The sequence below is a fragment of the Poecile atricapillus genome, chromosome Z, assembly GCF_030490865.1.
Source record: "Poecile atricapillus isolate bPoeAtr1 chromosome Z, bPoeAtr1.hap1, whole genome shotgun sequence".
Lineage (NCBI taxonomy): Eukaryota > Metazoa > Chordata > Aves > Passeriformes > Paridae > Poecile > Poecile atricapillus.
Window position 1 is genome coordinate 70,021,757 of NC_081289.1, and position 130,285 is coordinate 70,152,041.

The 130,285-nt window shown below is 43.2% G+C and overlaps 1 protein-coding gene across 5 annotated transcripts; it reads right to left on the reverse strand.

The window, feature by feature from the left end:
- Window positions 1–19,120: 19,120 nt before the first annotated feature.
- On the reverse strand, window positions 19,121–107,203 carry ZNF462 (zinc finger protein 462). 5 transcript variants are annotated; one of them, XM_058825775.1, is made up of 13 exons: window positions 107,150–107,203; window positions 67,918–68,168; window positions 61,762–67,295; window positions 60,714–60,878; window positions 58,841–59,115; window positions 55,498–55,616; window positions 51,198–51,389; window positions 35,895–36,159; window positions 33,247–33,383; window positions 27,795–28,018; window positions 25,290–25,422; window positions 20,730–20,844; window positions 19,121–19,808 (listed from the first exon to the last, which is right to left on the reverse strand). In XM_058825775.1, the coding sequence occupies exons 2-13, from the start codon at window positions 68,135–68,137 to the stop codon at window positions 19,607–19,609; spliced, it is 7,581 nt and encodes a 2,526-aa protein (XP_058681758.1). In that variant the 5' UTR covers window positions 68,138–68,168; window positions 107,150–107,203; the 3' UTR covers window positions 19,121–19,606. The 5 variants fall into 5 exon arrangements, with proteins under 5 accessions (XP_058681758.1, XP_058681759.1, XP_058681757.1 ...); XM_058825776.1 differs by having other exon boundaries at window positions 106,853–107,197; XM_058825774.1 differs by lacking the exon at window positions 107,150–107,203 and adding an exon at window positions 106,590–106,742.
- Window positions 107,204–130,285: the final 23,082 nt, after the last annotated feature.

The following is a 130,285-nucleotide window of genomic DNA, read 5'->3' on the forward strand; positions in this document are numbered from 1 at the left end:
GATGTCCAAGCACAAACATTGGGCTGAGATTCAGCTCCTCGTGCAGGGTGGGTAAAGAAAGATGCACACAATCCTTGGGTCTTAAATTCAGACAAATGGATGCTTTTCCTCAGCATTTTCCTCACCAACACGATCATTAGAAGCTTTCATTTCCCTCCTGAGTTTTTCTCTTGTATTGTAAGTAACTATCTGCCCCAAGTTTAACTCCTTCACAATGGACATTTCTCCATTCCTTCAGTCAGTTCTCAGGTAAGAAATATTTTCTGACCTCTGCCACTTCCTTCCAAATTCTGAGGACGTTTTTCCAAGGCCATTGGCTTCACCATTGTCCTTACTTTTGATGCTCTCCTGCCTGCTCAGTTTTAAAATCAAATCCTGGCCAAGCATTGCATTCCTCCAGAACAGGCAGCTCTTTCTTTGTAATGTAACCATCAATATCAGCAAACATGAAGAAAAAATAAATTATCTAGGCCTCAAGGAGCAGCTACTCCTGCCTTTCAGAGGCAGAGCAGAGCAGACATTTGGGTTTTGGAAACAAGGCTGTTCAGGGTGGCAATGTAAAGCTGCAGACCCCTTTGGAACCTGTGGTTTAACACCACTCATGAAAAAGAGTGGGAAGTATTTCTGATCTTAAAAATAAGAGTGGGAAAAAACCCCTAACCTCAGCTGTGTCATAACGAGCTGAAACAATCAAGGGAGCTGAAAGCTTCATAAATAAAGGACTTGACTGACAGCATCTCAGGAGTCCCCACGTCGTGTTCAAATCCATCAGGCTTTGTGAGACTTGGAGCCAAATTCTCACATTGCTTACCTACCAGTGCAGGTAAAATCACTTCTAATGCCAGAGAAATATCTCTGGAACCACACACACTGGCAGCTTCTAGGAGATGAACTTGGTGTTTTTTCTCCCATCCAGTTGTAGGGTTATGAAAGCACTGCAGAACTTTCCATGGGGGGCCTTTGTGTGCTTACCAAACTATGCAGTAAAAAGTGCTGCAACCTGCAAGTTAACAAGGTGGCAAGGTGCTCAGGGTCATAAGGTCTACACAGAAATCAATTTTGGGAAGGAAGTTTTCTTTTTCCATGGGAGAAAAAAAAAGAAATTAAAAAAAAAAATAATTTTTTTAAAAAAAAAGTAATCTAGTTCACAGAAACTCCAGGTTGACCTCATTTTTTTTTTTTTTTCTCAAAAAGCATACTATTCCAAAAAATCAAAAGCACCCACAATCATTCAGCATCTCTGCGAAATCAGGGCAAATCTTAGGCTTTTCTTATTTTCCAGAGTAATATAATACAGCAAGTTCAAACCAAAAGACCCTTCCCAGCCTGCCTAGTAATTTCCTGAGAGCCATCCCATACATCCTAACACAATGCTGTCAGTTGGATGATGGGATTAAATAGCATCCAGGTTAAAGCCAGTGCAATCCAGAGAACAATGATTTCAAACTCAGCAGTTTGTGGAAGTGGAATGGATGGCGTTCCTCCTTTTTTTCTGCGCCTTCAGGAATATTCTTCCATGCTGAGAAAATGAGAGTGAAACTCTCAAGGTGAAAAGTCACCTTGCCTGCCCACCAGCAGGAAGATCTGGGTGGGATGTAACAGCAATGGTGTCAGGAGCCATTCAAGACCATATTCAAAGCAGGGATCACAGGATTTTAATTAGAGGAAATGCAAAAATATCTATATAAATTTATTTTTTAATAAATCTGCCCGACCCCACCCCCGTTTCTTGGCAGGTTATAATGATAAAAGCTTGAGACTGCAGAAACCAAAATATTCAGGCACAAAAGACTGGCTTTGGAGTTTTCATTCCTTTGGTCTGTAACACAGCTTTCATTTCCAGAAGGCTGAGTCAATGATCCTGAAAATTTTGGCAAAATCCTTAAACTCTGGAAGCTGTACTGTGTTCTACAGTTGGGTACCTGGTTTGGGGTCCAGGATCCAGGCAGGATCCTGTGGCAGTGTTACAGGTGGCCTGTCCTGCAGCAAGGATCAATATCAGTGCAACAGAGCAGAGGCACTTATAGATGGGGAGAGTGTGCAGAAACAAGAGACATTGGTCAGCCAGTGATCTTGGGGCAGCAGCAGCAACCTGCAAGGGTTTTATGTGCATGGATAGGTGGAAAAAGCTGAGTTTCCAGGTCTTATGCACACACTGAACTGGCAAAGCTGGATCGTGGCCTAAACAGACAAACCTGGTGAGAAACCCAAATCAGAAATTCCTATGAACAGCTTCCCCCCACCTCCACACCCCCATTATTACGGTTGTTATTGTAATTATTGTGGTTGTTGTTATTATTTCACCAGTTCTGATGTTTACATTTAATCTCCATCTGCCAGACAGCTGCTGCAGAGCAGGGATCCTCTGCGTAGGCACGACTACGTTGGTGACCCGAGTAATTACAGAAGCACTTCATAGCTTTTCCCTTCCCTAGACGCCTTGGAGATGACATCCCTGAGACAGCAGGATACAGGTTTGGTCTGTGACTGTGGATCATCACTAAATTGTTTCCTGAGCTCCTGTCACCACCCTGCAAAGATTAATGTGAGCGGAATGAAAAGCAGAGCTCTCCTCTCAGACCTTTCCACTCCTGCTGCTCACAAAGGAGGATGAGCACACCCCACGTGTTCTCAGCACTTGAGGCAGAGCACAGGAGCCTGGCAGGTGAGGAGGAAGGGGCAGGTCGTGGCACACTGAGGCACGGAGGTTGGGGAGGTCACGGGCAAACTGAGCCTGCTCTTCTCCAGGCGCTTCTGAGAGCGCAGCTGAGCCTTGGTCAGGGACAGCTCTTTGTCAAGAAACACACATTTTTGTCCCTGCCACACTGCCTAGAAGGACACCTTGCATTGTCCTGGCATGTGCTGAATCCCTTGGGCCAAGCAGCACTCAACCCCAGGAGGCAGAGCTGGGGCGCAGGTGAAGCCACGCTGCTCGTCCTGCTCCAGACACAGACTCGCAGCCCTGCCACGTGAGGCCCAGCAGCAGCAGCTCCAGCAGTAAGCCACTCTTTTGAAATTATGTATGCACTCAGCTCCTGGAGGTTCCTCAGGCTTTTTTGCTCTCCAGGCAGTAGCAGCAATAACTCCCTGAGCTTCACAAATTTATGAGGCGCAGCTCATGTCACTGCAACCACGGTTAGAAACATTAGGGAGCTGGATATTTATAGAGGGGCATAAGAGCATCTTCCAAAGGACTGAAAATGCTCCAGGCTGACTTGTTTTGTCACAGGAACCAAAGGATGGGGTTTCAAAGAACCTGTTGGTGTAAATCTGCACCTCTGAAAACCCGGCTGGGCAGCAAAGAGCAGTGACCAGAGCCTCGGGTCAGATTTTTGGGGGGCACAAAGGGAGGTAAATCCATCAGCCAGTGGAGGGGTGGTGATCTGTGCCAGGGGAAGAGCTGCTGCCTTGGGGAAAACTTCACAAGTGTTTTATCACACATTCCAGTTCATCAGGAAATTTCTCTTGCAGAGACACTGCAAGATGCATGTGCGTGCGTGTGTGAAGCCAGCAAGGTTTCCTTTTTACTCCCCCTCTGCAGCTGGGTGGGAGCAGCTCCATCCAAGCTCCTTTTGGACTGTGTGACAGCCACCCAAACAACCAGGTCTTCACCCTCCTTCTAGTTCCACACTTTGGTGTTCACATCTTTCCATGTTCATGGTCCCCACTAAGCCTGTCCTTCCCTCTTCTCCACGCCCAGTGAACCCAAATAATTCTGCGTCCTGCACCATCTACCTGCCACAGCTCTGCCAGGCAGCACCTGTCCTGGCAATGGAACCAAAATCTGGGGCTACAGCTGCCCCCAAAAGGGATCAGCATCTTTGCTGTCACTGTCATAGGCTGGGGAATACTCAGGAGCTGGCCTTCCACGGTGTTGCTTTTTTGTCATGGAGAAAAATATTTTTAATAGTACTCAGGGTCTTATTGTATTTATTCAATCTTTCTGGAGGTAATTTGACAACGTTCATAATCTTGTTTTTCTGCAGCAGCATGAAGTGCTAGAGGAAACAAGGGCTGACCAGGGTGGGTGAGGAAGGAGAGGCTGACAAAACTTCTGGGTTTTTTTTTTGCAGTCCTCTTGATGGAGAGGAACAAGCCACAGATGTGAAGCTGAGCAAAATAGGTGTTTTTGTAAGAACACAAAACAGCTTTGGGCATCATGTGAGCCTCAACCTTTTCTAAACTAAGGTTTAGGAAAACCTGTAACAAGACTCTGTGTAACAAGAAAGAATATTGAACCAGTGCAAGTCCACTGACAGCTGAAAACTCTTTTTTCTGCTGTGGTTATGTCTCTGGAAAAGCACAGAGAGGGGAAAATACTCCAGTTTTCAGGCAGCAGCTGGTGGTAGGTTACAACAGGGAAACAAGACAGCTACTCTGGGATGCTTGCAAGTGTAAAGGCATGATCCCATTTCCTGGCACAGGGGTATTTTTCATGAGGATAGTGCAAAGTGCATGCCCTTCTTTAGGATCCACAGTTAGTGAGGCTCCCTGGTATTCCTCCTGGGCTTCAGAAGGTGAGAAACCGAGCCTGGTGAGGTCATGGAAAAACACCAGGGAAACATTGCCTGACAAACTCTGCCTTTCCTCAGCCTGTGCTGTTTCTGTAATCCTGACCTCATCCTTTTCTCCGGTGTCCAGCCTGGATCCAGGGACGGTAACTGAAGCTTCTCATCTCAGTTGCCTGCCTCTTTACCAAGCTTCAGAGAGGCTGCCACTAAAGGCATGGACTCCCTGACACTTCTGCTGCTTGGCTGAGATGCTACCCATCTTTAAAGCCCCCTTCCCTCTGCATCTCTGCTCCAGGTCCACAGGGATGAGATAACCCAACTTTAATCCCACTGTGCCCCCATTTGACACCCCAGCCTTCAGCACTAGGCTTAAGAGAAATTGGAGAGAGAGGATTCCTGCTGCAGAGTGTCTGATTTAGTGCCCAGATGCTGAAGTTCCAGGTGTCCTCTGGGCTGGTAGGGCTGGGTTTGTGGGGCTTGGTGGAGCAGGAGTGCTCAGTTCCAGTCAACACTAAAACCTTCCCTCACCGGTCGAGCTCTTAGCAGCACATTGTCCCTAAACAAAGGCCCCCAGCACTTAGGGAGAGTGGCACCCACTGTTTCGATTTCCCAGGGGATTCTAGCCCCGGTGATGCTCCTGCACCGCAGGTTCTGCATCCATGGAATCAGCAGAAAACCTCACCCCTGCGAAGCTTCCAGCCATCATTGCTTTGGAAACAGCCCCTCGGGAAAATCACACTGCCACATCAACACTGAATCATACCTCAGATGCAGATAGAAGCCTACAGGCTTTCCAGAACAAGCTCTTTTTTGGTCACCACACCCTTAGTTCAAAATCTCCTTCTTCCACTCACAGCTCTTCCCAGGGCAATGAGCATTGTTGGAAGTGTTTACGTTGCTGCTCTCTGCCAAATTAACATTATCACTCTCACCACCACCACAGGAGCTTCTAGGTGATGCTGGCTACTCATGGGCAGCAATTTCAGAAGCACTAAATGCAAACAGAATATATATATATAATATATACATGACCATATTTAACTATCTCTCTGCTTCAACAAGCAAGAATCCTAAATTCTAAGCTTTGTGAAAAACCCAGAACATCAGATGCCCCCAAGTTTCACGACACATGTTGCTTTGAACACACATTTTGTTGCTCTTTGCTCTTCCAGGTACCTTCCCACAGCCACCCTTGTGCCAGAAGGTCAGCAGTGAGAACTAAAAATCACCCAAAATCTCGGTCCACGTTGTGAACCAGGTTCCCACAGAACATTTCACATCCCCTTTGCCCACCCTGAAGCTCCTGTGGGATTCACTTCCCCCACATTCCTGCTCCAGGTAGGAGTAGGACAGCAATGTCACAGCTGACTGAAACAGGAGTCATTCCGTGGCGCAGAAAACTGAGGACGATTCCTCCCAACCTTACCCCCGAGCCTGACCTTTAAGACTGTTTTCCCTCTCCCAGCTGTGTGTGCCAAGTCTCGATATATCATCATCAGTGGGAAATATGTAACTGCACTGGAGGAGGAGAATAACTGGGAGACATGTGAGTAACTGAGACAATGCAGAGCTGCCAGATCCGTGACAGCTGCTGGGGGCAGCGCTGCGGTCTGACATTATGCACATCCAGGTAAATTACCATTTTGGTGTGTGTTTTCCTGTGGGCACGGGAGCTAGCACAGGCATACAAGGGATTTTTCATTGTTACCACGTTGTGAAGGACGTATTGAAAACTCCATTTCACCGGTGGCTGTTTTCTGGAAGGGGGGGGAAGACTGGTGGTGGCCCTCCCAAACATCCTGGGGTGGTTTTGAAGGCATTCCTTCAAAAATGCTAAATCCACAACTCTTTAACCCACCATAACATGTTTCATATTAGCTTTTCCAAACTTTTCCAAAAGCTCTCAACAACAGTAACAGCAACGTAAACACTGTAAACAAAGTGTCTTTTCCATGCTGAACAGCTTAATAAAGAAGAAAAGTGAGAAATGAGGAGACAGAATCAGAAAAGAAGTGGAGAATCAAGGCTGCCCCTGTCCCTGTGGAGACAGCTCCTCACCCCTGGTCTGAGTAGCTTTGGCAAAACCTCTGTCTCAAGCCTTGAGCTTTGTCAGATCCTGGCTGATCTCAGCCAGGCTTTACCCTGTAGGATAAAGCACTTTTCCTGCTTTTTGTGCTGGGTGCCTGCAGCTCCCTGTAGCCTCTGGTGGAATGTGCAGTGCTGCCCGAGGCCCTGAGCTTCCCCAGGCTTGGAAAAACAGCCTCGCAACACCCCACAGCCTGCAAGGCTTTGGTCAGGCTTCACCAGTGAGGATAGGATGAAATATACCATCTTGTGGTGGAAATATTAATTAGTTACTGTTTCTGAAGTTTATTAGATGTTATGGTGTCTCTGTCTCTTCTTATCTGCAATATGGGCTTTCTGGCCCTTCTCTCTACCCCAACCAATATTTTATATAAACCTGGAGTGCAAAGTCTACACTGACACATTACAGGATGAGCCAAGTGACTATCATTCAAATATTTATTTCATGAGAAGTAAGAACATTTTGCACTTTTCTCCAGAACTCTTTCAAAATCAGCTCATTTCTTCTTGTTGGAAGAGAGCCCATTGTTCATTTGACACTAAAGATAGAGCTTTGCTGTTTTCTTTTAAGTCAGCATTTGGAGGGTGGACAGCAGAGAGGGAGTTAAGCTTTATTATGCTGCCTTGTCAAAAGGATACAACATTATGCAAAAGGAATGAAGTGGAACAAAAAAAAATTTACTTTCTTTTCCACATGGTCTCTCTTTCTCTGGCATCCAGTTTTCAAATAATATTCTGCCTTTGCTTTGTCTGATAGATTGGATTTCAGATGACTGTGTCAATTAAATGGCAGGAGCACCTTGCTGCCTCCAGGAAGCAGCTTCCTCCTGCCCACAGAATTTCTAAATTAATGGGGCAGAAGGGTGGTGCTGTTTGTCTGGTTTTAAATCTCCCTTAAATAAGCATTTGGACAGCTTAGTGCAGGAGCCTGCAACCTGGAATGAAGAATATCCCCCAGAGTGAAGGCAGGCAGAGTGTCACACCCACAGAGGGGCAGGGGGGCACAGAGTGACCTGCCTGAGGTGGCACGGAGTGTAGGAGCAGGGACCAGGGCTCACAGCTTCCCTGCCTTCAGACTGGAGGCAAACAGAGAGGGACTGCCTGATCCACCCAGGGAAAAGAGGACAGATGGTTGTTTTCCTCTGTGGCTTTGCAGGATAAACCAGGAAACACTGAGTGATGCCCCTCCTGATTTGTTTTTCTAACAACGTGTCCCTACATCCCAGCTGCTCACAGAATGCTGTGCAGTGAAGTGCTGGAGCACAAATCTCATCAGGAGGGGCTGAGGGAGCTGGGAAAGGAGAAAAGGAGGCTCAGGGGGCCCTTGTGGCTCTGCACAAGTCCCTGCCAGGAGGGGACAACCGGGGGGGGGTCGGGCTCTGCTCCCAGGAACAGGGACAGGAGGAGAGGGAATGGCCTCAGGCTGGGCCAGGGGAGATTTAATTGGATATTAGAAATAATTTCTTCATTGAAAGAGCTATTAAGCATTGGAACAAGCTGTCCAGGGAGTTGATGGAGTCATCATTCTTGGAGGGATTTAAAGGACATGTAGATGTGGCACCCTGGGACATGGCTTGGCAGTGCTGGGTTAATGGCTGGACTTGATGATATTAAAGGGTTTTTTCAGCCTAAAGAGTTGTGCAAAAGCCAATAAAGCATTTCTCAGTGTGTTTATCACCCTTGCAAGTGGGATCCCTGATGTCTGGATGCAGCTTTTGTGGTGCGCAGCGAGGGACTCCAGGAACTCTCAGTGAAATCCAGAGCTGGGTGTGATTAACTCCCCTGCACCTCTGAGGAACAGTACCAGGAAATTGCTAACATTGTAAATTGTCTCAAACATGCACTTACTGAAGCCCTTAAAGAGCAATTACTACATGTTAACTGAACACCCATCAACTGTAAAACCAGCAGTTATGTGGGTTTAATAGGTATATAAAGGAGAAAATCTCACCACCCTGCAATTAGCTCTAAATCACATAAAAAGTGTAACTTGTACACTTGTTGCTTATTAATACATAAAAGATGTACAGCATGTTAAAACATTTAATTAGCACGTACATAACAGGCTAAAAGTTAAGTACAAAATTATCACTAAAACACCGTTGAGCTCTTCATTAGCCATGTGAAACCACCCCTCAGCACGCAGGGCTCCCATTGTCCTGGGAATTAGGGTGATTTCAGCTGCTGCTCAATGATTTTAGATTGGGGACAATGATACACTGCCCATTTCCCCTCACAATTACCTCACAACATATTCCTGAGGAAGCCAGAAGGCAGGGGAGGGGAAGAGATGTTCCTGAGCAAGGCCTACAGCCCTCACCTCTGTGAGGATGTGTTTAAAAATCTGGCCAGGAAATGAGCAACTCACACTGTGCTATCAGCACATCAGGACAGAGAAAAGGGTCCTGCATGAAGGTCCTCCTGATGGAAGAGGAGGTCAGGGTGGGTGACATCTGCAGGAGGGTTTGTGGCAGAGGCCAGGGAAGAGGGGAGCCGAAACTGGAGGGCTGGAGGCCCCCACCATCACCAGGAGGGAAGTGAGGGACTGGATATTACCACGAGAGTCTGGAAAAGTAGGAAAAAAAGGGGTGAGGGCTGCAATTTGGACCTGCAGTCAGGATGGAGTTTCACGAGGGATCCCAGGGGGAGGAAAATAATATCTGATATGTGCCAGTGGGAATGCCACCCAATCACACAGTCTGCTGACAGAAGGAAACCACAATGCAGAATTACCCCTTGTTTAGTCTAAGTCAGCTGCCAGCATGCACACACACCACATGAAAGGAAAAACCTGAACATGTTCCCAGAACATCCTCCTGAAAAAGCCATCTGCTGCTGCCCAAGTTGTTTCCTCGCCATCACAATGAGCTTTGGGAGCATAAGCTCCATTTTCCAAGCGAGATAACATCCTCACCTCATCTCCAAGCCTGCCAAGGGCACAGCAGAGACTTGTAGGGTTTCTCTGTTTGCACAAGGAGGTGGTGAGCGTGGGACACCCAAACAGCCCCCTGATTCCATGGGGAAGGTCTGGAAGTGGTTGGTCAGACTCAAAGTCCAACAAGAGAGGGTCTTCTCCTGGCCCCAGACACAGAGATGATGGTTGCTTCTCCCCAGAGTGGGCAGAAAATCCTCCCTTTCCTCTGAAGTGTTTTTTAACAGGCCCCAAGGAGGTGTGGAAATTTGTTCTCCCTCAGAAAAAGGGTATCATCTGACTAAAATTGCTTAAATTGTTTGACAGTTCTTGATGGCATTTTACTCATTACTCATCTAGGTAGTGAATCCTGATACATGATAACCCACCAGCTTCAAAGATTAAAAAGAAAAAAAAAATATTTTAAAATAAACGTTAAAAATTAAAAAGAATAGTAAAAAAATTTGTGCCCTTCATGCAAAAATGTATAACTTGGAGAAAATTTTTAACTGAAATCCTTTCCACCTCCAGGCTAAGGCCATGGACAAGGACTCAACTCACCAGAATTTATTTTTGTGTTGTGATAGAATTCCTCAAAACAACATTCCCTCTTCTTCTTCTACCACTTCATCATCTGGTAAAAGGGATGTTAAACCCCTTTTCTGCCCCAAAAGCAAGATACAACTTATTTGTCCTTTATATTGAGAGATTTTTTCTGAAAGACTCCTGCTCTCTTCCTACTACAGGAAACACTACAGAAATACAGAAAATGCAGAAATATTTGATTTCTTCATGATATTGTCATGCAAAATAGATTATTGTCTTATTCCACTTTTTCTCATTCCATCTTCTAATTATTCTCTTTGAAAGAGCATTAGTGGCAAAGGTTGAAATACTAACAGACTCAACCTCTATCTACTGCTGGTGAAAAGAAACATTAGATTTTAAATAACTGAAATTCCTCATGAAAAACAAAAGCCCCCCTAGTGCAACTGATCCTCCATGAAAGGGACCTTGAAAGGGTGATAGGAGATATTTATACATAGTTCTAAGCCCTTGCCTGTCACTGGGCTATAAACAGGAATTAAAGTTTGGGGATTTTGAATGCAAGTTTGTACAACTCTTCCTGCTTTGAGAGACTCGAAGTTAAATATTAGAGGTTTAGTGAGAGTTATTCCTCACACAGTAAAGTTAATCAAGAGGGGACTATGACTGCCTTTAAAAGAAAGACTGAATTTGGAGATAACCTGGGCTAACCAAAGCTGTGCAGGGAACCTCCTACTGAAGAAACAAACAAGATCCCCCACTGCTCAGAATCAGCTGAAGACAACTTGGTGCAGAGCAAAGCAGTCCAGCATTGAGCCAGGCTGTTTAGAAACCATCAATTTACATTTTCAAATTAGAGATGGGTCTGAGCCACAAGGTTTTGATCTGGGTTCAGGCAGGCTACAGGTGAGTCTTCGGTCTGACCTAGCACGGGGCTGGAGCAGTGTTCACGCCCTGATGTCTCCAAAGTTCTTGCTCAGTTTGGACCTGAGAGCACTCAGCTCACACCCATCTCAAGCCCCAAAAGCTCAGATGTCTCAGTACCTCAGTTCACCCTCTGCTCTGTGGAAAAGGACCATGTCAGCATGGGCAGGAGCTACAGATAACCCCAAAGACAGAAAGAAACTAGGAAGCAAGCTCATATCATCACTCTCTGCTTTTGTTTTCCCTTTCCATCATTTGCTTTCCAATTAGACATCTTTTTTAATTTAAAAAAAAAAAAAAAAAAAAAAAAAAGGAATTAAAACAAGAAAAAAAAATAAAAATAAGCATAATGGCGATGTTTGATAAAAAGGCAGACCACCTTTGTGGGCATGTCCAGCCACGGAATGGAGTTCTTGATATTTGCAGAAAAATATGAATGAGCACAGAATTCGTAACCTCTCACAAAGCAGAGACTCACCTGAGTACCGGAGAACAGCCCAGCTGCATTACACCCTTGATATTTCATTTGCAGCATTTGCTGGTGTTGGTTTCAGGATGGGAGCTCTCTGAAATCTAATCTGGACATTTTAACTGAGAAATCTTGGAAAGCTGCGCTGTTCAAGGTTCCAATTTTGCATGGAAAATGAAGTGATCACTTCTTCCCTGAGCAGTTTAATCACCTGTTAGCACAGCACTTTTCCACTGCTGGCTGGTGAAGGTACATGATCATGGTTCTATTTGTATAATCCCAAAGTTTGCTCTCAAGGATGACACTGAGGAGAAGGTCTACCTTTTTTTTTTTTTTCCCCCACAGGTAAAAAACAGGTGAATTCTCTCCATCTGAGGCTCTCCCAGAATTCAGAGTGTCCCCAGGAGCAGCCCACTGGCTCAGTCACAGCACCCATTTGGTACAAATTAATGGGAGGGAAAAAAAAAACACCTCCTTGTCAGCTTCCCAATTAAATTACATGGAAAGAAATCTAGGTTACAGCATGAAACCCTGCAGAGTGAGGTCCTAATTGCTAAAGTTTTTATTTTAAATGGATTAAATAACAACATACATTTAATCTGATAGTAAGAACGTAGTGATACTCCTCTTGCTGCTGTTCATTGAGTCATTTACATGGGATATCAACATCTGATCACCTATCCTTCCTGCTTTTGGTTAACAACACAGAAGCACAGCCAGCTCCTCAGTGAGGGATGAGTCATTTTTAAAGCTGTTGACCCCCCCAAAATATTTTTTCTGTGGCTGAGCTGAAGAAACACAAGTCCTGTTTGCAGCACCTCAACCAACAACCATAACCATGTCTCCTTAAACAAACTCCTACCAGCCACATCCTGGCCAGCATTTGCCACCTGGCTTCCAGAGCAGTCCCCTGAGGAAAGGTGGAAGAGATGCTTACAGGAGCAGCTGAGGAGCAGGGGGAGCAAAAATTATTTTCTAACCTGTTTTCCAGGAGGATATTCCTGTAGTATTAGCAAGAAATACTCTGCAGCTGCAGCAGAACATCTCCAAGGCTTCATGCCTTTCTGCAGGCGGCGTGTTTTGAGTGCTGGATATTTATTTACCTATGAGAAACCAAACCCTTTCCACTTCTAAATGATTATTTTTTGGTTTCAACAATCACATGCCTGAACTCCTGTAGAGTCCAAGCAGAGGAAAACATGTGGGTTTTTTTTTTCTGGAAAAAACTCATCAAAGACCTTTTAAACGCTTTACAGACCTTGCCTGCTAATTATCTGATGGTTCTTACAGACCAAAACTAACAGCAATGGTTTAAAACTCGTTTAACTGCAGCATCTCTGCTAGAATCCTGCAGTGACTTCGGTCTAAATGATTCCACAAAGATTTGAAGCAATATTTGGCACAGTAGCTAAACAGGGTTTTCTTCAGTTGCAGAGAAAACTTTTCAGCACAACGTTTTCAGCACAAGCTAAATTAATTTGAGGCATTGCTGGTGAGTGCCTGCCTCCCTTTAAATGCTGCTGAGAGCACAGCAGAACAGCTGCAGGGAGACACATTTCACTTAGATTTGGAAGTCATGCATGTACATTTGGCTAGACTGAGCTAAGCTCTTCATTAATAGAAGTGTAAACTCTACAGAGAATTCAAGAATCGAGATGAGGCATATTTGCTGTTGCACCAAATATTCAAAGAGAGAAATTATTTGAGAAGGAAAGCATGTCTATTCTCATCCCAGCACCGGACTTCCTTTTTTCCCTAAGCATCCTAGCTGAAATTAATCAATTGCAATCCTTGACTGATTGTTTTATGAAAAGTGCATTTTATGAACAATGTCAGAGTAATAGAGCTCACACAACTATTAGGAAGCATTTCTTTGTAGGATACTTAAATAGCAAAAATTTTTAACACAAAATATTTTACCTCTCAGCTCTCATCTGAAAAACCAGGTGTTCAATCAAAACTAAAATTGAATTAGCAGCAAAAGTACTGTAACTTATATTACCAGAACACAAAATGAATGTGAAAGAGGTAGGACTTCTTCTACTTCTATGGATAAAGCTTTTGTCAAAAGGGATTAAGGTGAGACTTTCATTAGGGACAGATTATTCCTTTCCTGCTCACCATGGGATTTTCTTTTTTCTACTTCAGGAGTCAAGACATTGAACCAGAGAGGAAACACACCTTATCTGATCAAATTCCACATTCTGCTGGGACAAAACAGATCTCAAAAGCAGCAAAAGGAAAGTCAATAGTGCTACCTGAGTCTTAGCTGCCCACTCTGCTGCTACTCAATGCAGTGCATTGCATGAGAATTAATTTCATTCTGCTTATTTTTTGAGCCTTTTTTCTCACTTTTCTGTGAGCTGATGGGACTTTGCTTCAGACTCCTCCAGCTTTAAAAATGAGAGCATCGTCTCAACCCCAAGAGCAAAGCAAACCCCAAATCTCCCCGCACTGACACCGTTCTGGGTGTTTCACTTGATTTGCAGCACACTGTATGAGTGCTGGGGAGAAGGGGCTGTAGGATCCAAGCTGTAACGAATTAAATCTGAAATAGAGATCGGTATCTTCTCTGTGATGGTCATTTTCCACATGTTAAGGGCTCTTGTGTGCTGTCCCCTGGCAGTCATGCCTATAAACCCGAAGAGAAAATCTGATAAAATCCTCTTTGCTTCTCCTAAGAAATCACTGTCTTAGTTACATGAAATGCCACTGGGCATACATTTAGGTGCCTGATTATTTGCTCATACCTTTAGATTTGCCTTTTGGTCAGAAATTAGACACAGGACAGGCAGAAATGCTGCTCAGAGAAGGGCTGTGAGTCAGTGAGCACAACCTCCACTGTGCCAAAAACATGGGCTTGCAAAAAGAGACAAGCTGGAGAAGTCAAGGGTTTGGAGAAGTCAAGGGTTTGGAGAACACCAGAGAAACAGGAATTAGGAAGCAGGCTCATGAGGGAGATCTGGAGATCAAGAGTTTGCCAAAAGGATTATTGCTAACGCTAGACCAGGCCAGTGGTGTTTGTGATCTCTTTGCTTTGGAGCTGGCTCTCATGGTGGAAAAGTCCTGTGTGCTCAGAAAAAACGCTGAAGGAAGACTTCAGGGTGAGGAAGAGAGCAGAAGCTTGGGCCAGCTTCCACTGAACTGAACACCAGCAGTTGTGTTATTTCCTCCAAGGCTGCAGACTGACTTTTGCTGTGTGGCTTCACATGAAGCCTTCCAAGATAAACGGGAGTACCAACATCTCACATCCACCTCCCAGAGAGTGGATTTTCCTCTGGAAACCCCACAGATCCAGACTTGTATGTGGCTCTGCCAAGCTTCAGTGCTGGCCCTGCGTCACAGGACAACCTCAAAGGCTGAACTCCTCTCCAGGGAGGCTGAATGTTTGGAAGGGAGGGAGATACCAGGCTGGTACTCCTATTCCCATAGCAACTCCTGCAAAGCCTTTGCTCTGGGGTGGCTACAAAGGCAGGAGCTCTGCATTGGGAGCATTCAGCCACTGAACCTCCAGGCTGGGGGAAAATGCCAGCAGTCAAGATAGCAATAATGAGGCAAACATTTACCCAGGCTTCGGAAGCAAAGGGAGGACAATGAGCCTGGGAACACAGTGTGTGCAAAATCCCAGTTGTCCCACGGCACAAACGCTCCCAGGGCTCTCAGCTGGAAGAAAGGGACCTGCCCATGGAGGCAGAGGGGGAATAATGGGAGTGAAGGATCACTGTCAGTGACCATTCCCTTTGCTTTTTGCCTGCCACTCCTGCAATTTCAGTCCTGAAATGAGCGGTCACCGAGGTCTGAGCGAGCACACAGGTGATGCAGGACATGAAGGGAACCTAAAGAAAGGCAGGTTGAGACTGTCATTGTAGTGACAGGATGAGGGGGAGTGGGTTCAAATCAAAGAGAATGGGTTTAGATTAGATTTTAGGAAAAAATTCTCGGCTGTGAGTGAGGGTGCTGAGGCACAGGCTCCCCAGAGAAGCTGTGGCTGCCCCATCCCTCAAGGCCAGGTTGGATGGGGCTTGGAGCAGTCTGGGCCAGAGAAAGTGCTGGAAAAAGATGATCTTTAAGGTTTCTTCCAACCAAAAACATTCTGATTTGAGGATCCAGCCACACCCAGCCTGATACCTAAACATGGGGAGATCAAATGCTTTGTTTTGAACTCACATTCAAATCCTGACATGAAGGTGGATGGGAAAATGCAACTGCAAGACCCTAGAACTCTTCCCAAGGTCTTCCATGATTACATTATTACATATGATGTAATTCTTATTAGTGATATATCACTGAGTAGCCCTTTCTTTTTAGTGAATTTCCTTTCAATTTAGTGAAAGTGCAGGTAGGCTCTGGGCAAGAACACATTATGTACAAATTACTTGTAGGTCTTCCTGAATAATTGTTTCCAGAGATCCCTGAAAAAAGGGTATTGTCTGGCAGCCCAAAATACACCATTCCTCCCCTTTCCCTGTAAACACAGGTTAAGGAAATAGGCATCTTAACAGGGAAATGTAATATTTCTTTACTTTTTGACTCCTAGGGAAGAAGGCATGAGCATGTAACACTATGAAGTGATCAAAAGTTTCATGATGTTTCATAGCATACCCATTCCTTTGAGATCCAACTCCAGTGCAACCAAAAAAGCTGCTTAAACTGGGGACAGGACCTGATAAAAACACAACCAGATTAAAAAAAAAGCCAACCAAGCAAACCAACCAAAAACCAACCTTCTGGCATCTTACCAACACACCTTTAAAAACCTGTATTTAGCAAAGAAAGATTCCATGAGACCATCACGATCGACTTTTGGGTGAATATTCAGTTCAAGCACACTATCAGTGCTGGATCCAGCAGGTCACCAGACTCCAGGGAATAAAATATTGCAACAGCTCATGACAGGCCTGAGCTGGTAATCCAAATACCAGCCTGTCTCTGTCTATTTTGATCTTCCCATAGAGCCTGCAAAATTTCCTCATTTCTGTGTTTGGGTTCAGGAGAAGTCAGCAGAGCTTGGCAGAGTGCCCCTGACCTCTAATGGATGTCGGGCTGGGGCACATTTGAGGCATTTTTGGGGGATGTTGTAGAACCCAGACCTGTGTGAGCTAGGGCAAGTCACCCCCTATAACATGTAAATCAAAAATTCCCAATAAAACACTGGGGGAAAGGGTGCAGGAGGGAAAAAAAAGAGGACTTCGCTCCCCTCCCCAACAAGGGCTGCCAAGTGCAGAACCAGACCCATGCCCAGAGCAAGCCAATATTAAAAACCACACACAGACAAGCACTCACTCTTAAAAAGTTTTTATTAATTTTCATTGTTTTTTTTTTTTTTTTTAAAAAAAACAAACCCGTCAGTGCAACAGTTCAGTATCCCCTTCCTATCCCCCATCAGTAAGCAGTAATTTTAAAATCAGGAAATACCGAGTGCTGAAGCCAATGGGTTAGCATTTTGCTATTATTTCCTTCTGTCAAACTCTGAAAAAGTCCTCTGTATAAATTAAACAATGAAAAAAATGTTATTTTCAATTCTATGTCATTACAGTCAACAGAATCATAATAATGCACCTAAAATGTGTGTCCACAATATATCAGGTATACATTTTTGGGAAAAGAAAAAAAGGAAAAAAATATGACATTCTAAGCTTGTTAAAAGGATAATGGTCCCATATTTTTTTTATTACAGGTTAGCAAAACAAAATCCAATGGATTACAATATTTACATGTTATTTGAAAAATTAAGTAGTGATAAAAGCATGTCACAATCATGGTTTCCTTTTTTTTTTTCTTTTATTTTTCTTTTTTTTTTTTTTTTCTTTTTTCTTTTTCCTTTTTGGTAACCATTACAAACACCCAATCCAGGTATGGAACTGTTTAAATATATTTGAAATGAGGCCAATTAAAAAACAAATACAGACACAAAATGTGTATTTATACTTGTCCCTCCAATCTGTTTTTTTCTATGATGTTCCCTCCCTATTAGAAAAAAAACAAAACTAAACTAAACAAAGAAAAAAAACAACAGAAAAATTGAAAGAATCCCCCTAACACACAATTGATGAATCCCCAAAAGCAAAACACCATGCTTCTCAAGTAGCACTTATTCCACAAATGCAACATTTTTGCCATCACTTTTAAGTGAAGCTCTCCAGGACACAATTTCCTGGAGAGCTTCCTATTTTCCCCCCTCCCCCTCCCCCAGATCCCCCCCCAAAAAACAAAAGAAATCAAACGAAGACACATGCATTTCTAAAACTAGGTTTCAGTCAAGTACTTTCTACTTTTTGGAAAGAAACTTTTTTTTTTTTTTCCAGGTTTTTTTTTCCTCATTTTTCTCTTTTTTTAAAAAAAATTCAGTTTTTTTTTTTTTCTCTTTTTTTTTTTTTGTTCACAATCAGAACATACCATGGGCACTAGATCCTGTATTGGCCACTCAGGCAAAATCCCCAAATTGAGTTTAAATTGGCTTTCTAGCCAAGGAGTAGTTTCAGGATCAGCCACTTAAGGTATGCAGGTTCCTATCCATTCTACACTGATCCCCTCAATGCTAAAAAGCTAAGGAGGAGGGGAAAAAAACTCAGCAACTCCCTCCACTGAATCGAGTTAAAAGTAGTTCTCCAAGGCTCAATGTCGTGTGTAACCAACTCACCTCCGCTTGCAAAAAGATGTGTTAACAGACAACCCCTCCCTCCCACCACACCAAAACAAACAACAACGAAACCAAAACAAAAAAAAAAAAAACCAAACAAGAAAAGAAACAAGGAAAAAATAAAAAACCAAAAAAACACTCACGAAACCACAGACGAAATTTAAAAAAAAAAGAAGAAAAAACAAACAAAAAAAAAAAAGGCAGCCAATCTCAACGAAAAGTTACTGGTGTGAGACTGATCGATGTTAATATGACAAGCAACAGAACGGTTATGAGGACCCATGTGTTTGGCCCATGAGCTGCATAGCTGTGCTGTAAGTTTGGTTCTTTAGTTTGTTTTTTTTTTTTTTTTTAAAGTTAAAACGTCTTTGTTATCTCCATATGTTTAAAATTAACGAGGACAACGACGACGACAGCAACAACAACAACAAAAAAAGGTTCTATTCACAAGATCTAGTCTCCTTTCCCTGTCCCCCACTCAAAAAGAAATACTCATTTTTACATGAGAAACTTAATTGTGCTGTATTTGTAACACCTCAGGCGGATAGAAAATAAAACGTGTGGCAAACAAAACCGCACAATTAGTCACATGAAATCTACCAAATACTAAAATTATAACTGAATACTAACAAACAGCTTACCTGGAATAAAGGATGACAATTCACAAACAGTTATCTAGGAATTAAAGTATCTCTCTCTTTTTTTTGTTTTTTTTTTTTACTAAAATAATTAAAAAAATCACAGTATTTTAAGAAATAAAACCCACACTGGGATTTTAAGCACAATTTGTTTTTCCTTTCTTTAAAACTTTTTTAATTCTTCCTCCATTCACCACCTTGCCCAGCAGTCTCTCTACATTTAACCACAACAACAACAGGTAGTACTGACAAATGCAGAGATCTCCCTTGGTTAATTCTGAGGTACTAGGAAACAGGTGACTGTTTTAAGCAAAGCAGTTTCTGTTTTGTTTTCTTTTATTTTTTTCGTTTGTTTTCTTTTTTTTTTTTCTCCCCTGTGTTTTTTTTTTTTTCCACTTTTTTTTTTTTTTTTTTAATTTTTATTTTTTTCTCTCTTTTCTAAAGCAGTTGCGTTCAGTCTGGAAAAGCGTTACGTATTAAAACTAGAAAAATGCACACAAACTCGTGCATCCAAAAAGTTGTCCCCCCACCACTTCTTCCACGCTCACGATGCTTCCACTCATAAAACAATCGAAGTCTCCACTGCAAAGCACGATGTGTAATGTAGGAAAAACACGGGGAGTTGCTTCATTAGTCCAAGATGAACATAACTTCCCATCGTCAGATCCAGAAGGGGGAAAAAAAAGATGCAGTGATGTAATGGAGCCACTTATTCCATCACTTAAATAACTTTAATATACACACACTCACACAGGTACCAGTGCTTTGAAAATAGATCATTCAGTCCTAAAAGCAGCTTTATTTCTTCCTTCAGCCCTCCCCACCCGCCCTGCCCCGCTCATCACTGTTCAAGTACTGTCGATTAGAACCACACCAAACGCTTCATTCATTTTTGGCCTCCGCGGTGTCCAGGAGAGGTTGGTCAGCAGCCACCATGCTGTCCGCCGTTTCTCCGCCGTGGGAGTAGTCCACCACCATGGTCTCGATGCCTTCCTTCTCCTCGGGCAGCGTGCTGGCCATCTCCTCCACGTCCTCCTTGGGCTGGCTGTCCTTGCCGCTCCTGTGCTTGCTCTCGTTCAGCGCCCTGCAAGGAACGGCAGCGGTTGGGCAGGGGTCACGGCAAAGCCAGCCCTGTGCCTGCCACAGGAGGGACAGCGGCAGGTTTCCAAAAAGGCAGCCACCACACCGTGCCACTGGCTCAAAAGGAGAGGCAGAGGAATGAATGAAGGTGCTGGGGGGACACTGTAGCCCTGAAATGGAATCTTTGTCTGCTCTGCGCTGGGATGGATTTGGGATCAGAGGGAAGAACTCAAATTGTGGCACTTGAAGTTTATTCCCATCCCCCTGGCCCCTTGTAAGCAGGAGACACCAAACAGAGGAGCACATTTCCCAAAGAGCTAATAAAATCCAACAAAACTTTTCACAGGTTGCAGCATTTCAAGTACTTATATTCAGACCCACATTCTCTTAAGGGCAAGAGAAGTTATTGTTTCTCATCCTAGTTAACCACAATGCTGTATTCAGATGCTCCCCACATGTCAGCAGCCTTGAATGAAATCTACCCTTTGAGGAAAATCTAGAAAAAGCCATCTCTGCTACCAGTGAGATTTACATCAAAAGAAAGAAACAGATTGCTCCAGAGATTCCTATCTGTGATATGTATCATCCCACAGCATGTAAACTGGCCTAGAGAGGAAAAGTTTTTTAAAAAATTAACAGCACACTTAGGGGAAGTTAATCCTGGCCAAGAGGCATTTCCCCAGGGGCAATCTTAAATTTTAGAATCACAGTTGAACCCTAGGGTTTACAGCCACCCTGGGCAGCAGAGTTAAAAAAAGGATGCAGAGACATCCGATCACTGCATCCAAAGAGAGGTTTGGTCTTCACAGAACTCTGTGTTTGCATTTATTGCAGCTTTTTGGGAGGGCAGGGATGGGGTGGGGGGAATGTCTAGAGATCTCCTGACACCTTTGTCTGTTTGGCAAGGGAACACAAACCAACTTACATGCCATGCCTCAGCACATGCCGCTCCCACTCGGAGCCCTCGGTAAAGGACCGGCCACAGAACTCGCACGGGAAGCGTTTCTCTGGAGCACTGCTGTCAGGAAACATCATGGGATCTGAAAAACACAGCACAGCCTGTCAACTCAGAAATGCCAGGCCAGGAAGGGACCACTGTGATACTACTCCAGTCCAGTCTGCTGCACCTCTCATTCCAGAGAAGCAAAAGGACTTTCCTGTCAAACAACTGGGAAAATGCAGCTCCTGAAAAGGAAAGCGATGCTGGAAGTGACAAATCCCATCCTAGGTCTTAAAGCATCTCTGCTAGTAAGGGTAACAAGTTACCAGTCCCTGCTCCTCTATTTCAACAAATGAAGAGACTGTGGAATTTAAATTCTAAACCAGAACTGCAAAGCTTAGGACTGAAGTGGCTTGAAAGCAGAATCAAAAAAACCCCACTCAAGTCCATCCGTATTTTTGGAACTGGCAGCACAAACTTCAGGGAACATGCAGATTTGGTACATTTAACATGTGATCCTTGTAAAAGATCATGGATTATGTCCTGCATCTTAAATGCAAAGGTGTTTCATGCCATCCTAATCTTTTATACAAAGTGCTTGGGGCCTCATTTGCAGAAGTGTCAAGCACCTTGTGATGTGAGTGAAGTCACTGGCAGCTCAGGGAGTGACATTCCTGAAAGCCAAGCTCCATGTGAACACAGCCTGCTCTGACAAAAGATGAAACATTTTCTCACAAATTAAGAAGATCACCGCACCACCATTGAAAATAATTGCATGAACTATCTCACTTGATTCTTTTGCTGGAAATGAGACAGCACCATCTGCTCAGAGCATTAATTCCTTAGCAGGGATTATCTTAAGCAAGAAATCAACAGAATGTCTTTCTGACTCCTCCTGAACTACATAATAAAAGAAAAGGGATTTTGCTTAATTTTGGTTCTGATCTCTGCTCACTTGATTTCTTCACTCTCTGACTTTGTTCAGGATCAGTCTGTGAACTCAAAATTGCTCGCATATTCCCTATTATCCACACCTAAATCCTGCAAATGCATTTTTGTGACAAACTTCTCACTAGTTAACCTTTACTTCGGCTTTATATGGAATGGTTCTTGACACACTTTTTTAGGACTCTTCCTGTGAAAGGAGAAAAAAATAATCTACTTTGTATTTCTTATTGTTGGGGGCTTATTTATTATGGGGTTAAATATCATAAAGCTGCTGTGTTGGGGAACATAAGCAAATGCCACCAGCTCAGTTTACATCTGGATTTTTAACACCTTAAGCATGGCACAAATGTATAAACACAGACTAGTCATGACACAGGGATAAATATTTTTGGTGGGTAATAGTTTTAGAGGTGGATGCTGCTGATATTCTCTGTAAGAATACAGATATGGATGGAGCTTGGAGCAAACCTGGGATAGTGGACAGTGACCCTGCCCATGGCAGGGGTTGGGACTGGATGCTCTTTAAAGGGCTCCTCCAACCCAAGCCAGTCCATAATTTATACTTGCAAATCCCATGAAGTTTAGCAAGTGTTACTCTAGTAAATCCACCACCTCTTCAGACAACACTGTCTTGTTCATCCTACTCGCCAGTAACTTTTGCCTCTAGAGATGTGAATTTTGGCTGCTTCCCTGGAGGATTATCAGAAGCTGGTCTTCTCTGGATCCTGCAGAGGAGAAGTGACAGACTGCACTGCACACACACCTGACCTCTCCGTGGTTTTGCTGTCACACATACAGTCATGGACATTTAATTTTTGCCTATTATGGAAAAACACCTCTTGATATGCTAAGACCAAGACATAAAGATCAGTAACAGCCTCTCTGAGACACAGCTCTACCTGGGTGAGCTGGTCTTGGCATGGTCTACACCAGACACTTTGTTTTTCCCCACACATCTCCTTTTATACTATATCCTTTACCACAAGCAAATGACTCCTTTCCTTTGCCATCCAAGAGTGCAGTGCAGCTCTCCTGCCCAGCTCTGCCTGTCCACATGGACAGTGGCCTTTGTCAGGTCCAAGAGCCCACTTGAAGAAGCCACAAGCTCTTATTTACATCTACAGTAGTGCACAGAGCAGCTCACATCCAAGTGGTGAATCTAGGGAATAAATCCTGATTCTCCCCAAATCACAGACCTCAGACAGATACTTGGAGCACACAGAGGAACTCTGAGCAAACCCCACTTCCTGCTAACACCAGAAAAGCTGGAATTGTCAGATGCACCCCAGCAGCACCCAGGATTGCAGAGTTTGATGTGGCTTGAAAGCTGTGACAGCATTAGCCACGGTGACAGGCTCTGTTTGGAACCACGGGTCTGGCTCTCTGCTGTCAGGGCAAACCATTGCTGTGTAAGAAGGACCTTCTGAAAATGCCTAGGGAGATGACAGCATGCAACTTAGCAACCTTCAGTCCCTGTCTCACTGGGACATTTTCCAAAGAATTTTGCACCTTAAGAGTGGTAACTCACACTATTTGTCTAGGAAAAGCACAATCGATACAACAATTTTCTAATATCCTTGTTGTAGTAGTCATAACTGTTTTCTGCATTTTTCTACCTATTTTACCATAACCTATTACAAATGCTTAAGAGATTGAAAAGGAGAAAAAAACCCAACAATGGTGAAACATCAACTCTACAGGCCAGAGAAGAAAGAAATGCTGCAAAGCAAACATGGAAATATGCCTGACTTTTTTAGGCTGGTCATCCAAACAACCATGCAGAAATCGTTTTAGCCAGTCACAGATGAAAGAAAACAGAGGTGACAAAAAAAAAAAAAAAAAAAAAAAAGTACAGAATCATCAAGATGCTGCCTTGCTTAACTCTGAAACGTGAGGATAACACATCTATTAACTCTTGCACATGTAAAACTTCCAGCATGGAAGGCAGTGTTTTCATACTTCCAGGGTGTAACCTAAAGCAAATTTAAACAATGAACTTCACCTTGGGCTGCCCCCCTTGCCCGTGGCACATTTGCAGGGATTTGTGGGGCTTGGCAGAGAGCACTTTCTTCTCCTTGGCCCGGGCACCACAGCCCCCAAGGTCACCTCAGCACCTGTGCCTGTGTGTAATGCGAAGGTAATCCTCCCAAGGACAGCTTGACTCCTCACCCCCGCTAGCTGTGGGTCTACACACAACATTAATCAGCCTGCTGCATCTGCAGCTGAGGTGAGCTGGTGCTTTTAGTCAAATCATGACACAATTATTGCTCCAGCCACGAGGCCGAGAGGGTCGGAGCCGCCCCTGAGAAACGCCGAACTCTGAAACCCATGTGGAACTGACATCCCTCCTCTGATTCTTCTGCTCTTGCCTAAGACCTTGTGCAGGATATTTCTCATTAAAACATAATTGGTTTCCTACCCAATTGGCTTGCATTCTCATTTAAGTTAAAAGCCATCACTAACAGCTCTTGAAGCGCTGCTGATAAGCACAAACTGAATTCACGCTGCAGGGACACAAAATAAAGCCCAGGATGCTGGGGTCTTGCTATTAAAATCTAGGAAGCATGATCTGAACTCCCCTAGTTCTGTAAACTACCTGTGAATCCAGAAATGGGAATTTTTCAATGCCTGAAAACATGTACGGAGACATTTTTTTTTTTTTTTTTTTTTTTTTTGTGAAAAGCTCTTGAGTGAGTTTGAAAGCTGAAAAACCAGGAGGAAAACGTTCACCAAACGTGGTGGTGTACCTTTAGCTGAAGTGCACAGGACCTGGCTAAGTGGAGTTGTCAGTATCAAGAATTGGGTAGCCTGTTGTTCAAACCATGAAGGCACTAAAGAGATAAAAGAATTGTTGCATTGTTGCACCAGACAAAACACAGTTACACCAGACACTGGAATAACTTGCCTTTCATGGGAGAAGTCCTTGGAAAGGAAATCTTTCATTTAATTAACAGAGAACTTGCTTTTTCTCTGCTGATCTAAATTCAACCAAACCAAAAGTAAATGGCCTAGCCTTGTTGAAGTTGGTGGGATTATTCTTAGGTACAAATCTAGGCATATTTATAGCATATTTAAATATAAAATGGTACAGACAGGTCGTCATGGATATACCCTGCCTCTGGAGCTGCCAACTGCAGCAACTGCAATCAGGACTGTCTGACAAAGGGTGCTGGGCAGAGAGATAAGTAACAGCCCATAAAGCAGCCTTCATCCCTCACCTGGACTGTGCCAAATGAAAGCTGGAAACTGGTTACCAAAACAGAAAATCTGACAGGCCACTAAAATAGACTTACATAGTTTTCCAAGCCCCTGTAGATGCTATCTGAACAGGGAGATTAGTCACAGATGCTATCTGTGCTTCCTCATAGCATGTATTGTCTCTGAACAGACAAAAAACTTGTAAGAAGGATTAGAAACACAATATTCCCAGAGGAGCTGTGTCTTCAGGAGAGCCACATTCTGTTACTGCTCCTGTTCCTGCAGAATATGTGCTGTCCACTCAACAGCTGACGTGGCATGGCTGGATGGTGAGGCAGGTCACAGTGCCCAAAAAAACACACCAAAAAACCCCCCAACACATCAGAGAGCTGCACTGACCTCTCTCTTGAGCTTTGGGGCTTAGCTCTTCTTCTTTTTCTTCTTCATCACTGCTAGAGCTCTCTGTTTTCCCTTTCATTTGTTCCAACTGGTCCAAGTTAACCCGTCCAACCAGCTCAAAATTACGACTCACCTTTGAAAGAAACAATTCTGTTAGCACTCAGCACAAGGACCAACCAAACAGAAAAATGGCCACAAATGCAAAACAAAACTGAGTACACCCCAAAAGGCTGTTCAGCTCGAGGTGACATGAGGTCCCCAAAATCAAATTAGTATCCATTTGCTTCCAGTGGCAGTGATTCCTCCATTGCTGTTTACCCTGCATTTCTCATTCCTGTGTTTTGGAAATTAATGAGATTCAGCAAACCCCCTTCATTTCTTCATCCAAGATGTAAAACATCAAGTCGTATCCTCATTTTTGTGGCATTATTCAACCGCTGTGATCAAACACTGCTACCACACATCCACGCTGAAGGGAAACTCTCTGTGACGGGTTCATTCAGCTTTATTCATGAAAGGATGGTTCTTTTTTCCACTAAGCACATGGCTGCTGTGTGGCACATACACTCTTGCTCATTAATAACAGATTAATTTTCATTACGCCAGGCTGCAAAGTGCTTTGCAAACTGATACACAGACTATAATGGGAACACTTCACCCAGCAGTCAAATTCAGCTAACCCTGGGGTGAAATGCACCAGCTACTTAACAGCTCACAGCAGCAGTATGAAAGGAGCAGCTCCGGGCACAGAAGTCAGGAACTGCACCACATCCAACAGGAACAGCAGAGCAGCAGCCCAGATTTACAGTGGAGGCAGAGAGCGTGGAGCGTGACCAGGACACCAAGGCTAATACTAGCTGGATGACAAGCGCCCTCTGAGCTCATTGATCACTGCTGGGAAGGGTTTTGGATTCATCTTTCATGCAGAGAGACAGCCCTCCAGGAGCACAGGCACCGAGCCACACAGGCAGAGGGGATGGAGACGGAGCAGCGAGTGCAGTACAACGCGTCCTGCAAGAGGCTGAATGAAATATCAACACCCACTGACTGCTTTTTACCCCTCTGTGGGAAAGGAAATGTGAATGATCCCAAGGAGGATGGGAAGCAGGCCGTAAGATACATCTAAACAGCAATACAGAGGTGTGAAGACTCCAGCACCGGCTTACAGACAGCTGTGATGAGGTTCTCTAACTTAACACATCACCCACAGAGGTTTAAACAAACAAGACCACATGCAAGGCACTTGATTCAACTCAGCTCATGTAAAGGAACTCTTTTCAAGGTGCAGTATACAAACTGGGTAGTATCTGAGGCCAGAACTTAAGACACAAATTGGAGAGGTGTGATTTACCCACAAAAAAAAAAAAAAGGGAAACAATACCTTAAACTACCAGCACCACCACTGCAGATCCAGATCAGAAGGGAGAGCTAAGCTAAGGGAATGATCTTCCCAGCCTGATGCACTGAAGAAAACCCAAGCAATAGCTCCTCCTGGATACACCAGGCACCTTGCTGTGATGACCAGGAGTTGTGGGACTCCTTCTGTACCATTTGAATTGCAGAAGACTCTCCAGAAGTAATAAAGATGGCAGAAGAGTCTAGCATGCCAACACAGACTAACAAAGTTTGGTTTTATAAGATAGCCCAAATATTTTTTGAGCAAGAAAATGCTGCGTTGTTTTGGTTTTGGTTTTTTTTCAGGGACTTCTGTTGCTAATACCGTCCATATATATTTGGCTTTAAGGAAAAGACATTCAGTCAATGAAGCTTTTAGTGAGGCTAAGCTCCAACAGGTGAAGGCATATAGCTGCCTCCTCTGGAAACCTGCCAAGGAAGCACTCTAGGAAATATTCCAAAACACATCTCAGTTCTAGAACTTAAAGGGTTTCACAGCTACAGAAATTCAAAGCTAACAGTCAGTGGAAAGCCTTTAATGACTTCTCAAAGACTGGAGCTGGTATGCACTCAGGTAATCCACAGAAACTCCAAAGTAGTCTCAACTGAGGACCTGGTTAGACTTGTTGTTTATCTTTCCCTTGTTAAATGTAAACGGGGATGTATAGACCTCTTTGTTATTAAAATATGTGTGGCATGTCACTCTGCTGAAGTTACCAGAGCAATCCTGTGTTTGGAATCTCCTGCCTTTTACAGGGGCTGAATCACACTGCCTCGGTATTGTTCCACAACCCTATCCCCACCCCCATTTAAATAAACCCAGCACACACAAGAGCCTTTTCCAGATAATCACACTCTGCATGCAGCAGTTTGCCAATTCTGATCAATCCAAACAGCTTCAGAAACGATTATTTTTCAGTTTCTGAAGAAAAAAAAAAAAAAGAGAGAGAAAAATGAGAAAAGGAAGTGCAACACGGGGTTAGTGCTCATGTTTGGGGAGGGAGAGGAAAAAATAACCCATGTCAAGTTGGCTTGGTCAGACATGCAAATGAACCAATTCAGTATTTTCGAAGGCTACATTGCCACAAATTAAAACTAACTGGGTCGTACCTTGTGCTCATCTCGAAGGTGAGCATCCAGCTCCTCTGTGTGTTTGGTCTCATAGTAGCAGAGTTGGCATTTGTAAGGTTTCAGTTCATTGTGCTTCTCTATGTGCTGCTGCAAGCTCTCGTCACTGGAGCAGGTAAAGGTACACTTGTCACAGCGGAACACGACTCCCTGCAGGTACTTGGACAGCTTGGAACGGCAGACTTCAATGGGAACGACCCTCTCCTCTGTGGGGACAGCACAACATCCACTCAGTAACACCAGGAAGAGTTTCCCAGATCCCTCCTGCCAGGGCAGGGTTAATCTCCACAAGCTGCAAATGCAGGTGTCCTCTGCGACTGGGTGAAGGGGATGGGAATGGAAGGTTCTGGGCCAAGCGAGACTCCATCTATGAGTCAGAGGAGCAGAGCCCAGGAACACAAAACCAGCCATAAATCAGCCAAGACCAAAAGTGTGGTTTTGTTCAGTACTTGACAGCAGCTGGGAACTGCTTCTAGAAAAGTAATAAACAGGGAAGCTGCAGGGTGTGCATCCCAAAGCATCACACGCTGCTGCTGGCTCTGCATGAATTGGAGCTGGTGTCCTCAGCATCTCACCCAAACCTGCCCTCTGGGGACTGAGAAGGTGAGCAAGGCAACACCTCTCCCTGCAAAAAAAGGTTGTGCAAGTCCAGCCAGCAGCAGAAACTTCCCAACACACCCAGAGCTTTCAGAAAGCCCAAACTCTGCAGGCATGATGTACGGAAAATGCTCTTGCTGAGTTTTTAAACTCTGCACTCCCTCTAACAAAGCAGTGATGTTTAACAGAACAGCAATTAATTTTGGTCATTTGACACAGCCAGAATCTGATGTGCCTCAACATTCATCTGCTGTGGTTCCCTCCACGCTGAGCACACAAGAGAAACCCCAAATCTGACCATTTAGCTGAGGGTCACCAGCAGATCCTCATTAAGGCTTTTGTTACCCAAACCGGCATTTTGAGCTAGAACACTTGAAACTTAGCACTGTTCCTCCTTATGGAGGAGCATTTAGAAGCATACTAAAGGAGGGTTTTGATCCTCCTCATCCAGGCTCATCCCCAAGGACAGGAGTGAAAAAAAGAGGCCTGAATCTCTTATGGTAGACATGAAGGCTGAAGGAATGTGAGACGTGGCAGTGCACACATGGATCGGAGCCAACGGGCCCTTTCTTCTGGTGAGGAGGGTAAAATTACATCCAAAGACAACTACAGAAACACACATTCCCTTTACAGCGAGACTTTTCTCTACAGCTCAACAAAATATTCCATCCTGCCCAGCTTCTCCCTGAGCACAAAACTTATCATCTCATAACTTGCTCTTTTTGAAGTTTTCCCCAAAGCTAAGCCCTAATAAAAAACAAAAACAACACAAAAACAACAAAACCAAAAAAGAACCAAGAAAACAAACACCCGAAGACTTCTGATTCTTTTCCACACCAACAACAGCTTCTCTAACTATGAAGAAACCAAACAGTGGCCATTCAGGGTGGAAACAGGGGAGGAGAGAATAGGGTTTAAGACACAGCAGAATTTAAAACTTTGGTGTTGAGATCACTAGAAAAACTTTTTACAAGGTTGTTGCAGCTGTGTGCTTTTGGATTCTCAGAAATAAGTGACACAGCCAGTTTCAGAAGTGCAAAAGCCAAGTGAAGTTTTCAAAACCAAAAATACTAATTAAAATATTTTAACATTCACTTTTCCTCTAACACCTGGCACAGATTAAAAAAGCTAAAACTTGTGATGGTATAAAACTTCAAATCAACCAGTCTGAGGTAAAGCAGCATTCTCTTATTCACATTAACAAAACCTATTACCTCACAACCACACACACACAGACTGCCCAAATCAAAGGCAACACAGAGAAGAGGGAAACAGACACAAATACCAACTCTAGATTGAAAGATTTCAATTTCAGGGAATGATTTATAACTTTTGCATTATCGTATTCATGTGAGTGAGCTTCCTCCAAGCTGTGATTTTGGAACTTGCAGGGCTACATGGATCTGGAACGTTACATTTCTTAAGGTGATGCTCTCACCTCCAGCTTGCCCCTGCAAAGCCCTGTTTATTTAATTACTCATTTAGAATGCACTTATCATGTCTGGACAACCAACAAAATTACAGCAAACCATACAGCCCCGTACAAAAATTTAAGAGGTAGCTTCTTTACTCCTGTGAGACTTCTTCAAAGTTCATCAGTGTCTACTCAAAGACTACTGTAGACACCTCACAAAAAGATGCCCTGACTTGTGGAACAATTCTGTGAGAGGTGCAATTAAAAAAATTAACAACAAAATAAACACCTAACAAAAGCATCATCTTGGTTTAAGAAATCAAACCCTTCCATCAGACTAAAATCCAGGCCAATTGTCTGGAACTGTCCCTGAAAAAATTAAGGAATTAAGTGCAGGGACATTAATGACTAGCTGTGAGCAGTACTGTAACCCAAAGCAGATATACATTTTTTGCTCAAGGCACAAGAGAGTTCAGGACTCTCTTACTCCTTTTTCCCTGTAAGGAGAAACATCTACTCAGCAACACACCAAAGCATATATAAATTATTCCCTTCCATCAAAAGTAAACAAAAAAACCCAACCCAGTCTTATTCACAGACCAATTATTTGGCTGTCTTGGGTTTTGAAAATACACATTTTTGCCTGGAAATCCAAACTACACTCACAGACCAAGAAGCATTTCCATTCTGATAGTCAAAAGTAAGCACTGCACAAGGGTTCTGCACGTATCAGTGAAGTAGTATGTACAATGGAAAATGCCAGAAAAAAAAGCATGTGCAAAGAATCAGGATCTGTAGCAAGGAAGCCTTTGGGGAGGTAGGTAAATTTGAAAATTTATCTTAAAGGTTGCTATTCAAAAAACATATGGGTGTTATTCTCTGATATGGAAGAAGAAAATCACTAGTTCTCCAAAAGAAGGATAAGGAAGAAAAATGCCCAAGGATTTAAAAGTACAGCCAACAGTGAACTTGGAAAGTTGCATTCAGCCCTGGAAAAACACCAATATACCTCAAAATGCATGAGGGGAATGCTACTGGAACAGATAATATCAGGAAAAAAAGGTGGTCAGGCATTGGAAGGGGCTGCCCAGGGAGGTTTGGAGTCCCCATCTCTGGAGGTGTCCAAGCAACACTTGGAAGTGACACCTGGTGCCCTGGGCTGGGGAAAGGTGGGGATTGGTTGGATTAGATGGTTTCAGAGCTCTTTTCCAACCTGTGACACACTAATTATATTGTCCAGCACAAATTAAAGTGTAACATGCTGCTAGATCAGGAATTCTCTGTCTTCTCTTGCCTGCCATAAAGACCAGGAAGAACTAGAGAACCAAACTTCTCCTCACTGACCTGCAGCAGCCTTTGGCTGTGTCAGCCCTCTGGGACAAGACACCTGTAATGACTCTGTGCTTCATCTGTACCCACAGACGGGAGGCTTTAGTGTCCTGACACTGCTCAGGGGCAGGTGGTACCTGAGATAAGCTCTTGGAACCTCTTCTTCTTCAAGGAAAGCATATTCCTTGCCTTATTTTTTTTTCCCCCCTCTCACTAGGCATTCAGGCTTTTAGCTGATACTGCTTTAACCCTGTGAAATTCAGCCTCTGCAGCCACTCATTAGGAGGCAAATATATTCTCCATTTTGAGCACATGCTGTTTCACCAAGGATTAGGGGGTGCAGCAACTCGGAAGTAATGCAAGAATCATACATCTGTAAACATGCCTTTTGCACAAAGGGAGCATTAACTACGAATGGATCAAGTCCTTCACTCCTGATTTTACATACTGCACAACTCCATCTACCTCAAAACTAATTTTCTTGGGCTGCAGCTCAGGGTTATGCCCTTGCTTTGCCAATGTAATGGCCATAAAACAGGAAGGCTATCTCAGACTACATTGACTACCCCTCAGTCTCTCTTCCAGTGCATGTTAAATCTTGTCAAAATCATCTGCTTCAGCTGCCACACAAACACAACAGCAGAGGGCTGTTTTTTAGCTGGATATATGCACCAGAAATTACTCTAAATAAGAACCCTGGACATGTGATGTCAAAGAAAACCCTTTTGTGGCCTCTGGGACTCTTAATTCCATTTGCATTAAAACTTAAGATCCACAGCTTCACTCACCCAGGAGGTGACAACCTCCTTTCAACTGGTCAGAAACAGCTCTGCAAAAGCAGTAGAGCTGCTTGAGCTCATGAAGCGCTCTTCTGCAACATTCCCATGATGGAAAATACCCTAAACCCATCCAATTCCCCCTGTTTTAAAGGTCTGGCATGGTCTGCTGGAACCCTGCCACGGCCACAAAATGGAGCAAACTGGGCAAAATCTGACAAGGCAAGCCCTTCAAAGACAGGAAATAAAAGCCAAAGCATCGGCCAAAGCCTTGCAACCAAATATGGCAGCTCTGTGATGTGCTTTCTGAATCACTGACAGGTAATGTCCCCAGATGTTCCCTCGGAGCAGCCCTGCCAGCAGAGAGAAATCTGAACTCTGCCAAGCTCACTGCGCTGGTACAAGAAGGACTTTGAGCTACCAACGCTGAGAAGTGGTATGCTACACGGAATTACGACAGCGCTTGTCACACCAGAATCTCCTCCAGGAAAAAGATGGCATGCAAAACCTGTGTTTGCTCACCACCAGCACCCCACTGTGAAACTCTGCCCAACCTGCAGGCAGGCAGAGTGCCATCCCAACACATGGGTTTGGATTTCGGCAGCCAACAGACCATCCACAAGCATCAAGTGTGATAGCTGTGGGCAGGAATCCCAGCCCAGAGAGCCCAAACTGCTGTCTCTTCTGAGCTAGCATGCCCACAGTTAATAGAATATAGAAATCCTTAATCCCACTTTTAGCAGGCTTTTAAAAAAAAAAAAAAAAAAAAATTAAAAATGGAGAGGTGTAAACAGAAAAGGAGTCTCAGAGTAAAGCAAAAACTGAGGTAATTATTTTGTTCCTAAGAACACCGAGGATAAAATACCCAAGGAATTTATCAAGGGATATTTTGAGGCCTCTACGGTTAGCTGATAAACCTTTTGGGTGAGTTTATGATAGCAAGGCCTTTAAGATAAAAAGGACAAGGGCAGGGCACAACTCTGGCCTAGATCAGAGCTGCAAATTAGGGCAACTCTTGCTAAGCAGATGTTTGATGGCTGCTCACCTCTCCTGAGGGAAAGCTTAAAAGCTATCCCAAATCTGCCCTGTTTCATCACTGGCAAACCTCACATTTTACTGGAAATAAATCAGATGCACCCTACAGAAATGAAACAAAAGGATTACCAAGGGCTAGTGACTCCTTCAACATATCTGTCCTCATGCACAGAGAGAGAGGAAAAAATTAATGCAACCAGTCTGACATATTTAATGGAAGCAGACCAAGGCACTGTCCAGCATGCCCCTCAGTGGACACAGACACGGACACGGACGCTGTTACCTCTGTGCAGAACTATGTGGTCAATCATGTTGCGTTTGTATTTGGTGTGGTAGAGACAAAGAGGGCAGCGAAGGTCTTTGGGTCCTTCCTCGGGGACTGCCGAATGCCCGGCCTCCACGTGCATAGTAAAAGCAGATCTGTGAGAGAGGAGGGGAGACAATGGCAGCAGTCAGGAGGGGAGCAGCGAGGTGCCACAGCTCTGTCAGGAATGTGTGGTGTAAAAAGGTGCAGATGCCACTCAGCCCTGTCGGCGCGGCCCTGCAGAGGGGCTGCTCACGTGAGCGACACGTGAGCGGAGGAATCCGCAGGCTCCTACCCTCAAAGCAACAAACACTTGTGACAAGATATTCTGCTGCATGGGCTGCTCCATATAGTCACACTGTTATAGTTAAGATAGCAAAAGAATTCCCATCCTTCATGCTCATTATCTGTCTTCAGGCTGAAACATCCAGTGCGCTTTCTCCGGTGAAGGTTAAATTTGTAGTAAGTTGAACAAAATCTGTCAACTGTTCTGGACTTGCAGAGGGGAGGACAAACTTATTTCAGGCAGAAAACATCCTTAACCATCTTGATCTATACAGCTGAACTGTTCAGATTGTGGGTACCAAAGGGATTTGTGTTCATAGTGAGTTTGGCACTGACTGGTGTAACTTTCAAAGCATCAGCTGTAATGATCTGAAAACCCAAGACTTAGAATACTGTATTTATTAGTGTGGAAGAATGAATGAATACTCCACAGTACTTCTGGGCCAAAAATTTCATGCTTGCATTTCACTGGTGCATACTTAGAAGTTGCAAGAGATATGCACAACTGAAGAAATTTAGTGTACATCCACCTAACCACAAGCCCAGCTACTGAAATCAGAGCTGTCTCTAAACTTGGGGGACTTGGTAATTTTTTCCTAAAGTAGCTGATAAACCTTGCAAGAGCTAAGGGGCTTGATGCATTGGACAAGAGTAAAAAAGTGGCTTTGAACCCTATCCAGCAATCACTGAATTCTGCAGGTATATTTCTATCAACTTTGGTCACTGCTCTCATACTTTGAAGTTTCTAGGGTGGCTTGAAGAGGGGATTGGTATGGTTCTGGGGGTTCTTTCTGCCTCCTCCTCCCCTTTTTTAAGACAGAAAATAAGCTGCTATGAATGTATTTAAATGCTGCCTGACTTATTTCATAATATAAAAGTGAAAGAAAATGGCATTTGCATGACACAGACTGGACCTGCAAATTTCTGGTAGTATTTAAGACAGAGAGCAATCAGGATACTAAGCATAAGCAGCAGATTTTAACACGGGGAGAGCAAAGATGAAGCAACAAATGGTAGAGACATGTAACTAGAGGCTGTTCCCATGTGGATTCTCTCAGGTTTGAGCTCAACATTTTCTTCAACAGAACTCTTTCCTTTGATCCAGTCCTACTGTTTACTGTCACTCTTAAGTTGAAGACTTCAAATGTCAGCTGAGGGTGTTATGCTTGAGGGCCCAGCACATCAGGAGGAAATGATGAACTGCACAGGCGCCTTTTTCTCTTTTCTTACAGAGGAGTAGCTAAAAACACACTCACAAACAAACAAACACACAAGGCACTGAACCTTTAAATTTAAATAATTGGATTTTCTGAAATGTCTCTGTATGCTATCAGATATGCTAGAGAACAGCATCTTTCCATCATTTAAGCTAGAAAGATTGGGGGGAAAATAAAATTACATCAGAAGGGTTTCTTCAGTAAGGTGATATAAATTCCCCTGTCGCTGTGGGACACCTGATTGTCCCATGTTTCATGCTGTTTGCATGTGGAAATTACATTATTTCTGCAGAGGACATTTTCACACTTACGGAGAAAGGAATTGTGATAGTTTTTGATTCTCAGAGACGTAAGGAGGAGTGTAGCAAAACTGCCACCTTGGACTTCCAGAGGGCAGACTTTGGCCTGGCTGAGAGAGTCCCCTGGGAGCCCATCCTGCAGGATAAAGGAATCCAGGAACACTGGATGTTCTCCAAGGAGAAAATCCCAAGGGTGCAAGAGCAGATTGACTCCATGTGCCACAAGATGAGACTGGCCTGACTGAACAGAGAGATAGGTCTGGAACTTGGGGAAAAGAGGAGTGTTTATGACTTTTATAAGAAGGAACATGCCAAACAGACAATGGGGATGTTGTGAAGCTGTTGGCCTCAAGCTGCACCAGAGGAGATTTAGATTGGATGTAAGGAAAAACTTCTTCCCAGAAAGGGTTGTCAGGCATGGGAACAGGCTGCCCAGAGAAGTCACCACCCCTGGAGGGATTTAGAAGATGTGCAGATGTGTCACTAAGGCTTAATGTTGGGATTGGCAGTGCTGGGTTAATGGTTAACTTGATGATCTTAAGGGTCTTTTCCACCCTGAACAATTCTACGATTCTGAAACCTGCTGTAAGGACTTACTGTGCTCCTGTCTGCAGCAGATGGTACCGGCTGTTGTAGGAGAGAAGAAAATGGATTACATGGATGCTGCTGTGATCTGGCATGACATTTCCTATGCTCCTCTCCCTGGTCAGCAGTGGCCATGTTCCTGCTAGCTACAGACAGCTCTCAAAGACCTCAGAAGTCTTTTCAAGCGCTAAAAAAAAAACCCCTTTACGAGTTCAGTTCATCTGCTTTGCACAGTACTTACTTAAAGCCTGTATAAAAGGAACAATCTTTGCACTTGAAGAGCTTTTTCCCTCCGTGCTTGTCGCGGTAGTGGCGCCGGATGCTCTGTATGTAACCCGAAGAGAACTCGCAAAATTCACAGTTAAGGATGGCTTCCGCTTTTTCCACTCCTGCAGCACTCCCAGAAAGTGGGATTGGGCTGATGTTGTTGTTGTTCCTGGCCAAAGCTGCAGACTGGTAGTGGTTCAACTGCTGCTGAACATCAGGAGGCTCTGAGTATGAAGAGTCTGCAGGGAAACACAGAGAAGCTGTTATTCCAGGTGGATCCACAAAGCTAAAAAAAGGTTTGATGATGCCTGCTCCAGAACCTACTGGCTTTTGGAGGGGGTTGATCAAGCTGTTGGTTATGAAACTAATCCTGCTTTCTGAAGGGATTAAGAGGTGCAGCACTTCTTAATCTAATTTAAAGTGCATTCTACAATTTATAAGGTGAGCAATATAAATTATGTTTTTTTAGACCTGATTTGGGGAGGAAAGGAGTGACACGTTTAAATTAAAGTGGTCTAATAAGAATCCTGATTTTAAAACACTTAATTTTTTAAAAATTAAAGTAAAGCCTGTTAATCATACTGCCAAATGTTTTGTGTTTGGCACATAAATCAGACCAGATCCCCCCAAATATTTTCTGCCAGTTTATACAAGGTGAAGATCTGGCACAGGATACATGTAAATAATCTATCTGTATGGGAAGAAAGGAAGAAAAAAAGAAGAAAAATAAATGGATACTCTTCCCTAAGCATGCTGATGATGTTAGATATTAAATGATCGTTGGGGGGAAAAAAAAATTAATCATAAATTCCAGTAAAACAAACTTTCAAACCACTGTTTTACTATATAGTTATATAGTTTTGCTATATAGCTTTGCTGTACTGAGAAAAAAGATCTCTAAAGACACATCCCTTCAACAAGTGAGCAGAACTCTCTGCCACACCATTTTAATGGCATGTGGATGAACAGAGTCCAGAGATGTCTCAGTACTGAAACTGAAAGCTGTAATATGCTGGTTGGATAGCCCAGAAAAGGAGTGTGGGGGGAGGAAGGGTGGCGTTGAACCTTTCCCAACACACTGCTTGAATGTGGAGGTTAGGAATTCATCTGCTTTGTTCCACATAACCCACAGCTGCCCATGAATGGCACAAATCAAAGCAGATGAATAAAGCACAGATGAATTTCAGTGCAATTTTCCTGAATAGAAGACAAAAGGCTCTTTTCCTAAGCTTTCTAGAAGGGGGGAAAAAAGCAAGGGGGGGTTGAGGGGGGGTGGAGGTGGGAGGGAAGTCAGGACACAAACTGTACCAGCCACCTCCTGCTTTGATGTGCACTTCATTCTCCAAAGCTGAATTCCCCAAGGCCAGATAATGTAAGAATTCCCTAACAGACACACATTTGTGGGAACTTGACACCATCCATTCCAACCAATTAGTATGGGGAAACAAAAGGCAAACACATCTATACAGCACTGAGTGTGGGGACTTCTCCACCTGTCTTCAAAAGAGCAAAATGCTTGCTCTTTCACTTCCCACTACCACAGGCAGGGGTTATACATGCCAAAGAAGTGAGTAACAAATAATGGCAATAAAAAAACCTCCAAAACAAACCCTGAAGCAAAAAAAAGACACAGCAGGTAAATGTCTCCAGGCTCCTCTGGCTTCACCACCAGGTGCACATAGCTAAGATAAAGGCAGAGACATGAAAGATTCTGGTAAAATGAATGAAATTTGGTTTTGTTTTTCTTATCCAGGCCCCATGAGCTGAGTGAGGCTGCATTACAATGCAGCATTTACTGTCTCTTGCTTCCACCACTTCTACAGCACATTTTTTCACCAGGAGGGCTCACAATGAGCTCCACCTGTTTAAATGTCAAGGCTTTCCTTCCCTCCTGTTTGAAGCAGGCTCCCCACATCCCTTACTTTGGCACAGGACAGGTCTGAGGAACTGTAAACCCTCTGCAGAAGGCTCTTTTCTCTCAAAAGCAGCACCTATGTGCTCCCCCCTTTTTGGAACAGACCCTTGAGGGTTCAGAGGGGATTTGCTGACTCACTTCTCGGGGCTACCAGGTCCAATGATTCTAAAAGCTCAACACACAGTTAAGACAGATTTCCTGGCAAGGGCAAAGCAGCCTAAAAAGAAAGTTAACAGCATTGGAAATAGTTGGGTTTTTTTGTTTTTTTTTGTTTGTACTTTTTGCTTGTTTTGTTTGGTTTTTTGTTTGTTTCTCTGTTTTGTTTTGTTTTTAATATGTACAAGTCAAATTACTCCTAGGGTACTGAAGTCTACTCTGTGGCTCACTTGTTCCCCTCCTCAGGAAGAAAGGATCAAAAATTTCCACCACATCACCAATGTTCCTGGCCAAAGCCCCAGAGATATCCATGGCTAAGAAAGCTAAAGGTCTAAACACAGCTCTGTTCAGGAGAAAGAAGTTCTGCTGCTGTCTGCAAGATCTACTGTACTTCAGATGTTTTTACTCCTCCTATCATCTGGTGCCTATTATTCCAGCTTTCAAACTTTGCATGGGTTATTTATACAGCCCTGTGGAATCTGGTATGTGAAAACTGCAGAAGTAGATAGCTTCATGTCAGTTCCCACACACAAAAACAAAAAAAGCTCATCAAGTAGCTTTCCCTATCATCAGGAATAGCCAGAAGAATATTCTACCTTTCACACTGGCCACCTTGCAAGCTTTTAGTATATTGCTCCACTGCACTCAAAAGAGCTCTGATATTTACAGGAATAAAAAAAAACAAACATCTGAAGAGTTTTTCTAGGGAGTTGTACCCTTGAACCATGGTAGCATGCATGGCCTAGTGTACTCCTTGCCTTTTCCCTTGCCAAATTCTTTCATTACACTTGCTGCAAACTTGCTGCAGTGCAAGATTTAGCACTTCCTGAAGGAAAACACTCAGGATTAACACATGTGCATAGGGCTTCTGTTGGGTGTCTGAGAACCAGCTTGCCAGACAGCTCTCCTGGCATGAAGGTGCAGTCCAGCTCCACCAGGAACACCCTGGACAGAGCCCAAAGCTGGCTGAAAGCACGGGAAGTTTTCCACTGGGTTCAGCGAGCCCCACCTTCATCCTGCCCACTCCAAAACCAGCAGAGGCAGTGGAACGACAGCAGCTGACCTGAGCCTGCCTCCAAAGATGCATTTTGGCACACAGCACGGAGCAGATTGCCAGCAAGTGACAAACAGTGGATGGGGGTGAGCTTTTGGATAGTTTTTTTTTTTTTAAATTTAATTTTTCAGAAGCTGTGTCTTAAAGAAGGGCCAGGGATTGCAAATCTGCAGTCAGAGAGCAACAGCATGAGCTTTAAAAACTGCACTTTTCCTTGCTCTATTCCTGCTGGAAGGGTGGGCTGATGTTCCAGGCACATTTTGGAGGTGTTGCCCCAAGAGTGGGATGCCAGGCTGGAGAATGAAGGAGGAAAGGAGCGCGGGCTTTTCCTTCAAAACTGACCCAAAAACTGAGTCATGGTCCTACACAATGCAAGTTCCACCTCTTCTTTTTCCTGCACCCCCAAGCACAAAGGGCTGGGAGCACTCTGGTAAAAGTGTTAACAGCCTTGGCCTAGAGCAGGAAGAGGGTTTAACCATCCAGGTCTGAAAAAAGCAGAAAAGGCCCTAAAAGCCTACAAAGTCAGAAAGCCAAAAAATTTTTAAAATAAGCAAAGGGAAGATCTAAGAAAATTTGTATTAAGTACATGTGAAACACAACGGCAGTGAATAAACACAAATGGAAGGGAAATTAAGAAAAATAAAACACCAGGAAGTACCATTTACATTTTAAGGAAAAAAGGCACTTTTTTTTTTTTTTTTCACTAAACAGCCTTGAGGCGGCACAAGAAAATAAAGCACATTCATATATGCAATGAAAGGGGAGAAAATGGAACACTTAGCCCTGACTAATTTTAAACAATCAAACAAACAAGAGAAGCCCACACCCAAAACACTGAGATTCCTTTTTAAAAGCTAATTTTATTCAAAATGAATGGAAGGACTTCATTGTGCAACTCCAAAAAACAAGATAACAGCATAGGATGATCTGAGATAAAATGAAGGACACCTACAAGGTGTCTTTTGTCAAGAGGCAGAAATTAACAGTGATTGCTATAGTTCAAATTGGCAAGAACAGTGGCAAATGCTGCAAGTTTTGACATTTTGCATATGGCACCCACCTACAAATTACCTGCACAGGACAAATAACAAGACCAACAAATAATGTAACCCCTGCCAGCACCTATGGATCTAAAAGGCATTATCGTTCCTTAACAGAGAAGAGCGTTTTTATACCCAAAATTCCAGAAGGTGAAAGGAAAGGAAAGGAAGAGAAATGATTGCCCATGTGGTGATTTATCAACACACCTGTATCTAAATCACATTCTGGTAAGAACAGGCAAGGAAGTCTCACTGTGTCCCTCCACAGCACTTCCAGAGTGCCTAAAACACTACAATGCTTGGGCAGGGATATTGTCACCCTGAAAACTTCATCCAGAGCACAGTCCCAAAGACTGGGACAAATGAGTCTGCCAACAAATCTGGAAATTTCTACCTCAGCCAGGAGAGCAAGGTATGACAGTCGTGAAAACTCAGCTTGATTCCCTGCATACCATGGGGTCACACACTGGGGAAAAAACATACAAATAAAATATACAATGAAAACCCACCACAGAAGCAAAATGAAAATACAAGTTTCACTGAATCCTGTGTAGTATACAGCATGTTTGAGATACCAAAATGTAAACAAAACTTTGGGATCCTTCCAGGAGAAAAAAAATAAAAATAAAAAAATAAAATATGCAGCTTCAGATCCTGAACTGAAAACATAAGTTTACACAGAAATGCAGTGATGTTTCAGTTGTTTGTAGGTATTTTCAAAGGTACCAATGAACACCATATGCAGCAGCAAAACACTTCCACAAGGCTCCTAAACCCAACAATGACAGCCCAGAAATTCACCCAGACATGTCTAAGTAAGAGACACTGAGCAACAGCTGAGAAACAAGAGGGAAAAGGACTCACTACAGGGAGGAAATTAAATCTGTTTAGGGTGGACAGAAGGAGACATATGTAATATAAATACTTCCATGCCTTCACAGTGATGGATAGGGGTGGAGGGAGTAAAACTGCTCAGGAAAAGCAGCTGTTGGAGTGCACTGGAAAGTGACGTTATTGAATTTACAGAAATTAACAACTGAATAGCTCAACAACCAGGAGGAGTCACTGGGAGATGAAAGTGAAGACACCATGCTCTCCTGGTACACAGAAACACCAACCAAAAGAGAACAGCTTTTTTAAGAACAGTGAAACTGGGGATGGAGATGTTTGGCTCATGAGATTAAGGAAAAAAACCCAAAGGGAATGTGTAAATAACAGAAAGTGCTTAGTAATGCTTTGTGAGGGAAAAAATGGAAATTAAATATTAATACAGGCCTATGACATCCTGGATCTGTGAGGAAATGTTCTAGGGAGACTAAGAGGAAAATATTTGGAATGCTCTTTAATTTTATCGAAATTCATTCATAAAGAGAAAACTTCTAAGAAGAATGACAGAAAAAATTCAAGGATTTAAGAAAAGCAGCAGTTTCCTCTGGAAAGAAACAAATTTGTACAACCAAGTAAAGAGGCAATGCTGCACCAAAGAACACCAACAAACAACATAAGTCAAATTAATATTTAAAACTGCTGAAGATAAGCGTAAGGGTGGAATTTAGGAGATTTAGGAACACAGTCCCTTCCAAAATTCAACAGGACTCAAAATCACCAGCTGACTGAGTGGCAGGGCTGCACATAGCCATGAATGGCAACAGCTTGAAAAGTGGGAAGGTGGTGAAGCAGGGTGTCATACAAAGATTGTGAAGATGCACACATTTGTTCACTTTATGCCATGCAGCACTGACCTGGAAGGAAGAGTATGTGGGAGGGTGAAATGTTCTGGCAATAAATTAAGCTGAAGGGAGGGGAATACAGAAGAGTTTAAGACTCAGAGAGATGCAACTGAACGTTCATGGAGAAGCTCAGTGAAGCAGACAGTGCAAGTCTTGTTCACTGCATGTTTAAAAACAGAGTGTGAACTTAGTCCTCTACCTGAATTCTGATTTCTGCTTAAGAACCTTTGCATTGCCAGAATGTTATGAGTGAGAGATAACAGAAACAAGTTTTGTGCCCTCACTGGCACACTCCAAAAGAAGAAAGCCAAGAGTAATCACAAAGAAAAGAAAATAAAGCCCTGGAGTAAAATTGCCATTTAAGGGATTTATACACCACTATTACCCCCCAAAAAAACCCACAAAAAACAACAAAAAGCCCACACCAAAACAGCAAAAACACCCACCAAGCAACAAAAAACCCAAACAAAACAAAACCCAAAGGTGTTGGTGGAATTTATTTTATTTCAGCATTATCTCTAAAGGCCACTTCTTCGATCATGCCAGACCAGCTTCTGTGAGGAAGACATTACATGTATTTCTAAGCCTCAGAAGAGAGCAATGAGAAAGGCAAGTGAACTATGCAATCTTGCTTATTCAGAGGAGGTGAGAGAGGCTACATTTGTATGTAACTTTATATTGTATTTGTACAATATATAGTATATTTGCATACAATATATTGTATACAAAAATTGTATATTTTAAAATATATTTATATTTGTATTTGCTCTGAAGTTGAGTGCACACCACAGCTCTGATTGGGACTGAGACAGGATAGAGGCTATGCATCTTCCTGTGATAATATCCAACTAATTTCCAAGGCACATAAATTTCACCTATTAAGAAGAAAATAACAAATATTTTTTATCTTCTGAATCACTTCCACAGAGAGACTCTCACACTGCTGCCTGTACAAAAATTTTGGAGTTTCATAGTTGAGCTCAAGAATGGCTACCATAGTCTGTAAAAAAATCTGAAAGCATTTGAAAGCAGCAGGAACTAATTAAGATTTAGGAAGTAGTAATATAATTGATGAAATAAGTTGTACCACAGTACTTCCATAAGAAGAAAAAGATCAGTCCAGAAGATCCCCATGCCCTTCTCTTTTAGAGTATCCAACACCACCAGAAATTCCTATTTGCTTGAACTTTCAAGGCAGGCACAACCCTGCTCTGCTGATGCTGTGATTTGGATCAATTCAGTACTCAGGAAATGCTTCATCATCCCTTGTTTTCATCTCTTCTCCCCAGAACAGTATTTCTTTTTCAGCCTCAACTCAATCTAACTTTCTGTTCTTTAGGTGACTTGGCTGCTTACTGGTCACATTTAGGCTGCACACAACCCTCTCATGGCAAACAGAATTAAATTCCATTGCCTAAATACAGGATTGCACTTAAAACTAAGATTTCTGCCACATGTCAAACACTGGGACCTCCATGAGCTTTTACCTATTTCCATAAAACACATAAAATAAGAAGTTTGTCTAGCTAGTCCTTATTATATTGAACCAAACTCAAACTTCATAAATGGAAGTGCGTTTACAGAAGAGGTGAACAAGAACAGAACTGGAAATAACTTTAGCAAGTAACTTAACCAATCTGCTGAAAGGATTTAGTGGTAACAGGCTCTCTTTGGAATTTAAATGTACAAAGTTCTGCTTCAACTGATTCTTCACTCAAGACAATAATCTACCAATCAATTTTCTTCTTTTTCGTCAGGAACCAAATGATCCTCATGCTACTGTTTCTTACTTCCTTATTTTTAAGGGCAATTAATCAGGTATTTTTCACATTTCTCTTTCTGTATGGTCCTCTACATATTTGTATTAGTACAAACACAGTGCCACAAACACACATATTTCTGTCACCTAAAGGCTCACTCTCCTCAAAGGCTTGAAGTGAAGAGGGGAAAAAAAAAAAATCAATTGATCAGGCAATACATATTGGCATTCTGCTCTAAAGCTGGTCCTGAAATTACAGTGGCAGTATGTGGGTACCAAGGATTCATTCTAACCACAGTGCTCAGGAACCTGAACTTGTGTGATTTGTTCTGGAGACCTCCAGCACACACCTTGACAATATTTTTACTGGCAACACAAAGTCCTCATCTCTGTCACCGGCTCTGAGCTCAGAACACTCCGGGCAGTGTTCTCAAGCACTTGTAGTAACAATGTTCTTTAAAGAAGAAATAAAACGAGCTACCTAAATGTCAAATCTTGGGCTGTCAAGTATGATGATAACACACATCCATTTCAGCACAGCTAAAATGAGCAAAGAAGTTTTACCTCTCTGCCAAGCACCAAATCCCTCCAGCACGTTTTAAATCAATGGGATAAACTGGAGTTTCAGGTGACAGGGAGAATATCAGTGAGCCTGACAGAGAGGACTGCAAATATATGAGAGTGATAGACTGCAGAAATACCCTCTTGCACACCCGTGGTCAAGTCACACCCTGAATCCCTTCATGCCAACAGCATCCTTTTTTATTCTGTGTTGAGTGATCACAAATTCCCCAGGCACAGAAGAGATAAGCATCTACCACTTTGTCCTCTATCCTAAACATGGAAACCAGAGCCAAGAGAAAGCAAAAACCTCAGGAAAGAAACAAAAGAAGGAAAAACAACCCACAATAGGAGTTGGGATATGTTTCTTTCTTTTCACTGTGGGTGCTATCAGGTAACTTCCTTCTGCTCCGAAGGAACCCAGAAGATGTTTCTTCATTTATTTCTTGATCCGCCCAATCATTTTTTTGTCTTCTCCCAATGCCAGGCAAGGCTTTCAGTGCCACAGCAATCCCATCACAGCAGGGTGGCCAGCTCCTTACAAGGCTGACACCAACCTTCTCCCAGCTGCATGGGTCCTGTTCAATCTCAGCTTTGCCTTTGCCCATTCAGCACGAGTGCAGAAAACAGCACCAGAGAAAAAGCACAATGAACAGCGAGATGACCCTCCCCTCAGCACAGCCAATGACATCTCCCTCTGTTCCACCAGCCACAAAACAGTTCTCAACATGCTACAGGAAAAGGCCAGAAGCCAAACAGCTCTACCCCAGTGGAAGAGAGCTACAGAGAACAAGGTCATCCCTCCAGCGCCTCAGGACCTCGGAACAGTGAGGAGTTTGTTCAGTAAAAGTGGAGGTGAACAAGTCCTGTGCTTGTTCCACCAGCCCCTGCCAATCTGATGAAGGAGAAAAGTCCTGCCTGATCCAGGATCTGATATTTAGCTTAACACTGACCACAAGGAGTAAGACACACACCAACAATTACCAGAGTCTTAAAAGCACTGTAAGGAAGCGTGGCTGCATGGGAAGGAGACAGGGGAAAGCAGGAAGTTGCTCTAGGTTACAGAAAGCAGTAACATTGTCTGGGGAAAATAAAAAAAAGGCAGTCTGCAGGTAACACAGGTTTATCTAATACTTGAGAGTGAGCATGAGGCATCACTCCTGTGGGGCACAAAAGCAGGGAAACAAGCAGAACAAGCAGACAGCTCTTTGCAGCCCAACTGTAACTACTAAAGCAGAGGCATCTTCTGTTCTGCAGCATGCAAATCACCATCTTGCATCCTTAACATGGATGCAATCCCTCCAACTCACCTGGCAATTAAAGCAATTAGCTGTTGAAGCTCTGCCTGAATTTGCCCTGCAGTCACTACTGGCTCTCTGCCCTTTCAGTGAAACTGCTGGGAAACAAAAGGGTCTGAAACTTCACAAGTCTTTGTCCAAGCTCCTCCTTCAAAAAAAAAAACCAAACCCAATGCCAGAACTAAATTCTGCTCTAATACGAAGTTTTCTGGCTGTGAGGACTGACCATTGTGATTTTTCACAGACAGCAGCAGCCATAAAACACAAAGACACACAAGCAACAACGACAGAGAAACAGCACCAAAGGGAAAGGGACCACCTTAGTAACTTTCTGCCCTGATTACAAGGTTAGAAAAATATCCCTTATCAAGAGTAACAGTGCACATGAGTAAAAATAAGCAAGTCAGCCACAACCCATGATATGGATTTAAAAAAACAAAACAAAACAGGAGAACCCAAAAATCAGGGTAGTATGTCCAACCATATGGAAAGCCTGTCTCTCTTCTGAAAGGTGGAAGGCAGAATCATGACTCACTGGCAGCAGATTAGTGGATTTTCTTGAAATGGTGCCTTGCTGCCCATAGTTCTCCTCTCATTCTGGTAGTACATGAAATTGCTTTAGCAAAACCTGCCAAAGGCCATCTGCAGCCTCCAGGAGTTCATCTGTGAGGCAGCACAGAAGAAGACACACAGTCTGATTATCCAATATCTACTTTGAAAAAGTGTACAGAAATGGGAGGGGATTTACAGTTCTGGAACAACAGCACAAGAAACAAGACTTAGTCAAGCAGTTTTGTGCCCAGCCTAGCTCTGGCAAAGCAAGCAGATGTATTTATATTTCAGTCTCTAGATGAGGCAAAGTTATTTTCCACTGGCAAAGGCTAAAGTTCAGGAAAAAAAAAAACTGGAACAGGGCACTAGATGTTTCACTTAGCAGTTTTCAATGCATTTGCTGCTGCAAGTAATTAAATTTAATGAAGATGTTGACATACCATGTACTGGGAGACTCAAGAAATCTTCTAGTTCTGACCTTACACGTGTTTTGTGATGTGTGCTGGTATTAATGATAGATCCTGTTTGGTTTGCACAACTGTGAAAAACATAATTACTGAGCTTCAAGGGCACACAAAAAGTGTGCTGCTTTCTACAGATCAAGAACTGGTGACCAGTAAAAAGAAATGGTCTTACACCCCAGCACCATGACTGAGGAGACATTAGAAACCACATCCAGATCTGTTTACCCTTGCACTTTGCTGCTTTATTTTGACAATTCAATATTCTTAAACACCAACATTTTAAAAAGCTGTAATTTTGATTTACTGCACACAGTCATGATACAAGGAAATTTATGAGGCTCCAAATCTGCCAGCCATGTGAATAAAGAGCAGTGCTTTGCTCTACACAACATGGTTAGGTCAAAGGAGTTATTTTCAAAAAATAAAGGGCTACTCCAAAAATCAATATAGCAGCCAGGGCAGTTTAGGGTAGGTGTTTCACAAGCTCTCAAGAAGCTTTTGCTGTGGTTGAAGGCACAACGTGAAACCATTCATCAATCTGTTGAGTCACTCTGCTTTATAGACTTTATGACAAGGGGTTGAGCTCATGTGTCTCTCCAGTTTGTGAGAGGAGGGCAGATCACCACCTCCACAGCCCCTGAACACAAGCACACATTTATAACAGCACTCACACAAGTGTCTGTGGCCATCTGCTTTGCCCTCAGCTGATGATCCTTCTGCACACCACTCCTGCTGCTGTTTGTGTTTTCTCATGTTCAGCCACAACTTTTGTGTCTCTGCCTCAACTTGCAGCTCCTTCTTATGGAAAGACATGGGAGCACTCCAATGTGCTGCCTTGGCAATGCAGATTTTGGGATTCTACTGCCTTGCCCTCAAGAGAAGCAGAGCTGGGAACACTTACCTGTGACACACAGAGCCCCACAGGATGACACCACCATCAGAAAATCCCAAAAACCCATTCTGGCCAGAGATTAACATGAATGCAAGCTCTTATTCTCACACAGGCTGAAATAACACAGAAGCAGACCTTGTGAGGAGATTCATCCAGTCCCCCTAGCAGTTTGTAGTATTTCAATTTACAAGTAACTTTTGCTGCTCAGGTTCTCAGAACTGTTAAAGAACATTTTAGTGTAAATCACAAATAAGTAAATTCAAACAAACAACCCAAACACTCATGCAAATATACAGCAAATCCCCACCATTTCCTTCTTGCAAGACAAAAAAATACCTGTGAACTATCAGGAGGACAAAAGAACATTTTACTGCAATGGCAACCTCAGTGTGTGAGCAAGAGCTGGACGCTACAAACCTATAGCCTCTATACTATGAAAACCAGAAAAACAGCACTCATGACCAATATTTTCTGGGCTTTTTTGTGACTGTAAGAAGAACACACACAAACCAAAATATCATTGCATCCCCCCAAAAAACCCAGAGTGCCTTACTTCTGGTTAGAAGAGGATACAGTGAAAACAGGTTCTTTATATATTAAAATATTGCCCAGCAGGCTAAGATGGGTACAATAAAAAAGGCAGGATCCTTGAATGATGTATCTGTAAAAAAAGCCTTCTCTACTGACTCATCAAGAGTGACTTCTTACACTACTGCCCTGAGAGAAGCACACACACTCTGACTGTTATTCATTGGACTGAAGAGGTTTTTATGTTTTCAAATGACAGCTGTCACTGGAATTACAGCTGGCAAGGATGGGTCTACACAAAATGTTTATCACCTTACTCCACTTTAGCTTCAGTTCCAAGGGAAGTCTATCAGGCACCCCAAAACACCTCTGGGATGGACAGCTGAGTACTCCAGGTAAGTCTGCTGCTACCAACACAGAACTGAGAGAGATGAGCCACAGAAATCTAAAATGCATCGTCCTCTTTTAATGAATGCATGGATCTAAAAGAGCAAATGGAATGTTCTAAGGAAGGTCCTCCAGGGAACAATTTTTGCAGGGAAAAGAAGCATCATGAAGTTCCACTGGGTTGCTGTCCCAGGGCAGCTCTATTCAGACATGCACTCTGCTACTACAATTCAGCACCCTTCTCCCTCTTCTACATTTTTACAGAGCTCAGCAATCAACAAGCTCTGCCAGCTCCCCAGATCTGCCCAAGCCACGCTCCTATATTTCCTGCTCCAACCACAATACTCATCCCCAGGCAGGAACAGCTCCTTTCTGCAGCCATTTCAATTACACCAGCCTGCTGCACACACGTGTCAACCTACAAAACAAGTTCCCTAACAATGGGACGCAGCCTTTTGTCCACCCCAGCCCAGGTTCAGTGCTGCATCCCTGGTGAATTAACTTTGATCACAGTTCACACTGCAGGTTATTCATACACACCCACAGACAAAAATACAGCCACTCTGCACCATGTGAGCCCTTCCTAATACTCCAGCTGGACCTAACAGTGCCTGCATTTCCTATTATTGGGACCTGTATTTCATCTAGTCCTGCACACCACCTGCGACTCACAGGCCTGGGCCAGAGGCAATGATTTATTGCCTTCTAAAAAGCCAAAAAACATGTGATGCCGTAAGAGCAGCCACCATTAACCTGATCTGCAGCCAACTGTATAATGTGAAAAAATTACTTAGAGCAGGTTATTCTTTCCTCAAGCAATGCTGAAAATGCTAACACTATTATTGTAACACCTGTACTTGTCTGACCAGCTCCCCAGTGTGTGGCTTCTATTATTGTCAAAGTGACTTAACCATTAACCCCGTTTAAAGATGATCTAGCTAATTGGGACAAATTTGGCCTTGGTCTCAGGCAGTAATACATATCTAGCTAACAAAGCCAACCCAATGAAATGCTGTTGTTAACAGAGTCATCGTTTTAACTACTTTTAGGAAGAGCTCTTAAAGCCTCAAAATTATCCTCTACAGGCTACAGCAGACATCCTGAATTTCAACTCCACTAATCAAGAGTTTGAGCTCCTAGGACAAGCAAAATAAAAAATAATAAAAAAAAAAAAAAGTAACCGAACCATCCTTCCCAAAACTGAGTATTGTCCTTCTGTATCTCTCCACACACCACTCACTAACAAAAGACTGCTAACACACATGAGAGGCTATGAGAACCACTGAAAACTATTCTCCACTTCTTAAGTCAGCAATGGAACATTTTATTTTAAAAGCAGAAAAAGAAAAAAACAACAATAACAACAACAAAAAAGCAGTAGAACACATCTCAAGATGTACTCAGCTTGTTGGCTTAGCTTAAGCTAGCACTAGCAAAAAAACAGTAGTTGCACTGTTCCAGACAACCCATTGACAAAAGGTTGCCTGCGAGCAGCTGGTCAAAATCTCTTGTTAAAATCTCTGATTCTGACCCAAAGTAACTTGCTAAATCACAAAAATATTTTGGTTTTGTTGCTTTGGTTTTTTTCTTTCCCCTTCAATAACGTATTTCTATGCTGATTATTTACTTCTTTCAATTCCTTTCAGCACTTTTCTGAACTTCTGTTCTTTCAGTCTCTCTCATTTCATTTTTAGTTTTTTTGGTTGTTTTTTTTTTCTGGTGAGAAAGAAAAGGAAAATAGGAGACCAAAAATGCTACAAAATGATCACTGATAGTATTTAACTCCCATCCTTAGTTCACCAATATCCCAAGCAAAAAAGAAAACAGCAAAATTCCTGCTGTTTAGCAGCTAGAACCACTCAAGCTTCTGGGAAAAAAAAAAAAAAGTATTTTCCCCTCTTTTAACACTCCTTCAAAAATTCCAATTCTTTGAACATCTCCAAATGTTCTCCTTCCATGTCAATGAAACTCATCCAGGAATTAAGGCTGGGGATTTTTTTTTTTTCCAAAGAAGAGATTTTCTCCTAACTGACACCAAAAAATGCCTCATAAGTTACTACTCAAAAAAGCCTTAAAGCTTGCTGTGATACTCCACACCACCTTGTCTATTTCTGTTTTCTCTGCTGCTTTCCAAGCATCTTCTACACACCCCTCCAGCACAAGGGGATTAACAGCTTTCAAAAGAATCATTGAAAAGGAAACAGTGCTCAGGTTCTCCTTCCTGCAGCTGAGTATCTGAAGGTGCTTTTTTGTGTCCTCTGTACAACAGACAACAATAATTACACTTCCTACTATTAGAGGTTCACACTTTAAGCTTAATCACGTGGTTTCATCAAAGTGCTCTACTCAGGAGATTAGATATCAGGAAAAAATTGTTCCCTGTGAGAATGGTGAGACCCTGGCAGAGGTTTCCCAGAAAAGCTGTATCTGCCTCATCCCTGGAAGAGTCCAAGGTGAGGTTCAACAGGGCTTGGAGCAACCTGGGATACTGGAAGCTGCCCATGGCAGAGGGGTGAAAGGAGATGATCATCAAGGTTGCCTTTCCAACCCAAACCACTCTACGATTCTATGAATATAAAGGAACATCAGAAGCATGGATGGAATTTGAAGATCCCTTTCCCACTGGCTATGAATAGAAATTATGAGTCTGAAATATTTCCTGCAATGTAAATCTCTGCTAGCAAAGTCAGCAGTGACATGTTCCAAAGTCAGCTGGAGCAGTGAGGGAACAAATTAATGTGGTATGAATTGGTGAGGACCTAAAGCAGATCACTTCCTACAACACCAAGTTTACTCTTGGTTTTGATGCAACTTCTGGTTTCCTCTTAACGACCAAATGAAGATGCTTTTGGTGCAAAGCTGCCAGCTGCAATTTGGTTGGCAATAAAAATATTAAGCGGCACCTTAGACAATTAAATTCTTGCTCTGAGGCACCTCTTACCATTAGAGTCCTCCACTTCTTCAGCAGGAGTGTGGTTCTTGGAGGTGTGGTGGGCGTGTGAGGCTGCAAGGTTGACAATGCGGGGTCTTGGTAGTGTCAGTGCTTTCCCATGCACTTTCAAGGAGTGCTCTTTCAGCTGGCTGATTGTCATGGTGGAAAATGAGCAGGAGGAACATTTGTAGGCATGTTCACCTGGGTGAGCGAAATACAGGCAAGTCATCAGCTCACAAAAGAAACAAAATGGGGCCCTCACACTTCTCTTACTGAACTTGGCAGTAAAATTCCCATGGACTCTTCAGCGAAAGACTGATCCCAAAGAACACAAGCTAGGCATGTCTCCTTGTTGGAACAGTCTGGAGTCTGTGGGTGTAGACACCTGCTTTGGACCAAAGTATCACTTTCTGGCAACTGCAGATCCTTGTACAGCGGCTGATGTCAAGAAAAACAGAGACCAGACTTTCAGCATGCCTGTGTTGCATGGTATGGGAAGAAAACAGACTCTGGGATGAAAATGGAGTAACTTAACCACGGCACTTCCAAATTTGATTGGGAGCACAGCAACTGGAAATGGTGAAGTCGTTTGTTTCTGCATGCAGCACATCCAGCGTCACTATTAATCAAGCAAGAAGGACACTACAAAACTCTAACAAAGGGCCCTCCACAAACAAACAAACAAACAAAAAAAAAAAAAAAAAAAAAAAAGAATTGTGGTGCAATCACATTTGGGAAAGGTTACAGTTTTCCTTACGAAAAACCTGCCATTAGGCAGCATCAGTCTTCACATAGGTGGCAACCAAGCCAAGGCTGGTGGAGACGGCACTGCCAAGTACAAAAGGGTGTATCTACCAGGCTGTGTGGAAGTGTGTTATGAGAAAGCACTAAAAGAAGTGAAAGAACAGAAGTAATGCACAGTAGTGGATTTAATTTTGAATACATTCCAAGCCATAGAGACAGCAAACAAGGGGAAACAAATCCTGATACAAGATTTGTTTTGCACGGAGGCATGGAGGCAATTGGAACACAAAGTGAAACTGTCCCAACACAAACAATGTGACATTATATACAGGTGCCAAGTTATTGTTTTGCAAGTGCCACTTCCATGTACAAGAGTAACACTGGCCACATATGAGTTGTACATAAAGTGCCAAAACTAATACAGGAGCGAAATATTCATGAACAGTAAGAGAAGAACGAGAGTTCTGGTAATGGATGAAGCAGAAAAAGCTTTCCACCTCTTGACAAATCCAGCAAAGAAGGTTCTCAAGCAGCACTGTTTCCCACACCAGAAATAAGTGAACCAGAAGAGAATATCAAAACACACGTGTTTGCAGCCATTCAGAGTAAGCACACCTGAAAGGATTAGCAACCACCCTTGACAAAAACTCCCACCCATCTTCCAGAAAAACCGTGCTCATCATCAGGACAAAACACAAACTCTTAGAACTCCCTTTTTTGGTGCATCTGAAAAAGAACAGATCACTCGAAGAGTCTGAAGTGGAGGAACAAAAAACTGCCCTGTTGTGTTTTCCCAAGTGACATTCCTCACCTGTGCATTGCACCAGTTACATATTTCCTTTTTACCAACAGAAATACATCATTTCCTGAGTAGCACCCACAACAAGTTGCTCAATGGACACACAGTAATTCATGGACAAAAGATATTCCAAGGTTACAAGATACCAGTGGGATACAGATATGAACCATCATGGCTTTGTCAGTGTAAGAAATCCCTGGGTGACAATGTGCACCAACCGTTAACTTAAAAGCACCACAAGACATTAAAGCAAATAAAGGATGATTACATACCAAGCAGCCTAGACACACTAATAAATATGCCCACTATTCCTTTCCAATGGACTTCAAAACATGAAAGGATGTGTCTGACTACAGAGGAAAAGCTACAGTTTGGCCCAACAGAAGTCTTCTGCACTTTTTTTGACTGCTAGCTTTGCGTCTCATTAAGTGATCATATTAATGCACATACAAATAAATGTAAGCATTTATGTAGTGGGTCTCAACACTTGATATGTACTCAAAGCACATTTCTGTACACAGAAACTGAACAGGGCCAATGCCATCACCCATTTCTGCATTTCCAGAGTAATTGCTGATTTAGAAACTGGTAACAATTTTAAAGTATTCCTCCAAAACACAAGCAAAAAAAAAAAAAAAAAGAAAGAAAGAACAGGTGAAAAAGTTCAGATGAAAACAACAGAGAGCCCATTTAGAGAAACTGTAAACTGTTCTGCTCCATGCCAAAGGAGATGGCACACACACTGGATGAAAAACAAATGCCAGAAACACTGGTACCAGCTGTCACACAAGAACGGATTTTGTAGTTCACTGAATTTTGATCCATACCCAGAAAATGAGGGAGAGAAGCAGACTGAGTAAAACACTTCAGGATTTTAAGGACTTTTAAAGATTTCCAGGAGATTTCAGGAAAAATTCAGAAGGAATGAAGTTCTAAGTTCTAAATAAATGGATAATGGGACAACTGAAAATTGAAAAAAAAAAGGTTACATAAGAGAGGTTCAGAGAACCAGCATCTTATTGAAAAACTGGGGAGTCTGAAGAAGTCAGGCATATTTGTTCAGTAACGAATATTTCTGAATTGACTGACTCAAAACACACCAAAGCAAAGCTCTGACTGAAAAACATACAAGCAGCTTTTCTGTGACGTGACCATTCATTTGGTAGAAATGGGACTGAGGCAGAAACATATCCATAAGCCTTTGGAAACCCTATTACCCAAACCATTGTGCAAGCACTTTCTAGGCAACCATGAAATTGTGTTCTTGTACAATGCAAAACATGGCCCTTTCAAGGGGTGTCCGTCCACTAAACCAAGTTCAGAAGCATGAATTCCTATAAAGAAATCAATGAATTACATCAAGAGAAGTGTGAAGTAAGTATTAGTTGCATGGCAGCTTTGGGTCTAAAAATCTGGCAGGGTCAAGCAAGGAGCCCAGCTGCATGACAGCATAAAGAAAACATTACTTTATGACTGGTGAAAATTAAGAACCATGGCTCCTCCATACAGGATGTGGGATTCTGTGAACTGGAGGAACTGCTGCATGCAGTTGGATTTCCTACAAGGGACAGAATGCCATGGTCTTCCCATACAAAAGGAAGGTGGCAAAAGTTAAGCTAATCTATGTTATCCATCCAAGCACAGAAACTGGCACAAGCTCTGTGAAACCCAAAAAAAAAAAGATAGGAAACAAAGTACACAAGACCATCAATCCCTCCTATACTTCTGTAGATGAAAAATGCCTTTGGATCAATGGCAACAATAATTTTATTTATTTTTGTGTCAGCAGACAGCTACAATTTTCTCCCCATTTTTCCATCTTCCTCCTCCACCCCAGAGTGTATGACTTTGAGTAAGCAAATAATAGAAAAAAAAAAAAAACTGTGGTCCTTTTTATCAGAAACTCCTGTTCAAGAAGTTTCTACTCACAACTTTTTGACAGCTGGGCTAGTTTTCAGGTTTTCAGACCGGTCACTATTCTGTTATTTGCATCAGAGTGCCTGTGTGGATTGCAAACCAAAGAATAACCTTTCAATGCAGGACGCATGACAGTACCAAAAGTCTACAGCCAAGGAATAAAGATGAGGAAATCCTGAGTCTCACTTTTTAATAATCAAAGGTGCAACAATTTCAGGTGACCTACTCTGTATGACAAATCACCTTCCCAATTCTCGTTCCTCAGAAGCATATCTTGCTTGCTTGCTTGTATGGATTCCGTACTGAAATACAGAGATTTGCAGGACAAATTTCCACGTTTGGTAATGCAATTTTGATATTCTCAGTCTGCTGCACACAGACCTGACTCCCAGTTTTCACAGGGTTTGGTTTTAACATGAAAGCCAGCATAAGACTCTACCAAAAACCAAGGTGCTGTTCACAGTCTTTTTCCCAGAGTCACCTAAAGCACAAACATAAATACAAAGAGCAGAGTAAAGCTCACTACCAATTTTGTTATGGTATCTATGGTATAGGCAATGAAATCCACTTGGAGAAAAGCAGAAATAAGGAAAAAAACATCATTCATATAAAAGAAAAGAGAGGAAAAAAGTTCTTGAAGTACCCATCATTTTAAATCCTTGCCCTTCCCATTACCCAAACTTCCACTTATCCGAACAGGTTCCATTGGCTGGCCAGCCACGACTGCAGCCTTTGGAAAAATCTTACCCACTTCTGGTGACAAAACACATGGTTCAACCCAGCATCTGTGATCAGCCACAAGAACACACTGGGCCATTTCAGCTGCAAGACTGAGAGGGAACAACTTACCAGCGTGAGCCTTGAGGATATGAGTTTTCAGGCGGCTGTTGTAGGAGGACTTGAAGGGGCAGAGCTTGCAGCGGAATGGCTTGTGGTGTCCGTGGTGGGTCTGCATGTGGCGGTCCAGGCTTGAGAAGAGACAGAAAAGGGAGACAGAAAAGGGTCAATTGCTTCAGCTGTCCCTTCAGAGGCAAAGCAAAGCACTTCACAGCAACAGCAGAGCGAGTAAGGATCCTCACTCACACTCTTACACTCTCTCTTCAACAAATTCAATATTCAACTATTGGTCTGCTTACACAATAAAGTCAAATCTAATGTGCAGGAAAGGAGCAGAGCTGACACCAATTCTGTTTGTACAGAGAGCAAGCCACCTAAATAAACTTACAGGGCAAGATTAGTATGAATTAAGTTATGCATGATCCAAACTGAAAGGACCGGCTGAAGAAATGTGAAACAAGCAAGAAATTATTTTATTATATTATCATTAAACAATTTCTCTCCTGCCAAACATTTCTCCTGAATATATATATATATCCCCTCTTGTCCTGTTCATCAAGGGTAAAAAAAAAAATTTTTTTTTGTTTGCTTTTTTTTTTTTTTTTGTTGACCAGCTTTACTGTGGAAGCCTTCTTTTGGTTACAGCAGCAAAAGCAGATTAGAGATCCTCCTCTGGGGAGGGTGCCAGCAGGCTACAGTTGATGAGTTCCAGGATTAAAAGGCAGCAGAGTTTCAGAAGCAGCAGAGTAGGAGATTCTACATGAAGCTCAGCAGGAGAAGGGGTGGCAAAGACCAGCCTCTTCAGGCTTCTTTTCTTCAGGGAAAAATGGAAGTACCAACAGCCTGAATACTGTGAAGTGATCAAAAACTGCTCTCGACACAATTTGTCCTAACAGCTCAGTAAAGTTTGGAGGAGAAAAAAGGATGTTTCCCACATTTTCTAACAGAAGATCAAATTCATTCTAACTGAGTGAATCCTGCAGAGCTCTGCAGTTCCTGTGCTGTGGCTGACAGACATGAATTCGCTGTCTCTGGCAGGCAGGTAGTCTGAGCCCAAGGTGTCAACATTTCCAGTACAGCCTCTACTTTGGACACATTTATGCTTTGTGACCTCGTCTTTGCTTGAGTCATCTCATGCATGGTGATGGAACAACAACAACGGGGCAGAGACACTGCAGGAGTTGCAATGTGCCAAAACTGTCCTCCACCCCCCACCTCAGTTCTAGTTGTATTTCAGGCGTAGATATTTTATTTGTCCTAAATTGTCCTAGTCTTTTACAGAGTATCAACATGTAGCTCAAATAGCAATTGTTTCAGCCCTGTCACACTACACAAGATTTCACATGATCTTTAGTCCCACACTGACAACAGCCTGAGCCAGAAAATCCCTGTTTATGAGAGTTAACACTGAAGCCTGTGTATTCAAGCATCTGATAACAGCAAAAAAAATAGAAAATTAACTTGTATCTCCTCTCAGGGTCACTTCATACAAATACAACTTAACAGAAATCCAGGATGGAGTTTGGAACAAGACAAAATGCAAAAATGTTCTAGAGAAATAGGAGAAAACATCTCCTAAGTGAGTAAGGCTTTGAACACTTGCAGTGAATACTTCATAGAACAAAACTTGTTTTAAATAGCCTCCAGGGAATGAGATTACTTAACAATTAAAGCAGACTGCCAAAGAGGTATGTAATACATATTAAGCTATTATAAACATATATACCTTAAGGTATTTGACATGGCAATAATTAAAACTATATTCACAACCACACGGTTTGCCAGCTGCACTCTTCCAAAATGAGGTTTTAAAGTTTTTGGTCATATTTGGGAGAATAGTGGGCTGTTTAAAACACTTCGTTTGGTTTCCTTCAACAACTTAATCTCCCAGGAGAATAATTGCATCAGAAACAAAAATAAAAGAAGAAGCAAACAACTTCAACAACAGAGACCACACCTATTATCAAGTTAGGTGGTGAGTTCTTCCCTGCCATCCAGCACTGTTTGACTTACCCATCCCACAGCTTCTGGGACATGACTTACCCTCAGCAGGAAACAGAGTGACTAGGCACCAAACTCAACAGAAGTCTGATTGTTGAGGCAAGTTTACCAGGCAAAGAGCAAGCCCTGCAGGGGCTCCCCTCACTGTCAGCCTTGCCAAAGCAGGGTCGGATACACCCAGCAGCGCACATCATTCCCCCAAGTCCGTCTCCTACCCCTGGCTGCTCAATCCTGTGGACCTTTCCAACTCTGGCATCAGTTTGCAATGCCATGACACCAGCAGAAACCTTGCTTTTTTTAATACAAGGAACTAAAAAATGTCTTCCACATGCATTAGACTCTGAAACGGTGACATCAGCACCAAATTTAAGAGCAGTGTGAATGCCTGCATCAAAAGAGTACCTGGATCTGTCTTCTTTTGTTAAAACAGTGAACAAGCAGCTCTGTCCCCAGAAATTAAGAGGAAACATAGATCTGTGAATCAGGCCCAGGGTGCCAGTGGAAAATTTATCATAAACCCCATTTTTTTGGGGACACATATATTTTTATTATTTATTTATTATTTTTATTTATTTTTATTAAATGTTTTTATTATATTTAAATAAATAAATATAATAATGAATAAATTAAAATATTTTAATGTTTTATTATATAATTTATTATTTTATTATTAAAATGATTTTTAAAGCTAACAAACTTAAAGTCTAATCTCAGGAAAACAAATGATAAGAAATCTGACTATTAATGATGACCATATATCAGACAAGGAACCAGGATGAGGGAGTCACTCCTACAGCACACTGGTATGAATTTAAAATATTTGTGGACTGAAACTGCATGCCATAGTTAAGAAAAAAAATCTGATTTAAGGTAAGTCTGTGACACTGTTTTAACATTAGAAATGAAAACTCAACCCACAAAGAACTGTAGTAATTACAAACGAGGTAATTATATGCAGCAGAAGTTTCTTAAATATGGAAAATTAACTCTTCTTGGCTTGTTAAGTCTCATGCATCTGACATGAGAGGTGCATAAGTGGTGGGCTGCACTGTTTGCCTACTGAAATAATCCTTATTCTGTGGCTTGCATGCTTCTCTCCTACATGCAAATAGAGGGCTAACACGAATTCAGGAAAATATAAAGGTGCAATCCTTCACAAACAGCCAACTGTAATGGGCAAAGATTTTGCAGTGTGGAAACTACGTAAACACCACAAGAAAAGCGTGGCTCGACGTCAAGTCAAGCGAGCTCTTCCCCCAGTGCCAGCCCACGAAACAGCACTGCTAGCTGGTGGTTCTTTAGGAAACAAAAAAAAAAAAAAGCAAAAAAAAAGCCAAAAAAAGCCAGAACTTACTTGTGCCTGAAAGCAGAGACAAAGGAGCAATACTGGCAGCTGTACTTGTCTTCCCGGGCAAACATGGCCAGAGCCAAGTGACTCCTCTCGTGAGATCGCAGACCCTGCATAGACATCAAAACCCGGTCACACTGGCTGCAGTGGTAGCCCCCAGGCCTGGCTTCATCTTCCAGGGATGCTCCATATTCAGCTTCTGTAAATTCCACCATGCCAGGGTCTTTGGCTCCCTCAAAACCCTCCATCAAAGTTGTGTTTGAAGGATCTTCAGCTTCCTGCTAAAAAACACATATCCCCCCAAAGCCATCAATTCTCTCTCCCTTCTGCCCCTTCAGTCTCTCCCCTGTACTCATCAGACTTCTCACTGCATTATTTCTCTAAACACATCCCTACACAGACTCCACATCAACGGCTTTCTGAAAAAAAAGACCTATTCTTGGGAGGGAAAAACATTAATTACATCTGTTATATACAAACATGCATATGTTTAAAAAAAAAAAAAGAAAAAAATCTCACTCCTTGATGAAGTTTGTGTCAGATCATCCAAAAAGACAAGAAACCTATCTTTCAATGGTCTTGCTGTGAGAATCTTCTAAACTTGATCAGGTAATAATTAGTAAGTTACAGAGAATTTTACTTTAGTTTGTTCTGCTCTAGCTGAATGTTGCTACCCTGCAGACTAATAATACACTGTCTACTCTTCAGTAGACTTTGTCCATCAGTGTCGAACTCTCAAGAAATGAGCTGGTACACTAAGACCCTAGAACCCTCTAAAAATATAGAGCAAACAGAAAAAGTCCTTTTTTTTTAACTCTCCTTCATAACTTTCCCATTTCTAACCAGAGCATGCATTTGTGCAGCTACTTAAATACCCTGTAAGAGGCACTTCCAGCACATTCTTTAGGCCATGGCTTTCAGCTTTTGTTCCCTGATGCAAGATTTTATTTACTCAAAAGGAAGCACTGACCCTACACAAGCATCACTTGAAAAGTGAGGAGAAGAGGGAAATTACTCTTAGGAAGGAAGCATCTGAATCTGTCAGGAGAAACAGGCAAGAAGGTCAGGAAAGTGGTAGGGCAATGAAAGCTGTCTCAGGTAGCATGAGTTAGGCTGTGGAGGACACGGCTTCCCCACAAAAAGCAGATTATGTCACCAAATAGGCCTGTCAGTCAGGCAGCAGGAGCCTCTGACCAAGAGCTAATTCCCACAACCTTGGTGCACTTTCACTTCCCCTGCTAATAAGCATCCTGGAAATCAGACTTTGGAACATCACCTCTCCTTGTGGATGTCACAGGAGGCACCACTTTCCACAGGAAGAAAGGAACAACACTTTTGCACCTAATCACCTGCAAGGGAATCACTGGCTCAGCTGGCCACTGAGAGTTTTGTTTGGAGCCAGTGTGCAAATTCCATGTGGAAGGGTGTACCACAAGCAGCTTCGCACATTTGTATGTGCACACTTCCTAAAATAAAAATCATACACACATATAGAAAAAAAAACCAAAACCAAACAACTCTTCTTGGAGCTTAACTAAGCAGAAACATAGCCCATAAAGTAGCTGAGAGAAAGTTTCCTGCCCATAAACCAAGCCCTTTGGTCATCAGCGACATCAACTCCTTTGTGGCTGAGAAGAAATGAGAATTAAAGACTCTTCGTGCCCCTGGATCGAGAGTGAAAAAAAGTTAAAACATCTTGAAATGAACCAAATGCACTTCAGAAGCTTAGTGTTAGACTAAAACATCATGCTGAACCGGAATGCCCGGCTCAAAACCCATTCAACTTCACAAGAGCCCTCCACAGGTTATCAAGGAGGCCTTTACGCTGAACAATGCAAGCAGTTTCAGTCACTTTCAGTCACCTTTAAGGAATTCTTACCTTTACAGTGGCCGACACAGAAGAGACATTCCCGTACTGGACATGCTTGCGGAGGTGATTACAGATGGCTCGAAGAGTTGGATGGACTTCCACACAAAATTTGCATTTGTAGCCAACCACCTTCCTCTCCTTGAGTTTCGAAACATCTTCCAAGTGTCCAAAGGCCTGTTTGAGCACACAAGCATAAATCACTGAAGCAGGCTTTGTCACCTCGTTTTTAGGAGCACAGACCAGACTTTAGACCTGATGTGATACTTGATGTCCAGAACTGCAAGGTAAATTTCCCCTGAGATCATTAATTCCTACAAAGTAAGTGGACAAGACATCTATGCAGAAGAAACATTCGGTTTATGGCTAACAGTGGTCCTCTAGAAAACCATTTCAGTTTGGCCTGAAACTGTGCCTCCTCCTCCTCCTCCTCCTCCACGACCCCGTAACCTCCCCAACTTCTGTGCAAAGCTTTTCCTACGCAAGTGTATTTTTTCAAACTGAAGCAGAAGGAAGTGGGTAAGTGGGCAAGAAATAGAGAAAAAATTTGGTCCTCTCCTTATGAGGCACTTGCCCAAAGCTCCTGTCATAAGACAGATTCATGTTATGCTAATCCTAAGTGCTCAATGAGAGGAAGGACTGAGAGAGAGAAGGCTGAGAAGAAAACTGATGTGTTATTCAGAGGATCATGGAAGAAGGGGATGGGACATTTTGCAGAGGATCTGCAAGAAAGTACATGGCAGTCTTGCCACAAAAGAACAAGTGACTGTCAGACACAGATGGCCCTCCAGAAGTGTGGGAGGGAGGAAAGAAGATGAAGAAAATACTGAAGGAAGCGGTAGGAAGGAACAAGGTTTCCTACAGAACCTAGGGAGATGTGGCGGATGGATGAGGAAATTAAAGCAGGGTGTGTAATTGACTTATGGAGCTCACTGGCACTCTGATTCACTCATTAGCCTGTGGTCATTTGGCTGTCCAAGAGAACATGCAAGTGGGCATTGGTGGGCTGCCTGGTGGGGAGCAGGGGGCAGAGAAAGAGACCAGACACACAAATCCTTACCCTCTCTTGTTTGAAATCTGCAAAAGCACCATCTGCATATTTCTGCTTGCTCAAAAGCTGCTTCCTTCTCTCCTGACGTTTGGCACGCTTCTGGAATTCCTCATTGTGACCATTCAAGTGTGCAGTCAGCTCTGCCGTGCTATGCAATTTTGTATCACAGTGTTTGCACTGGTAGACAGGGCTCTGAGAGCGGGTGCCACTTCCAAGTATGGAAAAGTCCCTCTTCAAATCCTTGCTGTGGTGGTCAGTGTAATGCATGCACAGCAGCTCTGCTGTGCTGAAGGACAGCTTGAAACATTTAATGCACCTGAAGGGAAGCCACTCAATTTCCTGAGCCTCAGCCTCCACCTCGGGCTTCTCAAAGTCGTTCCTCTCCTCGGCTGGAGCTGGTTTTTCGTGCTCATCAGCATACACAGCAGTGAAATATCCCCCCAGCTTGCTGGCATGCTGCTTCTTAGGGAAAACACCAGGGTGACGCTTCATGTAGTGGGACACGATGCCCTTCTTGCTGAAGGACTGGAAGGAACAGAGCGAGCACTTCTTCTTCTCTACAGCCCTCCTGAGCTCCTCGCTGAGCTGAGGAGTGTCATCCTTGGGAGGAGATGGAATGATCACTTTATTGGGTTTGTCGCTTACTGTCCTGGAGGCTGCCAGGCAGTGAGTGTAGTAGGCATCAATGTCGTGTCTTTTCTGGTAGTGTGCTGCAAGCCCTTTGCGGATGGGGTTGGTGTAGGAGCACAGAGCACACTTGAAGAGGTTGTTCTTGCCCTCTGGCTGCGCCCGAACGTTGTTATGTTTGATGCGGTAGTGTCTTGCTATCCCCTTCCGAGTGGAGCAGAAATATTTACAGAGCTGACACCGGAATACTGTGTGAGACACTAAGTGAGAACTGGAGAAATGAGGCGCTGGCATGGAGACCTCTCCAACATCCTCAGCAGCAATTTCTGGGGAGGCCTTGATTTCAGTCACCATGTCTGGCTCCACTGAGGCAGACACCTTCGGTGGTGACTGGGCAAAAACATCAAATTCAGGCTGATTGTGGTACTTCTCATAGTGGATTTTCAGCTTCTCAAGGGTTCCGTGGGTGTAGGGGCAGAGTTTGCACCGGTAAGCACCATAGCCCTGCTTGAAAATCCTGCTTGTCTCTTCCACGTCATTCTGAGCAATGTCAGTCGACTGCTCCACGTCATGCACAAAGTCCTCAGCAGTGACTTTCACTGACGGGTGCCGCTTCTGGTAGTGCGTGAGGACGCCGTGAATGCGTGTGTTAATGTATGGGCAGTGTCTGCACTTATACACGGCCCCTGGGTTAATGTCTATGTCCTGAGCAAAGTCTGCTGCCTTCACTTTCATGCCAGGATGCTTTTTGCCATAATGTGTCAGGAGGCCATGTAGGTTGTTGTACTCAGACTGGCACACTGTACACTGGTATGGAGTGGAGGAGATGGCAGGATTTGCAGAAGCCAGCTGGACAGTTTTTTCATGGGAAAGGCTGGGATCCTCTGCACACTCTGCATCCTGATCCATCTGTGGTGCTGCTATCTGGTCTTCAGAATCCATCCTGACCCCACCTTCATCAGGCTGTGGCATGGTTTTCTCAGCAGTATCCTTCTCTTTAATGATATCTAACAACACAGATTCATCTCCATTCATGGCCCAGGGGTGAAATGCTTGGTAGTGATTAGTAATATCCCAAATAGAAGATGCTTCAAAAATGCAGTCTCTGCATTTATAGGTCTTCATCTCTGTTGGCATCACTAGGGCAGGAGGGGAAGGATCGGGACCTGCCCAGAGTTTGGTTGCCATGTAGGTATAATCAACATAATGCTCAGGATGTCTCCTTTGGTAATGCACAAGCAAGCCACTCGGCTCTGTGTGTGAATAAATGCACCATTCACAGTGATAACCAGCTTCTATCAAGCCATCCAGAAACGCCCACCTCAGTATGGATGTCACCGTGGCCTTCAGATTCGGGTGGTCTTTCTTAATATGCTTCCTCAATGCATAGAAGTAAGGGGATGTGTAGCTGCACTGCCTGCACTTGAGGGCTCTCAGCTTGGACTTGTCCCGCTCGGTGCCGGAGGTGTGGGCGGGCAGGCTGCCAGCTGATTTCTTCTGGCCACGGTCACAAAGGCTCCTGATGGTGGCCGTGTGCTGCCTGATCACATCCGCGTTGGCTTTGAAGTCGCGATGCTTCTTCTGATAGTGGATGAGCACGCCCTTCACGGTCCGGTTCCCGTAATCACAGTGCTGGCAGAAGAACATTTCGTTCTCGGGAGGGTTCACGGAGGTCTCGGACCCGCCACGGCCCAGCTGCTGCATGGACACTGGTGGCCTCTGGATGCCAGGTGGCAGCTCCCCTGCCCGCATCATGGCCGCGGTCGGCGGGGCCTGCCTGATGTACTTGGCTGTGACCTTGATCTCCGGGTGCCTCTTTTGGTAGTGGACAAGCACCCCCACGACGGAGCGGTTGCTGTAGGAACAGTGTTTGCAATAGTAGAGCTCAGTGGAGAGCTCTGGGGGTGGTGGTGGGGGAGGAGGTGGCTGGGAAGCCAAGCTGGACAGTTTTGGGGAGATGGGAGCCCCCAGCTCAAAGGACATTTGAGCGAGGGCAGAGCCCCTGTCAACAGAGACTACACGCATGGTCTTCTGGATTCTGAAATACGAGGCCTTTTCTTCGGGATGCTTTTTCTGGTAGTGCACCAAAACTGAATGCATGTTTGGGCTTGCAAACGAACACACATCACAGTCATAAACAACCACAGTGTTGACTGAAGGTTCCTTCTGATTTTCACATTCAGGACTGAAACTCTTGGTGGCACCTTTGTTAAAACCAGCTGGCACACCAGTCCCGCGAGCCACAGGGGTGGAGGTTGCCATAGTTTTTGGAGCAGAATTCAAGATATCTCTCAGTGTCTGAGACTCTGTGTTCAGCCCTTCTTGCTGCTCAACGACATAGCTTGAAAATATCATTGCATTGTTAATTTTCACTGTGGGATGCATTCTTTGGTAATGTGGCATCAGGCTTCTAACATTTGGGCTTGTGTAAGAGCAGAAGCGGCAGCGGTAGATCAGATCGGAATGATCAAAGTTCAGTACATTCATAGCTTCAGGATGATGCTCTCCATAATGCTGCTGCAGGTCTTCAAAATTCGTGTAGTCAATGTAACACTCCAGACACCGATACACTGCACTGTGATCATTAGGATCCAGGATGTACCTAAAGCTGAATTTAATGTAGGGATGCATTCGCTGGTAGTGGGTGCTAACACTCCTGGCAGATTTGTTGCTGAAATCACAGTGTTTACAATAATAAAGCCTGCCAGAGTCACTGAACTCCGAATTCTCGTTGTTCTGGTCGGTACCGTACATGTTGGACTGGCTGCCCAGAACAGAGGCATTAGGGCTCTGATGGTCCTTCATGCTGACAGCAGAGTAGTAGTCCTCCTCATCCTCAGACAAAGTGAGCTCAATCTCTGCCCCGTTGGTGGAATTGTAGTCGTGCTGCATGCTCCTGAAGCTCGCCTCCTTCTGGGAATCGTTAGCCTCTCTGCCCCACATTTGCTGGGGTGCATAAGAACTGGAAACCTCTATCATTGGCTCTGTTTGCTCTTCTTCTCTGTCTAACTCCACCTCTATCTCCACCTCATTGTCCTCTTCCTCCTCCTCATCATCCTCTACATTAATCACAGCATCCTCCTGCTGTTTGTTTTGGCTGATCTTGCTCTGCAGGTTGCTCGCTATTTCATCAATTCTAGTTCTCTTTTTCACGGGAGAGAGATCTAAAGGGAAGTCATTTGAGACCTTCCTAGGGGCTTTTGCAACAAAGTTATTTTTAGATGAGAGCCCAAGGATGGAGGTCTGGCTCTTCTTCACGGTGCTGGCAGAGGGGTGAGCATCTGCCTCGCTCTCCTGCGGTGTGTTTGATGGCGGCCCATCGTATTTTGGCAAGTTGTCACAGAATGAATGCTTGTGCTGCTGATGAACTCTGAGGCCTTTCAAAGTGGTGGTGGAATAGTTGCACAACGTGCACTTGTAAGGATGCTGTGAATGGGGCTGGGGTGATTGCTGCTGCTGCTGCTGCTGCTGCTGTTGCTGCTGCTGCGGTTGCTGCTGCTGCGGCTGCGGCTGCACAGGTTCCATCATCCCAGCTGACTTCCTGCCATTGATATTCCCACTCTCGTAAGACACCGTGCTGTCGTTCAGGGACGAGGCAATGCTCTCAGCCTGGGAGTTCATGGTGTCCCAGTCAGATGTTGTTCCTGTGTGACACTGCTTGTGGGCACCGAGCTTCAGAGAACTCTTGCAGGTGAAGGGGCACTCGTCACACTTGTACACAGCTGTCTTCCCAGACAGGTGGATGTTCTCGATGTGACGGGAAATACTTCGGCGGTGCATCGTCAGGAAAGGGCAGAAAGGACATTGGAACCTGTTCATGTATCTTCTGAAGGGAATTCCCTTTGTTTCCAATAGTTTGTTGCCATCAGATCCCATCAGCTGCTCTGCAGACATTCCTGAGGTCTGGTGATCCATGGAGTTTAAGCCATTCTCGCTGTCCATTTCATTTAGCTCTTCATCTGAGCTGGAGTCATTTAGCATACTGCTTGTTTCCAGGTCAGCAGAAGAATTCGTCATATCAGCAATTCCATAGCGGGATCTGTCAGACAAATTAACCATGCCCGAGTTGTGAGGTGACTTAGGCTTCATTTGAGGGTAAGACACAGAAGAAAACTTTGAAGATGTAGAAGAGTTGGGCCTGATAAGTGAATTGCCCATAGATCCCCTGAAGTTTGAGACATTAGCACTCGACATCTCACGCCCTGTTGTGTTCATGGACATGTAATTCGAGTTTGGAGAGGCACTCTGGGCACTCTTACTCTGCACCTCAGGTGCGCTGGTTCCGTCCTGCTGCTGCCTCAGGCTCGACAGGATTTTCACCATGCTGCGGTGCTTCTTCATCATGTGGTCACACCAGCGCTCCCTCCGAGGTGTCTGGTAGCTGCACCATTCACAGCAAAAGTTTCCCCTAGACTTGGTCAGGGGCTTGACCATCGACTCCAAAATGCTCCGCTCCACCACCTCTGCCGGCAGCTCCTTGCAGGGTTCCTGCACTGGCACAGAAGCAGACGTTGATTCAGACACAGCAGCAGCAGCAGCAGCAGCAGAAGGAGCTGAACTCTCTTTCAGGTTGTTTTTGTGATACATTTTCTGGTGCTTAATAATCCTTGCACGCCTGGGTGACTTGTAGGTGCAGAACTGGCAACTGAAAACTTTACCAAACCCTTCATGCATCATGATGTTGTAATTTAGGGAACTAGAAGCTGGTGGCCCCACTGAGCTCCCCCCAGCCTGTGCTCCATGAACCTTCCGTGTGTGCTCTATGAGGAGGTTTTTGGAACGGAAGTAACGCACACAGAACTTGCACTGGAAAAACTTGCTGGTTGGTTTAGGATTTGGAGCCATATGTTGGCCATAGAAAGTCTGGCTCTGGCTATAGTAACTTCCAGTCCCCATCTGACTTGTTGCATTTTGCCCTAAAATGAGAATTAAGGTGTATATGTAAATAAATAAAATAAAAAAAGCTTTTCCTCCACCCACCCTCTATACTTAAGAATGTAACCACATCCTGAATTGACAATAACCATTCCAGGATTCCCTCACTCACTTATGGTAGTATCTACAGACCCGGCAATGGTCAGAAAAGTGACCATTACGCATAATTTCTACATATAAATGATTGTGGCGTACAGTTTTGGGTGGATAGTTTCCAAAATTACCTTCTTGGGGGAAAAAAATAAAACTAGTTTCTGTTTGAAAACTAACGAAAGTTGTAATTTTGAGGTGGTTCATGGTAGTAAAGGACAACCATGAAAAGCTGAAAATGAAAAATCAGTATGAAGAACCCCATGAAAAGAAGCTGGGAAACAGTACCATCCTCCATGCTTGCATTTGCAGGAAAAAAAAAAAAAAGCCATGCTCAGAACCAGCATGGCTGATGCTAGGTATCTGCTTTGCTGACACAGCCATAAAGATAATGCAAATGTTTAAACCACAATAAAGGCAGAAACTAAAACACATTGAAATAAGACACATGTGAAATAGGGGGTAAGAGCTGAGATCTTAGAAGTTGAGATCAATCTTGGAGTTGAGCTTTACCTGCTATGTCATCTGCAATTGCGAATTCATCCTTTACAGAAGAAAATTCAACTTCAGTCTGGTTGCTAGCATTGATGGAACCAGACCGTTGCTGGTTAGGACTCTCCTCAGAGACATCAGTTGGCTGCAGAAAAGCAGTGTGAACATCCTGAATGTGAGCTTTTAGGTCTTCGTAAGATGGAGCTCGAAAATCGCAGCCATCACACTGCAGGACCTCCATGGTTCAGGATGATCTTTTACATTAGAAAAATCTGCAGCAAATACAGGGGAAGGAGAGAAGAAGAAAAATATGAGTTTATAGCAGTGCTTTTGGAACAAATCCTGGAAACACCAAGGTAACACCAAGCTTTTGATGACTCAGTCACTTGCAGAGATTCCACAAACACAGCGGCGTGAAATTCAACCTTCCTTTACCCTATTAAGAAGCGTCTACTCAGATCCACAGGAAGTTCTATCTAGGTAGCTCACAAGCTGCTGACTCAACTCTATGAACAGTCAACTCTCTGACAAGTGACGACTGATCCAGTGGACTTTGTCCTCTTGGCTTTTCCACTGCATAGGGTTGTTATTCAGAATGTGGTCTTGTTCAAAGACCACAGCCCATGTGTAGAGAAATGGCACACTACTCCCAGTCATGCACTGGAATTTACAATCAGAAGACAGAAGCTTCTGCCTTCAGGAGACACACTCTAACCTTCCTGTAAGTTGCCAATTCCTGCCTCATTCACTACCATGCATCAAAAGCTTTCACAGGGAGAAATCTGCCTTTCCTCCAAACATCCTATCTGCTCTGATATTGAAAACCTAGACCTAACAGCAAGGTTAGATGCAGTTACCAAAGGCAAAAAACCCAAGGCAGAATAATTTGCTCTGCCCTACTTCCACCAAGCTTTTACGGGCACCTCCACTCTTTGTTAAACTGTTTACAGTTTCATTTCAGTCTATTCTAGGGACAAGACCTTTGTGCTTTAGCAGTCTGGGAGATGGAGACAGCCAGAGGAAGAAAGGGATAGCAATGGGAATAACCATACTGGAAAAGTACAATGGAAACATGAGTTACAAAGACTCTAGAGTCATCCAAAAGCCCTGCATACCTTCAAGTACAAAGCAAGGTAAGATACAGTGAAGAACGGCGGTTCAGTTGTGACAATTAATCCTTCGACAGAAGGTTGCACTGCCATGAAGGACAGGAGACACAAAGCACAAGCTGAACAAAAGACTTAGACCCTCCTACCCTGTGCAGTGCTTAGGCACAAGAGCTATCTATCTTCCTATGCTAATACAGCAACTGCATCCTTAAGCTTCCATGCACGTGCTGAAAAAGGATGACAAACGGAGCATTTCAGAGGTCCAAGACACAACAGCAGCCCACAGCAATCTAAATTCCCTGTGTTTGTTGTACGTGGAGCATGAAGGAAGCAACCTACAAAGTGAGGAGAAAGCTCCAAAACATTAAGGCACAGAAACAAGAGAGGGTACTGCACCAGGATTTTAGATGAAAGAGTGCTTCTTCTGATAGCCTGCTAAAATAAACTTCTAGCAAGTCAAATTCTGGACAGTCTGAGCACAAAGGCTCTCCACATATTTACCTACATTACTTTGCAGGCTGCACTGTGTCCTTTCTCTCCCCCCACTCCCTCTCACCACCAATAAAGAAAATGAACGCTGCACCAGCTTCTTTTCAGCTAACAAAGTTACAATAATCGAGATACTCAAGCTTTTATGTGCAAGCACCAGACCAAATTGTGTGGAAGAGGTTGCTATCTGCTCTGGATCAAATTACAGCAGTGAGTGAAGCCCCACCCCACGTCTCCTTTAGCACAGTCCATTAGACCTGAAAACAAATTTTTCCATGGAGCAGACGACTCCTGCATTTAGAGCACTTCACAGAAAAGCAGATCATCCAGTTTTCACTACCCATCCCCCAAGCTTAGTCCTTTCATCTCAGCCAAACAAGCCACAGCTCTACTGAATGTGTTTATCACACTTTCAAGAGATATGAGCCCCTGCGTCACTGAAGCTTTAAGACTCACTAAGCTGCCCTAGTCCTCTGAGCTTTGGGAGCAGCCATTTTAGCTCAGACAACTCCTGCACTCAGAGCCTCAGAGCTTCTTGCCTGTGCACAACATGGCCTCACTTATCTCAGCTTCAGCTCAAGCACACCAGCCTTTTTTTTCTTTCTTTTCCTCTCCCCCCCTCCCTTTTTTAAACTCCTCCTCCTTAGGTGATGCTTTAAAAATCACCATCTCCCAGAATCACATCTCCCTTTCTCCTGGCATGGTCTGCCCTCCAAATCGTGTCGCTGCTCTCCCCCTGCGCCCTCCTCAGAGCTGCACCTTCTCTCCTTCAGCAGAAGGTTTGGGTTTCCCCAAACCATCTCCTCAGGGTTGGCTTCCCCTGTCCCGTGGATGACAAAATGTGGCGGTTCACTCCACAAATGCTGCATTCACAGCATCAAGACACTGGTCCAAGCTGTCCTACAGGCAGAGGCGATACGCAGCTGAGCCTCCCAGGAGCAGGAGCAGGAGCAGGAGGAGGAGGAGGAGGAGGAGGAGGAGGAGGAGGAGGCGCGGGGGAGTGAGGGGGGACAGCAGGCGGGAAGCCTCCAGCCGGGCCTGTCCCTCGGGAGCTCTCCTGCTTGGCGCAGAAGACACACCACCCCACTCCCCTGCCAGATTCCAAAGTCTAATGACCTTTGTTAATCACCACCCAGCCTGTCTGCATCAGCAAACCCTGCCAGCAGACACACCCTTCACACAAAGGCTGTAGCTATGCCTTTTAAGAGAGGTTCTCTGAAAGCTCCATTGTGTGGAAGAGATGAAAAACAACGCGCAAACACAAAAATCTCACTCTTCCCTCCCCTCAGCCCTCCCCCTCCTCAGCCCCCCGAAAACTTCAGACCCTTTAGAAACATCACCGCAAAACGCTGTCTTTTGGAAAGCTCTGTCTCTTTTGGAAAACTTCCGGCCAGCTTACGAAATAGAAAACCAGAAGGGAGACCAACGCTGAGGAAATGAAAAAAAGACAATCCTGGCCGCTTCAAGAGGTCAAAACCACCACCATCTTCATTCATCTCCAGCACACACTGCTGCTTGGAGAATGCACCCTTAAAGATGCTGGTTGCTGTCTACACAGGCTTAAACCAACCATTGTGTTGGGAGATATCATTAATGGCTGATGCTATTAATAGTATATAATTAATTACATTAATATATATAATATTAATATATATAAATAATATTTAATTAATAGCTGATTACAAAACTGATGGAGACTCTGTAATGGGTTCCAGCTTGGATCTCAGCAGGATCTGCACCACAAAGGCAGCACAAAGTCCAAGAAGAGGTTAATCCTACTGCTTCTCGTGAGGATATCAAACATCAGGTACAGCTGAGTGGACTTCAGTGTGATGTTTTCACCATGCATCACCTGCTGAGAGCAGGATGAAGCATTCTGTAAGGGATTCTGCTCTACCATTTCCATGTTCTTCTTTAAAATCCAGCCATTGCGTAAGGGCTGAAAACACACACTGCTAGTCTGGGCTCATATATCAAAAGGAACTGCAACACAAGGTGCATCTTTCTTCTTTTTTGTCCACCTGGGACATGACACCAGGAGAGACTCACCCACTGAGCAGCAAAGACCATTTTCAAGTGCAGATGTTAATACACTGGCAAGACACATCCCAAGGCACAGAGACAAAGCAAGGTTCACACGTCTCCATCACGGTCAGCTAAGCTAACACATTCCATAACCCTTTGCATTTTCACTAAGAAAATTTAGAGGTGAATGGAGGTGGAGTAAGACAGGAGCTACCAAATTTAGTAACTCAGCAGCAGAAGTGTGGGAAGAAAAACGCGAAGCAACCAAACAAAACCACCATTAAATTAATCCATAAATCCCAGAAGCCCTCGAACATATTCACAAGCAATCTCTCGAGACCACATTGCCTATAAATAATATTTGACTTCTAAAATACCCTTACTAATGCAATGCTAACCTCACAAAACATAATTAAAATGCCATTGTCTGGCTAATTTGCATTTACAACCTCTTCTTAAATACATGGCCTTAATGCTTAAATATGGATGTATTCTTATTTTTCTTATGAGCAAAAAGCTCTCAAAACATTGGGCAATTGAGATTCTCAAAGCCGCCGTTTTAAAGACACAAGGTGGTCTCAAATTGTCTGCAGCATCCTTCTCTATGCTCATAAACGCCTGAGAACATCTGAGAGACAGTTGTATTAGATTTTGAGGTTTTTAAAAATCCAAAACAAAAGATAATTGTGCTTGTTGAACAACAGTAATTACAGAATTTGGCAGCAGCCAAAGTAGTACAAATCGTTATGTTTAAGTTTGGTTTTAAAACTTCAAACTACAAAATTAATTGAGAAGCCCAAGGCACTGACCTCAAAATTGAGCTTCTGTGGTTTGACTACCCATCCGTTATATTTTGAGATGGAATCAGCAGAGCTTCTACAAGTTAAGAATATGCACATGCACAACCACAACTAAAAAGGTCAGTCAGACCACACAATACTCCGTGAGCTTCCAGCTCAGCATTAGTAACAATGCCTGTGAAACAAAGGCATCTCCAGCTCTCCAGCCCATCCTCTGGTCAGATGATCAGAGGCAACTTCATCCCTACATTACACAACTGCAGGTTGAACTCACAGCTTTCATTTTACTCCGTGAAAAAAATGGAGCTGAAGAGAAAATTTCTTCCCCCAAGCATGGACCAAGGAAGTGGTTGAGTCAACCCCACTGGCGGTATTTAAAAGATGTGTGGATGCGTACCTTGGGGGCATGGTTTAGTGGGTGAACATGAGCTGATGGTTGGACTCCATGGTCCTCCAGGTTTTTCCAGTCTTCCCCACCCTTCCAAAAATTAACTACCAAACACCACGGAAATGAACTTTGCTGGCATGTAATTACAGATAAGACAAGTTTTCAAAACTCCCATGAGTAACACGTCAGGCATTTTTCCCTGCTAGAGAAGCCTGGGTTTTATACCAGTGCCTACAGCTGTGCTGAGGACCTTCCAGCTCTGCTGCCTGGGCTCCTGGCCAGGTTCAGCCCATGTACAGTGCAGCTGCTGCTCTGATCTTTGGATTTGGGGTTTTGGGCTTTTTTTTTTTTTTTTTTCCCCTGATTTTTTCTTCTTAAACACTTTTTATAATATAAAATCGCAACAGCAAAAATGAGGACTAAACAAAATCATAGGAGTAATGCAAAAACTTACACATGTGAGAAAATGGAAACCTGAAGGCTATTCCAACTGGAGGAAGCCAGCCTCATGTTTCATTTATGAAAGGAAACCCCATAATTAATTAAGAATTCAGAGAATAAATTCAACTCTCAACTACAGTCAGGTAAACCTACTCAACTCATGGGTCTTTTTCAATGACTGAATTCCAGTCAAGCTATTGGAATTCTTGGTTATCTAAGGACTTTCTTTGTAGTTACTTCTCTGAGCTGGTACCAACATAAACTAAACTAAAATACCGTATTTTTTTTTCACTTTTTTCCCTTTTCAGTGTGATACAACTGGGTTTTGATAGAACTCCATGGGCTGAGTTGCAATTCTACTATATACTTACTTTGTGGTTCATATTTTCTTGTAAAGGAATTAATGATAAAACTTCATCCCTGGTTACAGCTTTAATTACCAGTATCTCCATATATCCAGTTTTGGGTTGTTTGTTCTATTCCAAAACTCAACAGTTAAGGACATAAGAGATACATTAGCTGATGCCTATGATTCCATTCTTCCAGTAAATATTTTCCTTGCTTTACATGGAAATGCGTATCAAAATGCAAGGTATTTTCAGGAAGAACTTTACTATTGGAGATTCATTACAAATCACTAGTAAAAACAATCTAAACTGAGAAGACGTAAACTCATTTTCTTCCCAAAACATCCTTATCCAGCTTCTCAGAAGAGTGTTTGAACCTGAAGTGGGTTTCAGATCTGATTCCACAAAAGCAGTTCTTCTGCACATTCTTTGTACATTATCTTCCAACCTTTTCAGAAATCCTCTGTCATGGAAAATAGGATGGCCAGCTTTACTGATCTCCCCATACAGCTGATATTTATTTATTTATGTTCCTGAATACAGACATTTAACATACTCAATACCACACTCAATCTATCACAGCTTGCAAAACCTACATTAAAAAAAAATATAAACCACATTATTCTTAAAGCTCATGGAAAAGATGAATCTTCATTGCTACCAGAAGCATGATTGGGTTTTCTTTTTTTTTTCCTCAGTTGAAGAAAACAAGGATTCATGGACCCTCGCACATAAATGAGATGAAATGGGTCCAAATGATGGATACACTGGTATCAACTCAACTGGTATTCCCTTGCCTATGACTTCTCAAAAAATGGGGCTGGAAAAAAAGGTGAAACAAATTTAAAAAATCCAAAACCCCAGAAAAATATGTTTATTGAATATTAATACCTATTAGCCATCTCACTCTGAGACCACAGCAGAATAAAGGCACACCATGAATTTTAGAAGAAGGTGTGAAAGGAGAATCATAGATAACAGCACCTATTTGTCTGCTACTGCTGGGGCTTTACTGATTCAATCTACCTAAGTGCTGATGACTCCTTCTTTTCTCACAGATAATGTTTCTTCTCTTTCTTTCTGTCCTGGGGTCTACATATATATCTGTTCTGTTTAAAAAAAAATACATTAAGAGGCCATCTCAATGCTGAAGTATACTTTCAAACTTCAAACTTTTGAAATAAAAGCAGGTTGCAAATAAAATGCCACAATCTTATTAAACTACAAACTTAAGATTTCATACAAATTACAATTCTGGCTTTTTTTGTCCCTCTTTCCTCTGGGTTAGCTGTGAGGCAGTACATGAAATAGAGCATAGGCAACAGAGTCTGAGGATAAAGAACTTCCCTGATGAGAAAGGCTCTCAAACATTAAATGCTCCAAGCAAGGCTAGGATGGGTTCTTCTGATCTTCTGAATTACTTTCATGGCAAGTTATTAATCCCTACAGAATTCAGAAAGACACTAAATATATATATGAGAATCTGAACAACTGGATGGTCAGAGTAGGACTTTCTCCCTTACTGAGTATGATACTTAATTTGCTGCACAAAACTAGTCTAGAAAACTAGTTAAAGAGGGAGGTGAAACAGCATGGGGCAAAGATTTAGAACAGAAATGTGGTTTTGCCACTTGGTTCCCGTACTCACAGGACATGAGCCAAGTCATTCACCTCCCTGGCACAACCCAGCCTCTCAATGCTCTTCTCCACAGACACACGTGTTCAAGAGGCAACTGGGCTGGCCCAGCCGAGGAAAACAGACACCAGAGCCAAGCAGCTTGGCTTTTGTACCCTGCTCATTAGTGGTCCCCATATGGCACAATGGAACTGAATGCACTGGGGTCTGGGGTTTCTAATTTCCAGCCAAGAGTGTACTGTTAATTACCTCGAGTAGTGCTGTTGCTGTGAGTGAAGAAAGAGGTGCAAACCCCGGTGTATGTTGAGTTGTGAGAGAGAGAAAGAAAAAGAGGGAGATGTCAGTAGGTGGTGCTGAAGAACACGGCAGTGCCCGGGCACTCCAGAAACAACCTAATCCCTTCTCATGCATTGCAAATACCTTCCAGGAGCTTTCACACAAAGGATGCATTACCAGCCTCACCCTGGAAGGAGCAGGCTCCTCAGCTTGGCACAGCCCCAGCAAAGATCTTTTCCTTGCCAAGAAAAGTCAGAGCTGTTTTAAAGGGGGTCCTGCCAGTGGCAAATCAAATATGACAAACTCCACCACATACCCCGCCGGACCGTGGACTGAAAGAACAGTCACAAAGTCGTGTCTGAAGAGAGAAGAGATCATCTCCTGATAGCCATCTGCCCTTAGAACACCCTCCAGTGCCTCTGGAAGTCATCTTGCCATTCACCCTGAACTCCATGCTCTACTCCATGGTCACTGGCAGCACTGTGGCTGGTGAGCTGCAAGCTTTATAGAGGACCAAATCTCAGTCTGCAAGAAGCACAGTATTTTTACAGAGGCTAAATACAGCTTTATAAACTGGTGACAGAGCTAAACCATGGGAAAACAGAAACTGCTGGATTATTTTAGGAGCCACAGAATTTTAATCTTAAGAGATCTGAGATTAGACCAGCCAACACAGCTGGTTTAAAACACATGCAGGCACTCTGAGTGGAGTCTCAGAGGTGAAAATCAAGTCACTAGCACCCAGAAACCACAAATACGAAGGGGAAAACTCTGCTTTGGGCCTCCTACTCAAAAAATGTGATGCCAAACAAAGTCAGAATATCACTAGTTTGAAAGATGTATGTGAAAAGTTGTTTTTCTGCACTCATTTTCCTCCTTTAAGTGCAGAAACTGAACTGGACCTGATGTAGCCGTGGTGACAGAAATTGAACTTGGCTGGTGAGAGGAGTAATCTTCCAGCCAGACATCACTTCCCTGATTTGGCCCCCCATTACCCTGTTTGGTCACTCAAGACTCAGTGAGAGAAGTTCACAGGGCAGTTGGGAACCAAAGGAGCATTGCCTGGATCAGATCCAAGCGAGCCATAGCCCTCTGCCTTTCATCACCTGTGGGAGTTCAGCGTTGTACGGACCCTGGGGAGTATGGAGCCTCAGTTCATCCAGGGATCTTGCATGCTCCAGAGGTACTTTGAAAGTACAAGAGAGCACATGGAGAGGATGGAAAAGGACATTGAGAGGAATGGTTTTAACCCCATAAAACCAATGTTCATGTTCTGTACCAGACAGAAAAACTGAGCGCAACAGCACGCCACCTCATGCAAACCCAAACCCACCTCATGCCTGACTCCAATTATAAAGTAAGATCCACTGCTGAAACCCTGCTGGAGGGTAAGACAGTGCTGATTAACAAAGCCTAAAGACTGTTCAGCTCTGCCAGCCTACCTCTCAGAAGCACATGTTTGTTTGAGGACCTCCACTGACACCCTGGCTATTTTAACACTGCCTTTGTCTCCAGCTATCCCTCCCCTTCCCCCAAGCTTTCTGCTATATTTGACATTTGCAGGGCAGCAAGCAGAAGCTTCTCTGTCCGCCAGTTCATTTCCTCAGGTAATACAAATCCATCACTGACCCATTTATAATACCAGACAGAATACACAGTTTTATTTGCCCAGTGACTCACATGCAGTATGGCAGCCAGCATCTCTGCCCCAGGTAAAAGAACATATACTTTTCCAGCACTTGACAGATCTCAGACCAGTGATTACCATTAGGCTGACACCTACCCCGCCCAACAGTTCTTTTCCACCTGGGCAAGTGAAGGTCCTCTGTCTGTTTCATGGTGGTGGCACCAAGATGCTGGTCCTGCCAGCTGAGAAGGGATGCTGCAGAAAAGGAGGAATGAGTTGCTGCTAACACGCTGCCCAAAATGCTTTGTCCCAACCAACTTCAGACATAGGTAAGAGTCCTTCAGACTGCATGTTGAGATGCATTATGAGTGCAGTATCCTGGGTCCAAATGAGAACCTTGCTCCACACCCTTCAGCCCCCATTTTCACTCTCACTCCTTCCAGGAATCAAATTTTTGCAGTTGGTGTGATAATACAAAGCTCAAGTACAAAATACTTAAAATAGCACTCTGGCTCATTATCGTAATCATTAATGTGATACATAGATGGCAGACAGGCTCTAGGAGAAACCAAGTGGAACATCTGAAGTGCACTTTGGGATGGCGGAAAAGGGAATTCTGCGATAAAAAAAAAGTGGTCTTGCAATTATGGATCACAACATTTGTAAATCGACCAGGTTTACTGAAAGTTTTCCAGCCAGGAAGTGTTTAAATCAAAGAGGAATTAGAAACTATTACTTTAAAACCAGAAAAAAAACTGTTAGTCCCGATATGTAAAAAAATATATACTTTGTCATTCAGGTAATAATTAAGAACAACCTCCCACACAAAAATTAATAAAAAAAAACACAACCAACCTCTTGTTCACCTTATTTCATGTCTTTCAAGTAATAAACATCTCATGCCTCTGACTACTATGGATGCATTCAAATTAAGGAGAAATCTAGTATTATAGCTCAGTTGTATCAAAAATTGTAAGAGACTGAAGCTCCTAATAGAGTTCCTCTGTCCTAGTTTAATCCTTTTTGCTTTAAATAAGCTGTTTGAGGGTCAGCCACTCACATCCAATTTCTTTTTCTTCTTCCTAAGAAATCTCAAACAGGAAATGGATCATAAAGAATAAAAAATAACTAAGACTTTCTCTGTAATAAGGGTGTAGATAATAAGCAACTGCATCCTTCAAAACCTACCATCCTTACAAATATGTAGACATTGCAGTCTTCTGCAAGTCCATTACACAACACCTTATTTTTTTTTGACATCTGTTGCAAATGCTTTGCATTTAATGATTTAAAACTCAGCAATCTTCAAGCATTTACATTTATCTAGGAAGGTAACAAAATCCAATTTTAGAACAAAATAATCAGTCCCCATTGTCATAAGATGACTCTCATTTCGAAGAACCATTCTCATTTGGCCTTTAAGATACAGGATGACATCTGATAAAAGAGAAAGTGAAGCAAAAACTTTCACTCCAGAATATGTAAACAGTTGCCACACTGCATATACAGCCCCCAATGTCTCTTGTCACAAGGACAGTTCAGTTCAAGACTAGTTCATCAAGATAAAAAGTATCTCTTGAGGTTAAAAAAAAAACAACCAAACAACAAAAACCAAAAAACACCAAACCAAAAAAACCCAAAACCACCCAAGAACTGAGCAACCTGGAATCTGCACCCAAAAACATGATTTTTGTAACAGAGAAGAGGAGACCGGAAGAGATTTTCAGTTTTCCTGACCTGAAAGAGGAATTCTTGGGGAAATTCAAGGTGGAGTGACTTTTTAAAAAACACTTACTTGTGTCCCTAGTAAAAATTTGAACCTTCTCCAATTAGGAAAAAACGAAATGCACTTAAAACTCCACCAAGATTGTTAGACAAGTTCAAGAAAAGGCAGCTTTGTCAGGATTCTGGTTTTGTGTATAATAAGAAGCAATAAAGACAAACCTCAAGAGAAGCATTAAATAAATGGCAAGTAATTGGTCTTCTAATAAGACCTGTCCTCAGAAAAACCCTTATTTTGTTGCAAATGCCTTTACATTATTGAAAATTGGTGGGAGAGTGGCTCTTCAGGACAGGTATTCGGCTTTTGGCTAAGTGCTTTGGGACCCAAAAAGGCTGTTTGGAACTGCAGTGCCTCTGTCTAAATAACTCCATGGCTAGGCAAACCTTGACATTTACTGTGCATGCAAGAGTGGATAGGAGCAGGTAAGATATTTTTAAGCTAAGAAATATGAAAAAAAAAAAAAAGTTTAAAAGTATGCAAAAGAAACACAGAAGATTGAAGACCTACTGTGGTTTAAAATCCATCTGTAAACCAAACAGAACCTTCAGCCTGATGAGATCTAAAAAGAATTATGGAATATAGCTTGCCTTTTATTCTGGAAAGTTCAGAAGTAATGTTCTGAAAGCAAAGGAAGGGTTTTCTTGCTCTCAGTACTTTGTTAACAAAGTAAATTCACCTATGATAATGGCAAAGACACACGTGCTTCATTCCACACTGCCAAAGGAAATGGGTACATACTTCCCATTATCTTTAACTGATTATTGTAGAACTATTTAAAAAAAACAAAAAAGGAACCAAGGTTTGACTTAAAGGGAAGGCACTCAAAACCTTCCCAACTTGCTGCTTTCCAGGACACACTTCTTAGTACTTTCAGTAGATCAAGTGTCATTGAATCCTCCAGCTCAAGGAAATTTTAAAATAAAGCAGGATTAAGTTCAAAGCAGAACTGCATAAAGAATTCTATTTTGTTCTTACTAAAGGAATAAAGATGGAAACAAGCAAGCAAGGGAAAAAAAACAACCAAGCAAAAAACCCAGAGAACAAAACCTAAAGTGCAAAGACCTATGCTAGACTCAGCTGCTAAAAAAAATAAAGATTTATGGTGGTGGAAAAGGACAGGGTGTGTCTTTTCATGACACTGTCTCTCCATTCCTCACGAATGGAGAGGAGACAAGGACAATCACATGTATAAAACAACACATTCTCCTTGCATTAAGAGTCCAGCTAAGTGAACAGCTCTTCAGACACAGCATTCAGCAACACCACTTGCCAGCCAGGTGGATATCCTCCCTGCTTCTTTCATCCCAAAAGAGGCACACATGAACCTGATGACACCAGAATTCATACAAAGAGTATTCTGAGACATCTGATTTGTTTTTAGACAACGTCCTTGAACACTATGGAAGGGAAGAAAAAAAAAGAACATAATGAGGTTTGCAGTCCACTCTAGACTTTTATCCCTTTTAACAGTCGTTTGAATAAAAGGCATTTGCGCTGTTTTCTTTTATTCATTTCTAGCAACAAGCATTCATTTAGGCGTGGGTTCTTGTTTGCAGGAATGCACGCAGAGTCAAAGTTCCACATTAATTTATGACCTCATTGACAAAGTGTCTATGGGAGAAGTGTACAATCAGTTCTGCACAAATTTCATTTTCCCTTCTGTTGTTTATGGAACACTGGAGCATGACAAAAGACAGGATCATATGTTTCAGGTTTCCATTCATTTATCACAGACGAGTCATTAAAGTCAGCAGAAGTGACTTGCACTCAGAGATAGAAAAGACTGAAGTATCTCCCTGGTTTTCAAATGGCTGCAAATGCGGAACAAAATCTGAAGACTCATTATTTAAAGCTGCATATAAGAAACAAAAGAACAGATATAAGTATTTCAGGCAGCAATACTGACAGCCTCTTCCATCCAATCACAACCTATTTATTTGACTCATGAAGTTCAGGCCACACTTGTTGGTGGCCTCTGTCTGTGTGAAAAGCAAGCTGAGTCAGTCTGCACCACAAAAAAACCTTCTTCCTTACCTGCTAATGGAGAACCAAAAAGAATCCCAGTGCTAACTTTCCACAAGGAGAAGAAGAAATGAAAAAGCTCTCCAGCATGGCAGAAGTTGTAATTCCAGAAGGAAAGGTAAATCAAAACACCACACACAAGGATACAACTGATGCTCTTTATTTATCTCTGTATTTATTTTCTAGCTGGAGTTGCCATTTCCACCTTTCTGCACAGAGTCCAGGCCTTTTGCTGAAGAGTTTAGGTCAACTCAGAAAAGTGTCTGCAGAGCTACAGAGAAGAATACCAGTGAAGACAGAGTTTGGGGTTGGTGAACATGGTCTAACCCTCATATTACTTGCCACTACAATGGAGGATGAACATGGAAAAAAAACTGGTTTGGGGTGGGAACTTTATATGAGGGCGAGGAAGAATATTTGTTTTGCAGGGCTGGCAGCCAGAAAAACTTAAATTCTTGGATGATCTGAGACACTTTTCTCTTAATAAGACTTTGCCCAAACTGCTGAGTCTTCCCCAAATCTTCTATATAATCAGCAACATAATATTAGTTCTGTTCTAGCAAGTAATCTTGTCAAAACCCCATCAATACTTAGTAGCAGCTACCAAAGAGAGTCTCCTTTATAGCACCTTCATAAAGATACCTGCAAGAGGAACTCTCTGGGTCTTCCTCAATGTCTTTTTTTAAGCAAGAGACATTCAAGACCAGAGAAGAGGAAGTTTGATTTAATCAGACCTCCCTTTCACACATGCTAGCTGGAGCCACAAAGCATGTGCACACTTCCACTCCACCCTGGCTGACAAAATTTATGACAGCAGCAAACCAAGCTATTAGTTTTCACATGCCAACAGTTGCACCTATCCTTCACCGTTTGTACATCACCACAAGCAAGACAAAGTTATTTTATAGATTTTTTTTTTTTTAAAAAAAGCTTAGATTGTACAAGAATCATGTCCTACAAAACCTTCAGGCTACACATCACCTTCGGCCTATGTTCAACCAGTATGTGAAGTTACTATGGTTTTTCTGAAAATACAGTTTTTCAATAAAATAAGTGTTCCACACTGAGAGTCTGGATGTCTAAGAAAACACATCTTTCCAAAAGGCTCTGTGCTCAGAGCCACGCACAGCCTACCAAGGACTCCTGATCCCGTTTCATGTGAACCCAAACTCTGCAAAAGGAGCTTACAGACACAGAGCAGCCTCTGTAGTAATCCAAGATACTGCTGGCATTCCTGCTGAAAGGAAGCACACTGAGCATGCTTCATCCTATGTCTGCAGAGCAGAACCAGCCTGAGCTCTGCCAAAAGCCAAGTGTGTCATGGGCAGCTGTGACTGCTACTTTGCCTGGGCAGAGATGAGGAAATACACCTTTTTTATGGGGGGTTGTTTTTTTTTTCTTTCCTCCTGCCTGTAGCTGTCAACTGAGTTACACAAACATTCTTGGTACAGCTGGAAGATACCTGGCTGAAAACTCAGTTTGCACTTTCTACGAGGTGCATCTGGGCACACCATGCAGTCAAAAGCATGGGCTCCAATCTTTCAGCACACAGGCAGGTACAGCTGCCTCCTGCACAGAGTTTCTGTCAGTGTCACCTGAGAGAAGGACAATCCCAGCTGCTCCACACCCAGACCCTGGAGGAACTCTGGCTTCCCACCCTGGCCAGCCCAGCTCACAATCACCATGGGAGTTGGTGTGAGATTGGCACTCTGGGAAAGCAGACAAAAAAGGGTTAAATCTTTTGCCTTCTTCATCCCTCTCCACATTCATAATTAATGAAGAATTGTAACTTCCTAGGTTCCTAGACTTGTTTGTCTGAGTAGAGTCACCTTTTCTTTCAAAACACCATTCCTTTCTAACATAACTTGCCTCACCTCCCTAGCTGTATTCCTGGCACTAGGCCATATCTTTCTGCTTTTCTGTCATAAATTATTCTTCCAGGTCTATCCACTATCTCCTCTGTATGCCTCTCATCCTCCAAGTCTTCTAGAAAGATGATCTGATCATCTTCTGTTTCTACAGTCCAACAGATAAACATGCCAGCAACATGGCTCTGCAGCCAAAATAGTTGGTCCTTCCTTTCTTCTGAAGGTGTTTGTCATCCTGGTCACTCAGCACCCAGTATGATGTAAAAGCCACCACTTTTCTCTCTTAAGAAAGGAGCACATTCTCAAAAAAGACTGCTCAGCTCAGACCACATCCTCATCAGGGCAGAGAAAATGTGGGAGGGAGAGGGAAGGTCCTACAGCAGACATCACCAGGAATGACTGGCAGCTGTCCGTCCCTCAGCCTGCTGCTGCTGAGGGACCTCCTGTGCACACCAGAAACTGGCACCTGAGGCTACAGAAGCCTTGTATTTCTTTCCTTTTCTTTTTGAGGAACAAGACTCCCTTTTTGGTTCTCATTGTCTGCTGCTCTGGGCTCTGTAACTGATACAAGCATGGCCAGCCGAGGTCCTGCGTATGTGCGTGTGTGTTTGCTATGTCTGGATCCTCAGGAAGGCAGCCTGGTATTTTATTTTTAAACTGGCTCCTGTTGCACAGCCCCACATATAATGGCTCCACTCCTGAAGGTTGGATAGTCTTCTGCTATCAGTTTTCAAAGACAAACAAAGCCACCCAAGCCAGTGCCACCAAGAGAACAGGAGCAAAGTTCTTGCCTAAAAAAAACCCCAAGAGATCACAAAGAATATTAAACCACCAGTGTCATCCCAGCTTCATGCTGCTTTACTGTTGCAAGCTGTAGAATATTGTGCAAGCCCCTGTAACTGCAACTGCTGTGGTTTTAAAGACTTCTCAAGGTTTTTATTTCTAGAAATTTGCTGGAGTTCTGCCAGTTTTCACCAGCTGAGGACCAGACCTTTATGCAGCTCAGGACTCAGTAAAGCTTTTTATTATGAAGTGGAGGATCGGAACAGGAGTTTCTCCTCACCTGAAAGCAGAACCTGCAATGGATCTCTCAGGTCTCAGAAGCTGAAGGAGGCAGAACCCAGACATGCTAATCAGGGACTATGGTTCACCCTTCCTGGAGAGCCTGCCCTTCAGATGTGTTGCAAAGCTGACAAAATTATTGATATCATGTACCTCTAAGCCACCTGCACTAAGAGATCATTTCAGCAGTGAAGGTTCACTGTCAAAAAAGAAAGAAAAAAAAAGTGGTTTCCTTTTCAGCAGTGCACACAGGGTCTATATCTGTAGGCTTGATTACTAGAAGAAAGGAAATGTTCAAGCTGAGGACAAGAGGACTTGCACACATGCCTGGGAGAAAAGATTTGACACAGAATATGGGACAGAAATGGAGAAAAAGTGGTTTGTCAAGAGGAAGTCATTTTTTTATATCTTATCTCCACTTGCATTTCATGATGGGACACCACTAATCAGAGTGTTATTTCCAGGTTAAAATAGCCACTCATTCCAAAAAGAAGGGGAACAGCTTCAACATCTTTCTGCTTCTTCATTCCTGATCTCCTTTATTCTCCCACTGGCTTCTAGCTCCTCCACTCAGACTGCTGCCATGCAGAGTTCTGAATCTTGAAAGAACCCTTCCAAAACTCAATCTATAAATTAAGACGTGAGGACAGCCTGACAATTAGGGAATCAAAATTCTCCTTCATCCTGCTAGAGCAATTGATTTATAAAGTAAAAAAATAAAAAAATAAAAAGCACTTAAAGTGAGGCCTCTACAGCTGACCTTCCAAACCAAGTTAATGAACTATTTTCCCCCTGGAACTGACTTGGTTTTGCATCAGTTGTCAAAAAAGAGGATCTAATGGCAGTGCTTACTGTTAAAGTCTTTCATAAGCACAAAAGACAAAACTACATAGTCTCTAGGTTTCCTAGATTTATCACCCTTGACAGACCAAAGCCTAAGATTTTGAGATGACCAACAAAAAAAAATGAAAAATGAAACCGAGTTACTACTGCTATCACTGAAACCCTTGAATCTACTGAAATGCCTTTACAGTAATAATACTACTGCTAATAATAATTTCAAATTGCTTGGTTGGGCTATCTACAGTAGAATGCTAGGTTACCCCAGGAAACTGACATGCTGACAAATTATGACTGGGTTTTTGTGCAACAACCTCCTCTACAGTAACTACAAGACAAAAACCTCTGGTTCCCATCTATAAAACCAGGACTAAAGTTTGGGGTGATTTAAGTGCTGCTAAGTTCCAGAGGAAAGTAGAGATCTTCCTTCTGAGGAATTTATTTATCCTTTAGAAATTACTACGTGAAAAGTCTACAGCAGCTCTGTCAGGAATAAATAAATAAATAATTTTTTTTAAAAAAAAAATTTCTATTTCCTTTTTCTTCCTCTGCTGTAGAGACAACAGAAAAATGCATCTGTCTTTGGAAATTAAGAGGAAAGCAGCTTCCACCAACCTTCTTCACAGATTCCACTTGGAGAACAAAATGCAAATCACTTGTCCATAGTTTCAAGCCTAAAATGGAGACATGGAGGAAACCACGGTACAGATAATCAAACCCTGATAACTACAAACCCACAGTCAGCCTTATCACTTCACCTAATTTGGTTTATTTGCTTCCCACTCCTTTGCCAGGTGAGAAAAAGAATCTTCTCGCACATTCTGCTGGAACACAACCACCCCCCTGGACTCCCTGCAGCTCCATGTGGCAGGATTGTGCTTTAATCCCTAAATTGACACAAGATTGCATCACTGGGAGTCATCCCGCTGAAGATTCAGCTTCTACAGCTACACAATTTGCCCACAGCCAGCTTAAATCAAGTTGGTCACCCACCACAGCATCTAAGGAGAAACTACACTTGACCCCTTAAAACTTTTGACAGTCCATTGGAAATCCCAATATATCTTGATTTTTTTTTTTTTTTCTGCAATTCAATTAGAAATTCAGAATTGTTTACATAATGACCATCTTTCTAGTTTTAGGTTCCAACCACTGCATTTTTTTACAGCTTCATACAGACTCCAGACTCCTGTGACACTGTACACAAACTGGCTGCTTTCAGTCCTCCAAATGTCACTCCTGAAAACCTCAGAAAGGGAAGAATGGACTACCTGAAAGCTCCCACGGTGAAGCACAATTTTCTGGACTTCAAACCTTTACTATCACAAACATTTTCAGCCTAGTCCTCTTTGCTATTCTAACTATTTTAAATATCTACTACTTTGCAGGATTGCTTTTTTCCTTTTTTTTCCAGTTAAAAGGAAGACAAGGAAGGAGTATTCCTTTAGGTCCATACAGGCTACAAAGCCAACATATTTCTTGACTAAGTCACAAAACATTTTCAGTCCCACATTTTCTGTCTTTTACAGATACAAACTGAATGACGAGCTTTTAGGTCTGACATGTTAAAAAAATATAAATTACTGGCATAGAAAACAGAGAGAAAAAAGGAAATGTCTCTTTAAATCCTTTCAGATACCCTTCTTGTCTGACCTGTGGGATACTTTTGTTTTGAATGGAATGTCTCCAAAATACAAAGGAAAACCCTTGCTTATCTCTTTGGGATCAGGGGCTCTCAAAAGCACAACACTGGTGTTATTTATTTCATACATCAAAGCAAGGTCATTACTTCGATCTTGGAAAGATCCAAAAGTCTTCTGATACACCAGAAAAGCCAATGGCCAAGGAGATCTATGACTTTCCTGCACTCTGTGCATGGAATTTTTTCATCCCACTGTCCCTTTCTCCTCAAGCTGTAAAAAACAGGTGCCTCCACCTGCACGATCCCTGAGGCACTCACCCAACCCTCAATCCCCTTCACTTGGGGTGGGGGGAAACCAAAACCAAACAAAAAACAAACCATAAAAGATGGCAGACATAGATCTAAAGACTATACAAATACATTTGTCTTCTTCTGCTCAGGTCCATCGTGAACACTCGGCGACAGCCCAAAAGTCCATTGTAACATTTTAAATGTAATTGGTAAATTCCAAAATTCAAGTTTTGTCCACAGGAACTTCAGACATCCACTTTGCTTGACCTAACAGCTGCCTGAGAACCCAAGCACACTGCTGTCATTCAAAGTTTCATGTAAGCCAATCCTCCATGCTTCCTCTTTAATTTAGGCCTTTTATATTATATATATATATATATTTATATATATATATATATATATATACAGCTGCTTTTTTCCTTTTTTTTTTGCAAAAAATTGATCAGCTTTATGACTGGCACAGTGCTCTGAATTTTCAGAAAGCAGAAATTGGTCCAGCTGTCTATCTTAAGGAGTCGTATTACCAAGAAAATAATAAAAATATCCCACAAAGACAAGATCTGCCCAACATAAATTTGAGGATGTGATAACTTCAAAAGATAATTTTCTCAAGATCTCCAAACCTAGCCAAGATCCTCTGCTGTCCCTCCTATTACCTGAAGAGGTGAGTAAGCAGAAGATTGTAAGAAATCATTTTGCAGCCTTCACTGATATACAATTGACCTTTTAATCTCTGCTTAGTGCCCAGCCAATACCGTTCTTTAACTTTTAGACTCAAAACTTTATCACTTGAGAGAACACTTTTTTTTTTTTTTTACCTTTTTTTTTTTTTTTTGTGAGATTTATGTGCAACCATGAGATTTTTCCCTTCATCCTCACACTCAGGCATGGATTGAAAGCTCAGTGAACTCCTTCCACTAGCCATCTTTGGAATATAAACATTTTTGATCCCTCTGTCCAAATAACACTGACTTAGTTTAGACACAGTTTGCAACCATGGATGAATAAAGGAGCAACACTAGCAGTATTATTTCCTATCCCCAGTATTATTCCCCTTAGGTCAAAGAAGCTGGAAGCACATGCTGGTGGTTTTTGGGTCAAATCCAGCATGGCAGATTCTCTGGGATGGCTTTTTAGCCTCTGCTGAGGATAAACAGAGGGAACAGGGAGGTGGACTGAGAACTGGCTGAAGGGATGTGACCAGTGGCACAGAGTCCTGTAATTAGTGGTGTCCCCAAGGTTTGGTACCGGGTCCAGCATTGTTTAATGGCTTGGGATAGAGTGTCCCCTCAGCAAGTTCGCTGATGATACGAAACTGAGAGTGGCTGACGTTCCTAAGAGCTGCACTGCCCTTCTCAGGGCCTGAGAGCCTGAAGGGATGGGTAGAGCAGAACCTTCTGAAATTCAAAAATGCAGGGTCCTGCACCTGGGCAAGAATGACCCCATCAGCACAGGTTGGGGGTTATCTGCTGGAAAACAGACAGGAAGGACCTCGAGGGCCTGGGGGACAAAGAGCTGTCCCTGAGCAGAGTGTGCTGGGGACAAGGAGGCCAATGGAACCCTGGAGTGCACTTGGAAGGGCATTGCCAGTAGGTCAGGGAGTGATCCTGCCCCTCTGCCCAGCCCTGGGAGGCACCTCTGGAGTGCTGTGTCCAGCTCTGGGCTCCTCAGGGCAGGAGGGACACAGAGCTCCTGGAGCAGGTCCAGCAAAGGCTGTGGAGGTGAGGAAGGGCCTGGAGCATCTCCCTCATGAGGAAAGGCTGGGGGAGCTGGGGCTGTCTCTTGAAAAGACGTAACAGGAGGCTGGACCAGATGACCTCAAGTGGTCCCTTTCCAACCTGACCCTTGCTGTAATTCTATGTGATTCTGTGAATTTTCACAATTGCTGTTGGACACTAAACATACCAATCATGGCAGCCCAGACATCACACATTTGAAAGTTTCAACACAGGCTTCCAACCAGGAGAATCTGATGACTTTCTGATGTGCTTTCTTTAAGTGGGCTTCTAAAGCAGAAGCTTTGTTCCCAGTGCATGCTGATGGTGGACTGTCAGCATCCTGTGGAATTAATTTATGTCTCTTTTGGACTGACAGAATCTTCTAGGCTGTGGGAAAACAAAGGGCAGAAGGGATCTCATGGACGACCAAGACCAGTTCTGTTATCACAGACACAAATCTAATCTCCAGTAACGTAAAGAAAAATAGTGTGTTTGCTAAAAAAAATACAGCTGTTGATCTCTGAGCCAAGGAATGCTTGATTTTAAAGAAAACTGGTTCCATATGAAGGCTTTCTGACCATGGTGCACCTAACTGCTAGCATATTCTAGTCAAAGCAACCAAGCAAAAGGTAATATACAGAGATCTAACCAGCCAAGTTACTGATATAAATTCTACACTCTTCCCTCCAAAGGATTAATTTCTCAGCTGAAATACCCCTTGAGTCTGGAAGTCATATAGTTCTGAAATGTGAAGTAACCCTCAATTCTACCCAGCTTATCAAAAATCCCTGTCCTGCTCTCTCCCTTCTCACATTTCCTTGGCTTCATTATGCTTTTAAAAAGAGAGATTACTACTAAAATCCCAGTTGTGTTGATTTGACAGCTGGAGCACAAGAAACCAAAAGAATCTCCCAAGTAGAAGGTTCTAACCATTCCAGTAATTTGAGAAGTCCAGCCCTTCTTATGGAAAAATCCCATCAGGAACATAAATGAGAGGTATCCCCAGAACACACAAACTATTCAGGGCACACAGAAAAAAGGAAAAAAGAAAGACAAAAGACAAAAAGTATGGAAAAAGCCTCAAGCAGGAGGTCAGAAGGATTTAAAGACCCACTGACCTTTCTTCTAGACAGGCTTGGACCCATATTCCAGGCCTGGAACACTTCACCAGTTTCCCAATTACAGATCAGATTTTCTAGGCAAGCTACAGAAGCAAAAGTGCTCCTTCAACACCAGCAGTCCACTGCCACGTTTTCCTATTACGAGCTTGTCAGCCTGCCAATGCAGAGAACTTCTAGAACTCCTCCTTGCTCTCTTCCCACAGAACACAAAGCAGCATATTCCTTCAGAAGCCCTATTCAAACTCCCTTTCTTCTCTATGAGCCTGCATCTTTGAGACAATGGATAAGAGGAGGCGGACCACTTCCGCCATTCATTTGCTCAGCCTGCTGAAACGTCAGATCTGTCTGATCTTGCAGCAGAAGCATTATCCTTTGTTCTGATCAGGTTGCACAAATAGCTGTGTTTGTGTCAGTCGCAGAGCAGATTTTAATTTCCCCCCCCCCTTTTTTTTTTTTCTCATGACCAATATGATTTATGGCTCACACAACACATTGTGTCCTGCTGAAAATGTTGCAGTTTTGTTTTCCACCATGCAGCTCTCCTACAGAAAACTCAGTTCAGTGTTACACGTTAAGGAAGAAGGGGAAACTGCACAATGCTGTTGCTGCATGTACCCTAGACAAATGTTCCAGAATATTCCCAGCCTCAACACAAATGAGCACAGAGTCACCAGAAACACCTGAACAGGCTTGAGTTGAAGGAGCTGGAGAGGCACAAGATTATTCCAACTCCCAAGACATCCCCACCGGTTCTCTGAAGGTTGGGCACTCCTTTGTGCTCATCAGAAACAGCAGCCTTTGCATGTCCTGACAGCTTACTGCTTCCCACGCAGACAAATTGGGCTGGCCCCAGCCACCCCCACCGCTGTGGTGACATACCTCTGCCCAGAATTCACACCTGGACTGCTTGCAAAGCCATCTGCAACCGAAGAGACAAAGGTTAGACACTGCCAGGTTGTGTGAACACACAACGTGGTGGTGTCTGGTGAGCAGCTCCGTTTCCCACACTGACAGAAGAAAAATCGCCAGCCTCTAGTGATACTGAGCTCCTGAGAGGTTACAGAACGTGGCTTTAATTTTCCCTTCCCCCTGTTCTACCATAATGCACACTTGCTTATGAAAACAGTTGTTATCATACATCCTTCCTCTTCCTAGGGCAGAAAACCAAGTCAACCAGAAAACACAGCCAGTAAGTTCTTCAGAACTTCAGTGCATCGGAATGTCTCATTTGGTCTGGAGGTTGAACTTTACCTACTACCTCCAAATTTCTTATATTTTTGCTGAAGTGTAGGTATGTGCATGAGAATGCTGTCTATGTTATCAGGTAAAACCCCAAATACCCATTTCTGGCTTCTAGCCAGCACTTAAAAAGGAAAAAAAAAATTGCTAATCCATGGTTGCAATGGAAAAACCACCTACCACAGGGAAAAAAATCCTCCTGCCTTTAGCCAAATCTAATCTCATCTTTTCTCACAGCTGTAATATCACTCTTAATGCTTCGCTACCTAACTTTAGCTTCACATACGGAGCACAGGGAATTATAGATACAAACCTTTTGTACAAGGACAGACTGAAAAAAACAAAAAAACATGGGTGGCTCTGTTTAACATTCCTGAGTTTGCCATCAGAATCAATCCAGTTCTTTGAAGATATTGCCATTTTTAGTAACTACGATACCCTCCAAAACGCAACAGCATTATATGATTTCTGTTTCATAGAGGCTTTGACATTCCATCTATTATCCCAGACTTGCTTTAGCACATATTTTATATTAGAATGCGTTCCAGGAGGCATATGGCAATAGAACTAGGTCAACCATTAACCAAATAACAGGAAGCTACTCTGCAAAGCACACTCTTCAAAGCTCACTTAATGAGCTGGCTCTTCAGAGTGTGTCCTTCAGTAAGGTTGAAGCTAACTGTTCCACAGGATTTTCCTTAGAGGTTGCCCAAGGCAGGGGACTTATGGACACCAGAGAATCTGAAGAGCCATTCCAGAGTGTAAAAGCACCTGGGTCAGATGGTGAGATGAAGAACAATCCAAAGTCATGCATGGGACACTGAACAGCAGGAACCAGCTCCAGTAATTTCCCCATATGTGAGCAGAGCCCATTCCACCATTAATCTGCTCCCACAACTTCACAGGGAAAGAGTAGAGCCTTTGTAGAGGTTTGTAGGGAAGGATGCCATAACAAGATAAAGACTGAGCATCTCTGTTTGAATGAGTAAATTCCATACTCTTGCAAGGTATGGGGGGAAAAAAGAGCTGATATTAAGCCTTGCAAATGGAGTGTCTGAATAAATTCTTCATGTCCTGCTTCCTCACTGATCTCGTTGAGATACATGGATTTAACATCAATTGCCAAATCCAGTAGAAGAAAAAGTCCATCATCACTCTTGATATCTTCATTTGTTCCACCTCAATCTCACCAACTCCTTCCACTAAATATCACATTTCATACTTATAAGCAACCACAGATGCCCAAGCTTGAAAGAGAAGTTTTCAGGCCTGAGATGCATCAGGCACCACAGAACAGAGTCCATGAGTAACATCGAAGTCAGAAAAACTTCTGATTCATCTTATACTGTCAACAAAGCAGTAGAGATGGCCTGATCAAGTTGTTTTTAAACAAATAAAAGGCAAACACTTGCCAGCACTCTAATTGAAAGGAAGTTTGCCACTGATATCCATCACATAACTGTTGCAATAACATAACTCAACAGCCATGTACTACAAAGCAGTGTAAACTTTTCAAATTCAAAAAAGTCATCACCCAGCTATGTGGCTACAGCTAAATCTTGACACCAGGTCTGTATGGATACTAATATTCCTTTTCTGATGCTCTCATAAAAAATGGATACAGTCTCTTATCTCTATCATAGGCTTTCTTCTGGACATCTCTACAAAACAAAACATTCAGAGATCCTGAAGTCATTATTTACCCAAACAAAGCTAACAATTGAAAAAAAAAACTCTCTACCCCATTGCCAGGGGTAGGCTTGTATTTCTCCATAACTTTTAATAGTAATGACTGCTGTAAGCATATAAATATATCAAGAGTTTCCCCAGTAGCTCACATCTATCCTTGTGACAAAAATAAAAGGTAAAAAGCCCATGTCTAACAGGCATTAATGCTTCTACTAAAGACTCCCTAACTGAGAACTTCCCTGCAACCAAATGTTTGTGAGGTGGGAACTCAGGTGCATCTTTCTGGAGGTGGATCCTGCTGGTTCACCAGACAATAATTCCAGTTCCTAATTTCAGGCACAGGAAATGATATGGCATCCATGATGACTGAGAAAACAGTCAGTGTGTGTGATCATATGTCCCTGCAGATTGCTTTGTATCTTAAGCGACAGCTCCTTGCTGAAACAGGCTAACTCAGTGGAAGACTGCCAAGCATGCTGTGGTGAGATTATCATCTTAGTAGTTATTTATAATAAACTATCTTCAGCAAGTAGCACATTTTTCAGTAGGAAAAAAGTCAAGGACAATGCATTTTTTTTGCAGTACAGAGATGGTCTATGAGCAAATGTGCAGACAATACCTGGTGGCATTGTTCATCTGCATATGAAGAAGCACTTCTGATGAACATTCCTCCAGCATGTTCTGAAAACTGTTCCAAAACCACCAGAAAAAGCTACAAAATTACCAGCCACTACAAAGTGCAACCTGCTATGGAAACTACATGGGTAGACAGAACAGAGTGCCCACACTTCATTTTCACAAAAATCTTTTGATTTGCCTGCATCCTTAATACTTCCGATGATGGAACAGCCACACCATAGTGTATCTACGGAACCAAGAAGGAGTTCTGCCCTGAGAGATGGTGTTCAAGTCCCATATAAATCCTCAGTGCCATTTCTTTGCAAGTGCCCTATGCAGAAGTGCCAGAGTCCCATAGCTCCAACCAAAAAATCTGAACAGGAGCAGCGGAGCAGTTTTAAGGATGGAGTTACTGAGGAACAGAACAAACAGTCTTCACACACAAGCCATGTTTTATATGTATCCCCTCCTCCCATCACCAAATTGCAACTGGGAAAACATACCTGTGGGCTGACAACTCCCACACTCCCACTCCAGTTCCTAGGAACACATGAAGAAAGTCAAGCTTTTGCAGGGCTGCCACAGAACAGCGTCTAAGACAAGGATTCATTCAAGGGGATCTGAAATATACTCTCTGAAGATCCTGCTGAACAGGTAATGGAAACCCTGAGAGCTCTGATTATGAAGTTCAGCTCTGCTGTGCCCATCAAGAAGCAAGCTCTGGTATTCCAGAACTTCCCAGGCTGCAGCTACAGGAAGGTATCTCCAAATATTATGGGTGGAAAAAACCCCTAAACAGGTCGGCCAGCGTGTGACTGAGCTGAGAGAAGACATTATCATCTGATTTTTAAAGTCCATTGAATGCTCAGTAAACTTACTTAGAAATCTTTTTCCTGCAGATCTATATAGACTAGTAACGATATTTGGCTATTAAAAAAAAAAAAAAAAAAAGAAAAAAAGTGTCATGGCTATAGCCAAATAGGACAAAGGCCTTCTAAAAGTGCATTTCTGGTTAAAAAATAATAAAAAAAAAAAAGCAGGAACAGCTACAGTAGGTTTCTACAGTTTCTTAGTGATTACAGAGTTTCAAGGTCTACACAGTATCACAGCATTTCATACCTTCTGCATTTCGCAGCTGCAGTTCAATGTTCTCAAATGGTTACAGCTTTTGAACAAACTGTGTCTGCACTGAAGCCAAAAGGATCTACAATGGAGCCTCATCTGAAGCTCAGGACTTGCACATGACTGAACTCTTCTCTTTCTCCAGATCTGCTCAGCCTTTCAGCCTCTCCCCAGCCCCCCTTGTATAACCCATCAGACATGCTTTTGGAGTGCACTTCATTGCTTTGTGTTTGGTTTGGGTTTTTTAAAAAAGACACATACACAAAAAAAAAAAAAAAACAAAAAAAAAAACCACCAAAACCCAAAAGCAAAAACAAAACAAAAACAAGAAGAAAAAAGAAAAAAAAACAAAAAACAACCCACAGGTTCAGAAGGAGAAAGAGAGGAAGACATGAAACCCTACTGGGCTGAAGTTTTCAGATGACAAAGCAGAAAGTAATTGTTTAATACCAAGTATGAAAGCAGCAACAAAAGGACAAGATGCAGAGGGGGGGAAAAAAATCTATCTGGGCTTCCTGCACTGGCATGAAATGGCTGCTTTCCTTCTTACTGCCAGCTCCCATGCTTCATGTTGACATTACACATCCTGTGCTGTAGATCCACCCCCATGCTGATGCTTGCCCAACAGAATTATCTCCTGCGTCACAGCAGTGGTAACAGAACTGCTGGCTCTGCAGATCGGAGAGCACCATTTCAACGCCTAATACACACAGCAACTGGACACACCACCAGATATTCGGGGTTGGTTTATGGCAATCTCAGTGCTGTACTGCTTTGCCTAACCTTCTGTTAACCAGATGGCCTGTTCTCTTCCCTTGGGATCAAACCAGTAAGTTTTATTTTATTAATCTCTCCCAAAACGCAGGGACAGTTTGGAGCACTCATATCTGGTTTATCTCCAACAGGGTTGCTAAGATGAAAATGACCTAAAAATAACTGGAAATGCTGCTTCACACCAACAGAGAACAAGATCTTTTGGAGTAAATATTTAAATGATCTGCCAGATGAACCACCACAGCAGCATGAACCAAATGGATAGAAACTTGTATTATGTACACACATACAAAGGTACACACTTCTGCCATTGTAAAAGGACCTAGGTTGCATTTCTCCTGATCCAAAACACTTTTGTCTTCAACAAACCATTACTATATTAGTATCTATTAAAGCAAATCCCTTAATTAAGAGGAAAAAAATAGGAGGGGGGAAATGGCTTTCAAAACCACCACAGTTAGTGATGGGGCTCCAGAATGCGTGAACATCATCCACAGGCAACACAGCAACGGGAATGTTCTCACCAGAACATCTGCAAAGTCACATGAAATCATACTTCAGGGACATGCCAGCACTAAATGAAGTCAAAGTTGAGTATTTATAACATACATGCTGCTGCTGTCAAAATACAAAGAGTGAGAACGAAAGAAGAGGCGCATGAATGAAAGTGGAAGAATTATCTTATGCATATGCTTCTGCTGAATCTTGCAAATCTGCTACAGCCATGCCCTCACATGCAACCACAAATGAACATCTCATGTATGTAGGTGGAAGCTGTTGAAAGTTAAGGGCATCCTCAATTCAAGATGTAATTTTCGAACGCCTCCCTGAAAAGCTCCACAAGAATTACTCCATGCAGCTAAGGATCTGATCTTCAAATGTTTACTCACACAAGTAGCTGCAGTGAAAATTCAGAATCAGAGCACAGCGACTGTTCACATGAATGAGCTCTTAGAGCATAAGGGCTTTAGCTCCCATCATCTATTATCCACCAAATGCACTACGGTAACTATGAAAATGAGACAGTGGTGAGGTCTGACCTATTGAAAAGCCTTTGTTAACACTCCTAACAGAGGCAGTGAGCAGTTATAAAATAAATAAATAAAGTGCACATGCCTGCACACTAAACAAAATCCCAGGAATGTAAGAAGGATCCTGTAAAAGTTGCAGTTTTGCTGTCTTCCAAGGAAAATAGGAAGCAAATCCACATAAAGTCTAACTATAATAAATCGTTAAGATCTGTTCCTCATGGCTACCACCACAGTGCAGTGCTCCAAAAGCACAACTGGGTTCACTGTTCAGATTGCTCCACACATGCATTTGTCTCAGGCTGGATCTTTTCAACCTAAAGCTCCAAATCTCTGTGGGCTGGGGTGTCAAGTTCCCAAAGAGGACAGCACTGCTACCATCCAACCTCCTACACATGACTAACTTCTGATGTGGAAGGAGACCACAAACAATCTTCTTCACACCACCTGGGCAGCTAAAATGTTCTTGTGGTCATCCATTACTAAAAGTCTTACTGAGACATGAATAACCCTCCAATCTGGATGTCAACAGATCAGCAGGTATTGCCTTCAGCTCATAAGCAGACTGCTTAATTCACCTGTAAAGAGGATTAGATGTCTTCAGCACATCAAGGAAACAAGCATGAGAACAGGCTGTGTAACATTTCAGCTCCATCTATCTTTAAAATTTCCCCAAAGAGAAGGATTTTTTTTTTTTATGTCCCATTTAAGTTACTAACTCATCATCATATGACTGGCCTTCACTGCCATGACATACAAAACTTCAGTATATGGTGACAGGCCCCCTAGAAAGTCATTCCACAACCTGAAACATCATCTACCCTTCAAACACACTAAAAATAGATTCCTCACCCCCTTGAGGTCTCAGCAGCCCATCTGATATTACAGTACAGTATTAACAAACCTATGTAGACATGAATTCTTAAAATAAATATCTTCAGAGATAAGACCAGAATACCAGCAAGCAAACTATATTCCTGTACACCACTGGTGAACCTGTGGAAGCACTGAAGAACCATGGAGGGCAACAACCATTCCATGTTCATTTTGCAGGAGCACAACTCGTGCAACCTTTGGTCAACCTGTCTGAGACCTTGCCAAGAAACTTCTGTATGAAAGACATTTTCTGAGCACAGCTTCAGCAGGTTTTTTTACATGGTTCCTCAGGAGAACAACACACTGAAAATATTTGTCTTCCCCCATCCCTTGTCCCATGGTGGAGGGAGAGCAGCACAGTGGTAGAGGGTGTGGAATGGAAAGTTCACTGTAGTGTTTTATCACCTCTGCAATCTGATCATTTTAAAATAATTCAGGTTTACTCATTTATTCATGCAAAGACCCAAACATACTGACTCACTCTCTCAGCAGTCCCAGTGAGTAATACAGTTATGTCCTTGGAGCCAGAGATTTCAGGTCTCACACATGCAAGGGTGTTCTGGCAGGAAAAACCCGCGTGCTCTGGAGCAACACCAGCTTCTTCTCAACCCACCAGGATGGAAACACACCAGGAGCCAGAGCCACTGAAGGGTTAAACACACCCATCCTGCAAGGCAGGACATGGCCTTGGGTCACATTTACCTACAGAAGGGCTGCTGGAGGGCTCCTGCCCAGCCCTGGTGCTGTTTCACACCATATGCTTGATCAGACAGGAGAACTTGGCCTCTGCATGACCTGACATAGCTGAAAGCTGATATGCTTTCTCCCCACTGCCCGCCCCCAGCAAAGATAAAAGGTCATTTAGACCAAAAGGAACCTGTCCACACTGACTTCAAGTTACATTAATTCAACTTTTGGGATGCACTTCTGGCCAGGAACCCAAACCCTTTCTCACAGAGCTGCAAGCCACAGCCATATGACAGGGCAGGAACAATTCAGCAGTCAAGGAGCTAATTAACCAGGCTGAGAGCTGTCTGGCTGCTCTCAATTTTCCATCAGCCATTTGCTACATTTTTTACACTTGTCAAGCTATTGAGCTGAGCATGATAGAAGCAAGGCTTCAGAGCCCACCAGTCCTGGAGGCTCCACATCCTGCAGCCCAGCTGTAGACAAAAGGGAGGGGGAGACCTGAAACGCAAAATCAAGAGCTCCCAATTGAATACAGAGAGAAATAATTCCAAATTTGTTCACATTGACGTTTTATTTATTTATTTATATAATTTGTCTTCACGGTGCCACTGGTCTCACAGCACAGAAGAAAACAAGAAGATGACTCCATTGGCCACCACCTTCCAAAACTTTGCTGCATCACCACCTAAGTAGGTACTGCGTGTGTATAGATACATATATATATATATATATATATATATATATATATATGTTTGTCCATACTCACCACAAGCAACAACACACTTGAGAAGAAAGGCTCAGTCAGAATTACAACAGTGACACAGAAACAAGGCGGAAGGTAACCACATCTCATCTCTCAAAGCACTTGCCAAGAAAAGAGCAGCTCTCTGCTCCAGCCTCACACACCAGAACCACTCACAAAAGGAGGCTTTTCCTTCCTGATCTTGGTTTGTTTCAACACACACAGCAGCAGAATCCAGCACCAGGGTCGTAATTTCCAACATCCATGTTAAATCCTAACTATGCCTGTTTTGCTGGGTAGCGGGATAGATGGTTGAAGGAATAAAAAAAATTAAGAGCAAGATTTCAAGGGCTGGACAGCAATTCTTTGGTCTCCTTTCTTTTTGATCAGAGAGACCTAAATCCTCTTATAAAGACCCACATGCCCACAAATCTAGCTGAGTTTAACCAGGACTGGAGAATCCAAGTCTGAATTAAAATAAATTAACATCTATGGACCTCTTGAGCTCTCTCCAGAAGCAGTTTGCTCAACTAGAGATGCGTACTCATCCTTGACTCACTGCATCCCCCTCAAGACCAGCACTCCTCAAGCTATTCCAAGTTTAGCCCAGACTGCAGTAATTATTTTGTTTAATAAAAACATGAAAATTAAGAATTTTTTTAAAAGTTGGTAAACAATCACCACTGACATAAACCACCTTCACCAATCCCTCTGGAATTTCTGGGAACTTGGGATCTGTATCAACTGTCCATTTAATATCAACAAGAGGGAGGCAGTAATTAAATGACAAAAAAAAAACCCAACCCTTTTCAGCATCACTAGACAGCTGAATTCTGACTTTTGGACCACAGCAAGGTCTTCATTAATGATCCTCTCCCAGCTGCACACTCAATTAAATTCTCCAGCAAGTCAATCATTAAAAGGTAAATGAACCACCCTCCACATCACCATCATGCTGGACCAAAATCTTCCAGCACAAGTAGTCTCTCCTTAGCTTTGCTGTTTATTTGACAAACAGGGGGAGAAAATTTAAAAAGGTGTGCTCGCTGGAGCACAGGTTCCAAGTGTTACATTCCCCCCATTCCACCCTTTTCTTTGGAGAGGTCTGGGGCCAGTGTGTGGGAGGAATGTATTTGCCTGGCTCCTGTGATAAGTGGCCATTGTGTTTTGAAGCATTTGCATGACAACAGTCCAAAGCCCAGGATGACCCATCTTCTTCCCAAAAGGAATATCCTGTGATGCCTTCTTTCCACAGCCACTGATACCACCCCAAGCCACTGTTTGAACCTAAGAGCTGCAGCCGGAAAGGAAGGGTTTGCTCATCCCAGCAATGCTAAAGAAGCCCCCATTGTCCTACCAGGCCACGGAAACACTGACCACATGTGCATCAGAAGATTCCATTTTTAGCATCTTTCAAAACAAAGTCTTCTCTTTCACATTATCACGAGCACACTGAATGCTCAGTCCTCCTATAGCATTCTCTGCAATGTCTGCTTTGTTTTGTCTTGAAAAATCGTTCTCCTGCCTCTCTACCCCATGCCACTGCTCTATTAGCAGCAAGTTTCCACTGCACATAATTATGGCATGCCTTAGCCTACTTTTTTTCTGTTTGCTGAATAGCTCTGCCTATTTTCTACTTGTGCTGATGCTACCATTTACTTTTCCTGACACTCTAATCCTTGTATCCTTTGAAGGCCTGACTTCCTCCACACCATGACAGCAGCTGGGGTTCTCAGGCCCCTTTCCAGACCTTTTTAATAGCAACAGTAATGCCACTCTGATGAACATCCCACTTCCTAATCTTCAGGTCAGCACAGAGCCTGCATCTGTAACAAGTGCACCAAATACACCATCCAGGGCTGCTGAGTACCTATTATCTAAATGACTATCATGTTATTAATTGCATATTCCTGGAACTGGAAGGAGAAGGAAAAACACTGTCACATAATGCAAGCACTTAGCTTCTTCACACATAATCCCAATTAGAAGGTCTTATTTTCCACCAGGAAGTAACAAGTGACACACTTCAAGAACTGAAGTTTTAATTTAACCGGTTCAAAACTAATAGAAGTAGCCCAGTGAATCAAGTGCTTTCTCAGAATTATTCATCCTCACCACACACTGGCCTTGCAATGATTGCTACCCTAATAAGCTCTAAATAAGTCCTTCCTAATCACTCATGACATTGATGCTGTGCCTACAGCTCTTTATGCTGACACTATTAAACAAGTATTCTTAAAGAGACTGTGTTTGACTCCACTCAAGAACAACTCCTGAACATCCTGAGATCTCCTATTTCCATCTTCCTTCAATTACCAGCTAAACTCAATTTAATTAATTGCTTCTCCTGATGGATCTTACCATCTTCTAACCTAAGAAGCTGCTTTCAGCCCACACCAAAACCCCGCTGTATTCCCCCTAGACAGCAGCTGTGGAGGTCCATAATTATACCACAAAAACCAGCCAAAAAAATGATGAAAGTTTTAATCAAAATAAAATACAATGTACAGATAGCACTGCTGCTAGGTCTGGGACTGATGTTCTGATAACCAGTGTTTCTCAAAATTGACTACAAAGCAGTCAAAACCAAAGATGAGAGAAATCTCTTTCCCAAACACTGCTTAAAGAAAACTTCCTTCAAGTAGTGATTAGGCCAGGATATTTTGAATTACTGCAGTAACATATGTTGCCTCAAGCTGACCAAAACAACTGCACCAAGATCATCAACTCCCAGAGAGCCGAAAAAAGCCCAGAGGAAAAAAAAAATTGCATTGTGTTAAAACTGTGTTCAACTGTAAGACACCAAACACAAAGGCTCCCCTTTCCTCATCTCAAACTCTACCCTCTTCTTCAAATTCCTTCAGAGATGTATTAGTTCTACAACCTCTGGCACGGCTCAAAAGATGAGGGACAGACTTTTTAGATCTCTGGTATTGTTTTCAACGTTACAAGACTAAAATGGAACAGAACCCAGAAACAGTCTCACATGACTTTGTATTTACCTATGTGCTGAACTTCCCAAACACAAGCTGAAAGCAGAATACTTCCAAAACTCAGGATACAAATGAAGACCCCTTCTATTAAACCTGGTCCCCTAAGTTTGGAAACTTCTACTGAAGACCTTTTTTTCCTTTGCTACAACCAGCAAGATAATTATCATAAGTCGATCTATCTCCCTTCCTCCCCCCCCCCTTTTCTTCTTTCAGCACTGGCATACAAACCATGCTATTTTAACTTCTTTCCTGTTCTCCCAGTTCTTCTGGAACATTTTATTTTCAACAGTCAACTCATTTGGAGAAGTGCCATGCTGAAGTTCAACCGTGTACAATGTTAACTGTGTCTCTGCCAGCAGCTGAGGACTTGCATCACACCACCTTCTCCAGCACCTCTTGATTAAACAACCCAAGTTCCTCTCTCTGAGAAGTTAGATGATGTTTAAGCAACCTCCACTCTCATCACGCTCCTTTCATTTCCCGCCCCCCATCTCAAAAATTATTCTCAATCTCCAAAGAGTAAGAAGGAATTTCTCATTCTCTCCTCAATTAACACTCAACACAACCCCTGCTCACCTCCTATGGGCCCACAGATTTCTTGATTGCTTAGTACCCTAGAGTGAAGAAACTGTTTGAAAAGCAAACAGGCATTTGGACTGATGAAGTTCAACATCTCTGCAGAAGCCAGCAATTAGAAGTTCATACTTGAACACATCTTGGATCAAGCATGCAAGTTAAGCAAATCATACCATTCTGGCACTGGTAGCAGACCATATTCATCCAGAACAAGCTCATAAAACACATAATCTCCTACTTCAAAGTAGAAAAATATCTGTTAAGAGTCAAAATATGAGGAACGTATTAGGAGTATTTCCATTATTTTTCTCCTAAAATGGATTGGACGTGTAACAAAATATAAAGAAATAAAATACATGTAACAACACAGACATCTTGGCCTTTGTAGACCTTTCTTGATCTGCAAAAAACAGGACCTCCTTCCTCCATCAGCAGCTTCTTCCAATCACTATTTCACTGGGGACTTTTGCATTTGTCCCCAGGTTTGCCTGGTGAAGCTTCAACACGGGACAATATTAGTTAAAGAGTAGTACACAGCCATTCACCACTTTCACACTTCCAAGTCCTTTTTATGCAATTTTTTACTTCAAAGCAGTGTTGTTCTGCCCATTTAAAGAAATTATCCACAACACCACACAGAGAAAGTGTCACAGTAAACTGAGGTAATCTTAATTTATATCGCAGCTCCACACATGTTGTTTGAAATAATAGGAAAACCCAATAGGAAATGTTGATTTACACTGGGTTTCTGGGAGTTCCAGACTTCAAGAGACATCTCTGGAGCTCTTCTGAAGTAATCTTCCTCAAACTGTAAGTTGTACTATTATAAGACTTAAGTTCTTCCCATTTCCTTTTTAAGGCTAAAATTAAACTTGCCCATTCCTTGGGGCCCAGAGGAACATCTGCCAGATGTCCAGACATCTATGTTGAACAATAGTCATCTACTTCTCAACTCCTCTTTTTAATCATCCTTTTATCAGTCTTCACAAAAGTCAATCCCCTTGTTAGTCAAAGTGTACAGTGCTAACGAATTTGTTATAAAGGTTACTGGATTGGAATGATGGTATTTTTTTTCCATTTTCACTTGCAGTTGCCCTACTTTCCCTTTCAAGCATCCCATTATGTACTCATGCTCTTCAGTCTAAGCATACACATTACCGTATTTTTAGTTTTCTTCTTGCAATAAAATAACATTTTTAATTATGGAAGGAAATTGTAAACATGACATCTTAAGTTTCTCATCAACATAATCTGGTGTGAAGCTAGTGAAAATGTAAAACAAAACCAAGTAATTCTTCAAGTATTTTTAAAGCAGTGGTTCATAAGCTATGTCTAGTAGGTGTGAGAAAAGTGATTAAGGAAAGCATATTTAAATACTGAGAATAAGGTACCAATGCTTGTTCTATGAGAGACTGGAACAATAAAAGGCTCTGTGTGCCTCAAACCAAAAGCAATTGAAAGCCACTGTCTGAAGAAATTTAAGCCTGATTAGGAGAAACATTCATGTCACCAGCATGGCATGAATTAAGATCATCTTTCTGGAGCTTCTTTAAAAAACAAAAACCAATGGGTTTGGGGGCTTTTTTTGTTTGTTTGTTTGTGATTTTTTGGGGGGGTAGAATTGTTTTGTGTTGTTTTGGGATTTTTTTATTTTTTATTTTTTAACAGAAGTTCTTCAGCTAGTATTTTGAAGGTGAACTTCAGTCTGTCTGGGCAGAACCACAGCAAGAAGCACCATTAACGAGAATACAATTCTCTGAAGAGGTTTCAGTCTCATAGTGAGGAAACACAGAAAAAAATACCAACAACAACAACAAAAAAAACCCCATTAAAACCACTGCAATGTTGTTTGGTTTTCTAGGGCGTAAGAGGCCCTCCCATAAAGATCCTGATCTTAAATCTCAGAGTTGTTCTTGGATTGCACACGCCACGTTCAAGGGCAGTGTATCTGCAGGGCACCCTGTAATGCCAGCACTGGGCTGACCTCTCCAGAAGTAAGAGGAGATTTCACAGCCCTGAACCACAAGCACTCTGCATACGGTCCATATAGGGGATGGATAGCTGGCATCCAACCCAAATAAACAAAGGTCAGTGGGCAATTTTTCAGTTTTATTTCAATGGCTGATTTAGACCTGTGAAGAGATTGCAAAAGGCATCAAAAACATCCCCTCGGGGTGGGGGGGGGTGGGGGAGAACCCAAAGCACTACAACAGCAGCACAAACAAACAAACAAACAAACAAAACCCCAAAACCAAAAGCAGTTAACCTCTCTTTTTGCCAAAACATAAGATTAAACATACCTGAAATGGTATGTTCCATGGCCTTCTTCTGAAAGATGGAGACAACCAGAGAATCTCAGTAATTTGGGTGACAGATCAGCAACCATTAGTAAGAAATGCACAGTTGATAAAGCAATATCCTTCCGAGGTATATTAGATTTGACATTAAAACATTTCTTTCACAGCAAAAACAAAACAAGGGCATTGATTCTAATCTCTAAGACGGATCTCAAGATCATCACCCGTCACTGCAATCCTCAAATCTTTCTGGTTTTCTGCACATCTGGGAGTGTGTTCTGATTCAGATTCACTGATCCCCCGTGCTGCAAACTTAACATCTTCCCGTATCTGTTCTTAAAACACCTCAGAGTAACCAATGTATGGACATCACTCACACCTTTCCATGGAGCTGTGCCTTCAAGCTCAGCAGCACTGCACCCCGGTATCCCTCTCGTGCATTTCAGGATGTATTCTCAATTTTTTGAGGAACTGCATCTACTGATGTGCAGATTTCAGTGGGTGGGAAAAGACCCGAGGCCTGCTTTGGGTCTACTCAAAATTGCTTCAGATTAAAAGGTGGATTAAAAACAAAGCACACAAATTCCTGCTCAACTCCTATCTCGCTTTAAAGATCTCAGGTTTCCATAATGACCTTAAAATCACAGTAAGAATGCTGTTTTAAGTTTTCAGGAAAAAAGAGTATTTTGTGACACCAAAAAGACAGCTGTGAAAACTGTTTTGCTTTTTCCAAGAGAAATTATGTATGTTATGATGCTCTGAGGAACCTACTAAAAGCTTGCCAGTATCACTTTAATGCAACCTAGTGAGTGGAGAGAAATATTCCATCTTAATTTAAAACACATCCAAAAGAAGGAATGCTCTTGAAAACGAGATGTTAAAAATCCCAAAAATTAGGCATCATCACCTAGGAAAAAAAGAGACATTTCATGATACCCTCTGGAAGAACCTGAGCAGCCTCAAGCTGCATGCACTTACCTCCAAACGCTTTCAGAAATCTAAAAATATATGCTTATATACACTATTTACTTGGCCAACTGATCAACCTCCAAAATCCTGTGGTCTTTAACCAAAGAAAAATATCTAGAAAGGTGACCTCCGCATGAAAGCATCAGAGAAAAAAAGCCTGAGGATGTGTTTCTCTGTGTGAAGGAGAATCTGAGCAATTTCCTCCAATCCTCATTTCCTGATAGCATGAAGACAGCGAGAAGACCCATCACAATGTTGTGCATTGAAAAATCTGAAGGGGAAAACCTTAGGGGGAAAAAATCATGATTAAGCCAGCTCCTGCCCAGCAAAGCCTCAAAACATGGAGAGACATCCACAATGTTAGGAGCACTTCCCATCTCAGCTTTGTCTACTCTCTCTCTCCTCCATTTTCTGGTGGAGCTAGAGAACATGACATGGCTTACCTGACTCAGATCACAGCTCTCTGCCAAACTAGTCACTTCCTCTTAGACATGCAAGCAGCTTCATGAGACAAACAGACCCCCACAGACGCACACACAAAAGCAGGAGCAGAAAGCACTCAAAACTTGGAGGTCTTTCCCCTTCCAAACACCAGAAAAACAAATGAAACTTTTCCCCCTTTCTCCCCCAAAAAGAGGGAGGTGAAGGGAAGGGGGGGAGGAATCCTATCAGATCACAACTACATGAAGCTCCAGGAGGATCTCTCTGTGTGGAGAATAGAAACCACAATGCTGAGAGGAGCCGGGGGGCACGGGGGGGGAAGGAGAAGGTTACTCCAGAAGACATAAAGAGCCTGTGGACTGTGTGTGTGCATGTGTGCGAGAGCGAGGAGAAGCTTTGTGTTGTGGAGCCTGGACTGGAACCAAAGCAGACAGCTTGCAAATGGAGGACAGGGAGATAAAGAAAGGGAAAAAGGGGGAGAGATAGGGAGAAACCTGCTCCGGGTGGGTTGAGAAAGGGGCAGGGGAGAAAGCGCCTTCTCCCTTGCCTGGTTTAAAGGTAGGGACATCGGGGAACTGAGCAAGTAGAAGTGGGCTCCTTCCCCTTCCTTTCTTCCCTTCTCGCTCTCTTTTCTCTCAAAGGAGAGCACAAGCGTGTGTAATGGCTCCTGCTCTCCAGCTGAACGCTGTCCTCCTCCAAGCCACCTCCTGCGGGCACCAGCAGCCCCCCAGCCCCGACGCCGCCGGGGACCCCCGCTTCCCAAGTCCAGGAGAGCCGCGGTGGGGGCACCACCGCCGGCGTGAGGGACCTGCCTCGCCAGCGGCCAGGGGCAGCCAGAGGGGACGAGGAGAAAGAGGAGGAGGGGGACAGTGGTTGGGAGAAAGAAAAGAAAGAAATAAAGAAATAAAGAAATAAAGAAAGAAAGAAAGAAAGAAAGAAAGAAAGAAAGAAAGAAAGAAAGAAAGAAAGAAAGAAAGAAAGAAAGAAAGAAAGAAAGAAAGAAAGAAAGAAAGAAAGAAAGAAAGAAAGAAAGAAAGAGAGAGAGAGAGAAAGAAAGAAAGAACGAAAGAAAGAAAGAGAGAGAGAGAGAGAAAACAAGAAAGAAAGAAAGAAAGAAAGAGAGCGAGAAAGAAAGAAAGGAAGAAAGAGGTCACCCGATTGCCTGGGTCGTGCCAGCACGGAGCTTTTCTCTCCTCCGTGTGTCTCCCGTCTCTGATCCAAGTCCACACGCACAGCACCATCCAGACCTCGCACACACACACATATCCTCTCAGGCACCCCCCACCCCGAAAGCTCGGCTGGTATCTCACTTATCTCCCCATATTTCCCCCCCCCCAACCCCCCCGTAATGCAACAACAAAAAATTAATTAACCGCCTTCCTCCTCCTCCCACCACCACCACCACCACCACCAGCACCTCCTCCTCTTCTCCTCCTCCATGCAAGAGACTTCTCTCTCAAACAAAACACCCCGCTCTCGCTCCCCTCTCTTCTCTTTTTTTTTTTTCTTCCTTTCTTTCTTCCTCCTTCCTCCGTTGACCGAATGAATGGATTTCAGAGGAAGGTGGTGGAGAGAAAGACGGACATAAAAGACCAAATAAAATAACACACGCACAGACACACAGACACACAGAGAGACACACGCACACACGCACAAACGAGAGATGATCTCTCCAATGCCAAACCAGAGATGGGTTTTAATTGCAAGAACTTACAGGAGCGTCCCGGCACTGCTGCTCTTGCTGCTGCCTCCTCTCCTCTCCTCTCCTCTCCTCTCCTCTCCTCTCCTCTCCTCTCCTCTCCTCTCCTCTCCTCTCCTCTCCTCTCCTCTCCTCTCCTCTCCGAACCTCTCCGAACCTCTCCGAACCTCTCCTCTCCGAACCTCTCCTCTCCGAACCTCTCCTCTCCGAACCTCTCCTCTCCTCTCCTCTTCTTCTCTGCCTAGCTCTTCTTGTTATTGTTGTGGAAGTTGTTTTGTGAGTCTCATGTGCTCCTTGCCAGGTCTCAGCAATGGAGGATCGCCATCTTTCCCTGCTTTCCCCCCCCCCCCTCTCTCTCTCCCTCTCCCTCTCTCTCTCTCTCCTTCACTGGTTTGCTGCAGCTGCAGATGACCTGAGATATCCGTCTCTCTCTCTCTCTCTCTCTCTCACCCTCTGTGTCTCTCTCTGAATAATGAGCAACCAGAGGGAGAGAGAGAAAGAAGACAATCTCCTCTCCTACCACACAAAACGCAAGAGCACCAGGGGGTGCAAGAATCCTTTCTAACAACAACAACAACGTGTAGGGGAAGAGGAGGAAAAAGAGAAAGAAAAGAGAAGAAAAGAGAGGAGGAAAAGGCAAGAAGAAAGAGGAGGGAGATGGAAGAGGAGGGGGGAAAGCAAGCAAGCAAGCGAGAGAGAGATCCAGCAGGCAGACAGATGGAAGAGAAGATGGTAGTGATAGAGGAGGAGGTGTTGAAGATGAAGGAGATTAAGAGGAGGAAGGTGGTAACAAAAGTTAAGGTTTGGGACACTGAATCACTCACAGGCCAGGGAGGAGGAGAAGAAGGGAGAAAGATCTGAAGATCTTCCCCTTCCAAGCTGTTGCCTTCACAAAGCTTCCAGTGCAGGAGCGCTCAGCAGCCCCTGCGATGCTGGGGGAGCCGCTGGGATGGAGCGCTCTGCTGGGTCATAGCTCTCTTCCAGCCATGACAAAAACCGGTTTCTGCATGCAGATCTGCCCCCGAGGTGATCCCTCAGACACATCCATCTAGAGGCTAATCTTCCCTGAGCAGGGTAAAGAACATAAATGGAGCTGGAGGTTGCAAAGTATAAAACCAGATCTACCACGTGGTTGGTTTTTAATCCCCCTTCCAGCTCGCATTTGATGTGGAGAAAGGACACTCAAATTGTCCATTTCTGGCACGTATTTTGAAGTCTACTCCTGGAAATAAAGACAGTCATCTCCAGGTTTTTTATTTCTCACAAGCATTTGGGAGAAAAGAGAGCTTGTACTACTATCACCAAAATCACTTCCTACATTGGTGAAACGGTTTTTGGCCTCAAAATAAAATAAATAATTCCACTTAAAATAACTTTTATGCCTCCCAACACCTAGTTGTCTGCCTCTTTGTGACTGATTATTTAAAACCGTGGAAACTAACGATCAAGGCTCACAAAGAAAGGTATCTGGGTGATGAAGGCAAGCAGACAAAGACAAAGCGGCTGTAGCCTGCATTTTTATTTAGTCTCGTTTCTATTAAGCATTGTCCTGAGCTACTTCTTTTCCTCGACACCCCCACCTCAGCGCAAATCCCCCCCCTCCCCTCCAGTCTTCCCCCAGCACCAGGTCAGATTCTTTCTGGGGTTATGTCTAGCGGGGAAAGGGGGATGGGGGTGGAGGGGCGGGAGGAATTAGGGTTTACGTGCAGACTCAGTAAATCAATACGCGGGAGTGAGGCAAAATCAATTTGAGCACAAGGGCATGACTGGTATTGGAACATCAGTGGGGTTTCTCGAGCTCTCCAGCTCCGCAGTTTTGCATGGGCTGGAAGAGAGACTAGAACCACGGGTGGAGGGGGAGATCCTGCCCTGCTCCGAGGAAGTTACTTATGAGTGGTGAACCTGAGGTGATCTCCTGGAAATTTCTGAGTTCACGTTTTACTGACTCTGGAAGAAGTCAAGCATGTTAGAACTTCATTGTCTCTCTCAGCTCAGCTGAAGACCAAAAGCAAGAATAGTAACCATGGCAAGAAAAAGAAATAAAATAAAATAAAATAAAATAAAATAAAATAAAATAAAATAAAATAAAATAAAATAAAATAAAATAAAATAAAATAAAATAAAATAAAATAAAATAAAATAAAATAAAATAAAAATCGGTCAACCCAGGTACTGGTCAAATATTAAACCCATGCACCCTCCGATCTTCCCATCCGCAAGAATTCCGTGAGTACAAAGCACACATGCAGGACCTCTCCCATTAAATCTTCATTTTCTTTGAGCCGTGCAAGTTAATGACTAAACAGGAGAAAGATCTTCTCCCTCCTCCTCCTCTTCCTCCTCCTCCTCCTCCTCCTCCTCCTCTCCCCTCTTTCCGCTCCCCCCGTCCACCCCAAACAAGTGCTGTGAGAAATGGGAGGAAGGATAATATCTGGGCAGAAGGAGCACTGTTGGATTTAGAGAATCCTTCTTAAGGAAAAGGGGGGAAAAAACACCAAAACTGAGGGTTCCTACTAAGACTACTGGTTTCATGCCGACAAACGGAGCGGACACCTCCTAAGAAGCTGATAAAAGAACATTAAGGAAAAGGGAGGGACTGTCTTTACGGCTGCCAGAATGTGCATGTGTTCTGCCTGCAATTTTCTATAAATCATCCTCATCGCAGGAAAGAGAGCGCCTTGGCTTTGCAATCTTTGACGTACCACCAACGCCGAGACAGATAATTCACCTCTTTGTCTCTCAGCCTTATATTTTAAATTTAAAACCCAAGCAAACAAACAAACAAAAACAAAAGGGGGGGGGGAGCAAACCGGGGGGGGGAGAAAAAAATAAAAAAAATAAAATTAAAAGAGAGCGAGAAAGAAAGAAAGAGCAACCCACAACCACAAAACACGTTACTTCTGACCAGAAAGAAAGGAACTGGATCTTCCTGGAGATAGTCTGGAAGTGTTTTCCCGCCCTATCCCCCCGGTCCTGGGGCGGGGGGGAGGGGGAGTCGCTCCCTGCCGGGTCCCGGGGGAGCCCCCTGGGCACGGCGGAGCTCCGGGCGCGCCCCCGCCGCTCTCCGGCCGGAGGAGCTCGGGGTGGCCGCAGGAACCGCGGCTCCCTGGGGCACAGCTGGGGGGCACGGCCCGGGGGGCTGCTCCCCAGGGCTCCGCGGCTCCATAACTTCCTCCTGCAGGATTCCTGCCGTCCCCACCGCGCTCCGAGCGCCGCCGGGGACAGCCCGCAGAGAGGTGGACACGCTGGGCTCCGAGGAAGCGGACACCGGGGAAAAGAGGAGGGGGGAGCATCCCCGGAGACCCCCGAGCCCTCGGACCGCTGGTTTCGCTTAGGAACCGGCATTTGTGGCTACCGAGAGGAGGGGGGCGAGCCCGGAGGGTGCGGGACCCTCGGCTGGTGGTGGGCGTGCGGGGGTCCCTCCCCGCTGCCGCGCCCGGCAATGAGGAGGTTAATCGTGCTGACAGCCCCCTGATCTTAATTACCACGGCGGGATAAGTGTCCCATTAGGGGCCATGAGGACAGTTTGGTCCCCTCGGGGTGCTGGCATTTGGGTCGCCGGGGGACAGAGCCCACGGCAGCCCCGCTCCCCAGCCGGGGGTGGGAAGCTAGAGGGGAACTTCATCTTCTCCCTGTCTTCCCAACAAAGGTGGTGTCCCACCGCCGTGTTGGTGTGAAGCCAGAGGAAAAAGGATGGTCTTGGTTTTAAATAAAAAAAAAATAAATAAATTAAGCCTTTTTGCTCATTGATCTGAGGTAGATGGTCGATGTTCCCCACCATGTAGCCAGGGGAGGGAAAAGCCGGGGGTGGGAAAGGAAAACAACAACAGACAACAACCCAACAAACACAAACATTTTCCCAGCCTCTCGGACTGACTGCATCTTTCCTCACGCAGAAAATCTGACCAGCCTGAGCCTGATCCCAAGCATTTCGTCCCTAAATCTGGGGCTCTGTGATGTGTGATGGGTCAGGTTTGCGTGGCGGTGGCTGACACCTGCATCCTGCAGCCCATGGGGTGAGCCCCAAGGTAGCGAGAGCACAAGCAGAGGGGTGAGAAGACAGCTTGGAGAGGTCAAGATGATGCTATTCTGACTTTCCTTTCCCCCTAGCCCACTCCTCCCAGACAAACCTGTTTCTCCACGGGGTCTGATTAGCTTCTCAGAATGGCAAACTGGTACGTTCAGCATGGACAGTGGACACAGCCTTAGTGAGCAGGAGACATCAGGAAAGCAATGTGGAAAATAAGACACTGAAAGCACAATCTTTGTGCACAGTCAGCAGTGAAGCACTGTCGTTAAAGTCCATTCACAGAACTGGAAGTGGCTTCTCTTTTTTCCTTCCCAGATTTGGAAGAATCTCTTCCTACAACAAGTTTGTAGGAACTTTTATTTATTTTCCTCTTCTTCACAGCTGTTTCATTGTACCAGACCTAGGCTTCAGAATCCTTATGCAAGAAGCAAGTAAGTATTGTATCAGCTGGCTGAACAACTAAATACCAGTCTGTCTGTAGAATATTATGTTCTCCAGCTATTGAGAGAATTTCACTTTCCTGTCTAAAAAAGATTAGTAATGTGCTGATCTGACCTTTACCCTGGTAACTCTCTTATTTTTTTAACCTCTAAGAGTTTCCTTATTGTGAAAGGATTTTGAGGAGAAGCTGGTTGTCTGGAAGTGCTGAAGTCTTGCTCTGATCTATGAAAGACAAGAGATATCTCATCAAGAAAAGTTTCTTTAAGCAAGTACTCTTGTAGAAGACAGTGTGTTCAAAAAGGTTTACATGTAAATAGTGCAAATTTAGGCTGTAGAAGAACTCTTCAGAAAATCCTCCTATTAGAACATAAAAGTTTTAGCCAGCTAACAAAATTTGAAACGCTTTTTTTTTTTAAAGCCTGGCGAGCTCAGTCTGAAATCTCCAAGAGCAAGCTCTTCAAGGTGAGATCACTTTGTCTGCAAGGACACCCTAGAATGTAGTACACATATTGAAAACCCATAGAAAGATGTATTTTTATGTTGCTGAGAATGCTTAAGAGAAGTGCACTGGTGAGGACCATGCTCATGATATTGGAAGTCACTCCTTTCTTTGATAGATGCATAAGTGGCAATTATTAGAAATAGAGGTTTTGCTCCTTTGAGGAAGCTGAATCTTTGGCAGTCAAATGCTTGGGTAAACTCACAGTTGGGTTTTTATACCTGCCCCTGGTGTTCCTCAGAAACTCTTCACTAGGAACAGGACTCAAGAAATCACTTTGCAAAGAGAACCAGTCCTTCTCCAAAACCTTTTAACTGAGGCGTGAGAGGGGAATAATGGATGTGTGGTGTTGGCAGGCTGTGGTAGACCACAAGGTGGGTTTGGTGAGTACCACAGGTCACACTTCCCCAGCCTCAGAACATGTCTAAAAGTACAGGCAGCAGAAAAACTTGTATTTAGGGACCAGTGAAACTGGCAGAAGAGTTAACGAAAAGTAATTCCTTCAGGTGTTAAAATTAACTGGGTTGGAACCAAACTGAACACATCCGTTAGTCACTAAAACGTGAACCACAAATGGCCCTAGATCTTTATTAAGTAATTTGTTGTCATGTATCCACTCTTCAATGATAGGTTTGATTTAATAAAATAATAGAATGCAGTCTAGTCAAAAGGATGTTTTATCCACCACTGGAATACAAGCAACAAACTGACTTTGCAAAAATCTGCAATTACCATAACAAGGATTTCTAAGCAACTAAAAGCACATCCTGACTTCACTTACTGCTAAAAAGCAGTGACCATGAAGCTTAATCAAATTCACTTTTTTTTCCACTTTTGAAATCTCTAGAAGCAAAATATTCTTTGCTGTAGGTGCAAATTAAGTTTTATGAAATTCAGTCCTTCAAAAGACACAGCTGGATTTCATTTACCTTCAGCATGTCTTTAGATGGAGTCAATGAGATTGAAACTGCAGTCATTTTTACATCATCTGACCTCTGGACAATGACAACAGTTTGCTGGTTGGAATATGGTATCCCAGTATTGCATTATGCTCACTGCTAAGAAGACTTCAGGAGAGAAACATTTTGATTTTGTCTTCAGAAGGGAGAGGTACTGAGTGATTTGTGAAATGATTTTGAATTTATGGGTGAGATACAAATGGTTTCTGGCTATATTTATTTACTGGTCATTTTCAGTGTGTGTCCCCCTCCTCAGGTATTTTACTAGATCTATGCAATTCAATACAAATCTATTTTTGCTTGTATACCCTTGAGAAAAGCATTTTTTTTTTTTTTTTTTTCCCCCAACACCTAAATACAACTCTTGCATCTCTTGATATGTCTCTCTAACACCTTGGTATTTTTAAAACTTAAGCTCTCAAATACCAGCCAAACAATTTTTATTCTGTGTGTCCTAATCTACCTGTATAATATACAGCCTCCAAAAGGCTTGAGTTCCCCTTCCCAGCCAGTTTCTCTGATGCCTAGTTTTTCTAGACACACCATAAAATTGATCAAGGCTGTCTCTGGCTTTGTAGGGAAGTACCTGCTACCACAGAATAATCTGTCTGGTATATGCAGTTTGATGACATTTTTATTGATACATTACAAAGTTAGCCCAAGTTTCTTCTTTTGAAGCAACTCCAGTAGATATTTTTGTTGCCTGTGGACGGATTTCAGGCGTAGTTGATTTCCCATCTTGCGTGCCTTTGAAGATATAAAAAGGAAACAATGTATTTTATCTTCTACTTTTTTGAACTACTTCAGTTTATAGTTTGTTTCCTAATGAAGTTGTTTCTTCATCAGCTTTTGCTGAAGTCCCAGTGGTACCCCTGGGTCAATTCCAGTTCATTTTCCCTGGGAGCAGAGGGATGCACACTGCAGAAAGTGGAACATTGCTGAAGTGCCTGCCAAAGCTCTATTCTTCTAACAATGTCATTTGTTTTGGGCACACCTTTCCTCTCTCTGAGCTTGTCACTGCCCCTGCTACTCTAGAGAGGTTTTGACAAAATCCCTCTGAAGATTTTAGTTAAGGTTTTAAATCTGTGACCAGCACAAAATCAAGGTCTTCCTCATCCCGTTGCTGGCCATTCATCTCTGCTAAAGATCGAATTTTCCCTAATCCCATGTGTATACGGCACTTTTAATTTTTTTTTTTTTCGCTATTCCACATCTCCAAATGATCAGCCAAATCCTCAGCTGATGCAATTTGGCTGGCTTCATTGACTCCAATGGATAAACTGCTAATTTAAACCTTCTGCTTGGCTCATTCTTGCATCTAATTGGGTTAATAATCTTTACCAATTCCTTTCAGTAATTTAGAGATTTCTCTTTTTACTTGTAGGTGTTATGTATTGAAATGACATCTTACTCCCCATTGGTGTTTTATCTGTGGTACAGTGATAGCTCATAAAGCCTTGATCTGTTTTTAAGAATTACATTTCTTCTCTGCTCCCTTTTCTGATCTCTCCAGAGTTAGTCTCCTAATGCCCATCCTGACCTCCTTTATTTTATACAACAATTTTGCTGAGCTTCTCTTTGCATTAATTTATTTTAATATGCTGTATTCCAAAGGAGTCCTTCTTCTGCAACATCTCACCTACACTTGTGTTGTGACAATTACATAGAAGGCATTTTTTCCAGTTTTTGTCTTCACAGCAATTGTGTTCTGTAGAATAATTGAAGATGCACCATTTGTGGTGTGAGTTCATGTTTACAGTGATTGCATTGCAGACTGATCTAGTCAGGGATAGCCAATCCTATTGTCATGAAATGTAACCTCATATTTAAGGAGACTGGTCCTACAGTGTATATTAAAAAAAAATAAAAAAATTCAAATATATTTCATAACTAATGGACATCCTTACTTATCTTTTGACTGCACATCGTAATGTTTTTTACACTAACATGTGGAAACAGCTGGGTACACTTTGCTTCCTTTTTTTGCTAGCACATAAAACATCAGGATTTTCCAGTTATTTTATGGAAACCCAGGCTTTTGAGGTGTCTGGGTGGATCCCCTTAATAGGGAGAGGGTAGGACAAAAGAAAGATGCAGAAAAGAACACACACAAAAAAGTCCATAAATAGTACCAGCACACTTGGAAAAAAATCCTCACCTATAATTGCAAAAATATTCCAGCATCCCATTCTGTCTTCAGAAAGGTAACAATTATTTATACATATCAGTCTCTATGTAAATGCCACCTGTCCAATCAATATATTAATATTTGAATTAATTTCAAAAGAAGATGGCAGAAAAAAAAAGCCATCATTTCCTCAGTAATGAACTAATTTATCTGAAAATCTGACAACTGCAAGTGGGTGGTACTCTTTTCGGTGTAGTCTTTCTAAAGATATAGCTGCAATCAAGCTGGTACTTATTATTCTAATAGTAAAACATGCCGAGCATCAAAACTTGACATGGAATGCAATGAGAAGTGATATAATTGAGCAGAGATTTAGCAGATTTGTTAGTTATATTATTGTGAGTGTGATTTCTGCTCTGGGTCCTGGAAAGTTTATACACAGGGAAGGGAAGGGAAGGTGCGGGAAGGGAAGGGAAGGTGCGGGAAGGGAAGGGAAGGTGCGGGAAGGGAAGGGAAGGTGCGGGAAGGGAAGGTGCGGGAAGGGAAGGGAAGGGAAGGGAAGGGAAGGGAAGGGAAGGGAAGGGAAGGGAAGGGAAGGGAAGGGAAGGGAAGGGAAGGGAAGGGAAGGGAAGGGAAGGGAAGGGAAGGGAAGGGAAGGGAAGGGAAGGGAAGGGAAGGGAAGGGAAGGTGCGGGAAGGGAAGGGAAGGTGCGGGAAGGGAAGGTGCGGGAAGGGAAGGTGCGGGAAGGGAAGGGAAGGTGCGGGAAGGTGCGGGAAGGGAAGGTGCGGGAAGGGAAGGGAAGGGAAGGGAAGGTGCGGGAAGGGAAGGGAAGGTGCGGGAAGGTGCGGGAAGGTGCGGGAAGGTGCGGGAAGGTGCGGGAAGGGAAGGGAAGGGAAGGGAAGGGAAGGGAAGGGAAGGGAAGGGAAGGGAAGGGAAGGGAAGGGAAGGGAAGGGAAGGGAAGGGAAGGGAAGGGAAGGGAAGGGAAGGGAAGGGAAGGGAAGGGAAGGGAAGGGAAGGGAAGGGAAGGGAAGGGAAGGGAAGGGAAGGGAAGGGAAGGTGCGGGAAGGGAAGGGAAGGGAAGGGAAGGGAAGGGAAGGGAAGGGAAGGGAAGGGAAGGGAAGGGAAGGGAAGGGAAGGGAAGGGAAGGGAAGGGAAGGGAAGGGAAGGGAAGGGAAGGGAAGGGAAGGGAAGGGAAGGGAAGGGAAGGGAAGGGAAGGGAAGGGAAGGGAAGGGAAGGGAAGGGAAGGGAAGGGAAGGGAAGGGAAGGGAAGGTGCGGGAAGGGAAGGGAAGGGAAGGGAAGGGAAGGGAAGGGAAGGGAAGGGAAGGGAAGGGAAGGGAAGGGAAGGGAAGGGAAGGGAAGGTGCGGGAAGGGAAGGGAAGGTGCGGGAAGGGAAGGGAAGGGAAGGGAAGGGAAGGGAAGGGAAGGGAAGGGAAGGGAAGGGAAGGTGCGGGAAGGGAAGGTGCGGGAAGGGAAGGTGCGGGAAGGTGCGGGAAGGGAAGGTGCGGGAAGGGAAGGTGCGGGAAGGTGCGGGAAGGGAGGGAAGGGAGGGAAGGGAGGGAAGGGAAGGGAAGGGAAGGGAAGGGAAGGGAAGGGAAGGGAAGGGAAGGGAAGGGAAGGGAAGGGAAGGGAAGGGAAGGGAAGGGAAGGGAAGGGAAGGGAAGGGAAGGGAAGGGAAGGGAAGGGAAGGGAAGGGAAGGGAAGGGAAGGGAAGGGAAGGGAAGGGAAGGGAAGGGAAGGGAAGGGAAGGGAAGGGAAGGTGCGGGAAGGGAAGGGAAGGGAAGGTGCGGGAAGGGAAGGGAAGGGAAGGTGCGGGAAGGGAAGGGAAGGGAAGGGAAGGGAAGGGAAGGGAAGGGAAGGGAAGGGAAGGGAAGGGAAGGGAAGGGAAGGGAAGGGAAGGGAAGGGAAGGTGCGGGAAGGGAAGGTGCGGGAAGGGAAGGGAAGGGAAGGGAAGGGAAGGGAAGGGAAGGGAAGGGAAGGGAAGGGAAGGGAAGGGAAGGGAAGGGAAGGGAAGGGAAGGGAAGGGAAGGGAAGGGAAGGGAAGGGAAGGGAAGGGAAGGGAAGGGAAGGGAAGGGAAGGGAAGGGAAGGGAAGGGAAGGGAAGGGAAGGGAAGGGAAGGGAAGGGAAGGGAAGGGAAGGGAAGGGAAGGGAAGGGAAGGGAAGGGAAGGTGCGGGAAGGGAAGGGAAGGGAAGGGAAGGGAAGGGAAGGGAAGGGAAGGGAAGGGAAGGGAAGGGAAGGGAAGGGAAGGGAAGGGAAGGGAAGGGAAGGGAAGGGAAGGGAAGGGAAGGGAAGGGAAGGGAAGGGAAGGGAAGGGAAGGGAAGGGAAGGGAAGGGAAGGGAAGGGAAGGGAAGGGAAGGGAGGGAAGGGAGGGAAGGGAGGGAAGGGAAGAGGGAAGTTAAGAGGGAAGGGAAGGGAAGAGGGAAGGGAAGAGGGAAGGGAAGGGAAAAGGGAAAAGGGAAAAGGGAAAAGGGAAAAGGGAAAAGGGAAAAGGGAAGCGAATCTAAAAAGAAAATAAAGAAATGAAAAATAAAGGTTCCTATTTTACTTGATTGCAAGTAGTAGCCAGAGAAGGGGATTCTGGAGAAGGTTGAGAGTCACGTATTCCTACTTAGTGGTGGTATCTGGGACAGGTTGAAGGGGACATCATGGATATTTGGAAATGCAGCACAACTGATTGTGGCAAAGTGGGGAACCAAGGTTAAAGTTTTTCAGAACAGCCACAAAAATATTCATAGTTTCATGGAAAACAGTAAGAGTTCATGTTTTGGATAGAAGAATGAGGGCAATAGCAAGTTTGCAGCTTTTCAGAAGGAAAATGAGATAAATTATATATCTAGGGTACATAATCAGGTTTATTCTGCAGCCTGCAGTTAGCACCAGTTCAGTTTAGTTTTCACTGAAAATTGCTCTGTCTCTGGACTGGATTATCATACTTGTTGCTGCTTGCCTGTTCTGTTCTCAGTGTTGTTTTTTTTTGCTGCAGGTGCTGTTGCCTGTGGAAGCTTCTCCCTGGTGCCCGCTTGTTCTCCAAGGTCCAAGTGTGCATGTTGTATAACGTGTTTCTAGTCATTGTGACTGCAAATTAAATTCTGATAAATGTGCTTCAAACACAGCTGATGCAGGTACTTGTGAGTCTGCAGAGAGCCTGGAGCAATAGCTCCAAGAGGTTTGGACCTTTGCATTCATCTCAGTATGTTCTTAAATTGTCATTCTTCACATTCCTCTAACTCAAACATCAGCTTTAGAGCTGGGTTCACATGTTTAACTGTTTCTGTTTTGATCATTTCATAGAAGCCCTCTGAAGTTTTTATTCCCTAATTTCAAAGTATTTCTTGTGCCCTCCAGGTGTGAAAGCCCAGAGCTGCAGTGATATCTATTTTCCCTCTTGACAACTTTCAAGCTGCAAATGGGAATTTCCAGTGCAAGAAGCCACCCATGGCATACTAGGGGAAAAAAAAAAAAAAAAGGACTCCAATAAATTTTGGATAATAAATTAAGTAGGTAGGTTTGCCTACCTACGTAATTGTCCGTGGGATTAATGTACTGAGTGATTGCCTTCATAGCCAGTTACTCACGAGTTTCAGTGTCTTCAGTGTAAAATCAAGCTGCCATGCAATTTCACTGCAACAAGAATCCTTTGGCACACCTAGTTAGGTGTGGTTTGCTTGGTGAGGAGCTCAAAATGCCTTTTACTGGGTCTTGCACTCCTGGACAGCTGGTGTCCAGCAAAACCAGTTTTGTTCCACCAAATGCTACCTGATGGGCTGATCAGTTATCAATTGTCAGCAGCTTAGTGGTCCAAGAGTTTATTCAAACATCCATCCTCCTTTACTGTTAAGTCCTTACGTTAAACAATTGCTCTTTGTCCCTTGGCTGAGGGGAGAGGGGGTTGAAGGGCGGAGCTGAGGAGCTGTGAATCCCAGGAGATGGACACTTGGCATTCCCAGGAGATGGACACTTGGCATTCCCAGGAGATGGACACTTGGCATTCCCAGTGCAGCTCCTGTCTCAGCATTCAGCACCAGGAGCCCATTTTCCCAGCTAACCTGTTCATAAGCTGCTTCAGCTTGGTCTTCCCCTGCAAGCAGGACTGAAAGCCATCTTCAGGCTAAGCTCTGAGATAGCCACAGTTTAGCCTGATGGGTAAACTGTGCCAGCTTCATGCTTTCACTCTCATAAGGATTTCTTTGCCTTGCTAAGGCCTCGTCTGCATCAGGAAATGAACCAGCCAAGCTCTTGTAGTATCATTATTTCACTATAACCAGTCCGTTTCCTGTGTAGACAAGCCCTTAAGACTAATCTTCTTCCCTGACCCACAACCCCAGTTGCAGAGGCCTTGGAATATGTTTTGGAGCCTCATTTCACTCCCAGTTTATGAAGCCTGCCAAACCTTTTCATTTTGTTCAAGGCTTCCTGCCATTTCAGTGTTGGAACCCATCTGATTCCAGATCTTTTGCCCACCAGCCAAGGAGTTTCAGCCAAGCCACATACATCCTGCCACCAGGATGCTCCTACTGTGCCAAGCTCAAAATCCTCCTCAGTTCTTCTGTCCCTGCATATCTAACCTTGTTCAAACATCAGCCACTTGAGGAGTGGGCATTTTGAGGCCAGAATGCAAAGGTTTGGAGGTCTATTATTTTTTCCTCATTGTTAATTTTCACAAATGGACACAGAGGTGCCTGCTCCTAGAGAGTTCTGTGATATAAAGACACCAATACTCTCCACTGTCTCTAATGTTGCCTTACAAAATCGAGAAATTCCATCATTCCTATTCAATCCTTTTCATAGTTTAACCATCGAACACTGATTTTTTCATCAATTTACCTCTGTGAAAATAGCAGGCAAGATGACATTTTTTTCTGCAGTCCTTATTTCATGGTTTTCTATATCCCATTGTTCTTGTTTTAAGTTATTTTACAAGTCATTAAATTACATGAAAAGAAAACACAAGACACCAGAACACCTAAGAGATTTGCAGTGATGCAGATAGATGCATCTTATGAAGACACCTAAATGCAAGTACTCACCACAGGGTGAATAGTTTTTTTTTGCATTTTGTAGTTTTCAGTTTTAATAAGTCTGACCCACTATTCCTAATTTTTTTTTTTTAAATTAGATTCCAAGCCAGACCAGCAAGATAAAGTTTATATATATGCAGTTTTTAGCGTTGTGGGCATGCACTATAAAAAGAAGATTGCAAGAGACACGAAAAAGTTTCACTGTACAGCAGTAATTCTTCTTGCTGTGTAAAATTCAACAGTACGAAAGAATCCCACTGCTTGAATGCTCTCGGGTGGGAAGTGCAGTAACTCGTGCTCATCCCTTTACTGGGGGAAAAAAAGAAATAAAAAAATCAGTCACTACATCAAGATCACAGTCCTGGCTGTTTTCCTCATGATTTCAGCCTTGCTTCTGCCAAGTTCTGTCAGGGCCTTCTGCTTACCTAAAATCTCCTAAAATCTCCACTGCTGGCAGTGCCTGTCAGCCAGGTGTGTCCTCCCTCATTTGTCCCATCCCTTGGGGACCACAGTGAGGAGCAGCATCCCTGTGTCCTTCACAAGGACCTGCTCTCCAGCAGGGCTGGCTGTGCCCACCGCCCCAGAGGGACACATTTATCTCCACTGGGACTGGAGGAAGGGATGTCTCCCTCCTTCCAGCCTTTCATCCTGCTCTACTAGCCCTTCTCAGCTCATTTTTCTCCACTGGGCACTTGAGGTTGAAATCAGAGCTGGGAAGGGCCTTGGAGACCAAAGATGTGACCTGGAACAAAGTATTGGAACAAAGTATTGGAACCAAATGCTGTACAGATGAGGAAATGTGTGTCTAGAGGGCCATCAACTTCTTTCCTGTCTCAAAAAAAGTGTTTGTGAAAGGTAAAAAAAGCACTCAGGTTTTGAAATGTGAATGCTGTTGATCATTTTCTTTGGTTTATTAAGAAATGCTCTTGCAGGTGAGGACAAAAATCAAATTAATCCATTCCCTGTTACTGGTGGCTCTTTTCCCTGAGATCTTGGGAGCATAAATCATTCCCTATTCTCTCCTTTTCTCTGAAACATAAGAGAACAGGATTTCAACAGATCTTCCTGAGAAACATGGGTTGTATTGGGTCACTTCAGCTATGCAATGGAAAACAAACCTATTCTAAAATATTAAAAGACACACCACAAAAGGCCACCAATTAATCCAGGCACTTCTTCAGGTTTCTTTTCATTAATCACTGTACTATTTTTAATGGCCACTAAGTAAAATTGTCAGGAAAACAAACTTTTTAAATTCAAGTGAGGTTGGATAACCACAAATTATTCTTACTCTGGCATCCACAAGCACCTAACCTCACCTCCTGTGGGAAAGAGGGGTACAAACCACACTGCTGATGCTCTGATTTCTGCACAAATACCTCTGACACCTGGAGAGTCCCTCACACCCAGGCCCTGTCCTTCAGCAATTGGTGGGGCTGGCTGCAGCAGGCGTGCTGGAAATTGAATTGCCAAATATAGGAAACAATTTGTGGGAAAATGAATGCTAGTCATGTTTGATCAGTCTGGAAGACACCTTTCATAAGCAGCAAAGTGTCCTGAGCTGCAGCCTGGTCCTATCCAGAGTTTTTCAGCCCTGTCACTGTCTCACTCCTGTTTTGTTGAAGAGGTGAAGATGGTGTAACAACAGCAAGTGTTGCTTGAGGAGGACATTTCTGCCTCATTGTGTGTGTGTGTATTCCTTGTTGCTGAAGGCAAAGTGAGGTTTTCCTCGAAGATCAAAGACTTCCTGTAGTGTGATCAGTATCTAAAAAGGACTTCATCTGCATGATGAGCTTGCACCTTCCTGATTCATTCCTCTAACTGGGGAACTGCACACTCACTACCACGTTAACAATGTGTGCCACCACTCCTAAATGTATTCCACCCAAATTAATGGAAACCTTCCCATCAACCACAACAGGGCTTGACTCAAACCTTGAGGGCATCTAATCTTCCTGGCTCCAAGTGGTGCTGCCCTCTGGATGTAGTCCCACCATCCTCATCCTCACCAGCAGCCTCTGCCACCTCTCCCTCAGCTCAGGCACTGGGTTTTTTCTCTCTGCAAGCACAGGAGAGGAGTGGAGAGGGAGGAGCACCCACACATCTTTGGTTTTCAGCGTGATCTTAACTTTACAGGCAGGGGAAGGATGCTACCCCTTGTTCCTCCTCCAAAACCCTGCTTCAGGTCTCACCTAGCAAGGCCATGCTGTAGCACACAAAGCAGCTGCCTGTTGCACTCATTTGCTAGGCTTTTTATTTTATATTTTATTTTTTTTTTGCGACTTCAGATGGTCCTTTTCAAAGGATTCGCCCCTTCCTGCCACACATCTCAACAAATCGAGAAGAGAAACAAAAACAACATTTTTCCTTCTAGGTGCTCCTGCACTTTGCTCTTTTATAGAAGAATCCATCAGTCCTTCAGTTCATAAAGGATTTTAAGCAGGGGAACAATATCACATGGGGCCTCAATCAGCTTTCCCTTTGTTTTCCAAGGTAACAAGTGCCCTTCATGCCTGCAGAGCACAGTGGATCCCCACCCTGCACAGGAGCATCTTGTCAGGGCTTGGGGCCACAAGAAACAGCCTTATAAGGACAACTGCAAACTGCACCACTGCTTAAAAAGGAAGCTGGGCTTCTTTGAAATTGCCCTGGCTCATGCAAAGGCACAGCCACAAGCAAATGTGTGTGTGCTGAGTGCATGGGGACACACAGAACTGTACCTGCCAGCCCAAACTGCCTGTTGGAAAAGGGTGAGAGGGCCACAGAAACACACACAAACACCACAGACCTCAGCTGGCTTGCTCAGCCCCACTGGAAATGCTCAGAGACCCAAGTGATATACATAATACCCAAGTGATGCACATAATACGAACCCCAAGTGGAAAAGAGCAAGAAAGCTTCTTCAACCAGTCAAAGTGAGTTGATTTTGGCTGAGCTACTGTAGAGCATTTGATAAAGTCAAAGTTTTGGCAAGCTTCAGGCTCTTCAATCCAAGCTCAATATAGTGAGGATTGTTCTACAGATATGAAAGGATTGGCTGTTCTATTTTGGCCAAATAGTTTGCAGGGTTGAGTATTAGTAGCACTGTGGCTGTCGTCCTCATGGTGTTAACTCCCCCAGAGGCCCTCAGATTCCTCTGTCTTTAGAGCTTCCACGGCACAGGGAGCAGCCTAGTGGACTCTGCTCCTGCTGTTTAGGTGTCTGATGCATTTCACTCCCAATTAAACCTATTTTGGAGGAGGGTTTGTGGAGGTGGTGGCTCCCAAACCTGGCCAGAGCTGAAAATCTGAGCTGTGTTGAAGTAAAAGTGGATGACTTGACAAGGTGCTGCTCTCTGACACCATTTTCAAAGACTGTTTTGGGACACAGCATGTCGGGGTTTTTTTGGTGGAGTTACAGGCTCTGTGAGCCAGCTGCTGCTCAAAGTATGAGACTGGATTAGAAGCCCCTTCTGGACATGCATGACACTAAGCACAGGGGCAATTGCACCACTAAATTCTCACAGCATGCAGTAATATATTCAGTTTCATAGAAGCTTTCCTTATTTTTTAGTTTTTCAGAATGTGGAGGAGTGTATCAGGAAAAGATCTCTTTGTGGCTGTTCTGCCTTCAAATTCCTTCCTCAAGCATCTGCTGCTGGTCATTGTCAGAGATGGGATCAATCTGACCTAACATGACAAATTCTGCATACCTCAGGTAATAGCATATTTTCTTTTTCTTCTGCTTGATGATGCTGGCAAATAGTTGTGTAGGATGGAGCCTTGATTTTGCTTGATGCTATTAATTAAATAGTATTAGTGAAGAAGAAGAAGGGAATGGATTAAATTTGAGAGTCCTGGCACTACAACATCTCTACAGCATCACTTTCTGCATTAGGAGCACAACAGACATGAAAAAATGATGTATATGTTGAGGCAGGCCTCAATTTTCCATAGAAGTTACACAGACTCTCTGATGCCTTGTTTTATATTTAACCAGGAGTGTTTATTTTATTTTATTTTATTTTATTTTATTTTATTTTATTTTATTTTATTTTATTTTATTTTATTTTATTTTATTTTATTTTATTTTATTTTATTTTATTTTATTTTATTTTATTTTATTTTATTTTATTTTATTTTATTTTATTTTATTTCATTTTATTTTATTTTATTTCATTTTATTTTATTTTATTTTATTTTATTTTATTTTATTTTATTTTATTTTATTTTATTTTATTTTATTTTATTTTATTTTATTTTATTTTATTTTATTTTATTTTATTTTATTCTTACCATTCACCTAACAAGCCTTTTAGAGGAGGAATCTGATGGAAGCACAGGCCACCTGTGCTGGTTGTGGGCACATTGGCAGTGCTGTGGGGAACACAGATCTCCATTTTTGTCCCCAGAATCCTTGTCCAGTAGGTAACAGTGTCATGGCACTGGTTTCAGTAGAGCTAGGTTGACTTTCCCCTGCAGGATTCCAGATGTCTGCAGGCACTCATGCCAGAAATATACAATAATTTGTAATTCCAGGAAATTCCATGCACTGAAGGCTGTATTTGCATGTCTTCCCTATAGATGAACCATGGAACTCTGGATGTTAAGGACTGAAGGCTTAACTGCTTTGCTTTTCTCACAAAAGTCATGTAATGGACATTTTATAGGTTCTTCTTCAGTTTTTGGTGACTTTATGGTGTCAGATATTAACTATTAGATTGTCATTTTCATTCATGACTTTTTAATAAGAAAATGGAAATACTGAAAGATTTTGTTCACATGAAGTAACCACTGAAGTCTAAACTTGTCAATCTTTGTTTGCTATATTACAAATTTTCTCTATTTTTCATGAAAAGCTAGCCTTTTCCAAAAGAAAAAGTGGAGTATATTGTCTTTGATTGTTTTCTTCATGAGTTAAAATTAAAAAAAAAAATTATGAATGGTTGTACTATAAACACACTTAAGACTTGAAATGTAAATATTCAGGAAAAAAAAAAAGAGGTTTCAGCTTTTCCTTCATGAATACCAGAGAGCTAAACAAGACTATCCACATGCTTTATTTAATCTCATACTACCCAATCTGATAGTGAGGCATGAAAATGTGAAGCATATATTTTGCATATCTAGTATTAACAGAGGCACCTCATGTATCATGGAGAAGTTCTGTATGTCTTTAAACAAACAAATGCTGTGAAGAGTAGAAGAAACAAAAAAATGAAGTGCCAAGGCTGTAAGTGGAGAAATATTTGGAAGGAGTGGTAAAAGTGTATAAGAACAGAAGCCTGAACCAGAGAAAAAGGATTTAAAGCTCCCTTATGCCCTCAAGATAACTCACTTAATGAAGAAAAAGTCTTCCATGAGTGGCAGAAATAATGAATTTTGGTTTTCAGCATCTCTTTCTTATGTGCTTTTTCCCATCTCTAATAAAGGGTAAGGTTATTAGCCACTCTCAGGGAAAGAAAAAGGAAACATCATACTCTCAATTATACGAGTGGTTCCTCCCTGGAAAAAAAAAGGGCTGAAGCTGCTGTAAACCCTCTGCCCAAGGAGAGCAGAGCCAAAGCTAAGAGCACCCAGGAACCAAATAAAACATCCCAAGTAAAATTCGGGCCTGTTGGTGTGGATAGCAGAGCTTTCATTGACTTTACCATGCTGGGCTTTCGCTCCTGTTTTTAATTGTCTGCTCAAGGTAAACAGCTCTTTTTCTTCTCTGTCAGGGTAAGATATGAAATTTTTACTAACCCTTTGGCTCTCCATTAGCCAAGATTTCCTGGCTTGCTGGGGATGATAAAATAAACCTACATTTAAAAAGTGCCCCAGCTCTGAAGCTGGGCGAGGACACGAGCTGTATCTGAGGGTGAAATATCAGAAGACTGCAGTGCTGGAGGAGAGGCTTAGCACATTGACTTTTCTGTTGAAAAAAGGAAAAAAATAGTACTTCTCATGATGCAGTGATAAAGCTAACATGGTTATGAAGGCAAGTGACTACAGACTTTCCAAGCTTAAGGATTAAGGTTTTAGGTTAAGCAGTCCTTCTGGACAGAAAGGGGGAAGGATTAAAAATCAGAAGGAAGATCAACTGTCCCTGCTCATAATATGGGTGATAGGTAAATTGGAAAAAGCGCTGCTGAAATATTTTGCTTTTGGGGCTTGAGGGTGAAATGGACATGCAGGGCCACACAGCAAAGGGTGAGTCCTCACAGGTTAAATCCCAGCTGTGTGATAAGGAGTTTTCACATGACATGGGGCTAATCTGTTTACAGCAGTGATGCAGATGATCCCATGGCCTGTTTGTTTTTACTTTTGTTTTCTTTTTTTTTTTTTTTTCCCTTTGGGAAAGTAGACTAACATAATCCAGAGATATGAATCTGCAAAACAAAAATTAAAGATGTCCTTCTGCTTCTCAATCAGTCAGGCGTACTCAGAGATCCTCTCTGAGCTTCCAGCAAGGAAGCAATGTTCCTTCAGAAGAGAAAGTAAAGGAAATCTGCCTGATTATTTATGCCACCACATTTTCCAGTGGTCAAAAGAGGACAAGTCAGGAATCTCTGTGGTGTGGGTGATTAACCACTCTTCTTTGTTCTGCTACACACACAAACACAACACCCACCTGTTTTCTCTTAAACCTGGTTTGCAGAAACTTGAAATTTTTACAGAAACTGATTTAATTTCTTCCTGGAGCATTAAAAACACCCAAGGTGTGTTTATGTTTCACATCCCTCCTTGGTGTACAGAAGGTGATACAGAATGGTTTGGGGGGAAGCTGGGGGGTGTGGGACATCTTTCCTCTCATGTTAAATATTTGCAGGGCTAGAAAAACTGATGTCATTTGCAGAGTGTTAAAGAGAAAAAGAAAAAACAAAACAAAAGCCAAAAACCAGGACCATTGAAATTTCGGTTACAAGCCACAGTGTGTAAACTATGACTTTTGGGGAAAAACAGAGTGCTACAAAAGGCTGAGTTATAATCAGCTCAGCAGAGGTCATAGCAGGTTGATCCAACAGCCATCCTCATTGAGGTCCCAGTTCCACACCGCATTTAAATGCATGCTTAATTTTAATCACAGACATAAGTCCTGCATGACCTTAATGTTAAGCACGTGCTCGAGTGAATTGCTGAAGTGCGGGTGGAGACGTGGTTTTGTGAGGGCTGGGAGCAAGAAGAAGAAAGAACCCCTGGCTGTAAGTTCTCATTTGTGGGACTCAGGCAGGATCAAAGGCTGCAGCATCAGTTCTGAAGCAGGAAATGTCCTCACAACGCTGTGAAGCAGGCAACAGGGGTAAGCAATTTGTAAGGAAGGTGCAGTAGGAGTTGGAAAACGTGGCCCACAGGTTGCCTGTGCACTCTCCTTCTCTCTGTGACCCTCGTTCCACTTTAGGAAATGCTTATGGTTAATATCTGATGATTTCAGTGGGAGAAATTCAACTTATGCTCTGCTTATTTTGCAGAATATAAGTCTACACACACTGCTCATTGATACAAGGTTGAATTTGACGATCTGGCCCCTTTGCTGTCATTCTTCTGACTTTAAGAATGTTGTTCTCCTGATGCAAATGGAAAAGTCCACCCTTCTAATTCAAGATAAAAGAGAGAGATATTTTTTTTTCTTCTAAAAACATCAGACCAATATCCCAGTGGTAGTCAGGTTCTTCAATCACATTCACTTACCAGTAGTAGTTACCTATCAAAAGTGTCATGATATTTATGCCTGAATTATGTAGCTCTGCTGCTTCAAGCAAAGCATTGGAATGGTCACTGCCCCTTATTTACTTCTGGAAATCTGTCAAATAAACTGAACTCAGGGCAAATAAGCATGTTAGATGGGGCCAAATTCTTCTATACATGTTTGTTACCTTGTCAGAAACACTCTGCTAGATGCACTGATTTAAATGGGCCAACAAACTCATCAAACAGCCCAAGAAATTGGTGCATGAGAAAAACCATAATCAAAGATGTGGATTCTTCTAGTGCAGTACCCAGACGGGCAAGTTTAGCCTCTCTGGACGCCTTGATGACTCTCCTGCACACACAGCTCTGCTCCTCCACCCATACCAGGGGGGGGAAATGACTCTCTGTGCCTTATTTGTGAAAGCCAACATGGTAAGGGCTATGGTGAGCCCCATAAAACAAATATTTTAGGCTGAGGATGAAGGAGGATCAGTGTGGTTCACAGTTCACCACTGTTTTGCTGTGATTCTGACCGATGTGGCTGGCAGCACAGGGACCTCTTTATCAGTCCTGCTGTTTGGCCTCAGACAGAAAGTGTGTTCATGACTTGAGCAGATGTTTCTGCTTTTAAGAATCAGCCGTTTCCTCTTTTCCAGAAGCACATGCCAGCACAGTCAATATCTGGAAACCTGCTGCTTCACAGTAGGTCCAGAGTCTAAACTGGTACTTTACTAGAAAATGGTAATAAAGCAGTTTGAGTTGCTTTTCATCCTTCATGCTCTTAATGGCTTTCAGGTTCATATGAGACCAATCAATTAATCCTGGTTCAGACCTAGAGGAATGGGATGTTTCTTACCCTCTGAACAGGAAAGAAACCCATAACAGAGATTACCAGTCTACTTATTAAGACTTATGTTAGCAGTGTAGTCTAACAGTCTCCAGCTGGGGTTGGGACTACAGATTTGCAATCTTGTATAAACTTAATGTTTGCTAGTCATGTGCTAATTAATTGCTAAATCACAAAAGGCAAATCATAATTATTGTTTCAGGTTAGCAATTCTCCCTGACCTGATTGCATGCTTGCTGTTTGGAAGAATTAAGGAATGAGGCTCATTTAGAAACACTCACCTGTATAACCCACGGTTTTGTCTCTGTGTGTTTTTGTTTTCAGGTAATGAAAAGCTCTCTTTGATCTGAATTTTCATCTGAACTGCTCTTGGATGGATTCTGCTACATTTCATCGTTCTGTGAGGTCAGTCAAGTAGTAAGAATAGGAGTAAGAGCTCACAGAGCTGAAGGGAAAATTGCTCTGATCTTGCAGACATTTCAGTGGACTGAAAGTGTCACACTGTGGCCAGCCACACTTGGTTAGATCTGTGCAGTCTGGGGTACTTGAAGTTTCCCATTTTTGCACTTTGTGGAGGCACCTAGGCCACTTGTAGAGCAAGCCCAAACTTTCTTAGTTTCTTTCTTTATTTGCCCCATGTAGTGACAGCATTTGGTAAAAACATTCCTGCTGGAGTTGTTGGTGAACAGAGGCACAGAAATTGCTAAGTCCTCTTCCAAAAATCCCATTAAGATGAGAAGCAAAACTCCTGATGATCTCAGAGACACAATTAAAAAAAAAAACAAACCTCTTCTTCTATTAAAAAGAAAAATAAAAAATGTTAACAGCTTATTTGAAAACTGATCAAAGAAACTTCTCCTGCTCTGTTGTCACGTGGTCCTGTGCACCCAAAACTCCCGATGCAGGGAGGCAAGGGGTCATCAGGAAGCTGTCTGGCTGACAGTCAGGCTTATTCACATGTGAGGGCTGGCTGACATGTGGCTGAAGTCATGAGGATGCAGAGGATACTGCCTTGGCTCGGAAAGCTCTTACTCAGCTTGCTATCTAAAACCGTCCCAACCCATCAAGCCTAATGTGTTTAGATCCCTTCCAATCGTTATCTGTTAGTTGTATGGTGAGAAGGTTGACTTGGCAGCTCTGAAATGACAGTCTAGAAATTGGAGTAATTTCCTTGCTGGGATGAGGTAGTTCTGGCACTCCTGAGACAGTGCAGAAGAGAAGAGGCAGCTGCATAAATGCCTAGTCTGAGGTTATCTCACCAACAACCAGATGCTGATCTGCCCACTGTTACTAGTCAAGGTCATATCTGAAAGATTTTGATGGTTGCCCTGAGATAGCCAAAGCTCAGGGCTGTTGCTCCCTGCTGCCCTGGGTTCAAACCAGATTCTGCAGAGGAACAACCCTGGGCAAGGGCAGCTGTGTGGGTTCCTGGTGGAAAAAAAAGATAAACAAGAGGAAAATAGGTCTGTGGCTCCCGGAAGTTGATGACTCAAGAACGTTGGGAGAATTTTCTAGCAAGCAAGAAGCTGCTGAATATGAAGAGGCATTCCCTCCACCCTGCTGTAACTCTAGGCAGC

Coding starts and splice junctions, on each gene's coding strand:
- ZNF462 (XM_058825775.1), bottom strand. CDS start 68,137: ATGGAGGTCCTGCAGTGTGATGGCTGCGATTTTCGAGCTCCATCTTAC. Junction 28,019..33,246: donor CCACATAGTTCTGCACAGAG/GTAACAGCGTCC, acceptor CTGTCCCCACAG/AGGAGAGGGTCGTTCCCATT. Junction 20,845..25,289: donor CCCCAAAGCTCAAGAGAGAG/GTCAGTGCAGCT, acceptor TGTGTTTTTCAG/ATCCCATGATGTTTCCTGAC.